This window comes from Salmo salar, chromosome ssa10 (genome assembly GCF_905237065.1).
Source record: "Salmo salar chromosome ssa10, Ssal_v3.1, whole genome shotgun sequence".
Lineage (NCBI taxonomy): Eukaryota > Metazoa > Chordata > Actinopteri > Salmoniformes > Salmonidae > Salmo > Salmo salar.
Window position 1 is genome coordinate 78,671,313 of NC_059451.1, and position 144,179 is coordinate 78,815,491.

The 144,179-nt window shown below is 42.2% G+C and overlaps 5 protein-coding genes across 14 annotated transcripts; 2 read left to right on the forward strand and 3 right to left on the reverse strand.

The window, feature by feature from the left end:
• The first annotated feature begins 7,303 nt into the window (after window positions 1–7,303).
• lsp1a (lymphocyte specific protein 1 a) lies at window positions 7,304–87,779 on the forward strand. Of its 4 annotated transcripts, XM_014124558.2 has the most exons (14): window positions 7,312–7,701; window positions 27,847–27,999; window positions 40,056–40,503; window positions 40,638–40,789; window positions 44,951–45,203; window positions 47,292–47,429; window positions 50,271–50,312; window positions 50,951–50,994; window positions 53,447–53,528; window positions 62,705–62,842; window positions 72,008–72,106; window positions 73,013–73,096; window positions 73,230–73,341; window positions 86,362–87,779. In XM_014124558.2, exons 1-14 carry the CDS (start codon window positions 7,643–7,645, stop codon window positions 86,382–86,384), a joined length of 1,827 nt encoding a protein of 608 aa, XP_013980033.1. In that variant the 5' UTR covers window positions 7,312–7,642; the 3' UTR covers window positions 86,385–87,779. The 4 variants fall into 4 exon arrangements, with proteins under 4 accessions (XP_013980035.1, XP_013980033.1, XP_013980036.1 ...); XM_014124560.2 differs by lacking the exon at window positions 62,705–62,842 and having other exon boundaries at window positions 7,304–7,701; XM_014124559.2 differs by lacking the exon at window positions 50,271–50,312 and having other exon boundaries at window positions 7,320–7,701.
• prr33 (proline rich 33) lies at window positions 73,424–90,462 on the reverse strand. 4 transcript variants are annotated; one of them, XM_014124554.2, is made up of 4 exons: window positions 90,178–90,462; window positions 89,698–89,745; window positions 80,561–80,654; window positions 73,424–78,350 (listed from the first exon to the last, which is right to left on the reverse strand). In XM_014124554.2, exons 3-4 carry the CDS (start codon window positions 80,585–80,587, stop codon window positions 74,937–74,939), a joined length of 3,441 nt encoding a protein of 1,146 aa, XP_013980029.1. In that variant the 5' UTR covers window positions 80,588–80,654; window positions 89,698–89,745; window positions 90,178–90,462; the 3' UTR covers window positions 73,424–74,936. The 4 variants fall into 4 exon arrangements, with proteins under 4 accessions (XP_013980029.1, XP_013980030.1, XP_013980031.1 ...); XM_014124555.2 differs by having other exon boundaries at window positions 80,561–80,725; XM_014124556.2 differs by lacking the exon at window positions 80,561–80,654.
• Window positions 90,463–91,325: 863 nt separating this feature from the next.
• LOC100194658 (troponin T type 3a (skeletal, fast)) lies at window positions 91,326–106,763 on the forward strand. 4 transcript variants are annotated; one of them, XM_014124071.2, is made up of 14 exons: window positions 91,326–91,512; window positions 93,695–93,734; window positions 93,851–93,855; window positions 95,312–95,470; window positions 99,117–99,134; window positions 100,038–100,056; window positions 100,587–100,626; window positions 100,744–100,860; window positions 101,101–101,178; window positions 101,300–101,413; window positions 101,585–101,697; window positions 101,963–102,053; window positions 102,681–102,721; window positions 106,458–106,763. In XM_014124071.2, the coding sequence occupies exons 2-14, from the start codon at window positions 93,715–93,717 to the stop codon at window positions 106,489–106,491; spliced, it is 849 nt and encodes a 282-aa protein (XP_013979546.1). In that variant the 5' UTR covers window positions 91,326–91,512; window positions 93,695–93,714; the 3' UTR covers window positions 106,492–106,763.
• A 7,018-nt stretch (window positions 106,764–113,781) lies between these two features.
• Window positions 113,782–115,575, reverse strand: myod1c (myoblast determination protein 1c). The gene is made up of 3 exons (NM_001123601.1): window positions 115,048–115,575; window positions 114,696–114,774; window positions 113,782–114,494 (listed from the first exon to the last, which is right to left on the reverse strand). Exons 1-3 carry the CDS (start codon window positions 115,558–115,560, stop codon window positions 114,268–114,270), a joined length of 819 nt encoding a protein of 272 aa, NP_001117073.1. The 5' UTR covers window positions 115,561–115,575; the 3' UTR covers window positions 113,782–114,267.
• Window positions 115,576–122,346: 6,771 nt separating this feature from the next.
• LOC106561011 (ferritin heavy chain B) lies at window positions 122,347–133,328 on the reverse strand. Its single transcript, XM_014124553.2, has 3 exons — window positions 132,728–133,328; window positions 131,491–131,637; window positions 122,347–123,674 (listed from the first exon to the last, which is right to left on the reverse strand). The coding sequence occupies exons 1-3, from the start codon at window positions 132,893–132,895 to the stop codon at window positions 123,372–123,374; spliced, it is 618 nt and encodes a 205-aa protein (XP_013980028.1). The 5' UTR covers window positions 132,896–133,328; the 3' UTR covers window positions 122,347–123,371.
• Between the last annotated feature and the right edge of the window lie 10,851 nt (window positions 133,329–144,179).

Genomic DNA, 144,179 nt, shown 5'->3' on the forward strand with positions numbered 1-144,179 from the left:
CTCCAGTAGCGCTTGCCATGCGGTAGTAGAAAGAAGAGTCTATGACTGGGGTGGGTGGGGTCTATGACAATTGTTAGGGCCTTCCTCTGACACCGCCTGGTGTAGAGGTCGTGGATGGCAGTCAGCTTTGCCCCAGTGATGTACTGGGCCGTACGCACTACCCTCTGTAGTGCCTTGCGGTCGGAGGCCGAGCAGTTGCCGTACCAGGCAGTGATGCAACCAGTCAGGATGCGCTCGATGTTGCAGCTGTAGAACCTTTTTGAGGATCTGAGGACCCATGCCAAATCTTTTTAGTTTCCTGATGGGGAATAGGTTTTGTCGTGCCCTGTTCACGACTGTCCTAGTGTGTTTGGACCATTCTAGTTTGTTGGTGATGTGGACACCAAGGAACTTGAAGCTCTCAACCTTCTCCACTACAGCCCCGTCGATGAGAATGGGGGCGTTCTCGGTCCTCCTTTCCTGTAGTCCACAATCATCTCCTTATTCTTGGTTACATTGAGGGATAGGTTGTTATTCTGGCACCACCCGGTCAAGTCTCTGACCTCCTCCCTATAGGCTGTCTCGTCATTGTCGGTGATCAGGCCTACCACTGTTGTGACGTCTGCAAACTTAATGATGGTGTTAGAGTCGTGCCTGGCCATGCGGTCGTGGGTGAACAGGGAGTACAGGAGGGGACTGAGCACGCACTACTGAGGGGCTCCAGTGTTGATGATAAGCATGGCAAATATGTTGCTACCTACCCTCACCACCTGGGGGCGGCCTGTCAGGAAGTCCAGGATCCATTTGCAGATGGAGGTGTTTAGTACCAGGATCCTTAGCTTAGCGATGTGCTTTGAGGGTACTATGGTGTTGAACGCTGAGCTGTAGTCAATGAACAGCATTCTCACGTAGGGGTTCCTTTTGTATAGAGATCGCATCATCTGTGGATCTGTTTGGGTGGTATGCAAATTGGAGTGGGTCTAGGGTTTCTGGGATAATGATGTTGATGTGATCCATTACCAGCATTTCGAAGCACTTCATGGCTACGGACATCAGTGCTATGGGTCTGTAGTCATTTAGGCAGGTTGCCTTTGTGTTCTTGGGCACAGGGACTATGGTGGTCTGCTTGAAACATGTTGGTATTACAGACTCAATCAGGGACATGTTGAAAATGTCAGTGAAGACACCTGCCAGTTGGTCAGCACATGCCCGGAGCACACCTCCTGGTAATCCGTCTACCCCCGCAGCCTTGTGAATGTTGACCTGTTTAAAGGTCTTACTCACGTCGGTTACGGAGAGCGTGATCACACAGTCGTCCGGAACAGCTGATGCTCTCATGCATGCCTCAGTGTTGCTAGCCTCGAAGCGAGCATAGAAGTGATTTAGCTTGTCTGGTAGGCTCGTGTCTACAAACTAATGTAACCCCACTGTGGAAAGTGGAGATTGTTTTACTCTACGTTCCCCACAAGAGTCACAGGACTCATCTGAAGGTAACCGGTACCGGATAAAAAATGTACTACGCAATAAAAGGTGGTTAATACACTATGTACTCAAAAGTATGTGGACACCCCTTCAAATTTCTGGATTCACTTATTTCAGCCACACACGTTGCTGACAGGTGTATAAAATAGAGCACACAGCCATGCAAGGACAGACACATCAAAACCTTATTCCTAATGGTTTATTTTTGGATAGTTTTTTATTTCTTTTTTTTTTCGTTTAGTCTATTCAAACGGACCACATTTCAAAGGAGACACATACTCATTAAGATCAGTGGCCTATTAGTGGCCACTGATGTGGCCTATTAGTGGGCGCAGCCAACACAGATGAACAAACTTTAGAAGGTAGAGGATAAGAGAGTTTTGTTGATGCTGAGAATGGAATGTATATGTTTTTAAATAATATTCTTAGAAGTTCTCTGAAATGTACTTTAATTAACTGCTGAGTGAAAATCTCAATTTGAAATATAAAATTCTGTTAACTCAAACCCAAATAATGTTGTTGACTCGCCCTATACTCATATTTGTGGCCAAAGCATAAATTGTGTGTGTGTGTGTGTGTGTGTGTGTGTGTGTGTGTGTGTGTGTGTGTGTGTGTGTGTGTGTGCGCACATGTGTGTCAGACCCCGGCCCTGCAGCTGTGGATCAACTACGCAGGTGGTATCATACTGTAGAGTTGGCTGGCATTATGCCTACTCTCGGATACATGATCCACTGTACTCTGGATCAAATACTATAGACAACTTGCAGAAACTTAAGAGTGTGTTAAATATAACATTTTGCAAAAGAATAATGCATAATATTATTCCATTATAAAAAAAAAGGAGAGTAATGTAATATTCTTTCCGTTGTATTGAATTTTTTTTTTAACTTCCTTCACTTCGGGTGCCATTACTGTTATATTTTCAACTTGACTGAGTAGAAATTTTGCAGTAAAGACTGAGTAGTGACTTAGTTGCGCTACTGTATAATTACTCTACAATTATGCTGTTGTAATGGAAACTAATAACACAGTAGCCTATGTACAAATTAGGGGGGAAAGCTGGTCAGACGAGCAGATCTATCTGGACCAGTGTCTTAGACTTATCGGACCGTTTGTTCTGTGTGTCTGGGATACGACCAGACTATTTGAAATCGTTGAAGTACTTTGAGCCTTTCCTTTAGCGTGCCAGATGGACTGGGTTTAATGTTTTGGGACTATTCTATTGGTTTATTTAGCCAGGCATGCTTAATCAAGCACAAATAAAGTATTTGAAAGGATTTGAAATAGTATTTTAACCCAAGTCTGGAGATGAGCAGTGTTCAGGTCAATGAGTGTGCCATAAAGCCAGGTCTTTTATTTGGCTTGGGTTGTCTTACTTGTCCACTGCTGCTCCCCTGCTGTGTGAGCAGCTTCTTCTGACAAGTTGGGTGGGATGGAGGGACGGCCAATCTATGGCAGGCTTTAACATGCTGAGTACTCTCTTTGTCTGACGTGTCACAGAGAAAGACCCAGCAGCAACCAAGGCGTGATTGGTGTGCTGCTTTGCCATGGTAACTATGTTGTCGGCCCGGTGGATGTGTGTGTCTTAGTAGGGATTGTGGAGGGGCATGTTCTCATCAACACCCCAAAAAGTTGGATATAGAAGCTATAAATTATGTTATTGTGTTTGAATAATGTATGATTGGTGCTATGCTACCGTTTGTCTGCTCACAAGAAAGCTTGTTCTTTGTCATACTGAATACACAGGAGACTCCCACAATGACCTGTTGTTGCAGGTTCAGAATATCCCCTTGAAGTTTTCCAAGAAAACTGAACTTTGTCATGTATCTGCTGCATGGTGTAATGGCTGTTGTCTGAAGTTGAAGGAGTGGACCAAAGCGCAGCGTGGTAAGTGTTCATATTCTATTCACTATGAAACACACAAACAAAAGAAACAAAAACGAAAAGCCAAACAGTTCAGTCAGGTACAGAATCACTAAACAGAAAACAACTACCCACAAACACAGGTGGGAAAAGGCTGCCTAAGTATGATTCCCAATCAGAGACAACGATAGATAGCTGCCTCTGATTAGGAACCATACTCGGCCAAAACAAAGAAATGCATCACAAAGAATGCCCACCCCACACCCTGACCAAACAAAATAGAGAAATAAAACAGCTCTCTCAGGTCAGGGCGTGACACATGGTCTCACTGGCACCAAGTCCCACTGAACTTGTCACTCTCCAGACCTGAGCCCCATAGGCAGGAAAGGGACTATGGGACCAACAAAGGGACATACTTTTCCAGGGTAATCAGTCACCCCCAGTGCACAAACTGATTGAATCAACAATGTTTATTGCACATTTTGTTGTGTTACAGGCTGAAATCAAAATGGATAAAATACTTTTTTTTCTCACACAATACCCCATAATGACAAAGTGAAAACATGTTTTCAAATGTATTGAAAATGAAATACAGAAATATCTAATTTACATAAGTATTCAAACCCCTGAGTCAATACATTTAGAATCACCTTTGGCAGTGATTACAGCTGTGAGTCTTTCTGGGTAAGTATAAGAGCTTGCACACGTGGATTGTATAATATTTGCCCATTATTCTAGTCAAACGTCTTCAACCTCTGTCAAATTGGTTGTCCTGTAATACTTTGTTTAAAGTGAGACTCTATATCGCATGATGCTGTATTTAATTTAAAGTCAGAACCCTTTGGTCATTCATAACACATACATAAATGCCTTGTATCGTATTATGCTGTACTTACTATAAAGTCAGACACCTTTGGTCATTCATAACACATACATAAAGGCGTAATGATGTAAACACAAATGTATTAACCATTAGGGAATTATCACTAGCAGCTAAAACAAATAAACATTAAAGGCATGTTTAAATCATACATGTCCTTTTATTTGTAAAGTTTCAAATAGTCCAGCAATGCAATTACACTACTGTTCAAAAGTTTGGGGTCACTTAGAAATGTCCTTGTTTTTGAAAGAAAAGCACATTTTTTGTCCATTAAAAAAAACATAGAATTGTTCAGAAATACAGTGTAGACATTGTTAATGTTGTAAATGACTATTGTAGCTGGTGAATATCTAAATAGGCGTACAGTGGCCCATTATCAGCAACCATCACTCCTGTGTTCCCGTGGCACGTTGTGTTAGCTAATCCAAGTTCATAATTTTAAAAGGCTAATTGATCATTAGAAAACCCTTTTGCAATTACGTTAGCACAGCTGAAAACTGTTGTTCTGATTAAAGAAGCAATAAAACTGCCCTTCTTTAGACTAGTTGAGTATCTGGAGCATCAGCATTTTTGGGTTCGATTACAGTGCACAACTGAGCAAGAGGACAAGTACATTAGAGTGTCTAGTTTGAGAAACAGACACCTCACAAGTCCTCAACTGGCAGCTTCATTAAATAGTACCCGCAACGTCAACGTCAACAATGAAGAGGCGACTCCGGGATGATAATTAGATTTCCAATTTTGTTGTTTTTCTATTAAAAAAGTGTGAAAGAAAAGTGTGAAAAAATGACACGGTTATAAATGCTTTGTGAAGCCTCAATTGAATATGATTTATAATGCCTTTATTAAGCTGTGCTTATGCCACCCTTTATATAGCATTTACGTAATAATTTACTTAGTGGGTTATGTCACATTTGACAATGGCGGTTATGTCACACAGCAATGCCTCTTTTAAAAACTCTTTACAAACCATGTCATTTAAAGCAGGACCAAATTTCAACAACAAAAAATCCACTTTGTGTGTATATGGTGAGAACCTTTTTGATCCATTTTGAATTCAGGCTGTAACACAACAAAATATGGATTATGTCAACGGGAATGAATACTTTCTGAACAGTTTTTTTTCTGAAGGGTTCAATTTAAAAATAGACGATGCATATAGGCCTAGGGTTTCAAGCTTTGGTTGATTTCAAATGTAATCTTCAAGTTAATCATTAATATGTTGGGTTCATGTCTCCATCTCAACCAAAAATCTACATTAAAGAATAGGCCAACATCAAATCAATCTTCATTTAAAGTGCATTTAAAGTATGATTTGATTAGATTTCATCTTATTCTTTCATTTAGATATTTGATTGAGATGGAGACGTGAATCCAACATATTAATGATTAACTTCAAGATTACATTTAAAATCAACCAACGCTTGAAACCCTAGGCCTATATGCAATTCAGCATATCAATTATTAATTTGTAGACAAACTGGAATTCAAGCCAGACTAAGTCTGTGGCACAAAAGATACATCTCCTTCAAATGTTGCTATTTGTATTTATTAGGGATCCCCATAGCTGCTGCCATGACAGCAGCTACTCTTCCTGGGATCCAAACACACCAAAACACTTACATTACACACAAAACAAAAGATTAAACAGTACGTCATATAACAGCGCTACACTACTACATATCCACAACACAAAATGCAGGATACCACCATTCAACAATATTAAAATGTACTTGTGTGAAAAGTTTGGTTGCATTGACGACACACAATTCAATATCACTTTTGCAATACAGTAAACAGTAAATGGTTCAGTACTCCAGCACATTCGATTTGAAATAATACAATGATTCTGTGGTGCAGATTGTCAGCTTTGATTTGAGGGTCTTTTCATCCATATCAGGAGAACCATTTAAAAATTACAGCACTTTTTGTATGTACGCTCTTAGAAAAAAGGGTTCCAAAATGATTATTTTGCCCATAGGAGAACCCTTTGTAACAGTATTTATTCAACCTTAAAATGAGAAACAACCATGGCCACATTTTGAGGATATTGTAACTATATGTAATCATAGAACGTGTGCATTTTCAAGATAACATTGCTATAGTAATCTGCGCAGAATCTCGAACAGCCTTGATCACTTGCACTATTTACTTTTAATGTAATCTCAACTGCAATCCAGATTATTTGGTTGTGCGATTATATGAAGCACATTGATAATACATTAAGTTGTTGTATTAATACACAATATCTGACATTGTATTCCCATTTGAAAGTTGTTGTGCTTTTAAATGGTTTAAAGTGTTGTGATAACACATTTAGATGACAACTAAGGGCTCGTATTGCCAAAGATCAGCGCTATAGCGCGATTGAAATTTAAAGGCAATGTTCCTGGGTTTGCAGAGACTGCATCCACGGTAAATGCTGCATTTATCGTCTCAATCGGAAATGACCTTTCAAATTTCGGATTGAATCGAGCCCTAACCCAGAATTCTGACATTGTTTTTCAAAATCGAATTTGGTTGTGCTTTTAGATGGCTGAAAGCATAGTGATAATACATTGGGAATTCAACAAACTTCTGTCTGTCTTTCTGAATGTGTGCATAAAGCATGAAATCCCATTGATCAACGCCTCAACCAAATATGACCAAAATTTCCACGTTGAAATGACATGGTGCGCCCAGTAGGCCTTCTCCAAATTCCACATGACTTTTATATATATATATATATATATATATATATATATATATATATATATATATATATATATATAAAACAGAACCTACTCAATATTGCTAATCATTATTAGTAATTCCAGGACCATTAAGTGTTGTTTGTGTCCAAACAGTCATATCTTTATTGTTTTTCTTAATCTTATCTAATCTGAGTGAAACTTGAGATCTGGGGAGTGCATAGGCTGGGCAATAGACAGAGAGACAGGGGTGGGTGTTAGGGGTCTGGATTAGAGAAGTCTGGGTTATCGTTTTACACCTCCCCCAGGGAAAGCCACATGACCCTGCAGAAGGGAGGTAAAAAGATGTTGGGCCACGTTCTGAGCACTCAATGAGAACCACATGTAGGACAGAGGGAGAGGAGGAGGAGAGCGGGAGAGAGGAGGAGGGGAGGTGGGCAGTGACTAAAGCCTGTCTCTGTGAGAGGAAAGAGAGTGCTGCTCTGAACGCTCCTCACATTTTCAACAGGCTGCGCAGGGGACAGGATCTAAGAGACCAGGAAGCCCTGTGTGTGTGTGTATGTGTCTGTGTGTGTGTCCGAGAGTGAATGAGTAGAAAAGGAGTACATAAATCTGTCTTATAGAAACCTCCACGCTGGCCATTGGGCTCAGAACTGGAAGATACAGAGAGGTTACTCTGAGGAAGAAGAGGAGCTACACTGTAATATATTTTATCTGATTAAAGGGGGAAGAAGAGGAGAAAGGAGACATGTCACATGCAATTCCGAGAAGAAACACCAGCAAGCAAGGTTTGCAGAACCTCTTGAAGTGAGTAAAAATATGAATACAGTTTTTGGAGTACAAATAGATTGATTAGAGAAAGAGAGTTTAAGTATGCTGTTTATCAGAAGAGAAGAGCTAGAGACAATTTTTTTTTTAAAGTTATGCCAAACTCTCGGAAATTGTCATAGTGCTATATTATTTTACAGGCAGCATGCTAGAGTAAATTGAGTTGTAGCTCCAGCCCCTTTCTCAAGCTCTTTGTTCTGTGGACACAAGGCAGCAATCAGGTTAATAGTTACTGTGACTGAGGCACAGGTACTGTGTGGATAAAACAGCACACAACTCTAACAAACGAAGCAGCTGGAAAATTGAAGACAAAATACTGTATACTAATCTATGAATGGTCTTCAATTACAGCTGAGTTGGTGTTCCACGTATGGACGTGAGTCAGAACCTGTCCTCATTTAACTCAGAACAGCCTTTCTTGGCTGAGGAAAACGGCTGCATTAATTTGTCTAAAATCCACATTTCATAAAAGAATACACTGAACTATTCGATCTACTGCATAATATTATCCATATGTTAAACCATGTGTCCATATATCCCCAGTTCTGGCTAGCCTCTCCTTAGTAAACATGTTTGTCTGATTGGGCACCAGAGGGAAGGATCAGTGTTCTGTACTGTAGATGTGGGTCAGAGATCAGAGATCAGATCACACAGCAGCATACACAAAGCGTCTCAGAGTAGAAGTGCTGATCAAGGATCAGTTTTGCCTTTTAATCACGTGCCTTTTAAATCACAATGACTAAGAGGGGGGACCTGATCCTAAATCAGCACTCTTAATCTGAGACGCTTTATAAATACAGGCCCTGGGCTTTCTCCTGCTGCTCTGATTACAGGAGGGGGTATTCAATGACCATTGCCCTGGGTCTTATCACTGTTGACACAACCTGGACAGGGACTGAAGCAGAGCACCACTCTGTCACCAGAGACAGACCTTTTCATCAGCCCTCCTGACTGGGTGGTTTGTTGTTCCTTTAGGAGGCTTGGGGGGTGGTGGAAGAGAGATGGAGAGAGAAGTAGAGAGAGAGAGAGAGAGAGAGAGAGAGAAAGCATTTGTGAGAGAGAGAGGGACAGAGAGAGGGCAGAAAAGAGAGATAAAGAGAAAGATTATGAAAGAGGTGCCCAAGGCTTTCTCTTCTGACTGAAGCTGAGGGAAATTCAGGCAGTGACCTGTGTCAGAAGTGACGGGTGACATGGGTAGCTTGATTGTGAAAGAGGTTGCTTATGGGTGGTGGCATGTTACGTCTTTTTCCTTATTTTTTTATTTCTTCCAGCGTTGCTCTGTGGGAGAAAGCAGGTAGTGAAAGAACAGTTTAGGTACTCTGTAAACTCTCAATATGAAGGGGGGTAGAGCATTGCACAACGCCAGGGTTGTAGGTTTGATTCCCAAGGGGGACCAGTACGAAACAATTTTGCAGAAGAGCATCTGCTAAATGACTGTAAATGGACATAACATGAGACTTAAAATAACATTGATTCCATCTAAAGAGAACCAATACAGTCTCATTAACTAACAGTCTTATTTACTTCCCAGTTTGAAGGAACACTGAATACTGTTTGGGAAAGGGACCTTAAGACACTTCAACCATTATGATCAACAAAAGAATAAGTGAAAGAGAGTGAATGAGTGCTGCATTCAGTCATCAATGAAAATACAATCCTTTTGTTTTGATTGTGTTATCAGAGTTTTCCAGTGTTGTAAATGGGAGAGGAGAGGCAGGCTTGAGGATTTCAGGTGTAGCAGAGCAGGTGTGGTTTGTCAAACAGCTGAGAGTTGAGGCTTAGGCTGCTCAGAGGGTGTGGAATATAGATACATTTTTGTGGGTATTTTTTCAGTGCTGCCAAAACTATTTTTTCTCGCACACTCAAATCAAATCAAATTCTATTTGTAACATACACATGGTTAGCAGATGTTAATGCGAGTGTAGCGAAATGCTTGTGCTTCTAGTTCTGACCATGCAGTAATATCTAACAAGTAATCTAACCTAACAATTTCACAACAACTACCTTATACACAACTGTAAAGGAATGAATAAGAATATGTAGATAAAAATATATGAATGAGCGATGGCCAAACGGCATAGGCAAGATGCAGTAGATGGTACAGAGTACAGTATATACATTTGAGATGAGTAATGTAGGGTATGTAAACATTATATAAAGTGTCATTGTTAAAAGTGGCTAGTGATACATTTATTACATACATTTTTCCATTATTAAAGTGGCTAGAGATGAGTCATTATGTTGGCAGCAGCCGCTCAATGTTAGTGATGGCTGTTTAACAGTCTGATGACCTTGAGCTAGAAGCAGTGTTTTCAGTCTCTCGGTCCCAGCTTTGATGCACCTGTACTGACCTTGCCTTCTGGATGATAGCGGGGTGAACAGGCAGTGGCTCGGGTGGTTGTTGCCCTTGATGTGCTTTTTGGCCTTCCTATGACATCGGGTGGTGTAGGTGTCCTGGAGAGCAGGTAGTTTACCCCCGGTGATGCTTTGTGCAGACCTCACTACCCTCTGGAGAGCCTTGCGGTTGTGGGTGGAGCAGTTGCTGTACCAGGCGGTGATACAGCCCGACAGGATGCTCTCGATTGTGCATCTGTAAAAGTTTGTGAGTGTTTTTGGTGACAAGCCAAATTTCTTCAGCCTCCTGAGTTTGAAGAGGCCTTCTTCACCACGCTGTCTGTGTGGGAGGACCATTTCAGTTTGTCCGTGATGTGTATGCCGAGGAACTTAAACCTTTTCACCTTCTCCACTACTGTCCAGTCGATGTGGATAGGGGGGTGCTCCCTCTGCTGTTTCCTGAAGACCACGATCATCTTCTTTGTTTTGTTGACATTGAGTGAGAGGTTATTTTCCTGACACCAGACTCCGAGGGCCCTCACCTCTTCCCTGTAGGCCGTCTCGTCGTTGTTGGTAATCAAGTCTGCCACTGAAGTGTCGTCTGCAAACTTGATGATTGAGTTGGAGGCATGCATGGCCACACAGTCATGGGTGAACAGGGAGTACAGGAGAGGGCTGAGAATGCACCTGTGTGGGGACCCAGTGTTGAGGATCAGCGTGGTGGAGATGTTGTTACCTACCCTCACCACCTGGGGGCAGCCTGTCACAAAGTCCAGGACCCAGTTGCACAGGGCGGGGTCGAGACCCAGGGTCTCAAGCTTAATGATGAGTTTGGAGGGTACTATAGTGTTAAATGCTGAGCTGTAGTCGATGAACAGCATTCTTACATAGGTATTCCTCTTGTCCAGATGGGTTAGGGCAGTGTGCAGTGTGATTGCAATTTCATCATCTGTGGACCTATTGGGGCAGTAATCAAATTGCAGTGGGTCTAGGGTGTCAGGTAGGGTGAAGGTGATATGGTCCTTAACTAGTCTCTCAAAGCACTTCATGATGACGAAAGTGAGTGCTACAGGGCGATAGTCATTTAGCTCAGTTACCTTCGCTTTCTTGGCAACAGGAACAATGGTGGCCCTCTTGAAGCATGTGGAAACAGCAGACTGGGATAAGGATTGATTGAATATGTCCGTAAACACACCAGCCAGCTGGTCTGCGCATGCTCTGAGGACGCAGCTGGGGATGCCGTCTGGGCCGGCAGCCTTGCGGGGGTTAACACGTTTAAATGTTTTACTCACGTTGGCTGCAGTGAAGGAGAGCCCACAGGTTTTGGTACCGGGCCATGTCAGTGGCACTGTATTGTCCTCAAAGCGAGCAAAGAAGTTGTTTAGTTTGTCTGGGAGCAAGACATCGCGGTCCGCGATGGGCCTGGTTTTGCTTTTGTAGTCCGTGATTGACTGTAGACCCTGCCACATACCTCTCGTGTTTGAGCCGTTGAATTGCGACTCTACTTTGTCTCTATACTGACGCTTAGCTTGTTTGATTGCCTTGCGGAGGGAATAGCTACACTGTTTGTATTCGGTCATGTTTACGGTCACCTTGCCCTGATTAAAAGCAGTGGTTCGCACTTTCAGTTTTGCATGAATGCTGCCATCAATCCACAGTTTCTGGTTGGGGAATGTTTTAATAGATGGTGTGGGTACAACATCACCAATGCACTTGCTAATAAACTTGCTCACCTTATCAGCGTATTCATCAATGTTGTTGTCCGACGCTATGCAGAACATATCCCATTCCACGTGATCGAAGCAATCTTGAAGCGTGGAATCAGATTGGTCGGACCAGCGTTGAACAGACCTGAGCAAGGGCGCTTCCTGTTTTAGTTTCTGTCTATAGGCTGGGAGCAACAAAATGGAGTCGTGGTCAGATTTCCCGAAAGGAGGGCGGGGGAGGGCTTTATTTGCGTCGCGGAAGTTAGAATAACAATGATCCAGGGTTTTGCCAGCCCGGATCGCGCATTCAATATGCTGATAAAATTTAGGGAGCCTTGTTTTCAGATTAGCCTTGTTAAAATCCACAGCTACAATAAATGCAGCCTCAGGAATGTGGTTCCCAGTTTACATAGAGTCAAATGAAGTTCTTTCAGGGCCATCGATGTGTCTGCTTGGGGGAGATATACACGACTATGATTATGATCGAAGAGAATTCTCTTGGTAGATAATGCGGTCGGCATTTGATTGTAAGGAATTCTATGTCAGGTGAACAAAAGGACTTGAGTTCCTGTATGTTGTTATGATCACACCACGTCTCGTTAATCATAAGGCATGCATCCCCGCCCTTCTTCTTACAAGAGACATGTTTGTTTCTGTCGGCGCGATGCGTGAAGAAGCCAGGTGGCTGTACCAACTCTGATGTCGTATCCCGAGTGAGCCATGCTTCCGTGAAACAAAGAACGTTACAATCTCTGATGTCTCTCTGGAAGGCAAACCTTGCTCGGATTTCATCTACCTTGTTGTCAAGAGACTGGACATTGGCGAGTAGTATGCTCGGGAGCGGTGCGCGATGTGCCCGTCTACGGAGCCTGACCAGAAGACCGCTCCGTCTGCCCCTTCTGCAGCGCTGTTGTTTTGGGTCATCGGCTGGGATCCGATCCATTGTCCTGGGTGGTGGACCAAACAGGGGATCCACTTCGGGAAAGTCGTATTCCTGGTCGTAATGTTGGTGAGTTGACGTTGCTCTTATATCCAATAGTTCCTCCCGACTGTATGTAATAAAACCTACAATTTCCTGGGGTAACAATGTAAGAAATAACACATAAAAAAACAAAATACTGCATAGTTTCCTAGGAACGCGAAGCGAGGCGGCCATCACTGTCGGCGCCGGAGAGCCACTTGTCTCTCACACACTTGTCCCTTTGAAATGCTCTGTCAGTTGCTTTGACATGCCAATGAGAACGCTGTTTGTCTTTAGGCACGGTGTTAAAGATGTGATTAACATCCAAAGATAGCATGTTTCAAACTGGTGTCTTCCCACACGTTTTTGATTAACCTGATTATGGCTGCGTGTGTGTGATACATTTTACTAGCCTTCTTGTTTACTCTGATGTTGCCATTTCTGAGTTAGGATGTTTTTACACATATCATACTGTAGACATAATTCTAGAAAATGTATGAGGGGAGGTGCCACTGGGCACAGATGTCAGTTCAAGTTTTAATTTACATTTGATTGAGTTGTCAACTAATGTGAATTCAACATGAAATCAAACATTTGAAACATGTCATTGTATTTAGGTTTAAAGTTCCCAAAATTCCTTTTCATTGATGACATTCTGCGAATCCATTCAGTTGATTCAATGTCATAAAATGTTCGTTTTTGTTGAAATCATATGGAAACAACGTTGGTTCAGCCAGTTTGTGTCCAGTGAGATATCGCTTAAATTAACTGTCCAGTGTTCCCAGATTACTATGAAATATGACCTATAATTACATACAATTTGAGTGAAGTGGTTCTCCTTCCAAAAAGTGTTAATTATGTTAAAAATAAGATTTTCCAAGTTGTAATGGTGTGGGCATAACCCAACAACAGAATAGTGTGGGCATATACCGGTCATTAGACCGCTGATTGGCCAGCGTAACCCAACAACAGAATGGTGTGGGTGTATACCGTTCATTAGACTGCTGATTGGCCAGCTCATCCTCCTCAGATGTATGACATCATATTCTATAAGTGAATAGCAAGCATTTTCTAAACGGTCTGTTTGAGAAAAGTTTGATGTGGGGTTTTTTTAAGTGTTTTTTTTCTCCAATTTATTCTTTGACCACAAATTTGAGTATAAGATGAGTCAACAACATTATTTGGGTATGAGTTAACAGAACAGGCAGTGGTGGAAAAAGTACTCAATTGTCATACTTGAGTAAAAGTAAAGATACCTTTATAGAAAATGACTCAAGTAAAAGTGAAAGTCACCCAGGAAAATATTACATGAGTTAAAAGTCAAAGTATCTGGTCTCAAATGTACTTAAGTACAGTGGTGGAAAAAGTACTCAATTGTCATACTTCCATATTTTAAGCAAAACAGATGCCAGCCAGAGACACATTCCCATACTCAGAGGCAGTAGGGATGACAATGCATTATATTGATAGGTGCATAAATTGGACTATGTTGCTGTCCTGCCTGAGCATTTAAAATGTAGTACTTTCGGGTGTAGGGGAACATTTCTGGGAGTAAAAGTACATATTTTCTTTAGGAATGTAGTGGAGTAAAAGTAAAAGTTGTCAAAAATATAAATAATAAAGTAGATATACTCCCCCAAAAAACGACTTAAGTAGTACTTTAAGTATTTTACTTATGTACTTTACACCACTGAGTGAGGGAACCGTTAGGAGGGGAGTAGAATGCTCTTCAACCAATGTGTTTAGGGAACAGTCATAAACACTACAGCCAGGCCAGGGAGTGCATCAGAGCAAGGTCCCAAGAAGCACTTGGGCTAATCCTCAGTGCAGATGGTACCACTCTGGGAGAGTGGAGAGAGATGGATGACATCAGCTTCAGACAGACACTCCTCCATCCCATCCCTTCCTTAGAAAGTGTCTGATTATGCCAAACCTCTCATCCGCTTGTTTAAAGGTTCTGTTGCCTCAGATATACTATCAAGTGAGTCCCATCCCCATCCCATCATTAGAAGGTGTCTGACAATGCCAAACCCTTGTAGTCTTTTGGAAGTGTTTTTGTATTTTTTACAGATTTTCACCCCTGCAACGAAAGTGTTTTTCAGTTTGTTCATGAACCCTCATTATCTTGTCTAAATGTTATGTTGTCTCAGATTTACTATCAAGTGAGAAAGAGATATTGATGTTAGAAGCCAAACAAACTCAAAGTTTAGTCTTATTATTGATAAAAAGCACTCTTACACTAAGCAATTAAACTGCCCTCTCAGAAAAATCACTTGACATAAGCCTACTTGGCCAGCTGCGCTTGTGTCCTAGAGATTTTTCTGAGATTGTTTCCATTTTTGTTCTGTTAGTTTTTGTTGGTATTGACACGCCGCTCTTTGAGGTACCAGATGAGGGCCTCTAAACACGTTTTATCTCATGTTGTAACATTCATTTCAATGGGTCAAGAAAGGCATGTTGGTCTGTTTTGAATGAAGTGAGAGAGCGACAGAGAGATTGAGGGCGCCTCCTCTGATAGATACATAAACTATAATATCCCACACAGTGAGATAAGATAATATGCAAATGGTTTCACCAGAGCTGCTCAATGGGCAGCTTTATCATGGTATTCCAAGCCGTTGACAAATTACGTGCTCATATACAGTTCCAGTGAAAAGTTTGGACACACCTACTCATTCAAGGGTTTTTCTTTATTTTTTACAATTTTCTACATTGTAGAATAATAGTGAAGACATCAAAACTTTGAAATAGCACATATGGAATCATGTAGTAACCAAAAAAGTGTTAAACAAATCAAAATATATTTTAGATTCTTCAAAGTAGACACCCTTTGCCGTAATGACATCTTTGCGTTCTCTCAACAAACTTAAAAAATATATATATTTCACCTTTATTTAACCAGGTAGGCCAGTTGAGAACAAGTTCTCATTTAAAACTGCGACCTGGCCAAGATAAAAACAAAGCAGTGCGACAAAAACAACAACACAGAGTTACACATTAAAAAAACTTACAGTCAATAACACAATAGAAAAGAAAAATAGAAAAATCTATGTACAGTGTGTGCAAATGTAGAAGAGTTGGGAGGTAGGCAATAAATAAGCCATAGAGGTGAAATAATTACAATTTAGCATTAATACTGGAGTGATAGACGTGCAGATGATGACGTGCAAGTAGAGATACTGGGGTGCAAAAGAGCAAGAAGGTAAGTAATAATATGGGGATGAGGTAGTTGGGTGTGCTATTTACAGATTGGCTGTGTACAGGTACAGTGATCGTAAGCTGCTCTGACAGCTGATGCTTAAAGTTAGAGAGGGAGATATAAGGCTCCAGCTTCAGAGATTTTTGCAATTCGTTGACCAGTGCAATATACCTGCTGGAGCGCATGCTACGGGTGGGTGTTACTATGGTGACCAGTGAGCTGAGATAAGGCGGCGCTTTACCTAGCGAAGATTATAGATGACATTATAGATGACCTGGAGCCAGTGGGTTTCGCAACGGATATGTAGAGGGCCAGCCAACGAGAGCATACAGGTCGCAGTGGTGGGTAGTGTGTGGGGCTTTGGTGACAAAACGGATGACACTGTGGTAGACTACTGGATGTATTCTATCACAGTAGTCACCTGGAATGAGGTAGTCACCTGGAATGTTTTTCCAACAGTCTTGAAGGAGTTCCCACATATGCTGCGCACTTGTTGGCTGTTTTTCCTTCATTCAGCGGTCCAACTCATCCCAAACCATCTCAATTGTGTTGAGGTCTGGTAATTGTGGAGCCCAGGTCATCTGATGCAGCACTCCATCACTCTCCTTCTAGGTAAAATAGCCCTTACAGAGCCTGTAGGTGTGTTGGTTCATTGTCCTGCTGAAAACAAATGATAGTCCCACTAAGTGCAAACCAAATGGGATGGCCTATCGCTGCAGAATTCTGTGGTAGCAATGCTGGTTGTTTGCCTTGAATTCTAAAGAAATCACAGACAGTGTCACCAGCAAAGCACTCCCACACATCACACCTCCTCCTCCAGGCTTCATGGTGGGAACCACACATGCGGAGATCATCCTTTCACCTACTTTGCGTCTCTCACAAAGACACGGCGGTTGGAACCAAAAATGTCACATTTTGGACTCATCAGACCAAAGGACAGATTTCCACCGGTCAAATATCCATTGCTCGTGTTTCTTGGCCCAAGCAAGTCTCTTCTTCTTATTGGTGTCCTTTAGTAGTGGTTTCTTTGCCGCAATTCAACCATGAAGGCCTGATTCACGCAGTCTCTGAACAGTTGATGTTGAGATGTGTCTTTTACTTGAACTCTGTGAAGCATTTATTTGGACTGTAATTTCTGAGGCTGGTAACTCTAATTAATTTATCCTCTGCAGCAGAAGTAACTCTGGATTTTTCTCTCCTGTGGGGGTCCTCATGAGAGCCAGTTTCATCACAGAGCTTGATGGTTTTTGTGACTGTACTTGAAGAAACTTTCAAAGTTCTTGAATTGTTCCCGGATTGACTGACCTTCATGTCTTAAAATAATGATGGACTGTTGTTTGTCTTTGCTTATTTGAGCTGTTCTTGCCATAATATGGACTTGGTCTTTTACCAAATAGAGCTATCTTCTGTATACCTTGTCACAGCACAACTGAATGTCTCAAACTCATTAACACTTTTTTGGGGGTTACTACATGATTCCATATATGTTATTGCATTGTTTATTGTTGATACAATGTACATTGATACAATGTAGATAATAGTAAAAAAGAAAGAAACCCCTTGAATGAGTATGTCCGTCCAAACTTTTGACCAAATAAGAATACGAACAAAGTAAATTACATTATAATAGAATAAACATTTGAGCATAAGTATAATACAGGAACACACAATTTAAAATACAATATTTACACGAATATTGGGGAAGGAGGGATGGGGCAAATGTATCAATTGAGAAGTATAATAAGAGTCTGGTAGCAACAGTTGTGATGTGTGCTAAGGTGAGGAGAATCAGAGCAGGTGGTCATGTTGCAACCGGTCAGGATGCTCTCGATGGTGTGGCAGCAGTATTTGGGTGGCATGTATTTGGGTGGCATGCCGAATTTCTTCAGCCGCCTTAAGAAGTAGAGACACTGTTGCACCCTCTTGACAAGAGTGGTGGTGTTGTTGGTTCATGACAAGTCCTTGGTGATGTGGATGCCAATGAACTTGAAACTCGTGACTCTCTCTACTACAGTCCCATTGATAGGGATTGGGGCATGTTCCCTCCTCTGCTTCCTGAAGTCAACAATCAACTGCTTTGTTTTGATGACGTTGAAGAAGAGTTTGTTGTCCTGACACCACAATGCCAGTAAACTTACCTCCCTGTAGGCTGACTCGTCATTTGGTTATCATGCCTACAACCGTGGTGTCATCAGAAAACTTGATGATAGAGTTGGTGTCGTGTTAAGGCACGCAGTCATGGGTGAACAGGGAGTACAGCAGAGGACTGAGGACACACCCCTGGGGGGCTCTGATGTTAATAGTCAGTGTGGAGGAGGTGTTGTTGCCATTTCTCACGGCCTATAGTCTGCCCGTCAGGAAGTCCAGGGTCCAATTGCAGAGGGTGGTGCCAAGACCCAGGGCTCTGAGCTTGATGTCAAGCTTGGAGGGAACATAAGCGTTGAATACTGAACAGCAGTCAATGAAAAGCATTCTCACATAGGTTTTCCTCTTGTCCAGATGTGTTACGGCTGTGTGAATAGCGATGGAAATGGCATATTCCGTGGATTTGCTGGAGAGGTAGGAAAATTGGAGTGGGTCTAGTGTGGCTGGCATCCTGGCATTAATGTTGGCCAGCCTCTCAAAGCACTTCATGATGACCGTGGTGAGCGCGACGGGGCACTAGTCATTTGGGCATGTCACCTTGTTTTTCTTGGACACCGGGATGATGGTGGTCCCTTAAAGCAGGTGGGGACTACAGCCTGGGACAGGGACAGGTTGAATATGTTCAAGAAGATGCCCGCAAAGAAGACGCCCGCCAGCTAGTCAGCATACACTCTGAGGACACGACCAGGGATGACAACTGGGCCAGCGGCTTTGTGAGTATTCACTCTTTTGAGAGTTTTCCTCACATCAGCCTTGGAGATCGAAAACACTTGGTTGTCCAGTGCAGCGAGAGTCTTCCTGGATGGATTGGTATTTTCTTCCTCGAAGCTAGCGTAGAATGTGTTAAGCTCATCTGGGAGGGAGGCTTCGGTGGGCAACTCACAGCTGGATTTTCCTTTGTAGTCTGTGATAGTCTGTAGTCCTTGCCACAAGAAACCCGTCTGAGTTGTCGAACATCAATTCAAGTTCGAGTCTGTATTGTCTTTTTGCATGGATTTGCGGTGCTCGGACCTGCTTGCGTTGTTTGCGTGGCGCACCACCGAGTCATCTGGGTTCCCAGATGTAGTAAATTAGCTGTGCTCCTCTCATTTCGTAACTTGTTCAACCACTTCTTGGAAAATTCATCTCTTCAGTATCGTCAACAACATGGTATTGTGTCAAGCTGATGTAATGGCCTCCACACAGTAACTGTTCTAACTTGTTTCATGACAACCATGAGATCATCATGGAAAGGTTTCCCAGCACCCCCTCCTCAGTGTCTGTCTGTCTGTCTTTTATCAGGGGATGTTATAATTTCATAATGCAGCGAGAAAACAACATAACTTATTTTGTTAAACATGTGTTATTAACCTTTCTAATTTACGCTAATAACGACTTTGTTTGTGAAATGCTTACTTTGTTACCTAATGCATCTGTAGTCATGTATTACTTTACTACTTAAAACGGTCAAGCAAACGGTGTGTTTATGTACAAATTCTACACAACAGCAGGAATACAGTGAGGGAAAAAAGTATTTGATACCCTGCTGATTTTGTACGTTTGACCACTGACAAAGAAATGATCAGTCTATAATTTTAATGGTAGGTTTATTTGAACAGTGAGAGACAGAATAACAACAACAAAAAATCAAGAAAAAATACATGTCAAAAATGTTATAAATTGATTTGCATTTTAATGAGGGAAATAAGTATTTGACTCCTCTGCAAAACATGACTTAGTACTTGGTGGCAAAACCCTTGTTGGCAATCACAGAGGTCAGACGTTTCTTGTAATTGGCCACCAGGGTTGCATACATCTCAGGAGGGATTTTGTCCCACTCCTCTTTGCAGATCTTCTCCAAGTCATTAAGGTTTCGAGGCTGACGTTTGGCAACTCAAACGTTCAGCTCCCTCCACAGATTTTCTATGGGATTAAGGTCTTGAGACTGGCAAGGCCAATCCAGGACCTTAATGTGCTTCTTCTTGAGCCACTCCTTTGTTGCCTTGGCTGTGTGTTTTGGGTCATTGTCATGCTGGAATACCCATCCACGACCCATTTTCAATGCCCTGGCTGAGGGAAGGAGGTTCTCACCCAAGATTTGACGGTACATGGCCCCATCCATCGTCCCTTTGATGTGGTGAAGTTGTCCTGTCCCCTTAGCAGAAACAAATGAAGAAAGAAATGCGTGTGTTTTCTCTTCCCCACAGCCCAGTCCGTACGTAGTATGCAGTCTGTCACTGTACCCTATTGAAGACCAGCCCTTCAGCACAGATTGCCGATTATAAAGCATAATATTTTCACCTCCATGTTTGACGGTGGGGATGGTGTTCTTGGGGTCATAGGCAGCATTCCTCCTCCTCCAAACACGGCGAGTTGAGTTGATGCCAAAGAGCTCCATTTTGGTCTCATCTGACCACAACACTTTCAACCAGTTGTCCTCTGAATCATTCAGATGTTCATTGGCAAACTTCAGACGGGAATGTATATGTGCTTTCTTGAGAAGGGGGACCTTACGGGCGCTGCAGGATTTCAGTCCTTCACAGCATAGTGTGTTACCAATTGTTTTCTTGATGACTATGGTCCCAGCTGCCTTGAGATCAATGACAAGATCCTCCCGTGTAGTTCTGGGCTGATTCCTCACCGTTCTCATGATCATTGCAACTCCACGAGGTGAGATCTTGCATGGAGCCCCAGGCCGAGGGAGATTGACAGTTATTTTGTGTTTCTTCCATTTGCGAAATAATCGCACCAACTGTTGTCACCTTCTCACCAAGCTGCTTGGCGATGGTCTTGTAGCCCATTCCAGCCTTGTGTAGGTCTACAATCTTGTCCCTGACATCCTTGGAGAGCTCTTTGGTCTTGGCCATGGTGGAGAGTTTGGAATCTGATTGATTGATTGCTTCTGTGGTCAGGTGTCTTTTATACAGGTAACATGCTGAGATTAGGAGCACTCCCTTTAAGAGTGTGCTCCTAATCTCAGCTCGTTACCTGTATAAAAGACACCTGGGAGCCAGAAATCTTTCTGATTGAGAGGGGGTCAAATACTTATTTCCCTCATTAAAATGCAAATCAATTTATAACATTTTTGACATGCGTTTTTCTGGATTTTTTTGTTGTTATTCTGTCTCTCACTGTTCAAATAAACCTACCATTAAAATTATAGACTGATCATTTATTTGTCAGTGGGCAAACGTACAAAATCAGCAGGGAATCAAATACTTTTTTCCTTCACTGTATATGTTCCTTTCCTCCTCTGATCTCTGTGGTCTCTGGGTGTCCAGCCTGATTCTTTAACAGCCAGGTGTCAAACCTAACATGGGAGTCAGAAATGAGGGAATGAATTACCAGATTGGTTCCCATTTTGCTACATCATCATTCCAACACCCTCAGTGCACCTGAAGGCTTTATTGTTGGGGTAGATCATGTCCTTAACTTCCAGAGTGAAAATGACTCAGGCTGCCAATGTTTCATGATAATGTATTTGGTCGACAAAGTACGGCCTGTACTTTGCCAACCAAATACATTATCATGAAACATTGTAAGTGCATGTGATCCCCTGACTGCTGTTAGTTTTAGACCACCAAACCTCCCCCTTTCTGAACCTCCAGTCTGAAACCCAGGAGTGGCCTTCTTCTCTGCGGGTTAAAGTTGTTGGTGGCCTGTGCTCCAGGAGGAGTAAAAGCCCTCTGGCAGTTACTGTTAGGGGGTCTAGTTAATAGGTAATCAACTAGCTGTTCTGTTATCCAGACCCTGCATGTAGGGACTTGTACAATACTTGAACATGGCTATTGAACTTGACATTCATGTCTGTTTTCATGAATTATTCTAACATGTCATACTTAAACATGGGATCAGAAGTGGCTCGAAAGCCACGCGCTTGTAATTTTTGTAGCTAAGTACAGTATAGGCTTAGTTGCATACCATATTCAAAGAAACACCGTTGTCTAATGCTAATGTTAAATACACCACTGCAAAGTGATCACCTTGTTGTTCGCTGGCTAGCTAGCATCACCACTTACCTAGTTGACTGAAGGCAAAGAGATCTACTATTCCATCGCCGTGGCAGTAAACAATAAATCTCCAAAACCTAAAACAAATAAATGTTTTACCTTTATTTTACAAGGTTAGTCTCATTGAGATTAACAATCTCTTTTACAAGAGAAACCTGACCACAATAGCGGTACACAAAGATGCATACACATTTACAACATAAAAAACAAAGCAATACAGTTTAAAAAACATCAATTTACACAATGAACAGCAAGATGGTTTGGAAAAGTGTGGCGCAACTAGGGGTCAAAACATTCACAGACCCCCACTTAATTTTCCACCATAGTGTTTAACCCAGCTTCAAACTAATTAAAGCAATTTCATCTGACAGAGCTGAGTCTGGACAATACCCATGGCAGACTGCAGTTCTTCAAAGGCCTCATTCAGTACTGAAGCACAACAACTGTGTCATTAGCATAAAATTAGCATTTGACACAATTCTATCAACAATATTAAGACAGGTATAGGGGTGGCTGGTAGCCTAGTGGTTAGAGTGTTGGGCCAGTAAGCAAATGGTTCCTGGATCAAATCACTGAGCTCACAAGGTATAAATCTGTTCTTAACTGACTTGCCTAGTTAAAAAGGTAAAAAAGTTGATAATAAACAACATTAGTCCAAGAACAGAGCCCTATCGCACTCCCTTCTGGATAGTTAATATAACAGATGACTTGACATCAAACTGGACACATTGAGTTATATCTGACAGGTAGTGTTTTAACCATGAGACTGCTTGATCAGAGAATCCTGTTCTTGACAACTCTTTGCAACATGATGTCATGATCAACTGTGTCAAATGCCTTTGACAGATCAATGACAAGGGGGACATAGTGCTGTTTCTTGTCCATGGCATCAATTACAATCCAAATCTAATCCATTTTCAAGACCATCTTCAACAACTTTTAAAATCAGACAGGGTTTGCAAACATTGTAGACTCGCGCAACTACAAGGGTTTGGTTGAACGTTCCCAGATATCAACAACAATAGAACAACCAAACATCTCAGTTTAGAGTCTTTTCAGATGTTGTCACTTTCTTAGCATTTAGTCTGTGTCCTCCAATAAAACAAAATAATAAATGAGCAAAAGCTGTGAAAATGTAAGATTACTGAGTAACTTGTAGACAGGAGAGAAGTGACAGTATGAAGAAAAAAAGTATGAAAATGTATGTGCTCACTACTGTAAGTCACTCTGGATAGAAGTGTCTGTTAAATGACAAAACATAAAAACGTAAACTTGGCAATAGTGAAACAATGTGTGCTACTCAGCAGATATGACAAGGTATTAAACTGGCCCGTTGAATCAGTACCTGGGAAGGTACTCTTTGAATTGTATGAGAGCGTCACTCCAGTCCAGTGTGCTCCTCGTAATGTGCCCTTTGCAGGGAAACTGTATGTGAAGGCCCAGCTGGACAGATACGAGGCCTTATGTGACTGAACCAACTGATCAGCAATATGGTCATAATGAAAAAGCCAGAGAAACTGAGAGTCTGCATCGACCCAAAGCATCTGAACCAAGCTCTGAAATGCTCCCACTACAGTACATCATGACAACACTGGAGGACGTCCTCTACAAGCTTCCTGCAATGCAAGCTGGACGAAGAAAGTAGCTTCATGAATACCTTCTGGACCCCTTGGAGTCGGAAACGCTGGATCAAGCTCCTGTTTGGTGTCTCCGTGGTGCCTGAGGTATATCAACGCAAGGAGCACAAGTTACTGGCTGAAAGCCATTGAACCCGTCGCTGATGATATCCTGATTGTAGGCTACAGTGACACGACGAACAAGCAGAATGCAACCAAGATGTGAAGCTCCTAGCACTGATAGAGCACTGCTGACTGTCACGCTGGTATAAAGGATTTGGAGACAGGCGCAGGAATCCACAATAGGGGTTTTTAATACACCCAAAACAAACACGTATACAAAAACACTGGGCTGTACCCAAACAAAAGAGCGAGGGTAAACCTTGTTAAACAACACGGGATGATTCCCGTAATACACAATATATAAAGCATGCAGCATAACAGCTGCACCAACGCATAGGTACTCACACCACCAACGGACATGGGAACAATAACCGACAAAGACAGAGGGAAGAGAGGGCACATATATAACATACTAATCAGGGGAAAAGGGAACCAGGTGTATGTAATCAGACAAGACAGTCCGGGGTTGATGATAATGAATCCTGTTCAGTGAAGCCTAGAAAGCCAGTGACGTAGACCTCCGGATCTGGTGAACAGAATGAGCATCAGTGCCAGGGGGATCCGTGACACCGACCAGTTAAGGTGCGCCTTGGCCTTCTAGAAACTACAATTCAAAGTGAAAGACACTTCCATTGCCACATTCTCTCAGCCAAAGGCCTGCAGCTGGACCCAGAGAAAGTAAGAGTGATCCTCGTTATGCCAAACCCGACTGATGCAAACGGAGTGCAGCATCTTATCAGCTTTGCAAACTATCTCGCAAAGTTCATGCCACACCTGTCAGCAGTCTGTGAGCCTCTATGACGACCGTGGGACAAAGAGACACAATGGCACTGGCTATCCAAACACGAGGCTGCGGTGCAGGAGATTAAATTCTTATGGCTCAAATCATAATCAAATCATAATCATATCATGCACGAACTGCTCACAAGGCCCTGGCAGATCGTCAGTATGGACTTATTCAGCCACAGACAAAAGGACTATCTTCTCATCGTTGATCACTACTCCGACTTTTGGGAGATGGAACTGCTAACGGTCAAGCACTGCAAGGAACAGTTCGCAAGGCAAGGGCAGCCGGACAAGGTCATCACAGACAATGGCCCACAATTCGCCGCACAGTTCAAGCGTTTCACTTCAGAATGGGAGTTAGACCACGTGGCCTTTCCAAGGCACCCAAAGGCAAATTGGATGGCAGAGTCAGCTGTCAAGATTGCAAAATAACTTTTACGCAAGGCCTTACAGTGGAGGAACACACCCACCGCAAAACATGGACAGCAGCCCAGCGCAACGCCTACTGTCGAGACGTCTGAAAACTCCCATCCCCGTAGCCAACAAGCTACTTGAGCCCTGCATCATGGTTGGCATCACAAACAAACTGTGCGACAGAAAGCAGCCTGCTAAGTGCTTCTACGACCAGACTGCTCGAGACCTAACAGAGCTGGAGGTGGGTGAGAAAATAAAGAGACCACACAGGACTTTGGAGGCTGGGTACGTGCCTACAGAAAGGTGCACCACATTCTTACCTAGTGGATGTCGGTGGCTCTCTCTATCGCCGCTACCGGGTGGATCTGAGCACAGCAGAGCAGACACCAAACAATATGTCATACACTCACCTGGATGAGCTGGATCACAGTCCAGGACTAAGGGCAAGGGGTGCAGAACTGAGACATGAGCCAACTGAGGCTAAGTCCACCTCCCCACCAAGCACACCAGCTCATGGCTCTAACCCCACACCTGTCAGAGCCCACACCTAGTCATGGGTGGGATGGCTGTGTAAGCCACCGGACAGGCTTAATGCCACTGTTTGCATAGGATGTGTATTGTCTATTACTTTGTAAGCAAATGATTGTGTTAAGGGATATAGTTGATAGGTAATCAGCTAGCTGTTCTGTAATCCAGACCCTGCAGGGACTTGTACAATACTTGAACATGGCTTTTGAACTTGACATTCGTGTCTGTCTTTATTCATTAATCTAACATATCATATTGAAACCGTTCCCACTCCAGGAACTCTGCTAATCACACTCACCTGTGACACACAACACTGACCCATCTGCTCTGGAGAGGCATTTGCCTGTTTGTCTTCAGTTTTGTGTGGCGACATCAGTGGCATGCTCAGTCTTGCTCTGGTGTGAATTTACAAAGGGGCAAAAACCGCCCCAAATACATTCCCTCAACAGTCTCACTGTCGGAGTCTGGCTCCTTGGCCCTGCGGCTCTTGCTTTTGAACGTTATTCAGACGAAGTCGAGCTTAGACATTGTTACAATTGTCAGGAAAGGCAACATAAGCCCCAATGTAAACCAGACTCTGTAAACCATATTCTTTGGCGTGTCTTTGGAGTTCATGGAAATAAAGCTATTACAGATCGGTTACAGATCTTAAAGATGGAGTGAGAAAATGGGTCACTTAGATCAGGTTTAAACGAGAACAGATTCCGTGAGTGAAAGAGGATGACAAAGAAAGAAAGGCCATCTATAATCCAGACACCAAAAGATGAATTACATCATCATCTGAGTCAGACGTTTGACTTGTGCCAAGAATGAGATAATCCCATAATGCTGATTAAAGGAAAAATAATAAGAGGGTATAAAAGTTAAGTTAGAGAGCCTTGGTCCTGCCACGTCCACTACTACCATACCAACTGGGTGTGCTTGCATCCTTGTCTCCACAATGGTTGTGTCAAAAAAAATTGGGAGACAAACTCATACAAATTATATTTTACGTCATAACTGATGTGTCAAATGTGCTATACTGTGAAATCGCCTTTGTGAAATCTTGAAATATCTTCCTGATTCACAACGCAGTGGTTTTGGGCACTTGGTCATGTCATTCTCCCCTGACCTCTCTCTCTCCTACATACTCACGCTGACCGTAACTGCTAAGCGAATAGAAAACAGGAAGGAAAGAAAGTGCCTGAAGGCAAAGGGAGGAGAGGGGAATGAGGGAACGAAGCTGATGCTATTGCTTGTAACAGAAAATTACTAATGGGTGGTGGGGGGCTGATTTTACAGACCATCCCACCTACATGGTCCTTTATAGGGGGTGTTGTAAAATGGAGAGTCACTGAAACAGATGGGTTGATGGTCTCAGGTGGTGGTAACAACACACACACACACACACACACACACACACACACACACACACACACATACAGGACCTGTGGTCTGGGACACATTAGGGCCCTATTAGTGACCTGAGCCTGCCTTAATTGATCCAGAAGCCAAATGGATGTGCGTGCTGTCATCTGACACCCTGACACACAGATGGAACCTATTAACCACCAGTCCTCCTGCATTCACCCTCAGGCTAATACAAATGTGTGTTTGCGTGTTTGTGTGCATGCGTGTGTGTGTATTCACCCTGAGGCTAATACCATGGTCCCTTCGCTACACAACAGAGACATACAGCACAGCAGGCACGTCCATACGTGCTGTAGTATCTGCTCATCATAATCACAGACAAATAGATGGCATGCACTTCCAGGCAATGTCTGAATGTCTAAATGTCTAAATGTCTAAATCAGCGAGGGTGAACTTTAAACCCTTTTTGCGTCCCATGGGGAGTTTGGTTTGTTCTGCCGTGGAGAAAGGGGAATAAACTGTTGTGATAAATATGTTGCTGCAGTAAAATGCAAGCGTAAGGACAGCCACATGTGTGCGCATGTTTACTGATGAGGGGGATGCTGTAGTGGGAGAGAGAATCTCACCCGTGGCGAGCTGAACGCTGGGCTTAGCAGAGGGCTTAGGCATTGTTGTAAAATCATCTTCTTGGGAGATCCCAGGCCGAGCCCAGGATGATGACTCAGGGAATCCATATCAGCTATAAATATAACGCTCAAAGACACACGGGGCTAAAACCAGCTCCTTATTTAGGTTCTAAAGCTACAGTCTGTGATTTTGAAAGCTGTTCAATGGTCATTTCAATTATTTATTACCTTTGTTCCCTAGTCCCATATCTCAGAAGTATACTGAAACAAGTGGCAAGGACCCATTTTGTTGTTTTTCAAATCTCAGACTATCGCTTTAAACAGTGCTTCTCTCCGGCTCTCCACAGAATCACCACCCAAAGGAGCGTTGAGGATGCAGAGGAGGTGGAGCGAGAGCGTCGGCGCAGGGCCCGGGATTCCTTCCGCAGTATGGGTAGCAGCAGCACCTCGGACCCTGGAGGCCCTTCACTGGACAATGTGGCCCTGGCTGAGGACGGCCTGTAAGTACCCAAATACAGTCTTAGAAAAAAAGGGGCTATCTAGAATCTAAAAGGGTTCCTTGGCTGTCCCCATAAAAGAACCCTTTGAAGAGCCCTATTTGATTCCAGATAGAACGCTTTTGGTTCCAGGTAGAACCCTTTCCACAGAGGGTTCTACAAGGAACCTAGAAGGGTTCTACCTGTAACCAAAAAGGGTTCTCCTATAGGGACAGCCGAGGAACTCTTTTGGAACTCTTTTTTTCTAAGAGTGTACTTTACTTTGACTCATCCAAGATGATAATGGAGTTTTTGAACCTATAGAGGGTCAGTCATTTGAGATTACTCATGTCCTGTCCCAAACATTACTCATTCACCCACTCAGTCATGTCCCATCTCTCAAATCTAAACTACAGTGTCTCTATTACAGTATGTTTTGAATTGTACTGATGCAATGATTTATATTAAGGGGTGTTTGTCAGACTTCCCAGCCGTGGATGCCTCAGTCTATCATATCATGGGAGTGCTACTGGGACAGTTAGTGCTTGCCATACATTCAGTTGTTTATGGATCTACTCCACAATCCTGAGGATGCGTGGTTACAACAAATAAATATTTCCTTTGGGAAAAGCCATTAATCTCCACATCTCCTCTTAATCCCTCTCTCTCTCTCTCTCCTCTCTCTACCCCATTCTCTCTTCCTCTCTCTCCCCTACTTGTTCATTCTCTCTCTCTCTCTCTCTCTCTCTCTCCTCTCTCTACCCCATTCTCTCTCTCTCTCTCTCTCTCTCCTCTCTCTTTCTCTCTCTCTCTCCCCTACTTGTTCCTTCTTTCTCTTTCTCTCTCTCTCTCCCCTACTTGTTCATACTCTCTCTCTCTCTCTCTCTCTCTCCCCTACTTGTTCATTCTCTCTCTCTCTCTCTCTCCCCTACTTGTTCTCTCTCTCTCTCTCTCTCTCTCTCTCTCTCTCTCCTCTCTCTTTCTCTCTCTCTCTCCCCTACTTGTTCATTCTCTTCCTCTTTCTCTCTCTCTCTCCCCTACTTGTTCATTCTCTTTCTCTTTCTCTCTCTCTCTCCCCTACTTGTTCATTCTCTCTCTCTCTCTCTCTCTCTCTCTCTCTCTCTCTCTCTCTCCCCTACTTGTTCATTCTCTCTCTCTCTCCCCTACTTGTTCATTCTCTCTCTCTCTCTCTCTCTCTCTCTCTCTCTCTCTCTCTCTCTCTCTCTCTCTCTCTCTCTCTCCCCTACTTGTTCATTCTCTCTCTCTTTCTCTCTCTCTCTCCCCTACTTGTTCATTCTCTCTCTCTCCCCTACTTGTTCATTCTCTCTCTCTCTCCCCTACTTGTTCATTCTCTCTCTCTCTCTCTCTCTCTCTCTCTCTCTCTCTCTCTCTCTCTCTCTCTCTCTCTCTCTCTCTCTCTCTCTCTCTCTCTCTCTCTCTCTCTCTCTCTCTCTCTCTCTCTCTCTCTCTCTCTCTCTCTCTCTCTCTCTCTCTCTCTCTCTCTCTCTCTCTCTCTCTCTCTCCCACACTCATTCCTTCACTCTCTCCGTGTGAAGAAGAACACACAGCTGCCTTCCCATTACAGCATCTCAGAAGAATGTTTACTACAAAGTGTCTTAAAAAATGACTACTATGTCATGGCCCTTAGCATAACTGCCACTTTTAATCTCACAGATTTAATTACAGACTGTCTCTCCAACACCTTCTCCAAGTGGGGAGAAGAGAGAGTAAAACAGCTGATCATGTCAATGGCGCCACGTTTCTAAGCCTTTCTAAACCGGGTCACTTTAACTCTACCTACGTGTACATATTACCTCAATTACCTCGACTAACCAGTGCCCCCACACATTGACTCTGTACTGGTACCCCCTGTATATAGCCTCGCTATTGCTATTGTTATTTTACTGCTGCTGTTTAATTATTTGTAACTTTTTGTTTCTATAATATATATTTGTTTTACTTATCTATTTTTTTACTTAAAACGTTTTTCTTCTTAACTTCTTAAAGCATTGTTGGTTAAGAGCTTGTAAGTAAGCATTTCACTGTAAGGTCGACACCTGTTGTATTCACCGCATGAGAGAAATACAATTTGATTTGATTTGATTTAGTGAATGACTTGACATGTAATTGTTGCTTGATCATAAAACAGGCATTGGAAAATTTCAAAACCTTTTCAAGCACTCACTGTTCTCTTTCAGTTATTCATTTTGATATTTTACTCTGGCATTCACAAGAATCTCTAAGTAGCTCGAAGAACCAATCAAACACGTATGTCAGAGACAAACAGGTTGAGTGGCGAATGAGGGAGCCCCTCCCCTCTTACTAAAGAGCCACTCTCCTGCCCTCTGATCATTCTCACCTCTCTTCCTCACAGAAAGGTTCTACTCTAGCTCTCCTCAGCATTACTTGATCTGTTTTCCTGTTTAACTGTTAACCGGTTTGCTGTTGAGGTTAAGCCGCCGAGCGCAGGTTTTTTTGTCTTTTGTGGTGGGTGACTTTACCGAAAGGAACGTTTTTGCTTCGGTAAGAATTAGCCCATGGTGGGAAAAGTACCAAATTGTCATACTTGAGTAAAAAAATAAATAGTAAAATAGTGAAAGTAAAAGTTAAAGTCACCCAGTAAAACACTACTTAAGTAAAAGTCTAAAAGTATTTGGTTTTAAAAATATTTAAGAATCAAAGTAAATGTTATTGATAAAATATACTTAATTATCAAAAGTTAAAGTATAAATCATTTAAAATTCCTTAAGCAAACCAGACAGCATGATTTCCATGTTTTTTTAATTTATAGATAGCCAGGGGCACACTCCAACACTCAGACATAATTTACAATCAAAGCATATGTGTTTAGTGAGTCTGCCAGATCAGAGGCAGTAGGGATGACCAGAGATGTTCTCTTGATACATTTGTGGATTGGACAATTTTCCTGTCCTGCTAAGCATACAAAGTGTAACAAGTACTTTTGGGTGTCAGGGAAAATGTATGGAGTAAAAAGTATATTATTTTCTTTAGGAATATAGTGGAGTAAAAGTTGTCAAACATATAAATAGTAAAGTACAGATACCCCAAAAAACTACTTAATTGTTGAGGACAATATCCAATGGTAGAGCGTGGCGCGAAATACAAAAACCTCAAAAATGCTATAATTTCAATTTTTCAAACATACGACTATTTTACAACATTTTAAAGACAAGACTCATTAATCTAACCACATTGTCCGATTTCAAAAAGGCTTTACAGCGAAAGCAAAACATTAGATTATGTTAGGAGAGTACACAGCCAAAAATAATCACACAGCCATTTTCAAAGCAAGCATATATGTCACATAAACCCAAAACACAGCTAAATGAAGCACTAACCTTTGATGATCTTCATCAGATGACACTCCTTGGACATTATGTTATACAATACATGCATGTTTTGTTCAATCAAGTTCATATTTATATCCAAAAACAGCTTTTTACATTAGCATGTGATGCTCAGAACATGCATTCCCAGCCAAAACTTCCGGTGAATTTACTAAATTACTCATCATAAACGTTGACAAAATACATAACTATTATTTTAAGAATTATAGATACAGAACTCCTTTATGCAATCGCTATGTCAGATTTTAAAATAGCTTTTCGTCGAAAGCACATTTTGCAATATTCTGAGTACATAGCTCAGCCATCATGGCTAGCTATTTTGACACCCGCCAAGTTCGGGGCTCACTAAACTCAGAATTACTATTAGAAAAATTGTATTACCTTTGCTGATCTTCGTCAGAATGCACTCCCAGGACTGCTACTTCAACAACAAATGTTGTTTTTGTTCCAAATAATCCATAGTTATGTCGAAATACCTCCGTTTTGTTTGTGCGTTCCGGTCACTATCCAAAGGGTAACGCGAGAGCGCATTTTGAGACCAAAAATTCCAAATGTTCCTTTACCGTACTTAGAAGCATGTCAAACGCTGTTTAAAATCAATTGTTATGGTATTTTTCTTGTAAAATAGCAATAATATTCCAACCGGACAATAGTGTATTCATTCAAAGAGTGAAAAGAAAAAACAGCATGGTCGCGGGAACGCGCATCTCCAATCTCTTTGTCACTAGGCAGACCACTGAGAAACTGTGCTAGTATACTTTGCCCAGAGACAGGAGACGCCTCAATCCACGTTCTGAAGGCTTTAGAGAGCCAATGGAAGCCTTAGAAAGTGCCACATAACAGCTCAGATACTGTAGTTTCGATAGAGACTGCCTGCTTGGAATCTTCTCAGGTTCTTGCCTGCCATATGAGTTCTGTTATACTCACAGACACCATTCAAACCGTTTTTGAAACGTCAGAGTGTTTTCTATCCAAATCTACTAATTATATGCATATTCTTGTTTCTGGGCAAGAGTAGTAACCAGTTTAAATCGGGTACGTTTTTTTCATCCGGCCGTGAAAATACTGCCCCCTATCCACAACAGGTTTTAAGTAATGCTTTAATGTATTATTACTTAAGCACTTTACACCCCTGGAATTAGCTTTGTCGCTTCTTCTTCCTTTTTGTCCTGTGGTAGCTAGCATCGCACCAGCTGCTAAGACTTGGCTATCCTACCGACTAGCTTTTCTACCTGGAAGGGTAGAATTACTAGCGAGCTCTCTCATTTAGCTCAACCCACTACCGTGCCACGTTGACTAGACTGACCTCCCTAGCTTTACTGCTTATAGGTCGAAAGCCATGCATTTGTTTGTCGCAAGATCAACATAGTGCTAGCTTCCTTTGGCTAACTTTGTGTTAACTAGCTAGGCTACTAGCCCATGATGCAAACGCTAGCTACGCTTACATTGTTAAAAGATTAACTTTTCAGGCCAGCACTGTGCTAACTAGCTAGGCTTCTATCCCAAGTGGCGAATACTAGTTACTTTTCTGGAGGGTAGTCGAACGCTTGGCCCAAGATGAGAGGGAAAGGGAAGGGGAAGGGGAAGGGGCATGACCTCCAGGCAGCAGATGAGGAAGAGGATGAAAGGGCACATGCCGTTTCCTCTAGTCCCTCTTCACCCTTAGCGTGGCAACGATGGCGGATAACAGATATTCGCTCATTGATGTCTGCACTCTAAAAAATCCTTGACCCAACTGCTGGGTTGCAGGCATTGCGTCACTTAGTTGAGTTGTTTTATTTAAAAAACTGCCCGGGTTATTGATACTGGGTGCAGGGCCAGAACAGAAAACTGGAGGCGTAGTTAAGTAGGGGTGTGGACTTAAAATCGTTATTTTTAACCACCCATGAAAGTAAATGTCTCAGCCAGTTGAAATCATGAATCAGCATAATTTTTATGGATATATACAAAGAACTATCAATAGAAAACAGGTAAAACAAAATAAAGTTTGAACTCTTTCCAGCTTCAGTTTGAAGTGATCGTGCTAGCTGTGTTGTTGGCTAGCTTCTCTGAACAACATTGTCCTGACGAGAGAGCACATTTTCTATGCTAGGTGAAATCGTGCATCATTAGCTCATTGTTATGTATGTATTCAAATAAATGTCACTAGAAATGTGGGGGAAAAAATAAGTAAAAATTGAATTTGTAGTAATTAAACTTAACATGATGAACAGGAATGACATTTACTCAAACCAAATCAATCAAATCAAATGTTATTTGTCACATGCGCCGAATACAACTGGTGTAGACTTTGCCGTGAAATGCATTCTTCCGACTCCTTCCCAACGATGCAGAGATTAAAAATAAAACAGATAACATAGTAACACGAGGAATAAAATAAAATACACAGGAATGGAGCTATATTCAGGAAGTACCAGTACCAGATCAATGTGGAGCTATATACAGGAAGTATCCGTACCAGAGGTATGAACTATTTGAAGTAGATACGTTCATGAAGGTAGGGTAAAGTATCTAGGCATCAGGATAAAAAATAACATGAGTTAAATAAAAAAACAGAGTAGCAGCAAATGACGAGTGTAAAAGTGTGTGTGTGTGAGTGTGCATGTGCGTGTGTAATGTGTGTGTGTGCATATGTAGTGTACGTGAATGTGTGGGAGTTTTGTGTGGGAGTGACAATGCAGTGTATGTGAGTGAGTGTGTATATGGTGTGTATATATAGTCTAGTGAGTGTGCGTTGGCTCAGTGCAAGATAAGAGTCAGTGCAGATAGATAATGATTGGCCAATAATGTCAAGGACATGGAGGAGCTGGGCCTCAAATCAAAATCAAATAACATTTTATTTCACATGCTTTGTAAACAATAGTTGTTGTTTACTTATGGCCTTTCCCAACAATGCAAAATATTTGTAAAAATAATATCACGAGGAATAAATAGACAATGAATAACGATAATTTGGCTGTATATATGGGGTACGAGTACAAGTCAATGTGCAGGTATATGAGGTAATCGAGGAAGATGTGTACATATAGGTAGGGGTAAAGTGACTAGGCAACGGCATAGATAATAAACAGTAGCAGCACCGTATGTGAGGAGTCAAAATAGTTAAAAGGGTCAATGCAGATAGTCCGGGTAGCTATTTGGTGTTTAGTATTCTCATGGCTTGGGGGTAGAAGCTATTCAGGGTCTTGTTGGTTCCGGACTTGGTGCATCGGTACCCCTTGCCATGTAGTAGCAGAGAGAACCGTCTATGACTTGGGTGGCTGGAGTTTTGACAATTTTTAGGGCTTTCCTCTGACACGGTCTGGTATAGAGGTCCTGGATGGCAGGAAGCTCGGCCCCAGTGATGTACTGGGTCATACTTATAGCCGGAGTGAAGGTAGAATGTTTATCTCTCATCTTGGTAGCCCCTTGATGGCAAGGTAAGCTCTGGATAATGGGTGATCATTCTCCTGCTGTATGATAAGCCTTGGCAACTCCCGTTATGCAGGGATCTGCTGACACAAGCGATCAGAGAGAGTTTCCCCCCTTAACCGGATGCCATATCCCTCTGGGCTTGGCCCATGAGAGGTTAAATCTGGATGTCAGGCTTGCCTACCGGAGTCATTGAGACTATCCAGAGTGCTAGGGCTCCTTCTATACCCTCACTGTATGGAAACAAATGGTGTGACCAAAAACAGATCGTTCCTAGCCTGGTGGGTAGGAGCTTTGGGCCAGTAACTGAAAGGTTGCTGGATTGAATCCCCTAGCTGACAATGTAAAAATCTGTCGTTCTGAGCAAGGCAGTTAACCCGCTAATGTCGATCAAGGCAGCACCCCGCAGTTCTCTGATTCAGAGGGTTTGGGTTAAATGCGGAAGACACATTTCTGTTGAATGCATTCAGTTGTACAACTGACTAGTATCCCCCTTTCCCTGTGCTCTCTAACTGAGGTTTTCTGCTTCCTGCAGGACCTTTTGGGCTGAGGGAAGGCTGTCTTTCCAGCCACTATCTCGGCCTGTTATATAGGCTTAAACAAGGACAAGGTGGGAAAACACCCCTTGTTATGTCGTTTCATGAAGGGGGTGTGTTGCTCATGTCCAGTTCCCAAGCCTTTAGTCCCGTCATGGATTTGTCTATTGAGCTTGAAGCTATTTCACAGCAGCCTTTTGACCTCTGGAAAGTGTCGAGAAATATCTCTCCTTTAAGACCGCTTTAATGGTCACGATTAGGTCCGCAACGCAAGTGACTGAACTACATGCACTGTCAGTTCACCATTCGTGACTACAGTTTGCCCTGGGATTTAACCTTGTTGCCCAACTTCGTCTTTTTACCTAAGGTCAGTGGCAATTACAATTGCCTCACCTTGGAGCTTGTGGCTTTCCACCTGCTGCCTTTCCCTTCTACAGAAGAGGAGCGGCTCCTCCGTTTGTGTCCAGTACGCACACTGCGCATTTACTTGGATAGGACGAGAGCAATGCGCAAGAGCGACCAACCCTTGTGTCCTGGGCAACTCCCTGCCAGGGGAGGCCTCTCTCTCGTCAACGGTTGTCACATTGGATTGTGGAAACTATTATATTGGCCAATAATAGCAGCTACAGGGGGGCCTGAGGGCTCACTCCAACAGACGTATGGCTACCTCTTTGGCATTGTTCAAGGGCATCTCCTTAAAGGAGATTTGTGATGTGGCTTGTTTGGCATACCCTTATACATTTATGAGGTTCTACCGACTAGACATAACTGCACCTTCATTGGCACATACTGCCCTCAGTGTCGGGTCCTCTGAGGGTTTGTTTTGTGAGACTGCCTGGATTCGTAGAGTATGTGCTATACAGGAGTTGGCCATATCCCACTGTGAGCTATTGAAACAAATATTTGAAAGAGAACTTAAAGTTACTTGCGTAACCCTGGTTCTTTGATATATGAGTGAGATAGTTCACCACATTTTCCTACTCGCAAGAGTGTGAAGAAGTTTTGCATGCTTGGGAAGGAACAGAGTGTGGGAGAGTGGCTCTTTAGTATGAGGGGAGGGGCTCCCTCATTCACCACTTGATCTGTCTGTCTCCGACAGACATGTATTATTGGTTCTTGGAGCTAGTTAGAGATTCTGGTGAATCCCACTGTGAGATACAGTATCGCACTCATAATATCAGAGAACCGGGGTTACACAAGTAACCTTAACCAGACAGCACACACGCGTGAGTCCGCATGCGCCATCACACGCATGTTGATTTGTCCCCCCACACCAGACGTGATCAGGACACGTAGGTTTAAATATCAAAAACTCTGAACCAACTATATTAATTTGGGGACAGGTCAAAAAGCATTAAACATTTATGGCAATTTAGCTAGCTAGCTTGCTGTTGCTAGCTAATTTGTCCTGTGATATAAACATTGGGATGTTATTTTTCCTGAAATGCACAAGGTCCTCTACTCTGACAATTAATCCACAGATAAAAGGGTAAAAGTTAGTATTCTAGTAATCGCTCCTCCTTCAGGCTTCTTCTTCTTCTTTGGTCTTTATATGGCGGTTGGCAACCAAATTTAAGGTGCATTACCACAACTTTCTAGACTGGAGTGTGGATCACAATTCATCTTTCAATCAAGGTAAAAAAGGTAAAGGTAAAAAACTGTCATTCTACCCCTGAACAAGGCAGTTAACCAACTGTTCCTAGGCCGTCATGGTAAATAAGAATATTTTTCTTAACTGACTTGCCTAGTTAAATAAAAATAAATAAACATATGCTCCTAAAAAACCAATGAGGAGATGGGAGAGGCAGGACTTGTCGAACGTCACAAATATAACTAAGTTCTATTTTAGCGCCTGGCTACGCAGACGCGCGTGAGCAGTGTGGGTGCAATGATTGAATAACATGTTTGTGTACATTTATTTTGCAACGCTCGCGCACACTACACGTGCGGTCTGGTCAGCATGTAAGTTTCCTCTTTGTCCCCAAGGGTCATAATAGTTCAGGGAGATCAAACTTCAACACAACTGTCAAGATTGGTTTGGGGTTTGCTGTTATTCAATCTCTGTGTCGTTGACACTCGCGTGCTGCTCTCTCAACAACGTAATTGCCAGCCCAGATTCAGACCTGCTTCCTTTCTCGTTGTTTTCAGAGTCATTACAGTATCATGACATGTCAGAGCCATTGCATAAACATTCCTCTCCAACAGGTGCCTGTAGCCTTTATAGGGTAGTGTCTTTGGTGCCAGAACAAACCACTTCATAACATCTAAACAACATCTACATGACTAAACACCTGAAGAATCACACTACCACAATTACTACCCATTATTTCTGATAATATATATAACCTGCCATCTGGAAACATCAATTTACTTTAGTAGCTAACCTGTTTAATCAACATTGGAATGCCTGGTGGGAGCATTCCATTCAGCCAGCTCCTGCGAAGATGAAACAGACTTTCATTACAGGGCTGTTTTAATGAATGGGGATAGAGAGAATAAAGAAGTAGAGGGATAGGGAGAAAGAGGTGCGCTGCTAATCTGTTAATCACTCTTTCTGGTAATTGATAGAAGGTTTATGGAGTCGTTCAGCCAGATGCAGATGTTTGGACTAACCTGGGGAGACCCCTGTGAAGTTTACACAATGAAATATAACTACTAAATGTCCTGTGGTCGTGTTGTATGAAAAGCAACACAGTATTGGTCTAGAGCCAAGTATCGTGCAGTGACTGCAGTCGCGTTATAAGAAAAAAGTCAACACATTGTTAGTCTAGACTCTAGAGGTAGATATCGTGAGGTGACTGCGGTCTTTTTGTAACTAACATTAGAAAAACCCAGTGTTTATTCAGCAGGTGTTGTGGTGAGGACAAAATGGATGTGTGGTGATGAAAGGATAGTTAACATATCTTCTGTTTCGTCTGGACCACAGCCATGTCAATATTGAGCAACCTGGGGGAACACAAGGACAGTGCTCCCTTGTGCACTTTAAAAAAATGGATCTTCAAAAATGTAGGACATCTGGATTTTTGAGCTTTTCCACCATTTTAATACTTTGAAACAAATGAATAGCTCACAAAATAAAATGCTGATATGTACATTTATACTGATTGCATAGCATTCTTGCCCTGTTAATTGGTTCTCAAAGAGGAGATGATGGTAAAATTCACAGCCTTATCCACTTTTATCACCAGTTAGGCTCCCCACCCACTGCCTATCCACCATGGCTAACACATGATTTCCTACCATGGCCCTCACATTGGGCTCCACCTCTCTCCCTGCAGTTAGTCTAAGCCCTTGTTTACACTGGCTCTAAGCGCTCATTACAGAAATCACTTAATTTAATGTTGGTTGACGGTAGGTAGCGGCTCTCAACTTCCAGGTGCCAGTTCATTTGTCCAGCTGTGTTGTCTCTGGGTCCCCGCAGGGCCTGTTGTCCTCATAAGCCCCCTGTCTGTTTGACTCTCTATCCCCTGGTATCACCATTAAGATTAGCCTCTGTACTAAAATAACCCAGGGCTGATTCAGTGTTCAGCTGTAGCAATCTCAGATATTTTTTTTATTTTATTTCCACCCACACCTCGTCACTCCTCTCCCAACCCAAGTGTGAGTGTGTGTGTGGGGGGGGGTTCACCACACACACACACTTGGGTTGGGATAGGAGTGATGAGGTGTGGGTGGAAATAAAAACACACCACATCACACAAACACACCACATATACACACATACATATGTTAGCCTGTGGCACCGGCTGTAGAGGAGAAATAACACCAGTGTCTACAGAGGGCTGTTCCAGCTGTTTTCCTGCATTGTGTGTTTGATCTGGTCCTGTTGGTGTTAATTGATGGGCTCAGAAGCTTCAGTCCTCATTTACACCTCTCATCCTGTTATCCATCCCCAGCACTCGCTAGGCCGCTGGGAGACAGCTTTGTAAGCTGTGTGTGGGCCACACGGTCGCTCTCACTAACACTATAGTTGACGTGTTTAGCCTTTACTGTAAAAGCCATGTTTGCCACATACTACAGAACACATTTGGCACTTTGGGATATTTCATGCCAACCAAAACATCTCACTGGTGGTCATATTACAAAGCTGTAGTCCTCTCTCCACCATCTGACTCAGTTTAGCTTTAAATTGATCGTAATAAGTAGTCCTATTACCTTAATGATTGGATTTACAGGCACTTATTCAAAGGCTATTGAACATTATAGCCATAATGGTTAGTTTTATCCAGATTTGTTCTTCCTTGACACATTCTTTAAGGGCTTCCTGACATTGTCAAGGGTTGTAATTGACTATAATGTTTTCAGGCTCAGTTAGGCAATCCTTGCATTCAAGCACCCTTATATATATATATTTTACTAGGCAAGTCAGTTATGAACACATTCTAATTTTCAATGACAGCCTAGGAAGAGTGGGTTAACTGCCTTGTTCAGGGGCAGAATGACAGATTTTTACCTTGTCAGCTCGGGGATTCAATCTTGGAACCTTTCAGTTACTAGTCCAACACTCTAACCACTAGGCCACCCGCCACCCCTCAGAGGCCTTTCATATTATAAAATGTATCTAGCAAAATCTACTTCCCTCTCAGACCAGGGGTGAGTTTCCCAAAACATTTGTAGCACTAACATCTTTTTTCGTCCATTGCCTACCAAAGGACTTATAATAGGTTAGGTCACCATTCAGATGAACATCATTAGCTTTTCTTGGTTGAGTTCCCAAAACCTTTGTGGCACTAAGATCGTTTTATCTCTCCTCTTTGTGTCCCAGGTATGAGAGTGATCTGAAGCCTATCAGCAGCTCTCCTTCTATGGAGGAGGATGAGGGCTTCAGTGACTGGACCCAGCGGTTGGAGAGACGCCGGCAGCAGGCCCAGCGCATGGAGGAGCTCAGTCAGGCCCCAGAGGAGCAGGACCAGAGGCCCCTGAACGGTGCCGCAAAGGCCCCCACACCACATACCCTCTCTGCCTCAGCCACCCCCACCACATCCACCTCTCGTCTGCAGAGACAACACAAGGCAGAAGCTGAGGATGAGGAAGAGAAGAAGTTGGGAAGAAAGGAAAGTGAGAGGAAAAGGAGGGAGCGAGAGGAGGTGGTGAGAGAAGAGAGGGTACAAAAGGAGAGGGAGAGAGAAGAGGAGGGAGCGAAACAGAGGCAGGAGAAGATGAGGGTGCTCAAGAAGAGAGAGGAGGACCAAAGACCAGATGCTAAGGAGAAGGTATTCTTGTGCATTATTTGTAATTATATGCTAATATGTGATTAATTAAGAACATTTACAAATTAGAATATGATTATTCAAAAATGCATGTCCTTGAAGTAGTCAACCATGGAAATGTTTAATGTTCTTTACAGTTCCAGTTGAAGGAGAAGAGAAAAGATGTGAAGGTCTCCTACACATCCCAAGTCGTCCTGCAGACGGAGGCAAAGCATGCTAACACCAACGGAGACACAGCCGGGGAGGAAATTACATCATATATGGCCAAAACCAAATTAAGAGCTCCCAGGTAAATCAGGGTGTATTATGGTATATGGATATGTATCACTAGATCTGTTTCCACATTCAATTACATGGCAAGAAAATCACATTGCAATTCACATTGGGACGGATTCAGACATAGGAAATGTACGCCTTTCCTATGCGCTTACTGTACCTTATGCAGGTGCGTAACGGGCATTGCATGTGTGGTTTTCATTAAGCAGGGTTTTCAGTAAATTTCTCTAAAGCCATCCCTTTAAATTTGGTGTACTTTTAATTTGAAATTTTTCGACAGACTCAATAGAATATATGGAGAAAAAAGGTTCAGAATATTAGGGATCAATGAAAGAAAGCCATGTAAATGCACACATATTCATCTCATTTTCAGCATCAATTGGTAGATTTTAAAATACTGATCTTGTATACAGGGCATTCGGAAAGTATTTAGTTCCCTTCCCTTTTCCCACATTTTGTTATGTTACAGCCTTATTCTAAAATGGATTAAGTACAACATTTTACTCATCAATCTACACACAATACCCAGTAACAACAAAGCGAGAAAAAAAAAAATACCAAAAAAAATGAAGGAATACCTTATTTACATAATTATTCAGACGCTCTGCTTTGAGACTCTAAATTGAGCTCAGGTGCATCCCGTTTACATTGATCATCCTTGATATGTTTCTACAACTTGATTGGAGTCCACAAGTGGTAAATTCAATTGATTGGACATGGTTTGGAAAGGCACACACCTGTATATATAAGGTCCCACAGTTGACAGTGCATGTCAGAGCAAAAAGTTCAAGGAATTGTCCATGAAGCTCCTAGAGAGGATTGTGTCGAGGCACAGATCTGGGGAAGGAGACCCCAAGAACATAGTGGCCTCCATAATTCTTAAATGGAAGAAGTTTGGAACCACCAAGACAATTGCTCGAGCTGGCCGCCCGGCCAAACTGAGCAATTAGGGGAGAAGGGCCATGGTCAGGGAGTTGACCAAGGACCCGATCGTCACTCTGACAGAACTCCAGAGCTCCTCTGTGGAGATGGGAGAACATTCAAGAAGAACCAACCATCTCTGCAGCACTCCATCAATCAGGCCTTTATGGTAGAGTGGCCAGACGGAAGTCAACCCTCAGTAAAACGCACATGACAGCCCACTTGGAGTTGACCAAAAGGCACCTAAAGGACTCTCAGACCATGAGAAACAAGATTCTCTAGTCTGACCTGAATGCCAAGCTTCACGTCTGGAAGAAACCTGGCACCATCCCTATGGTGAAGCATGGTGGTGGCAGCATCATGCTGTGGGGATGTTTTTCAGTGGCAGGTACTGGGAGACTAGTCAGGATCGAGGGAAAGATGAACGGAGCAAAGTACAGACAGATTCTTGATGAAAACCTGTCCCAGAGTGCACACGACATGAGACTGGAGCGAAGTTTCACCTTCCAACTGGACAACGACCCTAAGCACATAGCCAAGACAACGCAGGAGTGGCTTCGGGACAAGTTTCTGAATGTCCTTGAGTGGCCCAGCTAGAGACTGGACTTGAACCCGATCGAACATCTCTGGAGAGACCTGGAAATAGATGCAGTGATGCTCACCATGCAACCTGACAGAGCTTGAGAGAATCTGCAGAGAAAAATGTGAAAAACTCCCCAAATACAGGTGTGCCAAGCTTGTTGCATCATACCCAAGAAGACTTAAGTTTGTAATTGCTGCCAAAGGTGCTTCATCAAAGTGCATGCTTAGTGCCCTCCTGTACCCCCTGTATTCCCTGTTCACCCACGACTGCGTGGCCAAGCACGACTCCAACACCATCATTAAGTTTGCTGACTGACAACGATGAGACAGCCAGTAGGGTGGATGTCAGAGACCTGGCAGTGTGGTGCCTGGACAACAACCTCTCCCTCAATGTGAGCAAGACAAAGGAGCGGATCGTGGACTACAGGAAAAGGAGGGCCGAATACGCCCCCATTCACATAGATGGAGCTGTAGTGGAGCGGGTCGAGAGTTTCAAGTTCCTTGGTGTCTACATCACCAGCAAACTATAATGGTCCAACTATAATGGTCCATCTGAGTCATTCAGATGTTCATTGGCAAACTTCAGATGGGCATGTATATGTATTCTTGAGCAGGGGGACCTTCCGTGCGCTGCAGGATTTCAGTCCTTCACGGCATAGTGTGTTACCAATTGTTTTCTTGGTGACTATGGTCCCAGCTGCCTTGAGAGCATTGACAAGATCCTCCCGTGTAGTTCTGGGCTGATTCCTCACCGTTCTCATGATCATTGCAACTCCACGAGGTGAGATCTTGCATGGAGCCCCAGGCCGAGGGAGATTGACAGTTCTTTTGTGTTTCTTCCATTTGCGAATAATCGCACCAAATGTTGTCACCTTCTCACCAAGCTGCTTGGCGATGGTCTTGTAGCCCATTCCAGCCTTGTGTAGGTCTACAATCTTGTCCCTGACATCCTTGGAGAGCTCTTTGGTCTTGGCCATGGTGGAGAGTTTGGAATCTGATTGATTGATTGCTTCTGTGGTCAGGTGTCTTTTTTACCCTTCAAGAGTTTGCTCCTAATCTCAGCTCGTTACCTGTATAAAAGACACGTGGGAGCCAGAAATCTTTCTGATTGAGAGGGGGTCAAATACTTATTTCCCTCATTAAAATGCAAATCAATTTATAACATTTCTGACATGCGTTTTTCTGGATATTTTTGTTATTATTCTGTCTCTCACTATTCAAATAAACCTACCATTAAAATTATAGACTGATGCTTTCTTTGTCAGTGGGCAAACGTACAAAATCAGCAGGGGATCAAATACTTTTTCCCCCCACTGTAGATACTTTTGTACCTGTTTCCTCCAACATCTTCACAGGGTACTTTGCTGTTGTTCTGGGATTGATTTGCACTTTTCGCACCAATGTACATTCATCTCTAGGAGACCTTGAAATACATCCACAGGTACACCTCCAATTGACTCAAATGATGCCAATTAGCCTATCAGAAGCTTCTAAAGTCATGACATAATTTTCTGGAATTTTCCAAGCTTTTTAAAGGCACAGTCAACTTAGTGTACATACATTTTGACCCACTGTAATTGTGATACAGTTAATTATAAGTGAAATAATCTGTCTGTAAACAATTGTTGGAAAAATGACTTGTGTCATGCACAAAGTAGATGTCCTAACCGACTTGGCGAAACTATAGTTTGTTAATAAGAAATTTGTAGATTGGTTGAAAAACAAGTTTTAATGACTCCAACCTAAGTGTATGTAAACTTCCGACTTCAACTGCAACTATTGTTTTTTTATTGTGTTATTTTTTTAAACATTTTTTTACTTTAGTTTATTTTCTAAATATTTTCTTAAATCTATTTTCTTAAAACTGCCTTGTTGGTTAAGGGCGTGTAAGTAAGCATTTCATGTTGTACATTTGATTTCATTTCAATGAAGGTTCTGAATACTTATGTAAATGTTATACTTCAGTTTTTATATATGGTTACAGAAGCATATAGCTTGGGTCTCCAAATTTCATCCAAAAATATAAGGCCAGCATTTAATAAACTTCACTGTGGAAAAGGTGCCATGTTGATGTGCTTCAGTTTGCTGTAAGATGACTCGTTTCACATTTGTCTTTAGCAATCACAAAGTAAAATAGATCTACAGCAATTGTCATTTATATTTACAATCCCCCTTATCCAAACGGCTTACTAATTTACCTAGCTCTTATCAATAGCCCTTATCAATTTGTAAATGACAGTGCATGGAGAATGGTGTTATTTCTATGGGAAATAAAGAAAGTAGATGTTGCTCCACTTGGAACCGACAGGTTGCTCGATGTTATTCATCGTTTCATCGCGCTTAAAGGTGGTGGAATTATGAGGGAATTAAGTCAAGGTCAGAATGCAGCGTATCTGTTGACACATCTCCGCCACACTTTCATTTCTTTGATTTTCACCCCAAATGAATAGTGGGTCAGGTCAGAATTAGTGTAGAGAGAAAAGTGCATAAAAAGGGAATTACGTTCCATTTACGCGTGACAACCTCAGGTCGGAATTCCCCCCTAAGTGACTACTAGACGTTTCACATTCTAAACCATTAGGAGACAGAGATATTTCTTGAAATCCTGCCCCTCTATGTATGCTCCTTTTTCCTCCAGCCGTCCATCAATCTCTCCCTCCATCTCTCCCAGGGCTGTGGTACAAGTGAAAGTGGTCGAGCCTGAGGAGGAGGCGGAGGCCATCTTAGAGGCCAAGCTGGTGAAGATCCGGCGTAGCCAAGCAGAGAAGGAGAACCAGGAGCTTGAGCAGCTCAGACACAAGCAGGCTGAGGCCGAGCAGGAGCTGGAGGAGCTGAAGAGGAGGAGGGAGGAGAGACGCCAGGTCAGGGAGGGGGAGGAGCGCAGGAGCAAGGAGGAGGAGCAGCAGCGCCTGGCCAAGGAGGAGGTGATGGTCAACTGCAGTGTACAGTACATACATAATGTGTAGCCTATGGCATTAAGAAACACAAACAGAAAGAGATGAAACTCAATATCTTACACATCAGCTGGTGGTGTGGTGCAGGGTAAACGTAAGTAAACACAGTTTACCCACCTTTTTTTGTGAGTTTACTCACCTTTTCTGGAAAAATGCATTGAAAGTATAGGGAGAGTAACTTTTTTCACCGCGGCCACGGTCAGTTTAACCACCTACAGTATTATTATTTTTTTACCACTTAAATGTATATAAGGATGGGTATTCGGTAAGCCAGATCATTTGACTCTGTTTAAAGAGCCGTTCATTTGGATCCCAATGGCTCTTCCATTTGGATCCCCAAATACAGGTGTGCCAAGTTTGTAGCGTCATACCCAAGAAAGCTCATGGCTGTAATCGCTGCCAAAGGGGGCTTCAACAAAAGTACTGAATAAAGGGTCTGAATACCTCTGTAAATGTGATATTTCAGTTTTTAATTATTTTGGAAATTTGCTAAAATTTCTGAAAACCTGTTTTTGTTTTGTCATTATGGGGTATAGTGTGTTTATTGATGAGGAAAAATAAAACAATTTCATACATTTTAGAATAAGGATGTAACGTAACAAAATGTGGAAAAAGTCAAGGGGTCAGAATTCTTCCCAGTTGCACTGTATATCTCCTAGATTTAGGACAAACACCTGTTTTTTATGATTTATTATTTGACTGTCATTTTTGCCATTTTTTTATTTGTTATTTAATGTGTTTCTCTGGGCTATAGTAGTAAAGGCCACATTCAATATTTTATCAAATAGTTTTTTATATAGTCAAAGGTTCGGACACACCTACTCATTCCAGGGTTTTTCTTCATTTGTACTATTTTCTACATTGCAGAATAATAGTGAAGACATCAAAACTATGAAATAACTCATATGGAATCATGTAGTAAGCAAAAAAGTGTTAAACAAATCAAAATATATTTTATATTTGAGATTCTTCAAAGTAGCCACCCTTTGCCTTGATGACAGCTTTCCACGCTCTTGGCATTCTCTCAACCAGCTCCATGAGGAATGCTTTCCCAACAGTCTTGAAGGGGTTCACATATATGCTGAGCACTTGTTGGCTGCTTTTCCTTCACTCTGCGGTCCAACTCATCCCAAACCACCTCAATTGGGTTAATGTTGGTGATTGTGGAGGCCAGGTCATCTGATGCAGCACTACATCATTCTCCTTTGTCAACAATTACCAATAGAGTCATGGTGACATCCCTGTGCAATTTTAGTCCTGTACTGTAGCTCAGTTCAGAAGGACAACTGTATCTTTGATGTGTCTGGGTGGTTTAATGCATAATACACAGCATGATTCGAGTTGGTTTGAGGTTTTTAAATCATGTGAAGCTGTGAAATGTGAAGCTATTAGGGAAATCTAAAGTCAACCCAAATTTACCATGGGAATTACAATTGGGTCACGTGCAGCTACACTCAGAATTGATGATTACTTGCGTGCTGCCAGCTGTGAGCTTGTGGCCAGGATTGAAACAAACCAAACCTTAATTTGTGTTGTGATGCAGTCACGACCACAAGTCTCACAAAATGTTGTTTTGGATGAGACTGACTTAATTACCAAAATTATCCTATTTATAATTTGCAGTCAATTTTGACAGTATAATAAATGTTTCTGACTCATGTAGATGCCACATTGGCTGTTTTCTAAATGAGAAGTTGGTTTTTAGAGTTAGTTGCTCTTTAAAAATTGACCCATGAAAAAATAGCACATTTCTAATGTAAAGCTTAAAAGTTCAAAATACCTTTAAGATGACCAAATTATTAAATTGCCTGCCAATTTATTTATTAAATGTTTTTATGCACTGCAAAAATGAGTATGGACCTGAATGAGGCTCTCTCCCATTACCTGTTGTTCCTGCAGTGGGAATATCCTTCAGATAATGTTTTTCTAAGTTATCTGCAGATAATTGTTGTCTGGAGCTCAAGAAGCTGGACTAGCAGCCAGGAAATCAGTGAGGCACCAATGTGATTCGGTTCCTGACGTTCACCAAAAAGATCCATTGTGTGTCTTCCTGTACAGGAAGAAAAGAGGAGGATGAAGGAGGACATAGAGAGGAGGAGGATGCAGGCAGCAGAGAGGATGAAGAACCTTAGTACCTCCAGTGTGGACGGAGATGAGTTGTTTAGCCCGCTCAATCCCAAAGGCTCCATCTACAAGGTAGCTAGCGTTTCTGTTCCATTCATCTATACATCTATCTATACCTCAGGTTTGTAATTATTGCCCATGGTATATGACAAGCTATGATGATATGGCAGTAAGTTTTTGAGATCATGGATAATGACAATGATACCTTTGGTTTTCTGTATAAAAAAAGTGCTCTATATTTCTATATTGTTTTACTACAACAACCAAAAATAACTCAAATCTCACTTTATACCATCTTTACAGCCATTGTGTTTAGTTTCAATCACGTAAGTTGCATGGGAGTGTTATAAATGTCAACACTTGCCACAGCACATGTAGTGTGAGCAGGTCACACACATTCATGTATGGGTTTGCTGTGATGTGTGGGTTTGCTGAGAGGTGTGTGAGACGTGTGCAACTTTTAGTTAGCTCTGACAGCATGCCTTCATGTACAAATAGGATACCACCATTCCAGTGACTGTAAAAGTCAGAGACCATAATACAGGTGAAGTTGGAAGTTTACATACACAAAGTTTGGTCCCGTGTGGCTCAGTTGGTAGAACATGGTGTTTGCAATGCCAGGGTTGTGGGTTCAATTCCCACGGGGGACCAGTAAAGAAAAAATAAATGTATGAAATGTATGCATTCACTACTGTAAGTCGCTCTGGATAAGAGGGTCTGCTAAAATGTAAAACATGTAAAATGTTGGAGTCATTATAATGAATTCTTCAACCACTCCACAAATTTCTTGTTAACAAACTATAGTTTTGTCAAGTCGGTTAGGACATCTACTTTGTGCATGACACAAGTCATTTTTCCAACAATTGTTTACAGACAGATTACTTATAATTCCCTGCATCACAATTCCAGTGGGTCAGAAGTTTATGTACACAAAGTTGACTGTGCCTTTAAACAGCTTGGAAAATTCCAGAAAATGATGTCATGGCTTTAGAAGCTTCTGAAAGGCTAATTGACATCATTTGAGTCAATTGGAGGTGTAGGTGTGGATGTATTTCAAGGCCTACCTTCAAACTCAGTGCCTCTTTGCTTGACATCATGGGAAAATTAAAAGAAATCAGCCAAGACCTCAGAAAGAAAATGGTAGACTTCCACAAGTCTGGTTCATGCTTGGGAGCAATTTCCAAACGCCTGAAGGTACCACGTTCATCTGTACAAACAATAGTATGCAAGTATAAACACCATGGGACCACGCAGCCGTCATACCGCTCAGGGAGGAGACGCATTCTGTCTCCTAGAGATGAATGTACTTTGGTGCGAAAAATGCAAATCAATCCCAGAACAACAGCAAAGGATCTTGTGAAGATGCTGGAGGAAACAGGTATAAAAGTATCTATATCCACAGTAAAACGAGTCCTATATCGACATAACCTGAAAGGCCACTCAGCAAGGAAGAAGCCACTGCTCCAAAACTGCCATAAAAAGCCAGACTACGGTTTGCAACTGCACATGGTGACAAAGATCATACTTTTTGGAGAAATGTCCTCTGGTCTGATGAAACAAAACTAAAACTAGAACTGTTTGGCCATAATGACCATCGTTATGTTTGGAGGAAAAAGAGGGAGGCTTGCAAGCCGAAGAACACCATCACAACCATGAAGCACGGGGGATGGCAGCATCATGTTGTGGGGATGCTTTTCTGTACTTTGGTGCACTTCACAAAATAGATGGCATCATGAGGCAGGAAAATTATGTGGATATATTGAAGCAACATCTCAAGACATCAGTCAGGAAGTTAAACCTTGGTCACAAATGGGTCTTCCAAATAGACAATGACCCCAAGCATACTTCCAAAGTTGTGGCAAAATGGCTTAAGGACAACAAAGTCAAGGTATTGGAGTGGCCATCACAAAGACCTGACCTCAATCCTATAGAACATTTGTGGGCAGAACTGAAAAAGAGTGTGCGAGCAAGGAGGCCTACAAACCTGATTCAGTTACACCAGCTCTGTCAGAAGGAATGGGCCAAAATTCACCCATCTTATTGTGGGAATCTTGTGGAAGGCTACCCGAAACGTTTGACCCAAGTTAAACAATTTAACGGCAATGCTACCAAATACTAATTGAGTGTATGTAAACTTCTGACACACTGGGAATGTGATGAAAGAAATTAAAGCTGAAATAAATCATTCTCTCTACTATTATTCTGACATTTCACATTCTTAAAATAAAGAGGTGATCCTAACTGACCTAAAACAGGGAATTTTTACTAGGATTAAATGTCAAGAATTGTGAAAAACTGAGTTTAAATGTATTTGACTAAGGTGTATGTAAACTTTCGACTTCAACTGTATGTCACTGTATTTCAGCCCAAGTCCAAATGGTAGCTGTGACAGCCTGTGTTTACACTGTTCTGTGGTATTGTCCTTAACTCCTTCCACCTTGCTCTGTTTAAAAAGAAGGGTATTAAGTAACAGGTATTTGTCAGTATTATAGATAGTGTTTCCATGGGTTCATTTGTTTGGATTCAGACGTTTGCACGGCATGGCATGTTGTGAAGCGTTGTGTAGTGTAAAATGTTGTTTTTTTTGTCAGTTGATTAGACTTGTCAGATCACACAGGGATTGAAATCCACTCAGATCTTGATTTACAAGCCTGGCTCATTACTTTACATTATTACTGTCAGATGCATCTATTTATCGCTCATGAATTCACTTCTTGTATTAACACTAATGAAGAAAAACTCTCAGTCACCTTCTACAAAAGGGCAAGTTCAGCTAGCTACTATAACTTTTACTTCCTGCCTTCTGTTTCTAAGCTGACCTTCCTCTCTGGGTACAGGGTTGCTATGTTGGTGCCCTTGCCTACATCCTTAGTGCTGTCATGAGCTTCCATCTGCTTGTGTGTGTAATTTCAGAGAGAGAATGATGAGAGTTTGACAGCAGAAAATACATTATTGGTGAGTTGGTGTCAACATGCTGTGCTCTTTGATTCAGGTCCAGGGCTGAACAGTGAACAGTAACATAAGGGATCCTTTTGTGTGGGAAGAACCAGAGCTTGGTGCTGGATACGTTGAAGTATGACCTCTTTGGCAAGCAACGGTAGAGGACAGGACATTATGACCCTGGCTCAAACTAGAACTCCTCTGATACAAATGTATTAGTATTTTGATAATGAATAGCCTAAGACTTGTAATCCCAAACACATTTTCTTTACTATGATTCAGTCTGTAATGCATTAAATACACAGATTCAAGATAAGTAATGGGTTTCGAGATGGAAGTCTTCCCACACCCTGATTGCATTATAATTATGCCTGCAGTAAACCTTGGACTGAGGCAGAATTAGCTTAAATCTGTCTTTGGTGATACGAACTGACAGATACAGGCAGATGGAAATGGTTGAGAAAGACCAGCAGAAGATTTATCTGTTTGACTTGGAAGAGATATTTGCTGCATCAGGCCAAATACAGGGCTGTGATTAACATCAAATTGATCATGATAATCCCGTCTGACAATTCTAGAAGTCATGGAGCACTTCAACTGTCATATTCTAATTCCAAAACAATAACCTTTAACATCATCCTCATGTTTTTCAGATCACAGAAAGAACAGAATCCTTGAACAGGTCCCTAAAGAAAAGGTGAGCATCATACAAGCATACAAGGCTTTTTCACAATGAATAACACAAAGCAAACAAACAAATTCCACAGCCCCCGTTGTTCCACTTGTACTCTCAAATACCTTCCGTCGCTAATGCTTCGTTGTATCTTGAGGTTGACCAAAGTACTACTGGGCCCCTTCGGCGGATGGAGAGCTGCTATCTGAGGCAGAACAGCAGCTATGCTGGCTAAATGGCTGGTGTGTAAATGTAAACATAGACAAAGAGGGCCAGTGGTGACCTCTAAATCTCTCTCAGTGCATCACCTTTGTCAGCCTGGATGATTTATAGCTTGGTTAACTCTGACCAGATGTGAGGGCTGGAGCCTGGGCTGGCTGGGTTCTCTCTGGTGGCTGGTGAGCGATAGCTCTGGACTGTGGGATGGCTCCATGCAGTCTGACTGCAGTAAGTAATCAGTGGTAAAGAGCTCCCAGCAGCTAGAGTAGTAGAGACCAGGCCAGAGTTTAATTAATATTAAGACTGTGACTGAAAATAGGGTGTAATAACAACTTTATAGGGTGTGCACCCACTCTGCCCAGAATGCGCTGTGGTGAGGAAATGTTACTTCCTTAAGTTCTAAAATACATTTTAGTAAGACATATATTATTATTCATATTCTGAATCGTTCAGTGGAGTTCTTTCTCGAACATTTCATTAACAGTATATCCAAAAAGTGGGATTTCTTAACCTAATACATCCAATAATAATCACTGAGCTCTGTTGACAGAGTGGTGCAGCTTTCTCGCAGCAACACTGAGGATTTTACATGTTGTGGTGGTCATCTTCAAAGTTGTTTTTGCGGGTCGCAAAAAGTGAGATTAGCATAACAGGAGCTGAACTAAATGTAAAAGGCTTTGAAAATAAAAAAGCTTGCTCAGAGCTCAGTGCTCTGTTTACGTTTCACAGTGATAAGCTTGCTTTTGTGAGAAATCTTCGAAAAAGAACAGGAATTCTGCATTAATATGAAAAGCGTATACTAAAATATGAAAACACTACATGTCTCAAAATCGATATCTATCTCACCTTTATATTGTTTTAAATCCTGCGGATTCGAGAAGAAATATGATGAGTTCAACGGGAAAGTGAGCCTGTCAGTTAGTTAATTCTCGCACAGCATCCTGCCTAGCTGAAGTGATGCTGTGCAATTTTCCTTATTTTTGCCCACTTTTTCCCTCTGGCCTCCATTGACTGTCACATTAACATTGGCCATCCTACAAGGTTAAAAACTCCAATAACTTAAGAGCGGATTATGATAGAGTCATGAGGTTGGACCATTGGCTTCCTTAGAGGATTATCTACACAATTAACATGTGTTTTAAGTATTATTTTTACCCATTGGTCAAAATATGTTTTTTATTGGACACCGTAAACTTTATCTTCCAGGTGCAGGTTTGAGATCTGAGGAATTGAGTGTGACTTCATGTTTTAGTCTAGGCAGGTTTTTTAGGACAGAGGGAAGGATCACTGTGTGTGATAGTCCTTTAATGTGGGTGTTCCACTCCCTTGTTGATGTGTGTAAAAACACTGTAAGACCGAATCAAATCTTTCCGGAGAAGAATTCGGTTGACAGACAGCTTTCTTCACCCCTTCACTTTTAACAGCCTCGCTCATGCAGATAGAAAACATGACATCATTCAGAAAACCCAATTTCAACGTCTTTGCAGAACAAAACACCGTCCAAATAAAGATTTGTGGGCTGTGCACGTTTATGAAGTTAAAATAATCCTACCATGCCTGTGAAGAAGCTATGTAATCCTCAAACTAGCCAGCCATATCAGGCTAATGACTCACACATGCCTTTCATGGGAGCTCTCTTTTCAAATATAAATGGTTTTGAGGCCATGTTGAAATGCAGGAAATAGGGTCAGTATTTCCAGATTTGTCCCACACAGTTTGTTTTTCTGTTTAGTGTATATGTCTGAGATTAGGACTCTTGTGTAGTGGGGTTCAGGCAACTGGCAGTGTGTGTGTGTGTGTGTGTGTGTGTGTGTGTGTGTGTGTGTGTGTGTGTGTGTGTGTGTGTGTGTGTGTGTGTGTGTGTGTGTGTGTGTGTGTGTGTGTGTGTGTGCGTGTGCGTGTGTGCGCGCGTGCGTGTGCACGCGTGTGTGTGCACATGTGTGTAGGGATCCTTTGCACTGGGTCCCACTGCGGTCAGTGAGCACGCTTCATACTGGGCCTGAAAGACAGTCTTGACAGAAGCTGTAAGAGGTCACGTAATCCCATCCACTCTCTAATGGCAGTGTAGATTCAAGTGGCTCATTTTACCAAGGGGGGTGTATCACAACAATGTGGAAAAAGGATATTTCACTCGGGGAGGGGAAGGATGATCCCTGTTCACTTGCGGGCCTATAGCCAGTCAGATGAGATCTTTAAAATGTATTATTTTCTTCCCACAAACATTTTCACTGACCGAGTGTCTTTGTTTTGGATACAGCAACAGCTTCAAGAAGACACAGCCCCCTGTTCTCCTCGCCAAGATCGATGACAGGCTGGAGCAGTACACCCACGCCATTGAGGTTAGCTCCCACCTGGTTGCTCCCCCCTCCTTCCCTCTCTCCCTCCCTCCCTTCCTCCCGAAAGACAGAGGCCCCATTCATGAAGGCTGTGTGATGAATGCTTTCATCTGGTGACTATTCAGCCAGACTTCTCTGTCCCCTTCTCTTCCTCTCTAAAGGTGATGCGCAGTGTCAGTCTCACACATACAAAGTTACTGTATATACTGTAGTTAAACCTCAGCCTCACAGTCCGTCAAACCACCACTACTTTATCATATGGGAGAGGATTGATGGGCACTTGAGGCTAGGCTTAGCTTGCTTTCTCATCTCTTTCATACTATAAGTACAGTTGAAGTCGGAAGTTAACATACACCTTAGCCAAATATATTTAAACTCCGTTTTTCACAACTCCTGACATTTAATCCTAATAAAAATTCCCTGTCTTAGGTCTGTTAGGATCACCACTTTATTTTAAGAATGTGAAATGTCAGAATAATCGAAGAGAGAATTATTTATTTCAGCTTTTATTTTTTTCATCACATTTCCAATGGGTCAGAAGTCTAAATACACGCAATTTGTATGTGGTAGCATTGCCGTTAAATTGTTTAACTTGGGTCAAACATTTCGGGTAGCATTCCACAAGCTTCCCACAAAACGTTGGGTGAATTTTGGCCCATTCCTCCTGACAGAGCTGGTGTAACTGAATCAGGTTTGTAGGCCTCCTTGCTTGCACACTCTTTTTCAGTTCTGCCCACAAATGTTCTATAGGATTGAGGTCAAGGCTTTGTGATGGCCACTCTATTACCTTGACTTTGTTGTCCTTAAGCCATTTTGCCACAACTTTGGAAGTATGCTTGGGGTCATTGTCCATTTGGAAGACCCATTTGCGACCAAGCTTTAACTTCCTGACTGATGTCTTGAGATGTTGCTTCAATATATCCACATCATTTTCCTGCCTCATGATGCCATCTATTTTGTGAAGTGCACCAGTCCCTCCTGCGGCAAAGCACCCCCACAACATGATGCTGCCACCCTGTGCTTCATGGTTGGGATGGTGTTCTTCGGCTTGCAAGCCTCCCCCTTTTTCCTCCAAACATAATGATCATTATGGCCAAACAGTTATATTTTTGTTTCATCAGACCAGAGGACATTTCTCCAAAAAGTACAATCTTTGTCCCCCATGTGCAGTTGCAAACCGTAGTCTGGCTTTTTTATGGCAGTTTTGGAGCAGTGGCTTCTTCCTTGCTAAGCGGCCTTTCAGGTTATGTTGATATAGGACTCGTTTTACTGTGGATATAGATACTTTTGTACCTGTTTCCTGCAGGATCTTGACAAGGTCCTTTGCTGTTGTTCTGGGATTGATTTTCACTTTTCACAATTTTTTTTCTGAGGTCTTGGCTGATTTATTTTGATTTTCCCATGATGTCAAGCACAGAGGCTCTGAGTTTGAAGGTAGGCCTTGAAATACATCCACACCTACACCTCCAATTGACTCAAATGATGTCAATTAGCCTATCAGAAGCTTCTAAAGCCATGACATCATTTTCTGGAATTTTCCAAGCTGTTTAAAGGCATTGTCAACTTAGTGTATGTAATCTTCTGACCCACTGGAATTGTAATACAGTGAATTATAAGTGAAATAATCTGTTTGCAAACAATTGTTGGAAAAATTACTTGTGTCATGCATAAAGTAGATGTACTAACCGACTTGCCAAAACTAAAGTTTGTTAAGAAGAAATTTGTTCAGTGTTTGAAAAACAAGTTTTAATTAGTCCAACCTAAGTGTATGTAAACTTCCGACTTCTACTGTATATGGGAGTAGAGTGTGTGTGTGAGTGAGTAAGTGTTAGGGGCCCTCTTACTCCTTTCCCGTGAGGGCAGTATTTCACAAGCCACTATTGCATCATCCGATTACTACCATGCCTTGTTAACTTTTTTCTAAAGACGAGACACAGTTCATTCGGACAGTATTCAGACCCCTTGACTTTTCTAATTTTGTTATGTTACAGCCTTTTTTTTTTAATCTCTCATCAATCCACACAGAATACTCCATAATGACAAAGCGAAAACAGGTTTTTAGGCATTTTTGCAAAGACATAAAACATTTAAAACAGAAATACCTTATTTACATAAGTATTCAGAACCTTTGCTATGAGATTCGAAATTGAGCTCAGGTGCATCCTGTTTCCATTGATCATCCTTGAGATGTTTCTACAACTTGACTGGAGTCCACTTGTGGTAAAATCAATTGACTGGACATGACTTGGAAATGCACCCACCTGTCTAGATAAGATCCCTCAGTTGACAGTGCATGTCAGAGCAACAATCAATCAATTAAGTTGAAAGAATTGTCCATAGAGCTCAGAGACAGGGTTGTGTCGAGGCACAGACCTGTGGAAGGGTACCAAAACAATTCTGCAGCTTTGAGGGTCTCCAGAAATCCAGTGGCCTCTATCATTCTTAAATTGAAGAAGTTTGGAACCACCAAGACTCTTCCTAGAGCTGGCCGCCCGGCCAAACTGACCAATTGGGGGAGAAGAACCTGATGGTCACTCTGACAGAGCCCCAGAGTTCCTCTGTGGAGATGGGAGAACCTTCCAGAAGGACAATCATCTCTGCAGCGCTCCACCAATCAGGCCCTTATGGTAGATTGGCCAGACAGAAGCCACTCCTCAGTAAAAGGCATGTGACAGCCTGCTTGGAGTTTGCCAAAAGGAACCTAAAGGACTCTCAGACCATGAGAAACAAGATTCTCCAGTCTGGTGAAACCAAGATTTAACCTCTATGGGACCCCTGTCAGCGAAAGCTGGGAGTGGTGGTAGGAGTCAGGTGCAGAGAGCAGAGGTAAGGAAAAAATGTATTTATTCCTTAAAATGCAAAAACAGTCGACGCCAACACAACCGACGTGAAATGCGAAGTGCCCAATTACAACGGGTCCACAGTACGCATATAAAATAATACAAGTAGATCGCCAGCACATCCAACAACAAAAACACTCTGACGAAAATAATCCCGCACAAACCTGGGCGGGCTAAACAGGCTTAAATAACCATAAATCAAGAGACACAAATAAGGAACAAGTGCAAACAATAAGACATACCAAACGAAAAGGAAAAAGGGATCAGCGGCGGCTAGTAGGCCGGCGACGACGACGCCGAACGCCGCCCGAGCAGGCAGGGGAGCCACCTTCGGTGGGATTCGTGACAGTACCCCCCTCCTGACGCGCGGCTCCCGCAGCGCGCCGCCACCGGCCTCGAGGGCAACCCGGAGGACGAGGCGCAGTGCGATCCCCATGAAGGCGGTGGAATTCCCTCAGTAGTGAGGGGTCCAAACCAAAATGTCCTTCCTAGGTACCCAGCACCTCTTCTCCGCGCCGTACTCCTCCCAGTCGACGAGGTACTGTAGCCCCCCCCGAAGTCTGGAGTCCAGAATGGCGCGTATCTTATACGCCGGGGACCCCCCAATGTCCAGCGGGGGTGGAGGGACCTCCGGCACCTCACCTTCCTGCATGGGACCAGCCACCACCAGCCTGAGGAGAGACACATGAAACGAGGGGTTAATACGGTAGTAAGATGGAAGTTGTAACCGGTAACACACCTCGTTTATCCTCCTCGGGGATTTAAACGGCCCTACACACTGCGGGCCCAGCTTCCGGCAGGGCAAGCGGAGGGGTAGGTTTCGAGCCGAGAGCCAGACTCGATCCCCTGGTGCAAACACAGGGGTCTCACTGCGGTGCTGGTCAGCGCTCTTCTTCTGCCGTCCACTCGCCTTAGTGAGTGCGTCTTGGACGGCTCTCCAAGTGTCCTTCGAGCGCTGCACCCACTCCTCCACCGCAGGAGCCTCGGTCTGGCTCTGGTGCCATGGAGCCAGGACCGGCTGGTAGCCCAACACACACTGAAACGGTGACATATTGGTCAATGAGTGACGTAGGGAGTTTTGGGCTACCTCTGTCCATGGGACGTATCTCGCCCACTCGCTGGGCCGGTCCCGGCAATACGTCCTTAGAAACCTACCCACCTCTTGGTTCACTCTCTCCCCATTACTTTCGGGGTGGAAACCCGAGGTCAGGCTGACCGAGACCCCCAACCGTTCCATGAACGCCCTCCAAACTCTGGACGTGAACTGGGGACCCCAATCAGAAACGATGTCCTCGGGCACCCCGTAGTGCCGGAAGACATGGGTAAACAGGGCCTCCGCAGTCTGCAGAGCCGTAGGGAGACCGGGCAACGGGATGAGAAGGCAGGACTTCGAAAACCAATCCACAATGACCAGGATTGTGGTGTTCCCCTGAGATACGGGAAGGTCGGTGAGGAAGTCCACTGACAAGTGTGACCACGGCCGCTGTGGAACGGGGATGGGGTGTAATTTCCCTCTAGGCAGGTGTCGAGGAGCCTTGCACTGAGCGCACACCGAGCAGGAGGAAACATAAAACCGCACGTCCTTTACCAAGATGGGCCACCAGTACTTTCCCCTCAGGTTCCGCACTGTCCTCTCGATCCCAGGGTGACCCGAAGAGGGGAGATTATGGGCCCATCGAATCAATCGATCACGGACACCAAGCGGCACGTACTGAACACCTGCCGGACACTGAGATGGTGCAGGTTCCAACCGTAACGCCCGCTCGATCTCCGCGTCCACCTCCCATACCACCGGAGCTACCAAGCACGACGCTGGGAGGATGGGAGTTGGATCGATGGCCCTCTCCTCGGTGTCATATAGGCGGGACAGTGCGTCGGCCTTCGTGTTCTGTGAACCTGGCCGATAAGAGATAGTGAACCGGAAACGGGTAAAGAACATGGCCCACCTGGCCTGACGCGGATTCATTCTCCTAGCTGCCCGGATGTACTCGAGTTTACGGTGGTCAGTCCAGATGAGGAAAGGGTGCTTAGCCCCCTCAAGCCAATGTCTCCACACTTTCAGAGCCTTGACCACAGCTAACAACTCCCGGTCCCCCACGTCATAGTTCTGCTCCGCGGCCCGAGCTTCCTAGAAAAGAAAGCGCACGGGCGGAGTTTGAGTGGCGTGCCCGAGCACTGTGATAGCACGGCCCCCACCCCAGTCTCGGACGCGTCCACCTCCACTATGAATGCCAAAGAGGGGTCCGGATGAGCCAGCACGGGAGCGTCGGTAAACAGCTACTTCAGGCGACTGAACGCTCTGTTCGCCTCTGCTGACCAGCGCAAGCGCGCCGGACCCCCTTCAGCAGTGAGGTAATGGGAGCAGCCACTTGACCAAAGTCCCGGATAAACCTCCGGTAGTAATTGGCAAACCCTAAAAACCACTGCACCTCCTTTACCGTGGCCAGAGTCGGCCAATTACGCACGGCTTTAACGCGGTCATCCTCCATCACCACACCCGAGGTGGAAATGCGATACCCCAGGAAGGAAACGGCTCGTTTGAAAAACACACATTTCTCAGCCTTAACGTATAGGTCATTCTCCAGCAGTCGCCCAAGCACCTTGCGCACCAGGGAGACATGCGCGGCGCGTGTGGCGAAATAGATCAGGATGTCATCAATATACACCACCACACCCTGCCCGTGCAGGTCCCTGAGAATCTCGTCAACAAAGGATTGAAACACGGCTGGAGCATTCTTTAACCCATATGGCATGACGAGGTACTCATAGTGGCCCGATGTGGTACTAAACGCGGTTTTCCACTCGTCTCCTCCCCGGATACGCACCAGATTGTACGCGCTCCTGAGATCCAGTTTCGTGAAAAAACGCGCTCCGTGAAATGATTCCACCGCCGTAGCGATGAGAGGTAGCGGGTAACTAAACCCTACTGTGATGGAATTTAGACCTCGATAATCAATGCACGGACGCAGACCTCCATCCTTTTTCTTCACGAAAAAGAAACTCGAGGAGACGGGTGACATGGAGGGCCGAATGTACCCCTGTCTCAGAGATTCCGTGACATATGTCTCCATAGCCATTTCCTCTTGTGACAATGGGTACACGTGACTCCTGGGAAGTGTAGCGTTTACCTGGAGGTTTATCACGCAATCCCCTCTTCGATGAGGTGGTAATCGGGTCGCCCTCTTTTTACAGAAGGCGATAGCCAAATCGGCATATTCAGAGGGAATGCGCACAGTGGAAACCTGGTCTGGACTCTCCACCGTTGTCGCACCAATGGAAAACCCCCTTACACCTGCCTGAACACTCCTCTGACCACCCTCTGAGAGCCCCCTGTTTCCACGAAATATTAGGATTGTGATTGGCCAGCCAGGGAATCCCCAGCACCACCGGAAACGCAGGCGAATCAATGAGGAAGAGACTAATCCGTTCCCCATGATCCCCCTGCGTTACCATGTCCAGTGGCACTGTGGCCTCCCTGACCAGCCCTGACCCTAATGGTCGGCTAAACTCAGGGAAAGTTACAAGTACAAACATATGACCAACAGGGAGCTCTGGGTGAGGTTGGTGCTTACTCACCTGGGGTGAACGAGGAGTGCTCCGCCTGCCATCCCGATTCCCAGAGGAGCTCCCCCAGCACCGGTCGGCAGTGTGTCCTCTCCGACCACACTGGGTACAGGAGGAGCCTCCTCCTCCGGTTCCCCTCAACGCGGCCCCCCCTAGCTCCATAGCGATGGGAGCTGGAGGGCCTGGAGGTGGAACCAACAGGGCCCGGTCTGGACGCCCGCGGGCAGCCAGCAGGTTGTCGAGACGAATGGACATGTCTATTAGTTCATCTAGTGAGAGGGTAGTGTCCAGACAGGCTAGCTCCCGGCGGACGTCCTCCCGGAGGCTACACCGATAGTGGTCCGTCAGAGCCCTGTCGTTCCACCCCGCTCCAGCAGCCAAGGTCCGGAACTCCAGAGCAAAGTCCTGTGCGCTCCCGCACAAACCTGGGCGGGCTAAACAGGCTTAAATAACCATAAATCAAGAGACACAAATAAGGAACAGGTGCAAACAATAAGACATACCAAACGAAAAGGAAAAAGGGATCAGCGGCGGCTAGTAGGCCGGCAACGACGACCGCCGAGCACCGCCCGAGCAGGCAGGGGAGCCACCTTCAGTGGGATTCGTGACAACCCCCTTCCCGTTCTCAGGATTGCTTGACAAGATAGCAAAAATCTAATAGTTTCAATTTCTCAAACAATCAACTATTTTACACCATTTGAAAGATAAACATCTCCTTAATGCAACCACGTTGTCCGATTTTAAAAAGGCTTTACGGCGAAAGCATAAAGTTAGATTATGTTAGGACAGTACATAGACAAAAAATTACACACAGCCATTTTCAATGCAAGGGCAGGCGTCACCAAAAGCAGAAAACCAGCTAAAATTATGCACTAACCTTTGACAATCTTCATCAGACGACACTCCTAGGATATTATGTTAGACAATACATGCATTTTTTGTTCTATCAAGTTCATATTTATATCCAAAAACAGCATTTTACATTGGCGCATGACGTTCAGAAAATGTATTTCCCCCAAAACCTCCGGTGAATCAGTACTACAATTTACAAAAATACTCATCATAAACGTTGATAAAATATTAAACTGTTATTCAAATAATTATAGATTGACATCTCCTGAATGCAACTGCATTGACAGATTTCAAAATAACTTTACTAGGAAAGCACACTTTGCAATAATCTGAGTAATGTGCTCAGAAGAATACACTACGCAATACAGATAGCTGCCATTTTGGAGTCATCTAAATGCATAAATAGCATTAGAAATATTTACTTACCTTTAATAATTTTCATCAGAAGGCACTTCCAGGAATCCCAGGTCCACAAGAAATGTTGTTTTGTTCGATAAAGTTCATAATTTATGTCCAAATAACTCCTTGTTTTTCGCGCGTTCAGTTCAGCTTCTCCAAATGTAGGAAGCACACGGAAAATGTGACGATGAAAAGTAAAAGAAAATCTATTTACGTTCGTTCAAACATGTCAAACGTTGTATAGCATCAATCTTTAGGGCCTTTAGAACGTGAAGATTCAGTAATATTTCAACCGGACCATTCCTGTGTCTTGAAAATGTTTTGGAACAGAGCTTCCTCTCTCGTGAACGTGTGCTAATGAAGTGATGTCCTTCCCTGGGTGACCAACTTCCCAGCCTTCTCATTCAGTCTCTGTTCATCATAGACGCCTCAAACAACTTTCTAAAGACTGTTGACATCTAGTGGAAGCCTTAGGAAGTGCAAAATGAATCCTTCGTCACTGTGTGTTCGATTGGCAATGACTTGAAAAACCTACAGGCACCAGATTTTCATTTCCTGCTTGTATTTTTCTCAGGTTTTTGCCTGCCATATGAGTTCTGTTATACTTACAGACACCATTGAAACAGTTTTAGAAACTTCAGAGTGTTTTATATCCAAATAATATTAATACTAATAATATGCATATTCTAGTTTCTGGGCCAGAGTAGTAACCTGTTCAAATTGGGTACGTTTTTCATCCGGCCGTGAAAATACTGCCCCCTAGCCCAGACAGGTTTTAACTCTTTGGCCTGAATGCCAAGCGTCACATCTGGAGGAAACCTGGCACCATCCCTATGGTGAAGCATGGTGGTGGCAGCATGATGCTCTGGGGATGTTTTTCCGCGGCAGGGACTGGGAGACTAGTCAGGATCGAGGGAAAAATGATCAGAGCAAATTACAGAGAGGTTCATGATGAAAACCTGCTCCCGAGAGCTCAGGACCTCAGACTGAGGAGAAGGTTCACCTTCCAACAGGATAACAACCCTAAGCACACAGCCAAGACAACGCAGGAGTGGCTTCGGGACAAGTCTATGAACGTCCTTGAGTGGCCCAGCCAGAGCCCGGACTTAGATTGATGAGGGGGAAAAAACGATTTAATAAATTTTAGAATAAGGCTGTAACGTAACAAAATCTGGAGAAAAAAAATACTTTCCAAATGCACTGTATGCAGTGTTTACCGTGAATGCAGTCTTCGCTAACGCGGGTACATTGCCTTGAAATTTCAATCATGCTTTAACGCTGAACTTCAGTAATACAGATTGAATCCAGCCCTATGTTTCTCATTATGTCTAACTATATTATATTGTGGTTCATTTTTACTTGCTGTGCTTTATTTTCATACTATCTAATTTCCCCCTAATCAGACTTGATAAATATCAGTGAACAAGCTTGATACATTTTTCTTTTTGATTTAGAGTTCTGTTATTTCTATGCAAATTCCATGCAATTGGAATGTAAAGTATATCACATTGTTATGTTGTGTAGTACTCCCAGGAGGCCAAGGCAGCCAAACAGGGCCTGATTGACATCCCCATGTCACCTGAGGCAGTGTCCTCCAAGAAGCACTTGTTTGAGGCTGGAGAGGCTTGGAACCAGAGCCCGTCCAAAGGCACACCATCCAAGGCAAGGAAACACCAACTAGACGTTACATACCGTACACATGAATGAATAAAGTCGAAGAAGTCCAATTTATTTCTCACCATCGCTAATGACATTATACATCCACCAACATAAATAGACCCTTATCAGTGTTCTCCTAGGATTTTTTCAGCAGCGGTGGCAAAGTTAGCGTAGGGGGCGGGGCATTGTAGTGGGTGTGGCCAATGGTGCTGTCCAACATTTCTAGAGACCCTCCTCTTGGCCGCAGACAAAATGTTGTTTTAAAACAAATTTACTGCCATTCCACACATTTTTCCATGGGGCGGAGAGAGACCTTTTTACAGTTTAAAAGCTAATTTCCTGCAATTCTATACATTTTGCAATGGCTTATGCCCTGTTCTTTTGCTATCTGAGTGACTCAAAGATTATAACAACATCAATGGTGGCCCTGACATTTTGGGAATTTTAGATTCCCCCTGACAGTCTGATTTTTATTTTGGTGATTGTTTGTTCTCAAAGATCATTTTATTTAAAAATATAATATTATCTTTTCTACATACATTTTCTACATACATTATATCTGTTGTAAGTCATTTAAGTTTACACTGAAAACGTTTAACCATCCCGAAAATGATATATACTGAACAAAAATATAAACGCAACATGCAACAATTTCAAAGATTTTACTGAGTTACAGTTCATATAAAGAAATCAGTTAATTGAAATAAATGAATTAGGCCCAAAGCTACGGATTTCACATCACTGGGAATACAGATATGCATCTGTTGGTCACATATACCTTAAAAAGAAAGGTAGGGGAGTGGATCAGAAAACCAGTCTGTATCTGGTGTAACCACCATTTGCCTCATGCAGCGCGACACATCTTCTTCGCAGAGAGTTGATCAGGCTGCTGATTGTGGACTGTCAAATGTTGTCCCACTCCTCTTCAATGGCTGTTGCTGGATATCAGTGGGAACTGGAACTTGCTGTCATACACGTTGATCCAGAGCATCCCAAACAAGCTCAATGGGTGACATGTTTGGTGAGTATGCAGGACGTGGAAGAACTGGGACATTTACAGCTTCCAGGAATTGTGTACAGCTCCTTGCAACATGGGGCTGTGCATTATCATGCTGAAACATGAGGTGATGACCGCAGATGCATGGCACGACAATGGGCCTCAGGATTTCGTCACAATATCTCGCACAATATTTGTGCGTTCAAATTGCCATCGATAAAATGCAATTGTGTTTGTTGATATGCCACACCTGTCAGGTGGATGGATTATCTTGGCAAAGGATACATTCTCACTAACAGGATGTAAACTAATTTGTGCTCAAAATTTGAGAGAAGTAAGCTTTTTGTGCTCATGGAACATTTTTGGGATTTTCATTTCAGCTCATGAAACACTTTACATATTGTGTCGACAGACATGGAGCTTCTAGCTCCTAAGCAACTTTGCAGTATTTTATTTATTTGTGTGTTATTTCTTACATTATCAAACCAAATTTTATTAGTCACATGCGGCGAATACAACAGTGAAATGCTTACTTACGAGCCCCTAACCAACAATGCAGTTTAACCTCTCTAGGGGAGGTGGGACGAAATCGTCCCACACTATTCAACAGCCAGTGACAAATCAGAGCGCCAAATTTAAAACCACAAAATGTCATAATTCAAAGTTCTCAAACATACGACTATTTTACACCATTTTATAGATACACTTCTCCTGAATCAAACCACGTTGTCCGATTTCCAAAAGGCTTTACAGCGAAAGCAAAACATTAGATTATGTCAGGAGAGTACATAGACACAAAAAAAACTGCCATTTCCAAGCAACTAGCATGTATCACAAATACCCAAAACACAGCTAAATGCAGCACTAACCTTTGATGATCTTCATCAGATGACACTCCTAGGACATTATGTTATACAATACATGCATGTTTTGTTCAATCAAGTTCATATTTATATCAAAAACCAGCTTTTTACATTAGCATGTGATGTTCAGAACTAGCATACCCACAAAACTTCCGGTGAATTTACTAAATTACTCACGATAAATGTTGACAGAATACATAACAATTATTTTAAGAATTATAGATACAGAACTCCTTTATGCAATCGCTATGTCCGATTTTAAAATAGCTTTTCGGAGAAAGCACATTTTGCAATATTCTGAGTACATAGCTCGGCCATCACGGCTAGCTAATTTGACACCCACCAAGTTTGGGACAACCTAAACTCAGAATTACTATTAGAAAAATTGGATTACCTTTGCTGTTCTTCGTCAGAATGCACTCCCAGGACTTCTACTTCAACAACAAATGTTGTTTTGGTTCCAAATAATCCATAGTTATATCCAAATACCGCCGTTTTGTTCGTGCATTCAGGTCACTATCTGAAGGGTGACGCGCGAGCGCATTTCGTGACAAAAAAATTCAAAATATTCCATTACCGTACTTAGAAGCATGTCAAATGCTGTTTAAAATCAATTTTTATGCTACTTTTCTCGTAAATAGCGATAATATTCCAACCAGGCAACGTTGTATTCATTCAGAGAGAGAAAAAAAAACATGGAGAAGTCTCACTGTCCCCAGGCTGACCACTCACAAACAGAGCTGTTATACTTTGACCAGAGACAGCAGACACCCCATTCCACTTTCTGGCGGCTTTAGAGAGCCAATGGGAGCCTTAGAAAGTGTCACGTTACAGCACAGATGCTGTATTTTTGATAGAGATGCAACAGAAGGACAACAAATTGTCAGACAGGGCACTTCCTGTATGGAATCTTCTCACATTTTGGCCTTCCATATGAGTTCTGTTATACTCACAGACACCATTCAAACAGTTTTAGAAACTTTAGAGTGTTTTCTATGCAAATCTACTAATTATATGCATATTCTTCGTTTCTGGGCAGGAGTAGTAACCAGATTAAATCGGGTACATTTTTTATCCGGCCGTGAAAATACTGCATATAATAATAGCCCAGACAGGTTAAAAAAATATGGATAAGAATAAGAAATATAAGTAACAAGTAATTAAAGAGCATCAGTAAAATAACAATAGCGAGACAGGGGGGTACCGGTACAGAGTCAATGTGCAGGGGCACCGGTTAATTGAGGTAAAATGTACATGTAGGTAGAGTTATTAAAGTGACTATGCATAGATGGTAACAACAGAGAGTAGCAGCGGTGTAAAAGGGGGGGGGGGGGGCAATGCAAATAGTCTGGGTAGCCATTTGATTAGATGTTCAGGAGTCTTATGGCTTGGGGGTAGAAGCCTCTTGGAACTAGACTTGCCGCTCCGGTACCGCTTGCCATGCGGTAGCAGAGAGAACAGTCTATGACTAGGTTGGCTGGAGTCTTTGACAATTTTTAGGGCCTTCCTCTGACACCACCTGTTATAGAGGCCCTGGATGGCAGGAAGCTTGGCCCCAGTCATGTACTGGGCCATTAGCACTACCCTTTGTAGTTTTGTCACGCCCTCTTCACGACCGTCTTGGTGTGCTTGGACCATGTTAGTTTGTTGGTGATGTGGACACCAAGGAACTTGTAGCTCTCAACCTGCTCCACTGCAGCCCCGTCAATGAGAATGGGGGCGTGCTCAGTCCTCTTTTTCTGTAGTTCACATTCATCTCCTTTGTCTTGATCACGTTGAGGGAGAGGTTGTTGTCCTGGCACCACACGGCCAGGCCTCTGACATCCTCCCTATAGGCTCGTCGTTGTCGGTGATCAGGCCTACCACTGTTGTGTCATCGGCAAGCTTAATGATGGTGTTGGAGACATGCCTGGCCGTGCAGTCATGAGTGAACAGGGAGTACAGGAGGGGACTGAGCACGCACCCCTGAGGGGCCCCTGTGTTGAGGATCAGCATGGCGGATGTGTTGTTACCTACCCTTACCACCTGGGGGCGGCCCTTCAGGAAGTCCAGGATCCAGTTGCAGAGGGAGGTGTTTAGTCCCAGGATCCTTAGCTTATTGATGAGCTTTGAGGGCACTATGGTGTTGAACAATGAATTGCATTCTCACATAGGTGTTCCTTTTGTCCAGGTGGGAAATGGAAGTGTGGAGTGCAATAGAGATTACCATAATTTCCGGACTATTAACCCCTGTGCGGCCCGTATGTTGGACGGACATCCAGCGAACAATCATATCGCTATTAGCATAACAAAATGTAATATATATATTTTTTTCTATTTTTTTTTCAAATTATATCGTTTTATAGATACACCTCTCCTGAATCGAACCACGTTGTCCGATTTCAAAAAAGCTTTACAGCAAAAGCAAAACATTAGATTATGTTAGAGGAGTATATCGTAAAAGTAGCCACATAGCCATTTTCCGACCAACCACATGCATCACAAATAACCAAAAAACAGCTAAATGCAGCACTAACCTTTTACAAACTTCATCAGGTGACACTCCTAGGACATCATGTTACACAATACATGCATTCTTTTGTTCGATAAAGTTCATATTTATATATAAAAACAGCATTTTACATTGGCGCGTAACGTTGACTAACTATTTTCCCTCAAATGCATCCGGTGAAACAGTGCTACAATTTACTAAATTACTATTCGAAAACATTTTTAAAATGTAATATTGTCATCCTAAGATTTATAGATGAATATCTCTTGAAAGCACCTGTAATGCCAGATTTAAAAATAACTTTACTGGGTAATCACACTTTGCGATAAAAGGGGATGCGATACTCAGAACAATAGGCTAGCAATAGCAATAGGCTAGCCATCTTGGAACAATCGCATATCACATCTAGTCTTGTATACTATTGTCAATAATCCCTTACCTTTGATTATCTTCATCCTTAGGCACTTCCAGGAATCCCAGGTCCACAACAAATGTATTTTTGTTCGAAAAAGTGAATCCTTTACGTCCCAATAGCTTGTTCTTGTTAGCGCGTTCTGAAGGCTTCACCAAAAGTTACGACGTGCGCGGGGCTACTCTTTCAACAAAATGCATTTTTTTCTTATTTAGGTTCGTTCAAACATGTGAAACGTTGTATAACATAAATCTGTAGGGCCTTTTTCAACGAGAGCTCCAATAAGATTCGAGGGGGACGATTGCATTGTGTTTCAAAACGTTTCGAAAGGGGAGGGTAACCAGGGGCGCCGGCGTCATAATGGTGATGGTCCTCTCCGTGTGACCACGTTCCACAGCGTGTCATTCTGTCAGTTTTCACAGTAGGAGACTCAAATCACTTTGTAAAGACTGGGGACATCTAGTGGAAGCAATAGGAAGTGCTCAATGAACCATAGCTCACGGTGTGATTAATAGGCAACGTGATGAAGTTGAGTTCGCAATTCAGAATTCCACTTCCTGTTTCGATCTGTCTCGGGGTTTTGACTGCCATATGAGTTCTGTTATACTCACAGACACCATTCAAACAGTTTTAGAAACTTTAGGGTGTTTTCTATCCACAAGTATTAATTATATGCATATCCTAGCTTCTGAGTTTGAGTAGTAGGCCGTTTAAAATGGGCACGAATTCTTTTCAAAATGCGCTGTGGTGCCCCCTATCCTAGGCGACCATCAAGAGGTTAAGCGCACCTGAATATAAGCCACACCCACTGAATTTAAAAAACATCATCATTTTGAACACAAAGCTGTAGGTCTATAAGCCGCAGGTGCCTACCAGTACATTGACACAAATGAACTTTACACAGGCTTTAACGAAACACGGCTTGTAACAAAAATAAATAGGCTTTAACGAAACACGGCTTGTAACAAAAATAAATAGGCTTTAACGAAACATGGCTTGTAACAAAAAATAAAAAATTAGCAGTAAACAGTAGCCTACCAAGAAAGTCATTGGTCACTATCTTCCTCCTCCTGTGCACTGAAACCATCTCCTTCGGTGTCGGAGTTGAATAGCCTCAGAATTGCTTCATCCGATATTGGATCGTTTTCATTGTCGCTCTCGTCACTTTCATCCGGAGGCAAGCCCTCTTCAACACGTAGCAGTCCAGCCTTTCGAAACCCGTTGATGATAGTGGATTTTTTGACAATGCTCCACGCTGTCAGGACCCACTGGCAGACTTGACCATAATTTGCTCTTCGCATGCGGCCCGTTTTAGTGAAGTTCTCCCCACTTGTCATCCAAGCCTCCCGCTGAACACGGAGCGCCACCTTAAATGCACGATTTACGCTGATGTCGAGTGGCTGCAAATACTTTGTTGTGCCCCCAGGAATCAGGGTGACAAAATGACTACCGTAATCAGAATGATGGGAAGTTTGAGAGCGCTCGATTTAATCTAAACAGTAAACAAAAAAGTTGTTTGACCGTAACCCGTTCGGCAATTTCATTGGTCTAATGAAAGCTTCATGCCGCCAAAAAACTGAGCACGTCACAGAATGTGTTTTTTTTGAGAAAACAAAATTGAAAGCGGGAAAAATCCATATATTAGCCGCGTCATTGTTCAAGCCGCAAGGTTCAAAGCCTGGGAAAATAGTTGCGGCTTATAGTCCGGAGTTTCCGTTACATCATCTGTGGATCTGTTGGGGTGGTATGCAATTGGAGTGGGTCTAGGGTTTCTGGGATAATGGTGTTGATGTGAGGCCATAACCAGCCTTTCAAAGCACTTCATGGCTACAGACGCTAGTGCTATGGGTTGGTAGTCATTTAGGCAGGTTACCTTAGTGTTCTTGGGCACAGGCATTATGGTGGTCTGCTTAAAACATGTTGATATTACAGACTCAGACAGGGAGAGGTTGAAAATGTCAGTGAAGACACTTGCCAGTTGGTCAGTGCATGCTCGCAGTATACGTCCTGGTAATCCATCTGGCCCCACGGCCTTGTGAATGTTGACCTGTTTAAAAGTCTTACTCACATCGGCTGCGGAGAGCGTGATCACACAGTCTTCCGGAACAGCTGGTGCTCTCATGCATGTTTCAGTGTTATTTGCCTCAAAGAGAACATAGAAGTAGTTTAGCTCGTCTGGTAGACTTGTGTCACTGGGCAGCTCTCTGCAGTGCTTCCCTTTGTAGTCTGTAATGGTTTGCAAGCCCTGCCACATCTGACAAGCGTCGGGGGTGCTTTGCTTTATTTCCCTCATTAAAATGCAAATCAATTTATAACATTTTGACATGTGTTTTTCTGGATTTTTTTGTTGTTATTCTGTCTCTCACTGTTCAAATAAACCTACCATTAAAATTATAGACTGATCATTTCTTTGTCAGTAGGCAAACGTACAAAATCAGCAGGGGATCAAATACTTTTTTCCCTCACTGTAAGTGTTAAACAAATCAAACATTGTTTATATTTGAGATTCTTCAAAGTAGCCACCCTTTGCCTTGATGACAGCTTTGCACAGACTTGGCATTCTCTCAACCAGCTTCACCTGGAATGCTTTTCCAACAGTCTTGAAGGAGTTCCCACATATGCTGAGAACTTGTTGGCTGCTTTTCTTTCACTCTGCGGTCCAACTTATCTGATTGTGGAGGCCAGGTCATCTGATGCAGCGCTCCATCACTCTCCTTCTTAGTCAAATAGCCTTGACACAGCCTGGAGGAGTGTTGGGTCATTGTCCTTTTGAAAAACATATTATAGTTCCACTAAGCGCAAACCAGATGGGATGGCGTATCACTGCAGAATGCTGTGGTAGACATGCTGGTTAAGTGTGCCTTGAATTCTAAATAAATCACTGACACCAGCAAAGCACCCCCACACAATCACACCTCCTCCTCCATGCTTCACGATGGAACCACACATGCGGAGATCATCCGTTCACCTACTCTTCATCTCACAAAGACACAGTGGTTGGAACCAAAAATCTAATCTCAAGACTCATCAGACCAAAATACAGATTTCCACCTCTCTAATGTCGATTTCTCGTGTTTCTTGGCCCAAGTAAATCTCTTCTTATTATTGGTGTCCTTTAGTAGTGTTTCTTTTGCAGCAATTATACCATGAAGGCCTGATTCACGCAGTCTACTTCCTTTCCTGTGGCGGTCCTCATGAGAGCCAGTTTCATGATGGTTTTGTGACTGCACTTGAAGAAACGTTCAAAGTTCTTGAAATGTTCTGGATTGACTGACCTTCATCTTTTAAAGTAATGATAGACTGTCGTTTCTCTTTGCTTATTTGAGCTGTTCTTGCCATAATATGGACTTGGTATTTTACCAAATAGGGCTATCTTCTGTTTACCACACCTACCTTGTCACAACACAGCTGATCAGCTCAAATACATTAAGAAGGAAAGAAATTCCCCAAATTAACTTTTAACAAGGCACACCTGTTAATTGAAATGCATTCCAGGTGACTTCCTCACGAAGCTGGATGAGAGAATGCCAAGAGTGTGCAAAGCTGTCATCAAGGCAAACTTTGAAGAATCTCAAATATAAAATATATTTTGATTTGTTTAACACTTTTTTGGTTACCACATGATTCCATATGTGTTATTTCATACTTGTGATGTCTTCACTATTTTTCTACAATGTAGAAAATAGTAAAAATAAAGAAAACCCCTGGAATAAGTAGGTGTGTCCAAACTTTTGGCTGGTACTGTATAGATATAAAGTGGAGTGGCAGCAACAATTTAGCAGCAGTGATTATGGATACAAAACATGCTCTTTACATACAGTAGCTGCCTTGAGTTATACTGCAGACTAGAGACACAGACATACCTAGCTAGAGCTTTCAAAATACATTTACACACTGTGCAGATGTCTAAATATATCAGTCCTAATGCTCCTCTCCATGCTATTGTATGGGTGTGATCTCACACCTCAGTTTATAGTCCTCCCACCCCAGGCCATAGCCCCTGACTCTCCCTGATGTGTTTAATTACTGCATCTCATTCGTCGTGTGCAGGCCAAGGTTCTTTGAGGTATCCGGAAAAGGCAGGGCAACTTGACCCGGGGCGAGTGGAATAACAAACACCCTGTGAGCCACGGCGGTAGAGATCAGAGGCGCTTAAGGCTGTTGTTTATTTTTACTCTCTACCACAAATGTGTGGTTTCCCCCAGCCCCTCTCTCCTGTACCTCAGATGTATTCAATAGTATGTAGCTGTAGCTGTTAACCTGCCCACCCAAAACCAAATCTATTGTGTGTGCTGGACAGCTACATTTATATGTAAGTCTGTCACAAGACACTATCGAATGCATAATGAATGAAAGTGTCTTGTTGAATGCCTGAGTTGACATCTGTCTGTGTGTGTGTCAGCAGAATGCTGAGGGTCTGAAGGTGGGTGTGGCAGACCTGATCACCCAGTGGGTGAAGGGGAACCCAGATGGCACAAGCAGGAACTCGCCCCCAAGACCAGCTGTAAGTTTATCTCAGAACAGAGCCATGTACAGTATATATGGGTATACATTTACTGTATATGGCTCTGCATTTCACCAGTCTCCACCTGAGTAATCTTGGTTAACCCAGAACTAAAGTATTGCATTGCTAATTGGTCAGCTTCTTGATTAAGTTCTGGTTCTCCAACCTCTCTCTCTGCAAGTTACGGACAAGTTTATGGGCCAAATGTACTCTCCATTCCTGAAAAATCGAAAGATGCCAACACCTGCGAAATCATGATTTGTCTAAATAACCTGTGACGAAAAACCCAAGCACCGGAACTAATGCTCCTCATTAGCTATCAGTGCCCATAGTATAAAGAGATCTATAGTACCATTTATGTTTATGTATTCTGCTCACAAGAGATTACCTGTGGAATATACACTACCACAAACGGCTTCCCTGTCACTATTCTCTAGCACTGGCATTCCCTTTACATAGGTGGCTTAAGGTTGAACAATGTTGTGCGATGACACACGGGGTGTCTCATCCCTTTTACAGAGACTGAATCCTTTTCATCAAAATACAGCATGAGTGAAACATTTGTGTATCTACTTCCTTTACTTTCCTTCCTCAGTCTTCTTATTTCAACTCTCTTCATGTCCTCCCTTCTCAAGGTAACTGCTCTTTTCGCTTTCATTCCCTATCCTCTCAGTTTCCTTCTGAACTGTTCTACACGTAAGTGTTTGCAGTACAGCTGTGTACAGGCATGTGGAGAATCAGAGAAGTGTGTGTGTGCAGTGAGCTTTATCCAAGGCTGCCCCCTTCTGGGGTGTAATTCTATTGTGGCGGTTCAGAACCAAAGCCAAGAGGATTGCTTGTCTTGCATGGCTCACAAAAGCATTTGATATACAGCTGAGTTTCTGTTTGGTGCTGTTCATTCCCCAGGATGTAAAAGCTGGTGACGTGATGCAGAAAAAGAACATGTGGGAGATCATTGGAGAAACATCCCCTGGGAGATTAGGGGCAAAGGTGAGCACGCTCACTCGCACGCAGACATACACACATTGATACACACATACAGTATTTGAATATTCTGTGACAAACTCAGTGTATTTACTGTGGCAAATGATCTCTGTTCTAAATCAGTCCCTGTGCTTTTTAGGGCAATCCATCTGGTAAAAGGTACAAATTTGTGATGACAGCTCATGGCAAATATGTGAAGATTCCTGTTGATGATGATGAATATATGGATGAATACACCAATGGAAAAGCAGGTGAGATGACTGGGTCTATACAATAATCATACACTTTAAAACATTACTGTAATTACCTTAAGTAGTCCAATAATAACTCATATTTTCTTAGGCAAAAAACACCTTTTTATTCTGCTGGTCCTGCAGATAAAAACCAACAATTATATCTACAAAATACCAGCTACAATTCAATAATATTGCTTTTATCAAACACCAATAAGGCAATAGCTTTGCCCTTGACCTTGCTCTGCCCATTATCTTCACTACAGAATACATTTTCTCTATTTCATTCTGATGTTCAAGATGAACTTTCTATGTCAAACATAAACCAAAATCAGCATTTTCCTATTCAAGTTTTTATTTTATTTTCTCTTTTATCAAAAAATATATAGAAAATAACATTTACTGTACACTTATACAGATAAACATCAGATTGCAAAATGGTTGAACATCACTCTGTCAATAGGAGACAATGTTCTTAATCTTTTTATATAGTCCATGCATGAAACACAAACGTAAAGCATCAATAACAAGCTGACGAACCTAGAGAACCTTAAGGTCAAATGTCACTCTCAGCTCTTGACTCTTCTGGGTCCCTCGTTTGAAAGCTGCGTATTTGAAAACTCTGTGAAACATGCTAAATTTTACTTTCACGTTAATCCTGCATTGATGTCAATGGGAAATTTGTGGATCTCAAATTAGGAATCTGCCCTAAGTACTTACTGTATACATTTTTCTTTGCCTTTATCATCACTTGCCTCCATATCCCACAAGGCCTCCCCCTGACCCCTCATCCATCCATGCCAACAGTAAAACACTTCCTTCATAGAGTTGCCTCATCCCCCAGGAGTTAGCAAATCTCAAATAACACTCTCACTGACCTGTACTCCAAAAATTGAAGATGGCAAAGCTGGCATAAGCATATGCAGTCTAATCGAACATTCTAACTTTTAAGAAGCGGCTGAATATCTAAAGTGTATTTGAAAAACGTACGGAAATAGCACCATTTGGAGAAATATACACTCCTACTACTTTTATATTCTCCTCATTTTTTCATCCTTATTTGGTTACATTACTCTGAATCCCCTGGAGTAAAATTTCTTCAGATAACCAAATCCTGCATCAATATACTGTACAGTCCTAAATACATTACACTGCAGTCTCAGGACCACTTTTGAAAAAAAAAGATGTGAGGAGGTCTGAAAAAGTCATTAATTCTCCTATCATGGTTTAACAGTGGACAGAAAAGAAGCTCTGAGATTTACTTAATCTTTGTACATTTTAATCTCAGGAGATGTCTGAATTCCTTTAAGACAAAAATATATTTTTCCTTATGCTCTGATTTTCAAGGTAATATTTTCATACTGTCAGAGAAAGAGACATTCAGACACATCTGTAACGTAGTCAGACAACAGAACAATCAGTGCTCAAGTATAAAGTTCAGACCACATTCTCTAAGAGACTGTCTTAAATATTGTACCCTGTGTCAAGCAGAGAGACTATTACACAGGACCTGTACATTATAACTACTATTTCTTCACCTGTACACAAAACATTTAACAGAATTTTTCAAAATGTTCTTCTGTTTCATCTTTACCAGTCCAAAGAGACATGGTTTAAGGACAAGTGAACCCTCTCGCTGTTCTGTTAAAATCTTTTGGTTCCTCGTCTTTATTTTTACGCCCTATGAGACCCATCTCAAACACTGTCGAAATTTTTGTAAGTGGCCTTGATGCAGCCTCTCTTAGCCTTTTGGCATCAAACTTTGGGCTGAAAAGGAGGACAGGCAGACGATGCGCGAAGGATGGAATTTCTTTTGGTGCATCCTTTGGCTGCTCTTTTCTCTCCTCCTCACTTTTGCTAGCTTCAATCACCTGCATAATCTTCTCTTTAGAGGAGAACATATCGAAGAGAAGAGAATCCCACTTCTTTGCTGCCTTGGGAGGATCGTCAGCCGTTACAGCTGCCACCATGTCTTTAAATGACACCTTTTCATCCTTTTTCGCTTCACCTCCCTCCTGCTCAGTTCCATTTGCGGTGTCTTTCATAGGATTTGATTCTGGGAACGTAGGTGGTTCTTCTTCCACCACCATATGCTTCTTGAGCCGTGACCAACCACTAAGTTTAGACTTCATCATGCCCTTTGGCTTTTGGATCACTTTAAGAAGAGGTGCAGCTGCTGGGAAAGAGTCTTTTCCCTCTTCCTTCTCTGTTGAGGGTGTGGTTGGAGCTGATACCAGCTTTTCAGGTTGGGCTTCCTGGTTATCCTTTGGTTTAGCCAGAGACTGAACAGCCACCAAAGGCTTCTCAGGAGCTGAGGTCTTTCCAAGTGGAGAAGAAGTAGTCAGCTTTGTCCCTGCCGGTTTAGACTCAGAGGTTGCTTTGGTGGGCGTTTTAGGGTCTGGTGATTCCTTTAACTCTTTTTGTTGTAACCTGGCTTTAGCCACAGGAGATTCTGTGTTTGAGACAGGAGGTATTGTCTTGCTTGCATCTTTGTTTGCAGCAGAAGGCACAGGGTGTTGGGTTTCTGTGGTGGGTGTCTTGGGTTTTGGGATGACTCCATAAGTTGGGGTTTTAACCTCTGGTTTCTTAGCCTCAGGTGTTGGCGATTTAGCCCATGGTCTTGTGCTGGCCACAGTTTTAACCTTTGGTGTTTCTGGAACAGGAGTTGTCATTTTGCTGGTCACAGCTGTGGATACGCTTGGTTCTGAGACATCTTCAGCTTGTGCAACAACAATGATTGGAAGCAGAAGCTTCACTGCTGGAGTCGTGGATATTATGGCCTCATTTAAAGTGATTTTTTCTGTGGAGGATGCTTCCTGGTTGGACACCATGGGCAAAGGATGTGTTTTTACAAGTAACACTTGGGTAGGTATTTTAGATGCTTCCAACTCTTGCGTTGTGGTTTTAGATTCCTCTAGAGCTGGGGTCTTAGACCTGGATATGCCGAATGAAGGTGAGAAACGTTGGATTCCACCATGGGCAACATATGCAACAGGAGTTAACCCATAATATGTATGGCTTGGTTTAGGGGCCACATATGTTGGTGTATTGGGCCTTTGAAATCCTATGGATGATACCCCAGCTGTGGGAGTCTTTGGTCTTTGATAACCTGCTGGTGGTTGTGGTCTTTGATACCCAACTACTGGTGTTGTTGACCTTTGATACCCGATTGTTGGAGTCATAGGTTTAGGCTCTTCATTCGAGGGTGTCTTGGGCATTTGATATCCATATGATGGTGCAGTAGGCTTTGGTGTCTCATTGGTTGGAGTCTTGGGCCTTTGATACCCATATGAGGGTTCTGTAGGCTCTAGTGTTTTTTTTGTTGGAGTCTTGGGTCTTTGATAGGAGGGTGAAGTAGGCTTTGGTGTGATAATTGTTGGAGTCTTGGGTCTTTGGTACTCATATGAGGGTGCTGTAGGCTTTAGTGTTTCTTTGGTTGGAATCTTGGGTCTTTGATATGAGGGTGCTGTAGGAGTTGGTGTGACATTTGTTGGGGTCTTTGGTCTTTGATAGCCTAATGAAGCTGTAGGGGTCTTTGTTCTGGTAGACTCAACTATTGGAGCTTTTTGTCGAGGAGCCTCTGGTTTTAAAGTGTTTTCAGGAGGTGATTTAGCTGTAGGAGTCTCTTTTGATGTCACTTCCCCATTTGGAGTTCTTGCACCATGACTAGTTGATGGTGATTTTGAAGGCTCAGACGTTGGCAGATTTTGAGAACCAGACAAAGATGGATTGGCAGAATTAGAACCAGGTGTTGGTGTTTTAGATCTATGTGCATCTATTGTAATGGGTGAGACAGCAAATAAAAGTGGGTTGGGTCTTGATATTTCAATAACAGGTGTTTTGGCACGGGACACATGATATGAGGGTGTCTTAGGTCGACCTAAATTAGTTCTTGGTGTTAAAAAGTTATGAGTTGGTGTTTTAGCTCTTTTCACTTCAGATGTAGGCGTTGCACTCCTTTGGATTTCAGGTCTGGACGTTAAACCTCTTTTTACCCCAGATGTAGGTGTTGCACTCCTTTTGACTTCTGGTGTCGGTGTTAAACTTCTTTTGATTTCCGATGTCGGCGTTGTACCTTGATTCATTTTAGACGTTGCAACCCTTTTGATTTCTGATGTCGAAGTTAAATTGCTTTTCACTTCAGATGCCGGTGTTGCACTTCTTCTGATTTCAGCTGTTGGTGTTATTACCCTTCTGATGTCTGATGTGGGTGTTCTACTCCGAGGTAATGTGTCTGCAGTAAATGTCTTTCCCGTGTAATCATGCAGGGGGGACTTAGATGCAGTATATACCCGAATTTGACGGACATCAAACATTGGTTTGGGTGCTTTTAGTGTAGCTTCAGTAGCTTTAAACCGTGGACTTGGACTTTTGCGGTGTATTACTACTGGGGCTAGTCGCAGAGTAGGTTGTGTGGCAGCAGAAGTGATTGTGACAAGAACAACTGGAGCAGGGACTGGAGGAGCAATTTGAGCAGCAGCTGTCATTGTCACTTCAGGCACAGAGGAAGTTGGCACAGGCGTTGTGGGTGCCACTGCATGCGAGACTGGCCCTGGAATGGGTGATGGGGCTGTTGGAGTAAATGTGTAGAGTGGGGCCACATGCGGGGGGAAGGTGGGGGCTGGTGCAGCATATGGCTTTGGGGAGAACCTTGTTGTTCCACCAAAAGTGGCTCCTTGTTGCGGGTAAGGGGATGGCACATGCCGATAGGATGGCCTGACAGCGAATCTGGGGTGCTGTGTGTAGAAGGGTGCCTCTGGGGTTTTAGGAGGGGTTGAGTGGTCACTGTGCTCCAAGTCAGGGCTTGCTTCATTCACAGGGGAGAGGTTTGAGCGGAAAGGGACCGGTGTCTTTGCCGTTTCAGGGGCAGCTTTTTTCTTGATTTTTTTCTCAGTTTTCTTGAGTAGTTTCTGGAGTCTAACATTTTCCTTGCCAGGCTTGGGCAGTAGAGCTGGAGGGTACTGCTGGGACAGCAGGCCTGGTTCAGTGACATTGCTATAACTGGCAGCCATGAGCAGTTTAACCCCCTGAAAGAAATATAAGACAGTGTGAGGAATATTTCTTTGGTTATCAATGATACGGTATTATGTTAGAAGAAAAGGGGCAGTTTACAATCAATTCAACCCTCCTTAGAGATGCTCTCCACCCTCAAATCCAACATCTCCTTAGAGCTGCTCTCCACCCCCAAATTCAACGTCTCCTTAGAGCTGCTCTCCACCCCTAAATTCAACATCCCCTTAGAGCTGCTCTCAACCCCCATCTCGGTCCATGGTATACACACTTAGAAAAAAGGTGCTAAATAGAACCATATAGGGTTCTTCATTTTGCATAGGGTTCTACCTAGAACCCTCTGTGAAGGGTTCTTCCTAGAACCTTTTATATATGGTTCTATGAAGAACCCTTTTATTATCTTAAGTTTCTTCCTAAAACCGTCTATGAAGTGTTCTACCAAGAACCCTTATCTTCTTCCTAGAACCCTCTGAACGGTTCCACCAGCCTTATTAGTATCTGAGCGATATACAGTGCCTTGCAAAGGGTATTCACCCCCCTTGGCGTTTTTCCTATTTTGTTGCATTACAACCTGTAATTTAAATAGATTTTTATTTGGATTTCATGTAATGGACATACACAAAATAGTCCAAATTGGTGAAGTGAAATTAAAAATATTACTTGTTTCAAAAAATTCTAAACCCCCCTCTGAAAAGTAGTGCGTGCATGTGTATTCACCCTCTTTGCTATAAAGCCCCTAAATAAGATCTAGTGCATCCAATTACCTTCAGAAGTCACATAATTTATTAAATAAAGTCCACCTGTGTGCAATCAAATTGTCACATGATCTGTCAGATGATCTCAGTATATATACACCTGTTCTGAAAGGCCCCAGAGTCTGCAACACCACTAAGCAAGGGGCACTACCAAACAAGAGGCACCATGAAGACCAAGGAGCTCTCCAAATAGGTCAGGGACAAAGTTGTGGAGAAGTACAGATCAGGGTTGGGTTCTAAAAAAATATCAGAAACTTTGAACATCCCTCGGAGCACCATTAAATCCATTATTAAAAAATGGAAAGAATATGGCACCACAACAAACCTGCCAAGAGAGGGCCGCCCACCAAAACTCACAGACCAGGCAAGGAGGGCATTAATCAGAGAGTCAACAAAGAGACCGCAGATAACACTGAACGAGCTGCAAAGCTCCACAGCAGAGATTGGAGTACCTGTCCATAGGACCACTTTATGCCATACACTCCACAGAGCTGGGCTTTACAGAAGAGTGGCCAGAAAAAAAGCCATTGCTTAAAGAAAGAATAAGGAAACACGTTTGGTGTTCGCCAAAAGACATGTGGGAGACTCCCCAAACATATGGACGAAGGTACTCTGGTCAGAGACTAAAATTGAGCTTTTTGGCCATCAAGAAAAACGCTATGTCTGGCACAAACCCAACACCTCTCATCACCCAAAAAATACCATCCCCACAGTGAAGCATGGTGGTGGCAGTGGGGATGCTTTCATCGGCAGGGACTGGGAAACTGGTCAGAATTGAAGGAATGATGGATGGCACAAAATACAGGGAAATTCTTGAGGGAAACCTGTTTCAGTCTTCCAGAGTTTTGAGACTGGGACGGTGGTTCACCTTCCAGCAGGACAATGATCCTAAGCATACTGCTAAAGCAACACTTGAGTGGTTTAAGGGGAAACATTTAAATGTTTTGGAATGGCCTAGTCAAAGCCCAGACCTCAATCCAATTGAGAATCTGTGGTATGACTTATAGATTGCTGTACACCAGCAGGAACCCATCCAACTTGAAGGAGTTGGAGCAGTTTTGCCTTGAAGAATGGGCAAAAATCCCAGTGGCTAGATGTGCCAAGCTTATAGAGACAAATCCCAAGAGACTTGCAGCTGTAATTGCTGCAAAAGGTGGCTCTACAAAGTATTGACTTTGGGGGGGTTAATAGTTATGCACGCTCAAGTTTTCTGTTTTGTTTCACAATTTTTTTTCATTTTGCATCTTCAAAATGGAAGGCATGTGCAAATCAAATGATAAAACCCCCCAAAATTATATTTTAATTCCAAGTTTTAAGTCAACGAAATAGGAGAAATACCAAGGGGGGTGAATACTTTCGCATGGCACTGTAAGAAAGATCAGGAAACATTTGTTATACATTTTTTAACATGTTTTTAACCCCCTATTTTTGGCACTAAACACCCAACATGTACATGTTCGTGAGAGTCTCACCTTTGCACATAGTAGTGTGTCTCCCATACTGTTCAGATGCTACAGACAGAAGTTGGCAGATCAACTGTACCAACTTCAGACAAGTCCCAAGGCGCTTGTGGGCAAAATGGAGTCATAGAGCAAAACGGAGAAGACCATCATGTTCCATAGAGTGGTCATAATATACTGAACAAAAATATAAACGCAATATGTAAAGTGTTGGTCCCATGTTCCATGAGCTGAAATAAAAGATCCCAGAAATGTTCCATACACACAAAAATATTATTTGTAATTTTTTTGGGGCACAAATGAGTTTACATTCCTGTTAGTGAGATTTTCTCCTTTGCCAAGATAATCCATCCATCTGACAGGTGTGGCATATCAAGAAACTGATTAAACAGCATGATCATTACACAGGTGCACCTTGTGCTGGGGACAATAAAAGGCCACTCTAAAATGTGCAGTTTTGTCACACAACACAATGCCACAGATGTCTCAAGTTTTAAGGAAGCGTGCAATTGGCATGCTGACTGCAGGAATGTCCACCAGAGCTGTTGGCAGAGATTTTAATGTTAATTTCTCTACTATAAGCCGCCTCTAACGTTGTTTTAGAGAATTTGGCTGTACATCCAACCGGCCTTACGCAGATCACGTGTAACCATGCCAGCCCAGGACTTCCACATCCTGCAGGATTTTCTGAGACCAGACAACTGTCTGTAATAAATCCCTTTTGTGGGGAAAAACTAATTCTGATTGACTGGGCCTGGCTCCCCTGTGGGTGGGCCTAGCTCCCAAGTGGGTGGGCCTATGCCCTCCCAGGCCCACCCATGGCTGCGCCCCTGCACAGTCATATGAAATCCATAGATTAGGGCCTAATGAATTTATTTGATTTCCTGAACTGAACTCTAACTCGGTAAAATTGTTGAAATTATTACATGTTGCGTTTATATTTTTGTTCAGTATAGTTTGTAGGCCAAACCGTTTGGACAGTATTTTGTGAGAAAACCGATTTTTGGGATGTCTCATGGTCTGACAAAACACCACTCTAGCTTTCACCTTTCACCGCAGATGCAGAAGTGCGACATAGTCGGATGCGGTGGATTGAGATGTCTCTAGCTTAAACTGACGGATTTTTATGGGGATTTTTTTATTATGCTAATTAGATTTCCACGGTTGTTGACATCGACCAGAGTTGTTTTTAATCATTTGCAACCTGCTTTTGGAATGACTGCCAAGGTAGGGAAAATGTATATATGAGACTACCTAAACCATCTAAACTGGAACAACCATCTCAGTAACGAGTGCATTAACTCCTGCTACTAACAGATTGGATTAGTTTAGAAAAATCTATGTTATTTATCTTTATGTAGCATAAGATCAGTCAATAATTGTACATGCAACAACACAGATAGTTAGGCAAACAATTCTAAAAACCGACCTGCTTTAGAGCATGCTGGAAAATATGAATAATGGGCATGGTTTTGAGTGTTTTACTCAGCACAGAGTAAAAATAACACAATCACACTCCAACACACCAGCACATGGGATTATTTTACATCACTGAGTGTTAATTTACCTCTTTACAGAGTTAGGGCTCTATTCAATCTGCATTGCGGAAGTTCAGCATAATTGAAATTTAAAGATAATGTTCCCGCTTTAGAGGAGACTGCATTCACCGTAAATGCTGCATATCGGCCGGCGGCGACACAGCCCGGGATCAAACCCGGATCTGCAGTGATGCCTCTAGCACTGCGATGTAGTGCCTTAGACCACTGCACCACTCGGGAGGCCTCAGGAAGAGTCTTGGTGGTTCCAAACTTCTTCCAATTAAGAATGATGGAAGCCGCTGTGTTCTTGGGGACCTTCAGTGCTGCAGAATTTTTTTGTTACCCTCCCCCAGATCTGTGCCTCGACACAATCCTGTCTCTGAGCTCTACGGACATTTCCTTCAACCTCATGGCTTGGTTTTTTTCTCTGACATGCACTGTCAACTGTGGGACCTTATATAGACAGGTGTGTGCCTTTCCAAATTATGTCCAGTCAATTGAATTTAACACAGGTGGACTCCAATAAAGTTGCAGAAACATCTCAAAGGTGATCCATGGAAACAGGATGCACCTGAGCTCAATTTCGAGTCTCATAGCCTCATAGTCTCATTTTAATGTTAATGAATTACCGTCATATGTATTGAAGGACTTTGTTGCTGTATATGACAAAACTGAAATGCTGAATTGTTTCAATGAGCACTTTGTATCATCTGGTAGGCTGTTTGATTCAGTGTCCTCTGTCTCTGTACAACCCTGTGTGGATGAACCAGTGAGAGCTGGTCAAACTTTTATCTTTTTTCTATTCTAGGTGCAGGTGGTACATAAAGCCCTGAAATCCTTAGATCAGAGAAAGCCTGCAGGTCCTGATCTTTTGGATCCTTGCTTTTTAAATCTGGCAGCTGGTTTCATAGCTGAACCACTTACATATCTGTTCAATCTAACCCTGGAATGTAATGAAATTCCAAAGATCTGGAAATCAGCATTTGTCCTACCACTTTTAAAAGGGGGAGATCCAACTCTTTTAAATAATTATCAGCCAATCTCAAAGCTGTCACCCCTGGTAAAAATACTTCAAACCCTTGTGAGTGAACAGTTAAAATAGTTTTTATTTACTAACTCTATTTTATCAATGTACCAATCGGGCTTCAGGAAGAAGCATAGCACAATTACAGCAGCCATGAAGGTTTTAAATGATATCACTGAAGCCCTTGACAAAAAACAGCACTGTGTCTCACTTTTTATTGATCTCTCTAAGGCTTTTGATACAGTTGATCATGCTATACAAAGGCAGAGATTGTCGAGTGTAGGTCTTTCGGAGCATGCAGTTGCATGGTTTGCTAACTGTCTGTCTGATAGAACTCAGTGCACTCAATTTGATGGGCTCATGTCTGTTAAATTGTTTACATTTTTTACATTTACATTTAAGTCATTTAGCAGACGCTCTTATCCAGAGCGACTTACAAATTGGTGGATTCACCTTATGATATCCAGTGGAACAACCACTTTACAATAGTGCATCTAAATCTTTTAAGGGGGGGGTTAGAAGGATTACTTTATCCTATCCTAGGTATTCCTTAAAGAGGTGGGGTTTCAGGTGTCTCCGGAAGGTGGTGATTGACTCCGCTGTCCTGGCGTCGTGAGGGAGCTTGTTCCACCATTGGGGTGCCAGAGCAGCGAACAGTTTTGACTGGGCTGACCGGGAACTGTGCTTCCTCAGAGGTAGGGAGGCGAGCAGGCCAGAGGTGGATGAACGCAGTGCCCTTGTTTGGGTGTAGGGCCTGATCAGAGCCTACAAAATCCTACTTTATGTGAACAATTTCAAACTGAATTGAATTAATTGATAATGATTAGCAAAAACTCAGTCAATGATCCTCGGATTTCAAGGGACGCCATTAAATGTTTTGTTAAAAACGATGCAACTGCATTTGCATCTGGGCTGAATAAATCACAATTAGATATCAGAATGGGAAAAGGTATTAACGATGTTAGAGCGTTCTCAATAAACACTTTTTTTGAGACCAGGTAGTCAAGACAGAACTAAATCTATTGATAAGATTGAGAGCAGAACTTGCCATCCATCGAATTAGACCCAACCATTACTTCCATGGTAATAGACCCAGTCGACTACTGGCTAACAAGCTTAGCAGTAATGATCAATTAGCAGATATCGCAGCTATTGAATCTGAATCAGGTGAATTACTATCAGAACCTAAATTAATCAACCAAATATTATTTTGTTTCTATAAAGAATTGTACACGTCTGATTGTCAATCCACAAGAAGCCAGATCCTTTTTAAAAGATATATTAACTTGTTTTCTCTCAAGTGAGGAAGCCGGCTTGCTGGGAGGCCAATTCTCTCTCCATGAACTCAAGGGCATTGGATAACATGAATAAAGGCAAATCACCTGGTTGTGACGGTATTCCTCCTGAGGTCTATTTAAAATGATGGAACCAATTAGGTCCACTATTACTTGAAATTATTAACACAGCTGTTCACAAAGGTTCATTTGAAAGGGCTGTAAATACGGCGGGTAGCCTAGTGGTTAGTTAAATTGTCTGTCTGTAATGGTGTGCCCCAAGGCTCTGTACTCGGTCCTCTGTTATTCACTATTTATATAAATAATTTAGACAAAAATGTCCAAAATCCAAACTTCATTTTTATGCTGATGATACTGTTATTTACTGTTGTGCCTCGTCTCTTACAAAAGCTTTCCAGAACTTGCAAAATGCTTTTTATACTGTTCAACATACCTTGTGTCAATTGAAGCTTATCCTCAATACTGACAAAACTAAACTAATGGTGTTTTCTAAAGCAAGAAATAGACCTCTGAACTTTTCACCAATTATTACCTGTCAGGGCATTGAGATTGAGACTGTAACCTCGTATAAATATATTGGAATTTTAATTGATGACGGCCTCTCTTTTTAATTGCATATTCAACAACTTACAAAAAAATTGAAGCTGAAATTGGGATTTTATTTTAAGAATAAGACCTGTTTTTCTTTTGAAGCCAGAAGGAGGATAGTATCAGCTACATTTATGCCTTTACTAGACTATGGGGATATTTTATATATGAATGCTTCCGCTCAGTGTTTGAGATCAACTGACACCCTTTACCATGGCACTTTGAGATTTATTTTAAACTGCAAAACCCTTACGCACCACTGCGCTTTGTATACCAGGGTTGGCTGGCCTTCTCTAGTCACCCATAGGCTCAGTCACTGGTATACTTTTATTTACAAAGCCATTTTGGGTTTACTGCCTTTTTATTTGGGCATTTTTATTGTTCAGAAATGTGGTGGGTACTCTCTTCGTTCGCTGGACTTTATCCTGCAAACTGTTCCAAATATCCGAACTGAATTTGGTAAAAGGGCTTTTATGTACTCTGCGCCATCGTCTTGGAACACCTTACAAAATACTTTTAAACTGGAAGAACTTGTCCCAATTGGTATTTTTAAATCACTGATGAATGATCTTGAGACTGATTCCCTGTCCTGTCAATGTTTTTAATTTGCTGTTTTTGATTTTGTTATACTCTTGTGAATTCTATGGTTTTTACTAGATTACCTGTAATTTTTCATGTTGTTTGTCTGTAATTTTTGTAATGACTTGGTGCTGCCTATCTTGGCCAGGGCGCTCTTGAAAAAGAGATTTTAAATCTCAATGAGCCCTTCCTGGTTAAATAAAGGTTTAATAATAATAATAATAATAATAATAATAATAATAATAAAATAGCAAAGGGTCTGAATGCTTATGTAAATAAGGAATTTCTGTTTATTTTATTTTATTGAATTAGCAAACATTTCTAAAACCCTGTTTTTGCTTTGTCATTATGAGGTATTGTGAGTTGATTGATGAGGGGGGAAAATAATTCAATCAATTTTAGAATAAGGCTGTAACGTAACAAAATGTGGAAAAAGTCAAGGGGTCTGAATACTTTCTGAAGGCATTGTAGGTACAGTTTAAAAAAAAAATGTGTTACTCTACAGGGTTCAAGTTTAAACACTGAGGTAAACATTAACGCTCAAGTCACTAAAGAAAGAAAGAAAAATACAATAAAAAGCTTATTCAAATTCAGAATGGGTTCTATGTAGAACATTGCCTTCCAAAGAACCCTCGTCTTCCAAACCCTGCCCCTCTGCAAATAACCCTTTTGGAACCTTTTTTCTAAGAGTGTAGATCAGTGGCTGACTTATTCATTAACCATCAACAACATCATCAACACACCATTGGTAAACAAACACATCTGAATACTTTTTTATTTATTTTTCAGACCTACCCCATGGTGAATATTGAAAAACATGTGTTGGTGGCAAAGACTTTCTTCTCAAGATGGTATGAACTTCAACAACTCCGGTCAGCTTGTCAGCAAACCCTCTGATGATATCCTGAAGTAGCATACATTTATACCTTTTCTACCACCTTTAGTAGGTAACTTTTGAGAACTTTTCAAATGGTTAGCCGTTGCTTTGTTTTGTGTATCTGTATATTCACTTTGTACAAAGCAATGAGAACTCCCCAATTCCATTTCATCTTCAGACATAAACTGAGTGTACAAAACATTAAGAACATCTGCTGTTTCCGTGACATAGACTGATCAGATGAATCCAGGTAGAAGCTATGACCCCTTATTGATGTCACTTGTTTAAGCCACTTCAATAGGTGTAGATGAAGGGGAAGAGACACGTTAAAGACTGATTTTTATGCCTTAAGACAATTTAGACATGTATTGTGTGTGTGCCATTCACGCACCAGTTTGTGTCAAGAACTGCAACGTTCCTGAGTTATTCACGCTCAACAGTTTCTGGTGTGTATCAAGAATGGTCCACCACCCAAAGGACATCCAGCCAACTTGACACAACTGTGGGCAGCATTGGAGTCAACATGGGCCAGCATCCCTGTGGAACGCTTTTGACAACTTGTAGAGTCCATGCCCCGAAAGATTGAGAAAGTTCTGAAGGCAAAAGTGTGTGTGTGGGGAGGGATTAATATTAGGAAGGTGTCCTTAATGTTTTGTACACTCGATATATTTGGTTACTTGTCAAAAGTATATGTCACATATGTTTATGTATATACAGTATGAATGTTTTTTTTTACTCACTGGTTGTTTCTCTTTGTTTATGCCGTTGAAAAGTATTAGGTTAATGCATTTACATGTATGTTGGAAATTATGCAGAAAGGAACATAAAACCTAAGCTTAGAATATGAAATGGTAACTCTTGTCAAATTTCCAGAATTGGGAAGTTTAATCACTGAGCCCGTTATTTGTAATATCATGTTTAAAATGTGTTTTTCTTCTGGCATTTATTTGAGCACAGAGATTATCCAGACATCAGCATGAATATGGTGTTAAACACTAGGCTACACTGGCTCGCTTTTAAGCGATTCATCACTTTTTTTATCATGCATAAAATTCTGCATTGAAATGCCAAATTGTTTTGAGGTAACTGAATAACCTGGTAAGAGAACATTGCTTGTCTGTTGTATTATTTCCACTTTATTTCACACATCCTAACATTTCATCTTGCCATTTAAACATGATTCTGTTTTCAGTTCTGCACACTGGGGTTTTTCACATCCTTACTTATGCTACTAATGTGACAATATTGTGATTTTTGCTTTTTGTGTTAAAACTTTCTTTACCTTAAACCTATTTGTTTCTGACATGAAATAAAGCATTTTATACGATGATGTTTGTATTTGGTTAGTAGCATTTTTATCAGTACATTTTACGTAGCGAGACAACTGCCATTTGCAGAGGATAAAGAGGCGTAGTGAGTGGAAAGCGAAGGAGGGTAGTCAAGTGTAACACTCCCTGCAATTAAGGCCTCACAGCTGATACTGGAAGGTTCCTTGGCCTAATTTTAGGCAGAGAGCAGAGAGGAAGGCAGCCGATCACCTGCTCCCTTCTATTGATGCTCTGTCCTGTCCTGTGCATCACTTTCACTCGACGGGGACAGTAAATCAATGGCCGAGAAAATACCTGAGGGGCTGCTTATGCAAATCAGATAGAACCTAAGAGCATATATTGGTCGAATTACTGTACTGTACATAAATAACAACAAGGCAAAGTAATGTGTGAAGACACTGACACTTGTGCCTGTGGGTTTACTGTACAAATTACCAATAAAGATCAAACAAGTCACCAAAAACTATGTTGCTGGTATACTACATGTTTTTATATTCTGGATTACTGTGACACTGTGAGGTCTGGGCAGTTAGATACTGTTACTGTGACAGTGTGAGGTCTGACAGGCAGCCATACGTGGCCTGCAACCTACAGGTCCAAGTATTGATTGAGAGTGAAAGTGAATGTTGAGCATTTGACCCCCGTGATGTCACTTGTGGTCATGGTCATTTGAGTAGGTCAGAGCTTTTTTTATGCACAGTAAACAAATTATATAATTGGATGATCTTGACCCGTATCTTTTTAAACCTTGATGGCTGTAAACCTTTTAAAGTTCAGACCTTGATAGCTGTATTTAGATTGAAAAGGAATGTCATAAGCCTACAAATCAGGATATTATATTTATCTCTCACAGCCTTCTGTCTTGTTTAATAATGGAAATTGCATGTATAATGGCATATCAAATACCTTTTTACTTACATCTTTTTTATGTAGGTTTGTATGATTTAGGCCAGGGACACTAAACTACTATTTGAGAAGGTACGGTCACACAAATGTCCTAGGTGGCAAAGGTCCGGATGGATATTGTCTTTTATTGGTGTAGTGAGAAAAAAAACTGCTCGCAACCCATGTGACCCCAAATTGTTAACTTTTTACACCCCTCTTGTTGATCATAGACAAAATGTTTGACATTTTAATGCTCATTTGCTGCAATTCTACCTATTTTGCCATGGGGCGGAGAGAAAAGTGTGCAGTTTTAAAGCACATTTCCAGCAATTCTACACATTTTGACATGTCAAGGCCCCTGGGCACATAATATGGCCATGATAACTACAAGATTTAGATAGCTGGTTAGCCTAACTTACCTATCTAGCTAACATGGGCTAGTAATTTATCAACTGGATATTTCTGACAGGTTAGAAATAGCTCTCTAAGGTCTGTGAGTGAATGATATGACAAGAGGAAAACTGCCTATGCACTTCCAAATTTCTAAATTGCGCCTTGTGCATTCTACTACTACAACTTTCAGCAGCATTAAGTTGAACGCCCGACTGAGTTCAAGTCAGTACACTCAATCCATATTGACCCCGTTCTGGGTTCCGGATCCGTACCGCGGTCCACCAGTTGAGTATGGCTGTTTGAGGCCTCTACTAGTAGTCAAACTCAAATGTAGGCGACTTCTGATCCTGTTTTAAAGGGGCCACTCTGCTACAGTAACAGAGACTGGACCTGCCTCCTGATACATGAGAGGAGGTCATCCTTTTAAGGCTCTGGAAGGCTAGGCTTTTGGAGCACCTCCAAGATGCAAGTTCAAAAGAGGAAAGGGTAATAATAGCCATGCATCATACAATGGCTTTTGGGTGTCCACCTAAAGTGTGAAGAAAAATCTCCCATCCCCTACCCCTAAAAACATGCACATGCATTTAGTTTATGAGCACATGATCAGTAAAGCTATAAAAAATATAACAGCACTGAGCTTACCAGGTAATGCTTACTACCGTTGAAAAACACGCCGGACAGGGGAGTCCCCTTACAATTGAAAAAGCAAAAACACTTACAGATTCAACTTAAAACACTGTACCAGCTTGTACTTCAACAATAAACATGCAACCACCCTGTGTGTTATATGTTCATAGGTTAACATATACATGTAGTATAGGAGTATCATGTAGGAGTATCAGAACATAAACCATTATTGTTTTAACCATGATGTTATGTCGTTTCAGTTATGACTCCTGGGATGCAACACCCGAAATACAAAGCTTTAACACTGCATCGAAAATCCCTTTGCTCTTTGAAGACATGTCAAATAGTTTTAGCCATAATGGGGCTACAGTGTACAGTACAGCCTCCTGGGGGCTGGCTTCAACAGCTCTAACACCTGTCTCAATGCTCTACCACCCAGCCAATAGCATAAACACATTACTACGAGCTGTCGAAAAGTAATTGTAGTGTATTTACCTGTGTGACTGCTGCTTGGGGGTCGGCCGGCTGCTGCCTGCTTGTCCCAGCCCGGAGTGTCAGAGCGGAAGGCTCATGTTGAGCGCAACTATACCCCCTTCCTACAAATGGAAGGGCCAGTCTCCATGGCAGTCCAAAAATAAAATCTGAGCCCTAAGCTCAGAATGTGCTCCGTCGTGACAGCGCGCTAACTGCGACCGTCAGCCAGTCAGGGGGTGGCCATAGCACCTTAGATATCACCACCCCTCTCTGCGGCGACCAGATCCTCCTCTCTGAAAAATACTCTTTCAGAGTGGCGCCCCCTACAGGAGAGCATGAGCCAGCTCAGCTCAAGAAGCTTTTCTCTGCCAATTCGACCAAAATGTTAACCAATCACAGCTCCAGCCAGGGTACAGCATGGTCCGCCTAATAAATCAGTCCAATCAGGCGTCCATAACACAGTTAATGAGGGAAATTCATGATATCGCATATCTGTAAGGGTCTTAATGAAGCTAGAAAATGAGAAACATTCTCAGCATGACAGTTAGTTCTTAGAGCCCTGGGCCCGTATCCACAAAACCTCTCAGGGTATGAGTGCTGATCTAGGATCAGTTTCATATCATTATAAATAAGATTATATGGACAGGTGGGGACCTGATCCTAGATCGTCACTCCTACTCTGAGACACTGTAGATACGGGCCCTGGTGAAATTCTAATGCACACAAATACAAGACACAGCCACAGTAATCTTCCCATTATAGAATACTTCATAAATAGACTATAATGGGAAGATTACTGTGGCTGTGTATTGTATTTGTGTGAATTAGACCCACTGGTCAGTCCAAATACTACTTTAAAGCTGCTGAAGACCCTGAAAGTTGATTCAGCAAATAATGTAAAGTGTTGAGGTAAAGTACAGACTGTCCACAGATCCTGTCCTCATTTGACCAGGCCATTGACATACATTATGTTTATGTACAGTATCCATCTGATCGCCTACTCCTGTGGGAAAGGAAAGTCTACCATCTGATTGCCTCGACTGACGTTCCTCTTGGGTTAATTTTGCTTGCCTAATGTGATGGCAAATATAGCAGTAGGGGCGTTGGCTGTCCCTCTCCAAACTTGAGCCTCCCTCCCTACCCCACAATTTATCAATTTCCTTATTAAGTGCCGGGTGTAAGACGTCAAGACATCCCCATTGGGGCCTCGCCTCCGACGCTTCCTTGTCCAATAGGGACCTTCCTTGGATCAAGTGTCACTATAACAGAAGAACATAATCAGGGTTGTAATTCTGCAGAACCTTACAGCCAGTCTCGGCCACCAGGGAGCTCACTTCTTCTTTCCGCTATTCTGAGGTAAGAGAGAGAGATGGAGAGTGGTTGGAAGGAAGAGAGAGTGAGTGGAACAAGAGAAGGAGTGGGTGAGTGGGTGAGTGAGTGAGTGAGTGAGTGAGTGAGTGAGTGAGTGAGTGAGTGAGTGAGTGAGTGAGTGAGTGAGTGAGTGAGTGAGTGAGTGAGTGAGTGAGTGAGTGAGTGAGTGAGTTAAATAAAAAGCTTCAGATCAAGTGCAACGTTAAGAGCTCAGGGCCCCCCTAGCTGTCTCCTTTCAAAAACAGCTGAATCCACACGTGCAAAACCACTGCCACTGTGTTGGAACACTCAGTCTTTAAAGCAGTCGGCTGCTCCATAGTAATGTTGAGGTCAAGGGTGAAAGGACCCACCAGGGGGATAGGGACAGGTGAAGGGAACATACAGGTTTCTACATAAGCTTCTAGCTTGACTTGATCAAGATTGTGGGTGTCTCTTTTTGCAAGAATATAATTCTTGAAAGCCACAGGGCATGTAAAATGAAGTGTCAACATTTTGTGTCAAGAAATGCTGGTATACGTGTGTTCTTGATGTTTTTGTTAGAATAAGCGCTAAAAGTGACTTGGGTGCAACAAGGTTTCTGGGGGTGAGGCCTGGTTCCAACAGGCTATCGCAAGCATGGGATTTAAAAATGGCCCTCTAAGACATGTAACTATGTTGTGGAGCTGATCCAATGGTTTAAATCAAAATGGAGGATAAGATGAGGGAATCTTAGAGATATGCTCCATGTTACCTCAATGTTAGGGTTGAGAACAGTATTGTTAGCACTATACTGGTCTTTTGTGATATGGTAAACAGATAGCTGGACAGATATCTAGTGGACAGAAATGTTTGCGTGTTGTATGTCACAGCAAAGTCAGTGATAGTTTAATAGAGAGAAAGGTGTGACATTCTGTTATTCTGGAGACCTGTGAACTATGAGAACATGGTGGCACGTTGAGCCTTCCATACTTATAGGATAAACACATAGACACTCTACTAATGTTACAGGGCCCATTGAACAATAGCCGGATTTGTGAAATCAACCCAGAAATCTATAGCTATGATAATATGATTGTAATTTCAAGAAACAGCCTTTGACTTTCAGTCATTGTCAAACAGTTTCCTGTTCTTTCATTATTCCCTATTTCCCCATTTTTGTTTTGTATCTTTAACAAGTTAATATGACATAATGGAAGCATGGAAAAGTGCCTGAAATGCCTATGTGAGGGAGATGTCCACATAAGGAAATTAAATGAGAATTACTGATACTATTCCAAGAGAAAGAACCTGATCTGTGCTTTGGAAATCGGATCCTGGACCCATTTCTTAAAGACATTTGCAGCTGTCTGTTTAGGAGTAGTTATAACGTGTGACTAGGTCTCTAGGGTGGCCCAGTTATAGAAGTTGTGGTTTACAAATGCAAAGGTGAATGTTTTGTGAACATCCTTGTAATGCACGCTAATCAATTCAAAATGTGTAACTTTGGGGATTTATCAGATAATGATACATTGTCTGACAAGATAACAATAAGTTGCAAAACAAAACCTAAACCAGAATTAAAAGGCTAGCGATGGCTTACTAAATTGGTCTAGAAGTGACCGAAACTCTTTAAAATGTTGATAAAGCGTTAGATCATCATGTTTCTAAAGATGCATGTATTCTAGCACCTATGTTGAGGCATGGAATTTGACCAAGATATTAAGTTAACTTGAAGACCTTAGATTTTGACCTTCACATTGACCTGTGGTCTGATGGAACATGACTCTAGCAGCCAGGGAAGGAGGGAGGAAGGGGAGGAGGGAGGGAGGTAAAAGAAAAGGCCATGAATATTTGCATGGGTGCCTTCTCATTTATCGTCTGAGAAGCAGAATTGGCAGCGTGTTGAGTTTCAGTATATTTTCCTAACACTAATTAGAAAACAGCTATAAAAATTTGCAGATTTAGAGCTTGGTAGATTCAAAAGCAATCCCTTTACAAATTCAGCAAATTTTTCTGTACCACAATTTATTCAAAAATGTCGGCAAAATGTTCCCCCATTAGGGTTGGGTTCTGGTAATGGGAGAAGACATTTTACAGTCTGGCATCCATCATAACCCCATGCTATAAATAATGCTAGTGACTTGAGTGTTGCCTCCTTGGCGTCTTAGTGAAAGTGTCTCTCTTTCTTCCCTTGTACCTCGTACCTCAGGTGCAAAGTCCACTGTCACCATGTCTGACACAGAGGAAGTGTAAGTATTAGCAACATTATTCTGCATCCTCACGATTACCTCATCCAGATTTCATTTTGGTGAGTTGTTTTGACTGCCTGACTAAACTTGCAATATCTTTTTCTATCCTTTCACAGCGAGGGTAAGTTACATTATTACTATATTATTGCTATGTATCATTATTGTATCTTTTCATTATCATAGTCATTTTAAATTGGTAATTGTTCAATCATATGCTGAAACATTCTGTATGTTTTTTTAACCAATGCCTATCTGATTTCAGTCCTCAATGTAGAATAGTTAAACGCAATGGAGAAACTTGTCTGGACTCCTTAAGTTTCAAGTTGTGTTCAAAACTGCCCTCTATAGCACAACAGCATACATTGACTTGATTTTCGATACTTTAAATGTAGAGAAAGCCATGACTTAGTCATGACTTATTGATGAATGGTTTCAGGAGCCAATGTTGATAACAGGCCATGAACTAAATTGAGCAGGATGCATTTAAATGAATTAATGCATTCCTTTAAATTATTTTCTAAACGTCAGACCACATACATCCACTAGTCTGTTAGCAACAGGTCCCTGAAACTCTCTAGACCTTTTACAGTTATACTGTCCTCCTAGTTTGTACATATTCTGTCTGAATAAAAATACATATCTCCTCTTTATGGAGGGAGATAAATCAATCCTATTATACTATCAGGCCTTGAAATGTTTTGTCTGCTCAAAAGTCTTCTCAAGAGACCTAATTTAACAGCACTTTGTGAACTGCCATTTCATCAGCTATGGAGGACTGTATTGTGCATGCATACAATTGATCCCTACTGTACCCATATTTACAGTATATAATATATATACTAAATATTATATTATATACTGATATATTGGATGCAGACGGATTCTTTTGGTAATACTATTGTTTTACTCCTTTCTTTCTCCAAAATTTTTGTTTATATCCGTGGAGGCGAGGGAGAAGGTAAAAAACAATGACGCGCAGACAATGAAAATGTTCATGCCATCTATACTAATTTGTCAGCTGTTTCGCTCTTGATCCTCAGTGTGTTTGAGGATGTGTGTTCAACTCATTCGATCTTCATGTAGCTCATAGCATGTTGGATAATGCTAAGGCTACCACTTCACCTCACTTCATCAGACTTTAACTTGAACTTACAATATGGTCATTGCGGAAAAGATTTATCTGCAGAGTAAGAAACTACAGGCTCATGTCAGACTAGATATACCAAATTAGAAGATACCTCGTCGGCAAACAAACCTTTGTAATTGGCAGAAGTGTTTGCATAGTAGAAAAGTAGCAGAGCAAGGTCCATTTCAGGTCCCTGTATGTAGGAAGTATCAACACATTGCCCAGTATTGCCTCTATAGATCTATTCATTAACCCCTGAACTCTTTCTCCTGCTTGCTATTTTCTCTGCCTCATGTAGTGCCACCCGGTGGTTACGCCCATGAACTCATCTCCTCTTTTAACCTCCATATCTCTCTTCTGTTCTAAATAACTCACCCTCTTTCTCATGCTTCCATTCATTAACCTCTCCATTCACCTTCCTCTCCCTGGTTACTCACTGCATGTTGTGTAGCCATAGCAGAAGAAGTAGTTGAAGAGGTAGTTGAAGAAGAAGTGGTAGAGGAAGAGGTAGAAGTGGCCCCAGAGGCAGCCCCAGAACCAGAGGCAGAGCCTGAGCCAGAGCCCGAGCCAGAGGCAGAGCCTGAGCCTGAGCCAGAACCCGAGGCGGAAGGTATGTTGGCATGGGGTATTCTATCATCCTTTTAGATGCAGCAGTGCGCTCCACCTGTTACAGCCAGACAGACCTAAGACTAATATAGCTAGGGATGTGTTCCAATGTCCATAGTAGCATACCCCTTAGAATCCAATACATTGGACATATTTTATTATAAGTGGTATGCTAGTGTCGAAAGTGGGATATATCCCTAGTGTACTTTCTTGTTCTACATTTACTTTAATGTAGTACCTTCCCTTCATAGCTGGCCAAGACAATGGATGCATACACTGTATTATTAGTTGTATGTTATTAGTTATATGTTCCCATTTAGAATGTGCTAATAAATATGCCCAATTCCCTGTTCCGTTCTCGCTGCTTTTAGGCCTAGGGCAAACTGCTTCCTCATTGCTACACAAAAAAATGCTGGATTAAAAACAACCTAACAACCAGCGCTGGGTAAATATTGGACAGAACACACACTGGGTTATTTTGACCGAGCCAGTTGGGTTGCGTGAAAAACCCAACATGTTGGGTTGTTGGGATTATTCAAACAAGGGTTAATTTAACCATCAGTTGGGTATTTTTAACTTTCACGCTGGGGTGACCTAGCAGCTGTGTCTTATTGTATGTAATCCTTAAATTATTTTCAGGAGGCGTGGCTTATTATGGCCGTGAATATTCAGACAGCTCTTATTGGCCACCCGTGAGAGTAAATGTCATTCCTGTTCATCATGTCAATGTTCAACCTTAACATGTGATAACTATACAACAGAACAGATTAACAGGAATTATTTTTACTCTCATGGTTGGCAAAAAAATCTGTAAGCCACACCCCTACTGAAGTACGCTTCTAAACTCTTCTGACCCGCTGGGTCATACAGTGCCTTCAGAAAGTATACACACCACTCAACTTTTTCCAGATTTTGTTGTGTTACTGCCTGAATTTAAAATGGACTAAATTTAGATTTTTTGGTCACTGGCCTAGACACAATACCCCATAATTTAAAGTGGAATTGTGTTTTTCTAAAAAATTCTAAATTAATAAAAAATGAAGAGCTGAAATGTCAATTAGTATTCAACCCCTTTGTTAAGGCATGCCAAAATAAGTTTAGGAGTAACAATTTGCTGAACAAGTCGCATAATATGGACTCACTCTCTGTGCAATAATAGTGTATAACATTATTTTTGAGTGACTACTTCATCTCTGTACCTCACACATCTCGGTCCCTCAGTCAAGCAGTGGTTTTCAAACACAGATTCAACTACAAAGACCAAGGAGGTTTTCCAATGGCTCGCAAAGAAGGGCACCTATTGGTAAATGGGTCAAAATTAAAGAAAGCAGACATTGGATATCCTTTTGAGCATGGTGAAGTAGTTAATTATACTTTGGATGGTGTATCAATAGCCCTAGTCATTACAACGATACAGACGTCCTTGCTATTTCAGTTGCCGGAGAGGAAGGAAACCTTTCAGGGATTTCACCATGAGGTCAATGATGACTTTAAAATAGTTACAGAGTTTAATGGCTGTGATAGGAGAAAACTGAGGATGGATCAACAACATTGTAGTTACTCCACAATACTAACCTAATTGACAGAGTGAAAAGAAGGAAGCCAGTACAGAATAAATGTTTTCCAAAACAGGCATACTGTTTGCACTAAATTAATACTGCAAAATATGTAGCAAAGCAATTAACTTTTTGCCCTGATTGCAAAGTTTTTTGTTTGAGACAAATCCAATACAACCCATTACTGAGTACCACTATCCATATTTTCAAGCATAGTTGTAGCTGCATCATTATTATGGGTATGCTTATAATTGTTAAGGACTGGGGAGTTTTTCAGGATAAAAAGAAACGGGATGGAGCTAAGCACAGGCAAAATCCTAGAGGAAAACCTGGTTCAGCCTGCTTTCCACCAGACACTGGAAGATTAATTCAGCAGGACAATAAACTAAACACTAGGTCAAATCTACAATGGAGTTGTTTTTCCAAGAAGACAGTGAATGTTTCTGAATTAACATGAAGTTAATTCATTTTGAATTCAGGCTGTAACACAACAAAATGTGGAATAAGTCACAGGGTTTTAATACTTTCTGAAGACATTGTGTCTCAATAACCCAGCACCAATAACCCAGAATCAACAATCCAACCTTGCTCTTTTTAAAGAAAACAGCCAAACTAAGTGACCCAATGCCTGCAAACAAGCAGTTGGGTCAACCAAACAACCCAGCATTTTTTGAGTAGATAGCAATACAATTATTGTCTGTATACATATATATATATATAGGGATCAGAGTTAGAGTTGGAAGTCTAATGCGTGCATTTTATATATATATATATATATATATATATATATATATATACACGCATTAGACTTCCAACTCTAACTCTGATCCCTAATGTAAGTCAACATCAGTGTATCAAAATATAGTAGATATTCTACACTGTTTATTCCCGTTACTCTTAAAGGAGCAAAAATACCTCTGTGCTTCTACTATGAGCCTGAAAAGGCATAATCCTGATTATACTGTACATGTACTCTGAACATGTGTTTGTTGTGACAGTCCCTTCTTAAAGTTAGAATCCTTAGTTGCTACATTTTTTGGAGGTATAAATTAATGATATACACTGAGTGTACAAAACATTAAGAACACCTGCTCTTTCCATGACAGACTGACCAGGTGAATCCAGGTGAAAGCGATGATCTCTTATTGATGTCACTTGTTAAATCCACTTAAATTTGTGTAGATAAAAGGGAGGAGACAGGTTAAAGAAGGATTTCTAAGTCTTGAGACAATTGAGACATGGATTGTGTATATGTGTCATTCAGAGGGTGAATGGGAAAGATACAATATGTAAGTGCCTTTGAAAGGGGTATGGTAGTAGGTACCAGCAAGGCTTCTGGGTTTTTCACTCTCAACACTTTCCCGTGTATATCAAGAATGGTCCACCACCAAAAGGACATCCAGCCAACATGACACAACTGTGGGAAGCATTGGAATCAACATGGGCCAGCATCCATGTGGAATGCTTTCGACACCTTGTCAAAGGTGTTCCTTATTTTTGGTATACTCAGTGTATACTCATTGATTCTTGAAGAATATAACTTATAAATGCCTCATGAGCTTAGTTTAACTGATGTACCTCATCAGAACCCAAAATATAAGCTTGTTTTACTCCAATGTTTGTAAACAACGTAAATGTAAAGAGACTGTATAGCTTCAAAACATTGTTAAAACAGTAATTTTTAGATCATGGATGGTCAGTCGTTGCATCAATAGCACTGTCTATGAATCTGAGAGTGGTTACATTTCTCCAGGGCCATCCCTCAGCTTTTACCGAAACAGAGGCTGGGTGTTGCTTTGTTTTTGTTTCAACTAAGGATTCTAGTTTTAACTGAACGATACTTTGAGGCGCTTTTGTGTGAGACACGTTTACAAATTCTTTATTGTACTTCCACTAACTGCTGAAGTGTCGCGCTAAAGTAATTCGTAGTGCTTAGCCCGACAAAGTATCATTTCCATTTGAAATGTTAAAAATGAGATGACGCAAATGCTGAAGCTTAGGTAGAGTATGCAGCCTATGGCTTATTAGTCAGCCCTCGATGCCATTGCTAACGCTGTTTATTTTGCTTTTATTTTCATTGCTTGCTGCATGCAGAGGTCGTTGAAGAGGAAGGTATGTTGATTAAAGATGAATTATCTGTGTCACTCTGGTTGGTATGTAGGAATGCGTATGTATATATTGTCCATGTCCCAGGTCTGAGGTCTCGCTGTATTGAGGGAACGTCTGATCTGTCATACCTGTTTGTCAGATCTAGAATTACTGTGAAATTGGCTGACTGGTAGGACAAAGAAAAACTACACATCAGTTAATCGAATCCATTTTTAAATGGTGTGTTTTGGGAAAGAAATAAGAAAAAGGATGGAAGAATATGAAATGCTAACATTTGCTTAACCGCGCAGTGACCCCACTGTTCAACCCTCCCTGCTGTGCCAACTCATCATTAGCACGGCATGCACCAAACACATAACAAGAGAAAGAACATGTTCTTCTAACAATGAAATCTGTGTTGTCTTGCTTGCGGGTCAAACGATAAACATTACACAGTTATAACGTTTATCTTTTAAAGTTAAACACTTTGCTTGTTTTTTAGCAGTAATATTTTTTATTATAATATTTTCCTGTAATATAAGTAGACTTGAATTATTCTAAAATAAGATCATACTTTAGAATTAAATCAAGCACACATAACGAATGTTCACATTCTTCAATTGTGTGTGCGAAGCTGCTTATGTAAAGTCAATATCTGAGATTTGGATTTGGATTTTCGTGGTTATTTCTCTGCTGATTTTCATAGCACTAACAAACATCCACCACCTCAAATTGAAAGCCAGGGATTTTTGGAATATCTACTGCAGATCAATGTTTTTCTCCATTTCATGTAGAAACAATCAAATATTCATTCAAGTAATGCCTGAATCTTTTTTGCCTGATAATTACTCATTTGCTTTATGCTGATTTGTGCATATCTAACCCAATAACATGTACTTGTCCTCCTCTTCATTTCTTAATATACAGCCCAAAAGCCACAGTTCAAGTAAGTCATCATTTCATGTAACCCCTCATTTGTTTGTACACATTTCTAGATGTGTATGATTACTACATAGAAATGACTGCCTTCATATTTCCATTTCCATTTCAATCTCTCATAAAGTAAATACTACATTCTTAACTGTGGTAGTCAAAACCTCCAGCTGTCTTATTCTATATAGGCCTAACGCACCAAATATGAATTTTTTCTTTCTTTTTTTAGATATATATTTTAGTTATTATTTCACTGTCCTTATTTCAGGTCAACATCACATCAATTTGTAAATATGTAGATATATTTCATTACAAACAAGATGACATGAAACATAACAAAAGCCACAGAAAACAAAACAGTGACAGTAAAAAAATTAAATAAAAAATAGTTGAAATTCAATTTCAGTTCTCTGCTGTCTTACAGTGTTGCATTACCCCTAACATTATACATTTTTTATTACATGCGTAAAAAAAGAAACATTATTTATTTTTAGTATTTTACTACCCATAGATTCACTGTATTTTTATATTGACACTTCTCAGGGTACCAAAGATTCCTGATGGCGATAAAGTGGACTTTGACGTAAGTAGCCCTTCATATATCATGACCATCTGGAGACAGCTGGCTGGATAATACCAGGGCTAATGTCAGAGTTGACGACATGTACTTAATACATCGCTCTACTTCCTAACCTTACAGGACATCCAGAAAAAACGTCAGAACAAGGATCTTATTGAGCTGCAGGCCCTGATCGATGCTCACTTTGAGCACAGAAAGAAGGAGGAGGAAGAGCTCATCGCCCTCAAAGAAAGAATTGTGAGTAAGAATGAGTAAATGACATCACTCTGCATATACATGGGCTAAATTTGAAAATTAATACAAGGTCGTAAATAAAATCAAGGTTTTCTTATTGGACAAGTTCAGGTAGTTCATTCCTACTTGCTTACATTTAGTTCCTGGTGAATACAACCATGACAAAATGATAAGACACTGCAGTGCCTACTGGTGGCCAAAGGTAATACAACCAACCATGTGTATCTGTGTGTCCGTCTGCAGGAGAAGCGTAGGGCTGAGAGGGCTGAGCAGAACAGGATCCGTAGCGAGAAGGAGAAGGAGCGCGCGGCGAGACGTGAGGTTTGTGTCCTCCGCCAGTACCACTATCGACCCCTCCGGGCTTTCTTCAACTATCAGCGTTCTGTCAACATGGGACCTACAACTACAACACACTGACTTTGTGCTGTGATCTCTAATACAGGAGGAGAGGCTGAAGAGGGAGGAGGCAGATGCCAAGAAGAAGGCTGATGAGGACGCAAAGAAGAAGTCTGCCCTGTCCAGCATGGGCTCCAACTACAGCAGCCATCTGCAGAAGGTGACCTTGCGACCAGCCAGTCTTCACAGAACCATACGTTACGATTAGATACAATATAACTTACTTGTATACAACATGTAATTCAGAAGAAAAAAAATTATAATAATTATGTGTGTACATGTGTGATCGATGGACTTGCCCCTTGTAACCACTGCCATTCATTTGTAACAGGCTGACTCAAAGAGAGGTGGGAAGAAGGAAACTGAGAGAGAGAAGAAGAAGAAGATCCTGGCAGGCAGACGCAAGGCCCTGAACATCGACCATCTGAACGAAGAGAAACTGAAGTAAGAAACAGTTCAAGTAACAGACTTGGGCTTCATGTACAGTACGGTGTGTGTAGTGTTTTGTTTTGGCGAGGAGAATCAGGCCTACAGCAGGAAAAGTCAGGTACAAGTACAATAGCTTTTGCAATTGTCTCGTTATCTGAAATGAATGCACTTTAAGAACAACCTTCAGCCAATCAGAATCAAGTATTCAACCTCAGGTGTAAATATGAAATCTCCACAGAGAGTTTGAACTCACAGAGTCATCTTGCTTGCTCTGCTCTAGGGAGAAGGCAAAGGAGCTGCATGAATGGATGCAGACGCTGGAGTCTGAGAAGTTTGACCACATCGAGAGGCTGAAGAGGCAGAAGTATGAGGTATGTATCCGATGTCCTGGTTAAAGAAAAGAGAAATATACTGTAAGTTATCCCAGTGATGCATACATACATACATACATACATACATACATACATACATACATACATACATACATACATACATACATACATACATACATACATACATACATACATACATGCATACAGCAATATGCACATCTGAAAGAATTGTGGACTGTTTAAGTTGATGAGGGGCGCCTTATGATATATTTTAAAGACACATTAACTGAAATGACGTAATCTTTTATTTTACTCGCTCTAATCAAGAGCTAAGCTGATAATATGACTGGCTCCGTTCTTAGAGCATATACCTTTGGACACGACCGCATTCCCCTGTGGCAGTACGGACGATACTGTTATTAACCGTGACCTGATAAAACGTCTAGCTCAGTCACCACATTATCAGTTTTTCCTTAGGTTTTTACAGACATGGGTCATGTAAGACACCCTGTAAGATATTGTATTTGTAGATACCCTGGAAAATTCCAAGTCTTACCTGAGTAAAATCAAGGGTGACAGTGGGCCACCAATTCTCACCATCTGTTTGGTGGCCTCAGTCACGGCCTCTCAGATATGAACGCAACTCTGCTTTGATATCTCCTCCAGGTCACAACCCTGCGTAAGAGAGTGGAGGAGCTGAGTAAATTGTAAGTAAAGCTGGACAGTTGTCACAGCTCAGGGGGCTCTGCCGTGCCACTGCGGTGCATGGTCTGAAACTTAATGAGAAAGTTGCATGTGAAACTTAACACAGAGGCGACTGAAACAGAGCAAAAGGTTCAATGATCGATCGAGGAGACACCATGGAAGACACCAAATTAAATCTTAATGAATATTGATTATATTTCACTCATTCAGGTTGAACACTCCATGTTATAGACAGGTTATGACACATGGCATACTGTACCATGTCATTCTGAAACATGTTACAGAGGTATTAGAGTGTGTCTATGTGAGAGCACTTTAGACTGAGACCCAATCATAGACCCATAGAGAACTGCTGAGCTAAAAGCCAGTCAATAGTCAAGTCTTAAGAAATGGTGTGATTCACAGGTAAGTGATTCTGTCTGGATTTCATTCCCACTGAAAGAAGTGACAGAAACTCAGTAGTGGTAGTGTCTGGCTAATCGTTTCTAGCATGTCCTCCTCTCTTAAACTCTCTATTCTTGGCAATTTGGGGAGTTAATACTGACACACACACACAGACAACTAGTGTAACTATTCACATGCTCTCACTGTCCTATTTTTTTTATCAATAAAAACCTATTAATTTTTTATTCTCCCTCTTTGATTAGGCTAAGTGCAGAAACCCAAGACAAGATCAATCTTCTCATACAGCAGCAGTCTGCAAGGGTCTAGTTTAGGGTGTCCCGTCCTAAGTAAGAGTGTCTGTTAGGCTAGGTGTGTGTCTGGTCTTCCCCATACTGCCATATACAGCAGGCAACCCCTGGCCACAGAACATTCAGTCCACAGAAAGGAGAGCATTGGGGCTCCTCAGTCCCAAGGTAAAGCCTCAGTCAGTCAGTCAGTCAGTCAGTCAGTCTCCTGTAAAATGTGCTGTTAAATGTGTCATTTCCAGGACATCACTCCCAGGAACTGCATTGACATGTTACAGAAACAGTAAGTAATGTAGCTTCCACCCCTATTTCATTCTGCCAAGACTGTTTTTAGGACAGTTCATGTAAGTTCGTGGCTGAAATCATTACAGTTTAGAATCCACCAATGAGATGAAATGCTATTGAGTTTATCTCTCCCTTCATTATCTGACAGAAGAAACCAGTTTGCTATAGAACAAGATTGACATTCATGTTACTGTATTGGCAAACATAGCCAGCCATTCATTCTGAATTTGCTATGACATGACTTATTTAGTACTCTTGGCCCTTTGGACATAAACACAAGCACTACTCTTATACCTTTGGCAAAACACATATACAGTAGACACTGACAATCCAAATCGCAAAAGATATAGTCCTACAACCAGGTTCAAGATGACAGACTTATTGGATGTCAACAAAGAAAGTCAAGTTCTTGTGCATCACGTTCCTGAGCTGTAATGTAAGTAATGTAAGTCTCAAACCTTATTTTTTTGGAATATACAGAGCATTTGAAATCTATTCAGACCCCTTTTCAACATTTTGTTACGTTACAGCCTTATTCCAAAATTGATGAAATCGTTTTTTTCCCCTCATCAATTCTCACACAATATCCCATAATGACAAAGAAAAAACTAGTTTTTTATTAAGAATAAAACTCTGAAATATCGCATTTACAAAAGTATTCAGACCCTTTTTACACAGTACTTTGTTTAAGCACCTTTGGCAGCAATTACACCCTCGAGTCTTCTTGGGTATGACGCTACAAGCTTGGCACACCTGTATTTTGTGAGTTTCTCCCATTCTTCTCTGCAGGTCATCTCAAGCTCTGTCAGGTTGGATGAGGAGCGTCGCTGCACAGCTACTTTCAGGTCTCTCCAGAGATGTTCGATCGGGTTCAAGTCCGGGCTCTGACTGGGCCACTCAAGGACATTCAGAGACTTGTCCCAAAGCCACTCCTGCATTGTCTGGGCTGTGTGCTTAGGGTTGTTGTCCTGTTGGAAGGTGAACCTTCGCCCCAGGCTGAGGTCCTGAGCGCTCTAGAGCAGATTTTCATCAAGGATCTCTCTGTACTTTGCTCCGTTCATCTTTCCCTCGATCCCGACTAGTCTCCCAGTCCCTGCCGCTGAAAAACATCCCCACAGCATGATGATGCCACCACAATGCCTCACCGTAGGGATGGTGCCAGGTTTTTTCCAGACGTGACGCTTGGCATTCAGGCCAAAGACTTAAATCTTGGTTTCATCAGAACAGAGAATTGTTTCTCATGATCTGAGAGTCTTTAGATGCCTTTTGGCAAACTCCAAGCGGGCTGTCATGTGCATTTTACTGAGGAGTGGCTCCCGTCTGGCCACTCTACCATAAAGGCCTGATTGGTGAAGTGCTGCAGAGATGGTTGTCCTTCTGGAAGTTCTCCCATCTCCACAGAGGAACTCTGGAGGTCTGTTAAAGTGACCACCAGGTTCTTAGTCACCTCCCTGAACAAGGCACTTCTAACCCCTATTGCTCAGTTTGTCCAGGCGGCCAGCTCTAGGAATGGTCTTGGGGGTTGTAAACTTATTCCATTTAAGAATGATGGAGGCCACTGTGTTCTTGGGGATCTTCAATGCTGCAGATATTTATTGGTACCCTTCCCCAGATCTGTGACTCAACACAATCCTGTCTCGGAGCTTTACGGACAATTCCTTCGACCACATGGCTTGGTTTTTGCTCTGACATGCACTGGCAACTGAGGGACCTTATATAGACAGGTGTGTTCCTTTCCAAATCATGTCCAATCAATTGAATTTACCACAGGTGGACTCCATTCAAGTTGTAGAAACATCTCAAGGATAATCAATGGAAACTGGATGCACCTGAGCTCAATTTCGAGTCTCATAGCAAAGGGTCTGAATACTTATGTAAATAAGGTATTTCTGTTTAAAATGTTGTATACATTTTCACTTTGTCATTATGGGGTATTGTGTGTAGCTTGATGAGGAAAACATTTATTTAATCAATTTTGGAATAAGGCTGTAACGTAACAAAATGTGGAAATAGTCAAGGGATCTGAATACTTCCCGAATGCACTGTATAAGGCTCTGGTTCTCTTTGGTCCATGTGTTCTACGTTGTGGGTATTGTCACATTGTCAAATGTTTCAAAAGCAAAGAAAATATATGAAAGCATCAAATCTGATCCTGAGGTAACTTTACATTTCTTCATTGTGAAGTCAATGAAATGCCTGTCCAATTACTAAATAGTGTGCTTTCAACGTTGAGCTTTGGACTGCTGTTTCTTTGCTCTGTCAGTGTTGCATTCTAATTTCTCGAAGATATCATGTGTTTCACTGCCACTAAGGACCGGCTGTTAGCCTGATAGCCATAGGATGTGAAAAAAGATAATTTCCTCCATAAAGACAGAAAATACTCCATGAATCCTCACGAGCACAGTGGTATAGAACACCTGGGTCAGTGAGAGAATCATGTAATATTTCCTTTGCTTTCATTCATTCCATCATCACCTCCATTCCATGGTAAGTGCTGCATGGTGTGTCGAAAAGGATAAGCATGACAACTCCATGACTTGTTTTGAGTGGTCTGTTGTGATTGATGATTGTTAGTTAGACCAATGTTATAATATTAACATTAGAACAGCATAACTCACACATTTGCATCCATATCTAAAGTCATTTGGAAGTCAATTCAGGAACTTAAAGTCAATGTAAGTCTTTATTTATAGATGAACATGTGCATTAATTGTCTCTTCATGGGATGTTTACTCTGTTTCTCTGTCTTTCTGATGTTTTATAGCTCCAAGAAGGGTAAAACGGTCCGCAGAAAGTAAACGGTACCGTTCTGCTGCTTGGAGTCCAGACTGCCACCGTACTACCGGACACAAGCCTAATTCAGCAACAACAACACACACTTACACTAAGACCATGGCTCAGACACAACTAACTCTATGTCTTAATGTTTGCATATTCACACAAGATGTGCTACGGTCTACAGACGTAGAACGGAGCCATTAGCTGCTGTTGTAGGAATTATCCCTCACGCTTTCTCTCCCTGGACTGTTTGGTTCTCAGTATTTTTGTAAATAAAGTGTCACTCTTCAAACTTGTCTGTAGATCTGTTATTAACCAAACCCTCAAAAAAAATACATGTATTTTTTTGCTGTGTAATTTTAAAGCAATTTGTTCATATTAATAATTATATCCACTCTAATAAGAGGCATAATGTTGTGTTTGCAAAAATAGACCAAGATTAGCTTGTGAATGATTTATGCCCATGTTAGAGCAGAAGAAATATTGCATTATAATTAAGGTTTCTTCAACATACCATTCCATCACAAACACTGAATATCAGAGTCATCCAAATGAGGTGTTCTGTCCCATTTTGAGGAAAAATGTAAGCATTTGAATTGCCATCACAATTAGATTGAGTTAGATTGTAACCTAGACTGAAATGTTCCGGTGTGTAACAGACAGTAACGTAAGTGGTTCACTACAGTAGCGTAGCACAGCCGTTCCAAACCTTTTCCGTTGCGGGGGACAATCAAATCTCTATCAAAATCTCTAGGACCACCATTTGTGTCACACCTGCTCCCACTCTCCCTCCCTGGCGCTCAAGGGCGCCAGGCTGCCCAGCTTCACGCACACCTGCTTCCCTCGTCACGCGCATCAGCGATTCATTGCACTCACCTGGACTCAATCACTTGTGTTATTTCCTCCCCTATATCTGTCTGTTCCCCAGCTCTGTTCCCCGCTTCAGCTTTAATTGTCGTATGTCTTTGTATTAGCCGGTTCTGACGCTGTTCCTGTCCTGTTCCACGTCTGTGCTAAATTAAATGTTCAACTCTCCATACCTGCTTCTCATCATCAGCGTCGGTTCTTACAATTTGCAGAATGGCATAATATTTTTAAGGCACATGCAGTCTTTGTAGTTTTATTTTTAAAAGATGTCTAATAAATCACTGTGTGTTTATTTAATTAAAATAACTTCAACATACATTTTTTATCATTTGTTTCCCTGAGCCTCCTTAGGCCCTTGAAATGTTCAGTCTGATCATGTAGGCATTAGGAAACACATATGAAGATATTGATGTAATAAACAGCCCTAATTAGCTGAAGCCTCCAGTGATGATCCATGGCCCGGAGCCTGTAGGGATGATCCATGGCACGAAGCCTCCAGTGATGATCCATGGCCCGGAGCCTGTAGGGATGATCCATGGCAAGAAGCCTCCAGTGATAATCCATGGCACAAAGCCTCCAGTGATGATCCAAGGCACGGAACCTACGGCGATGCCCTCTCAGCCCGGAGCCTCCAGCTACGCTCCTCAGCCCGGGGCCTCCAGCGACGCCCCTCAGCCCGGGGCCTCCAGCGACGCCCCTCAGCCCGGGGCCTCCAGCGACGCCCCTCAGCCCGGGGCCTCCAGCGACGCCCCTCAGCCCGGGACCTCCAGCGACGCCCCTCAGCCCGGGGCCTCCAGCGACGCCCCTCAGCCCGAGGCCTCCAGCGACGCCTCTCAGCTCGGGGCCTTCGGCAACGGTCTGCAGCCCAGAGCCTCCGGCGGTGGTCGGCAGCGCAGAACGGGGGCTACGCCCGGAGCCAGAGCCACCTCCATAGCTGGAGGATTGGCGGAAGGGCTTGGGGTGTAGCAGAGGAACCGTCGTAGACGGTGGCCACCCTCCCTTCCCTCCCTTTAGGTTTTGGGTTGTTTTTGTGGGTTTCTGTTCAGGGGGTACTGTCACGTCCTGACCAGTGAAAAGGGTCATTTTGCCATAGTAGTATGGTCAGGGCGTGGCAGGGGGGTTGTTTTGTGTGTTTTGGGGTTGGTTTGTTTCTAGGGGAATTTGTTCTAGTTTTCTGTTTCTATGTTTCATTTTCCATGTGTGGCCGAGTATGGTTTCCAATCAGAGGCAGGTGTCTTTTGTTGTCTCTGATTGGAAGCCATACTTAGGCAGCCTGTTTTCCTTTGGGTTTTGTGGGTGTTTGCTTTCTGTTTAGTATGTTTGTATACCTGACAGAACTGTTTGGCTGTCGTTTGTTTTTTTCTTTGTGAAGTGCTTCCATTTAAAATAAAAGGATGAGCACTCAACACGCTGCGCCTTGGTCTGTTCACTACGACGCCTGAGACATGCGGCTACATTTTATTTCTGTAAATCATTTTCAGAACGCAATCACATTATGTTTGACAGCTTTATCGCTTTCTCCATGTTTTTGAAATGTATAAGCCTTTAAATGACCTTTTACAGACTACTTCTACAAACGAGGTAACACTTGTGGCAGCACCTATTCCTGTGGCCCCCCCATCTTCTGCACTACTTCTTGTGGCCCCGCTCCACCTATACCACTTCCTGTGGCCTCCCCTCCACCTATACCACTTCCTGTGGCCTCCCCTCCATCATTCCCTGAGGCTTATTGTCACCACACTCTTCTGTTGATGTTGGTGATGACAATGAGCAAGTCATCCCTGTAAATAATTAAATGTCTTGTTATTACAGATTCATTTTGGGACATATCTGAGCATTGTTATTCTGAATGTCTCTTTTTTTTAGTGTTGACCTCCAAACACTGCTGAAGTTAATGAGATGCCAACCAAATTAACGTGATGAGGGACAATGTTTATGATTGTGCAATGAGAGGCTTTAAGAGAGCCCGCTTTAATCCGGAGGCAAAAATAGACCTGGTTTTTAGGGACGCTGACGGAAAAGGGGCAGCTGATGAGGGTGGACCCCTCAAGACAATTTCTCCGGCTGCTAAAAAGTGCCATCCATTCCTCTGCAATATTTGAGGGAACTGATTGGCAAAAATGCCTTTCTTGCAACTCTCAAGGCGAGTTACACTTTTACACCAACAAAGACACGTTTGTTTATGGCAATATATATGAGTTGAGTATGACATTTGATTTTTGAATGTAATGTGTCCTTTATTTACTGTTTGTCTTCTGTGTGACAGTACTCTATGGCGTATACAAGCAGGTGGGCAGCATGATTGCTGTCTGTCTGGTACATGGGGGTGTAGAGCCACATTTTTTCAGAGGCTATACAGGCAAGTGTGTGGCCTACAACCTCCTGTGCCAGAACTGAAAGAAATTGCGGAAATGACTTCAGAGAGAAGTTGGAGAAGGTAAGTAACTTTATACTGTGATCTGTTGAAGCGCCCGTCCCGCATGCGGGATCAACATCCAGCGTAAAATCATTTCGCCATATTCATAACCGAACAATAGCAAAATGTAATAATTAATTTTTTTCAAATATAGGACTATTTTATATCGTTTTATAGATACACCTCTCCTGAATCGAACCACGTTGTCCGATTTCAAAAAGGCTTTACAGCAAAAGCAAAACATTAGATAATGTTAGAGGAGTATATCGTCAAAGTATTCACATAGCCATTTTCCGACCAACCACATGCATCACAAATAACCAAAAAACAGCTAAATGCAGCACTAACCTTTGACAATCTTCATCAGATGACACTCCTAGGACATCATGTTACACAATACATGCATTCTTTTGTTCGATAAAGTTCATATTTATATATAAAAACAGCATTTTACATCGGCGCATGACGTTGAGAAACAATTTTCCCTCAAATGCATCCGGTGAAATAGCGCTACAATTTACTAAATTACTATTTGAAAACATTTTTAAAATGTAATATTGTCATTCAAAGAAGTATAGATTAACATCTCGTGAAAGCACCCGCATTGCCAGATTTAAAAATATCTTTACTGGGAAATCACACTTTGCAATAAAAGGGGATGCTATACTCAGAAATATAGGCTAGCGTTACAGGTCAGCGCCATCTTGGAACAATCGAATATCAAATCTACTCTTGTATACTATTGTAAATATTCCCTTACCTTTGATTATCTTCATCAGAAGGCACTTCCAGGAATCCCAGGTCCACAACAAATGTAGTTTGGGAGATAATCTGTAGGGTGGTGGTCTCCTGTACCCTGACCTGATCAGGACAGTCATGACAGTATCAAAAGTAAAAGTATTTTCACATACCTTATATTAAGCAAACCCGATGGCACAATGTTCTTGTTTTTTAAAATGTAAGGATAGCCAGGGGCACACTCCAACACTTAGACATAATTTACAAAGGAAGCATTTGTGTTTAGTTAGTCCAACAAATCAGAGGCAGTCGGGATGACCAGGGATGTTCTCTCTTGATAAGTGAATTTGACAATTTTCCTGTCCTGCTAAGCATTCAAAAAGTAGCGAATACTTTTGGGTGCCCATGCTCGATTAGGCTACATCCAATGGTTTAAACCCTGCATTGCTGATGCTACTATTTATTGGCCATTGAGCAGTGGTGGAAAAAGCATCCAATTGTCATACTTGAATAAAAGTAGAGATACCTTAATAGAAAATGACTGAAGTAAAAGTGAAAGTCACCCAGTAAAATAATAATTGAGTAAAATGTAAAGGTATTTGGTTTTAAATATACTAAAGTATCAAAAGTAAATGTAATTGCTAAATTATACTTAAGTATTAAAAGTAAAGATCATAGGCAGTATTAGGGTTGTTCTCTTGATAAGTGTGTGAATTGGACCATTTTCCTGTCCTGCCATGCATTCAAAATGTAATGAGTACTTTTGGGTGTCAGGGAAAATGTATAGAGTAAAAAGTACATTATTTTCTTTAGGAATGTAGTGAAGTAAAAGCCAAAGTAGTCAAAAATATAAATATTAAAGTACAGATAACCCAAAAAAGTACTTTACACCACTGTCATTGAGAGGCTTTGAAGCCACCAGTCGGCCATATTGGCACTTCCAAGTAGTAGCAGTCCTCCATAGCGATGAATGGAATTCAACACGATTTCAATTAAATGTTTAAAGAACAAAAGTAGATGTATTTAAGTATTTGTGTTGTTGTTGTAGTAGGGACAGTACATTAGTAATCTAAAAAAAAAATACTTAAAGAAAACGCTTTACTTATTTCTATTTTATCTTTAGCTCACCTAATATAATTTAAAAGTATGCATTAAGGTGTCTGTAATAGAATGCATGTGACAAAAACGAATGTAGACGTTAATAAATTCATTTCTGAAGCTTCAAAAACTTCTGCACTGCAGTACACAATGTGAACTCGTGATGACGCTGTTGCTCTCTCAATGTTCAAGGGATATTTTCTGCCCTGACTGTAGATCTACTGTACTCATAGAAATATAATTACTAATAATAATACTATTGGTAGGCTTCTAGACCCGTGAGGCAAGCAACTCACTTTGCACACTTGTCAGCTAAAAAAACCCACTCATTGTCCCTTTCACTTCTGTTCAAGATGTTTACGTCGTTCACTTTTGAACAAGACAACAAAGAAAGGCAAAACAATTATGTTCACACAGCTCATAATACTTTTCCATCAAATTATATTTATTCTAATTGGCTATAATGTTAAGAATATAGACCATATCGGGCCCAATGTTGTTTGTGCTTTGTGGACTTATTTATATTTGTAAAGTTAAATGTCAGACACAGAAAAACATGCATGTGTTAAAATAGTTTTTTTTAGGGATATCATTAAAACGAGTCTTCTTGGTTTATTTAAAAAAATGTTAAAGAACTTTTTTTCGCAGCGTGCATATTTCATATAAATATGAGTAGGATTTTCTTTTAGAAATGAATTCACGAAACCAATATGTAAATGTCATAATAGAATGGAGAGAAGAATTGTGTAGGCTATAGACTAGGCATATACTGTCTGTCTATTTATTTTTGTGAATTGCAAAAATGAAACCCCTCGTGATAATAAAAAATGGTGTGTTACTGCTATACACACATTTTTTTTAATGAAACATGTTGGAGTTGCACGTACGCTAGTAAGTATTCGGCCCTGAGTTGATAGGCCTAATATCGCTTAAATTAACCTCTCTTGTATAAAATAAGTTTTTAGACCGATTATTTTATGGCAACAGTTCATGTCTTATTGGTAAGCAATTTGGGTCATTAGATGTGTTCCATTTAGGCCATAGCCTATCATTTTATTTATTTATTTGACATTTTGCAGTATCAAATCTCTTGAGATGCACCATCGCGTTTTCAAGTGTCCGAATAAAAAATAACAATAAATAATAACAATGAATTAATAACAACAATAATAATAAAAACGTACATTAGCAGCATAAAAAAAGTTTTACAATTACTACTAGTCCTACTAATAAAAACTACTGCTACATCTACTAATACAACGAAATACCTATGATATATACAGAGATCTTCACATGCAGATGTTTTTATTAGTTAAATTCGCTGTGTGATTGTAATGCCCTGATTTCTATAGGTAAATTGTTCCAGTCAGTTTTTACAATTTTTTTGTATGTAACTAGGCAAGTCAGTTAAGAACAAATTATTATTTACAATGACGGCCTACACCGGCCAAACCCGGACGACGCTGAGCCAACTGTTCGCCGCCCTATGGGACTCCCAATCACGGCCGGTTGTGATACAGCCTGGATTCTAACCAGGGTGTCTGTAGTGACGCCTCTAGCACTGAGATGCAGTGCCTTAGACCTCTGCGCCACTCGGGAGCCCAATTGGGCCTTTGTATCTGAAAGATCTTACTCCAACCTCACGATGTAACCTTGGAATTTGTAATTGCTGCAGTTGTGGAAAGGAGTAGATTGTGTCTTGTAAAGTTAGGTGTTTCTTAATATATAGGCCTACAGGGAAATGTTTTAATAAATCTTCTCCAATGCAGTTGTCTTCTGCTTGGGAGAAACATGAATACTTTAGAAACTATAATCTTTCCATCGAAGTTAATGCGTTGAGACGTTACATATAATAGGCCTATGCCATGGAGTAAGTATAAAAATCATTTATGTCTGATCATATGCTATTGTGTCCTCTATTTCGTTTTATTTTGTAATCAAATGGATGGGAATTATTTTTTATTATGTGGATCCAGTATAAATCGCGAGAAATTATAAAATGTACAATAGGCCTAATATTATAATATAATGTGCTTAATACAGTATAATATGCTTCAGTATTTTGAAGATATTTTAGAATTTCAATATGTCTTTATAATCTTTGTTCCTCAGGTTAAATATGCCAGGCAAAACAGAATTCAGTTATCTTGGCAAAGCAACAGAGTAAATGATGAATCATGTTTTGTATAAATAGTCATAGTCATTTATTTATAATAACATCGAACGACTTTCACAAATTTTAAGATGTATAAATATAAAGTTAAACATTTCTCACAACAAACAAACCACGCACCCCTGAATATAAACAGGCAACATTAAATACATTAAAAACATTTTTTCGTTTCACCTCTTATTTACACATAGACCTATACAAAAATGGTCCTCTATTGTCATCAACAATTCAAATGGCAAGGGAAAGAAAGTGGTCAAATATTTCATATACGATGACATTTACATAAATAAATCGGTAAATTATATCTTATAAAACGTGACCCATGGGATGCCAATGATTGAATTTCAAAGAATTTAAAACGTTCTATTAAAGGAAGGAAAGGCAACTTTGCCATCCTATTCTTAAAGTACAGCAACATTCTGCAACCCTGTCCGTTCGTTGTTTTCTTCATTTACATGAATCGATTCATTTTCATGAATGTAGCCATATACTATCACTGTCTTTTCATAGCACTTGGTAGATGGGGTCATGGGAGGGCTGTGGGCACTTGGTCGGTGACGGCACGGTTGCCCCTGTCTCGCTCAGGATAGATCCCTCTTGGGGAGAGCAGGGGCTACCCTCCTGAACTGATAACATAGTGCACGCGGACGTGTCTGTTGAGATTCTCTCCACGATGCTGGATAGACAATCCAAACTGGAGATGACTGCGTTCTTTTTGCTTCTGGCATCAGCTGTAACATAGGTGAAGAAATCATCAGAGACAATAATAAACTAGTAACCTTGTCTAAATGTCAAATACTATCTGTCTTGAGTCTTGAACTTTGGGCTACTGAAGAAGAGCTGCTGCTGAATAAAACGTAAGTTTAAAACCGTATAATAAAGGTCTGGGTCTATAACAAGTCACAATAATATAACACTAAATAGAAACTTACCATTTGGAGTCTCCGCGAAATAAGAGCTTTCATAGCTGCTTCGTCTTGCGGACGTGCACGTCGGGGCATTATATTCCATCTGGATTAAAAATAAATTTAAAAAAAGATGACATTATTAAGAATTCGAGCAATACAATATCACATTTTGTGTTCTGTCGACTTTTGGAATGATATGTCAAACCAAAGACCTATAAATCAATATATCATACTATAGACCTCAATCCAAAATAATATATACAAATAAAATGGAATAGGCCTACTAAATGTATGTATACGTAATGTAATGTAATAAAGAACGACCGGAATCCAGTGGACATGCCCATAGACACTGAGGTCAAGTGCACCAACTCACCATTCCATCAGAGCAGTTGGACCGTGGGCTGGATGCGTCAGAGTCCCCGTTGTAGTGCTCCAGCGAAGGGTAGTAGTTTTCGCCGTCCTGGCCCCTGAGCAGAGACTGCAGAGACTCGATGTAGCTGATGGCATTTCTCAGGATCTCCACCTTTGGAAGCCTCTGATTGGGGTTGTTCGACGTGCATCTCTTCAGGTTCTCGAAGGCGTCGTTGACCTTCCCCAGCCTCCTCCTCTCCCGCATGGTAGCAGCCTTCCTCCGGTCGGTGTTGGTGGTTTTCCTCTTGCAGGCTTTGCATGCCCAGAGGAGGCACCTACCGGCTTGGTGGTGCCCGCTTGGGGCCCTGATGTGCTCGTCTTCGTTATGATGATGGTCGTCTGGCTTGAGGAGACCAACATGGACTAACCGGGGGTCCATGTCTTCGAAAAAATGCATGTCGCTGGTGTTGAAGCAAGGGTCGTCATAAAAGTCATCAGCGGAGGTGATAGGGAACGAAATATCCGACAACTCCATCTCTATCTCACTGTCAAATTCCAAGACCAACTTTGTAACAATTGTTCTCCTGGCTCTGTATTTATTACAAACGTTCTAGGTTACCAGAAACTTTGGGCAAAAAAAGTAAAAGTATCCTTAAAATTATGGTTAGGTTTTAGTGTAGGAATGTGGTTATCTTTCCCCAACCTCTATCCTAATGCACCCTGCAAACTGTTGCTGATGCTGTGGATCGAACAAGCTTTTATCCTTGGTGTTAGAGTTAGGGGCGTGCTCTGCATTTCTGACAGCTCCTTGGATTGGCCAATGATCTCGCGGAATGGGTGCATAGGGAGGGGTTTACAACTTCACGCTAATTAGTGAACAATTTCTCATAACTGTCCCTATAATAACATAGATCGAGGCCTATTATTCGTTTGAAAACAGTCATACTGATGTTTTAAAAAGCTCTGATAATAGAGGAAAATAAATCACAGCGATCAATTCACTTTTCATTCGTTATTCATAAATATAATTTACAGATGACATTTTTATATTTTGGTGCTTAGCTGTATTATTGGTATAATTCTATGTAGTCCTATTACTAGAATGTTATGCTGTTACAGAAGTTCCTTCGAGAATAAAGAAAATAGGCAAATTCTATTATTTTCTATTCCCTTTCATAGAGCCATAACCTGTCTAAATATATCATTGTGTTATGCACAAGTTTCTCTAATGTCCCTATAGCCTATTGGCTCAAATGGATGTCACAACAATTTGTTTCTAAGAGTTTCTGAATCCAAGTTGGCCTAATGATATCAGTACTTATTCTCTAGCACGGACTATTACATTCGGCAGCGGCAGTTAGCCTATAGCATTAGGCAAGTAGCCAAAATGTTGATAGTGCGAAAAGCCACAAAAATAAATAAATACATATGTTGATGTGCCCTTGAGCAAGACACTTAACCCTAATAGCTCCAGGGTTGCTGTTGATAATGGCTGACCCTGGCTGTGACCCCACTACCCAAGGGTGTCTCAGGGGGAGTTGGGATATTAGATTTTAATTCACGTGTGAAACAGGACAAATATAAGCATCCACCAAATTATTATTCTAATCTATAGCCCTCGGATATATTCATTATCCAATGTGCATGCTGCTTTAGAATTAATCAGGCACACCAGTTTGTTTTAAACGCAATGCACTTTTCTAAATACTACCTAAAGTGTATATTTTTTAGACAGGTAGGTCAATTGGAGAATATGAGGTCACTACAAGCCTACTTCTTGAAAACCTGACAATGTTATGTTATAGGTGAGAATCACTAGATGGCGATAGTGAGTTGATTAAAACAGTGTTGGTATCCCATGCAAAACTCCTCCAACAATCAAATCAAATCAAATTGTATTGGTCACGTACACCTATTTAGCAAATGTTATTGCGGGTGTAGTGAAATGCTTATGTTCCTAGCTCCAACAGTGCAGTAGTATCTAAAAATGATTCACAACAATACAGACAAATCTAATAGTAAAAGAATAGAATTAAGAAATATATAGATATATAAAACATAAAATATATCAATTAGATCAAGCAATGTTGGAGTGGCATTGACTAAAATACAGTAGAATAGAATACAGTATATACAGTTGAAGTCGGAAGTTTACATACACTTTAGCCAAATACATTTAAACTCAGCTTTTCACAATTCCTGACATTTAATCCTAGGAAAAATTCCCTGTCTTAGGTCAGTTAAGATCACCAATTTATTTTAAGAACGTGAAATGTCAGAATAATAGGAGAGAGAATGATTTATTTCAGCTTTAATTTCTTTCATCACATTCCCAGTGGGTCAGAAGTTTACATACACTCAATTATTATTTAGTAGCATTGCCTTTAAATTGTTTAACTTGGGTCAAACATTTCCGGTAGCCTTCCACAAGCTTCCCACAATAAGTTGGGTGAATTATGGCCCATTCCTCCTGACAGAGCTGGTGTAACTGAGTCAGGTTTGTAGGCCTCCTTGCTCGCACACACTTTTTCAGTTCCGCCCACAAATTTTTTATGCGATTGAGGTCAGGGCTTTGTGATGGCATCTCCAATACCTCGACTTTGTTGTCCTTAAGCCATTTTTCCACAACTTTGGAAGTATGCTTGGGGTCATTGTGCATTTGGAAGACCCATTTGTGACCAAGCTTTAACTTCCTGACTGATGTCTTGAGATGTTGCTTCAATATATCCACATCATTTTCCTGCCTCATGATGCCATCTATTTTGTGAAGCGCACCAGTCCGTCCTGCAGCAAACCACCCCCACAACGTGATGCTGCCACCCCCGTGCATCACGGTTAGGATGGTGTTCTTCGGCTTGCAAGTATCCCCGTTTTTCCTCCAAACATAACGATGGTCATTATGGCCAAACAGTTCTATTTTTGTTTCATCAGACCAGAGGACATTTCTCCAAAAAGTACAATATTTGTCCCCATGTGCAGTTACAAACCGTAGTCTGGCTTTTTTATGGCGGTTTTGGAGCAGTGGCTTCTTCCTTGTTGAGCGGCCTTTCAGATCATGTCGATATAGGACTCGTTTTACTGTGGATATAGATACTTTTGTACCCGTTTTCTCCAGCATCTACACAAGATCCTTTGCTGTTGTTCTGGGATTGATTTGCACTTTTCGGAACAAAGTACGTTGATCTCTAGGAGACAGAATGCGTCTCCTTCCTGAGCGGTATGACGGCTGCGTGGTCCCATGGTGTTTATACTTGCATACTATTGTTTGTACAGATGAACGTGGTACCTTCAGGTGTTTGGAAATTGCTCCCAACGATGAACCAGACTTCTGTGTCACGGACATCGTAGTAAGTGGACCAAGGCGCAGCGGGTTGAGTGCTCATTTTCACTTTTTTTTAACACTTAAATAAACAAAACAATAAATGAACGAACTAACAGTTTTGCAGGCTAACCACAGCAGTGCAAAGAACAACCTCCCACAAATCCCATAACAAACATACTCCTAATTATAGGACCTTCAATCAGAGGCAACGATAAACAGCTGCCTCCAATTGAAGGCCCCAATCTCAATGACCTAAACATAGATCTAAACACCCTAGAACAGACATAGAAATATACAAACATCTAACATAGACCAAAACCCCGGAATACATAAATCAAACACCCCTCTACATAAACAACACACCCCGAACCACATAAAACAAATACCCCCTGCCACGTCCTGACCAAACTATAATAACAAATAACCCCTTTACTGGTCAGGACGTGACAGTACCCCCCCCCCCAAAGGTGCAGACCCCGGATGCAACTAACAACAAAAAATATCTACAAAAATAAACCCCTTAAACTAAAGGGAGGGAAGGGAGGGTGGCTGCCGTCACCGACGGTTCCCGTGCTACACCCCCCCTCCCCAATCCTCCTACTGTGGAGGTGGCTCAGGTTCTGGCCTTAGTCCACCACCTAACCTGTCCACCCCCGCATAATACCTTTGGCTGAAGCGCCTTGCTGTAGACCTCGGGCTGAAGCGCTTCGCTGTAGGCCTCGTGCAGAAGAGCAACTCTGGAAGCTCCGGACTGTAGTGCGACTCTGGGAGCTCCAGACTGTAGGTCGACTCTGGCTGCACCGATACCGGACTGTAGGCCGTCTCACTCGGTTCCGGACTGTAGGCCGTCTCACTCGGTTCCGGACTGTAGGCCGTCTCACTCGGTTCCGGACTGTAGGCCGTCTCACTCGGTTCCGGACAGTGGGCCGTCTCACTCGGTTCCGGACTGTGGGCCGTCTTCCTTGGTTCCGGACTGTGGGCCATCTCTAGATGGGGCACTGTCGCCGAACACTCTGGACGAGGCACTGTCATCGGACACTCTGGACGGGGCACTATTTCCGGACACTCTGGACGGGGTACTGTTGCCGGAAGCTCTGGACGGGGTACTGTCGCCGGAAGCTCTGGACGTGGCACTGTCGTCGGAAGCTCTGGACGTGGCACTGTCGTCGGAAGCTCTGGAAGCCTGGTGCGTGGGGCTGGTACTGTAGGTATCAGACTGGAGACACGCACCTCAAGGCTAGTGCGAGGAGCAGGAACATAACGTACTGGACTGGGCTGACGCACTGGAAGCCTGGTGAGTGGTGCTGGTACTGGAGGTATCAGACTGGAGACACGCACCTCAAGGCTAGTGCGAGGAGCGGGAACAAGACGTACTGGACTGGGCTGACGCACTGGAAGCCTGGTGCGTGGTGCTGGTACTGGAGGTATCAGACTGGAGACATGCACCTCGGGGCTAGTGCGAGGAGCGGGAACAGGATACACTGGGCCATGAAGCATCACTGAAGGACTGGAGCATACAACCCTTACGGCGTGAGTGCTCACTCGATCATGGCACTTGCGAGGGGCTGGAATCATTTTCACCGGACTGTTCGTGCGCATAGGCGAGATCGTGCGCACTTCCGCATAGTATGGTGCTCTCCTGATTCTCTGTTCCCCATAATAAGCACGGATAGTTGGCTCAGGTCTACTGCCGGCCCTAGCCAAACTACCCGTGTGCCCCCCCAAAAGCTTTCTTGGGGGTGCCTCTCGTGCTTCCTAATTGGGGCAAGAAATTTGTGGAGTGGTTGAAAAACGAGTTTTAATGACTCCAACCTAAGTGTATGTAAACTTCCGACTTCAACTGTACATATGAGATGAGTAAAGCAGTATGTAAACATTATTCAAACATTACTAAAGTGACTCATGTTCCGTTATTATAGTGGCCAGTGATTCCAAGTCTATGTATATAGGGCAGCACCCTCTAAGGTGCAGGGTAGCATTACCGGGTGGAAGCCAGGCTAGTGATGGTTATTTAACAGTCTGATGGCCCTTAAGATAGAAGCTGTTTTTCAGTCTCTCGGTCCCAGCTTTGATGCACCTGTAGTGACCTCGCCTTCTGGATGATAGATGGGTGAACAGGCCGTTGCTCGGGTGGTTGACATCCTTGATTATCAATTTCAGATTGTCAGTGATGTGTATAGCAAGGATCTTGAAGCTTTCCACCTTCGCCACTGCGGTAACGTCGATGTGGATATGAGAGTGCTCCCTCTGCTGTTTCCTGAAGTCCACGATCATCTCCTTTGTTTTGTTGACTTTGAGTGAGAGATTATTTTCCTGGCACCACTCTCCCAGGGCCCTCACCTCCTCCCTGTAGGCCGTCTGGTCATCAGGCCTACTACTGTTGTGTCCTCTGCAAACTTGATGATTGAGTTGGAGTTGTGCGTGGCCACGCAGTCCTGGGTGAACAGGGAGTACTTGAGTGGGCTGAGCACACACCCTTGTGGGGCCACTGTGTTGAGGATCAGCGAATCAATAAGAATCTTTTAACAATCAGGACACTGAAGTCACTATGAACACAAATATTACTTGGAAGTGTTAATTCAAACACTCTGAGCAATAGAGAATAAGAGACTGCTCAGAAATGTTTCTAAAACTTTATTTCGAAAGGTAGACATATTGTTGTAACATTGTATGTGATGAAGAGGGACAGTGTATATTTAAACAGTATAGTAGGTAAAGGCAAAAGGCAATAGGTTTTGTAGAAATAAAGTGTACAGTTGAGACCATTCCCAAACAATATCCCATTATACATCAACCCATACATTCTTATGAGAGTGACCTCTTTGTAAAATACTGAATACAGAAATACTTACCATTATAAGCCATATAACATAGCAAGGTGTGTCAATCCAGATATTAACAGTATTTCAAGTACTTTGCCTTCAACTTTGATTGTCACATTGTTGTCTCTCAATTCATGAAACACCATATGACAACATGGCTCAACTTTGCTTATGGAATACATACAGTGCCTTCGGGATGTATTCAGACCCCTTGACTTTTTCCACATTTTGTAATTTTACAGCCTTACTCTAAAATTGATTAAATACAAATATTTCTTCAGAAATCTACACAAAACACCCCATTATGACAGAGCGAAAACAGGTTTTTAGAAATGTTTGCAAATTTATTCCACTAAAAAACAGATATTTTTAAATAAGTATTCAGACCCTTTGCTGTGTGACTCAAAATTGAGCTCAGGTGCATCCTGTTTCCATTGATCATCCTTGAGATGTTTCTACAACTTAATTGAAGTCCACAAGTGGTAAATTCAATTGATTGGACATGGTTCCTATATGAGGTCCCACAGTTGACAGTGCGTGTCAGAGCAAAAACCAAGTAATGACGTTGAAGGAATTGTCCGTAGAGCTCCGGGAAAGGATTGTGTGGAGGCACAGATCTGGGGAAGGGTACCAAAACATTTCTGCAGCATTGAAGGTCCCCAAGAACACAGTGGTCTCCATCATTCTTAAATGTAAGAAGTTTGGAACCACCAAGACTCTTCCTAGAGCTGGCCGCCCAGCCAAACTGAGCAATGCGAGGATAAGGGTCTTTGTTAGGGAGGTGACTAAGAACCCGATGGTCACTGACAGAGCTCTAGAGCTCCTCTGTGGGGATGGGAGAACCTTTCAGAAGGACAACCATCTTTGCAGCACTCCACCAATCAGGCCTTTATGGTAGAGTGACCAGACAGAAGCCACTCCTCAGCAAAAGGCACATGACAGCCCGCTTGGAGTTTGCCAAAAAGGCACCTAAAGACTCTCAGATCATGAGAAACAAGATTCTCTGGTGTGATGAAACCAAGATTTAACTCTTTGGCCTGAATTACAAGCGTCACATCTGGAGGAAACCTGGAACCATCCCTATGGTGAAGCATGGTGGTGGCAGCATCATGCTTGGGGGATGTTTTTCAGCGGGAGGGACTGGGAGACTAGTCAGGATTGAGACAAAGATGAACTGAGCAAAGTATAGAGAAATCCTTAATGAAAACCTGCTCCAGAGTGCTCAGGACCTCAGACTAGGGTAAAGGTGCACCTTCCAACAGGACAACAACCCTAAGCACACAGCCAAGACAATGCAGTCTCTGAATGTCCTTGAGTGGCCCAGCCAGAGCCCGGAATTGAACCCGATTGAACATCTCTGGAGAGAACTGAAAAATAGTTGTGCAGCAAAGCTCCCCATGCAACCTGACAGAGCTTGATAGAATCGTCAGAGAAGAAATGGAGAAACTACCCAAATACAGCTGTGCCAAGCTTGTAGCGTCATACCCAAGAAGAGTTGAGGCTGTAATCACTGCCAAAAGTGCTTAAACAAAGTACTGAGTAAAGGGTCTGAATACTTATGTAAATGTGATATTTCCATTTTTTATTTTGAAAAATTAGCAAACAATTCAAAATAACTGTTTTTGCTTGGTCATTATGGTGTATTGTGTGTAGATTGATGAGGGGAAAAAACTATTTAATACATTTTAGAATAAGGCTGTAACCTAACAAAATGTTGAAAAAGTAAAGGGGTCTGAATACTTTCCGAAGGCACTGTACATGATACAATGAGGCTGTGCCCTTTTAAATGCCCAAATCTAGTGCATAATATATGTATTCATTATTTTTGAATACATGCATTTTAGAACCTAAAATACTGGATTCAAGATGTTGCCCTCTCTCGAACACACCAAACATTAAAACAAATTGTGCAGAAATGCAAACAGGAATTAAGAAGAAGTGCTACAGCTTGGTTCAGAATAAACCTAGTTGTAACTAAGCCATACGCCTCAAATTATTCCCCTTGTTTTTTCAGTTTCAATCATTTCTATTGAGAAGCTAGCAAGTTATGTAGGACTAGGGACTGTCTTCTACAATACATTGGCCTTACAAACGAGCAATAATACAATATAGGTGGCCATAAAACACTGACAGAATATGAGAGGCTGGTTTTGAGAGTCGAACTCGCAAAGTAGTTTTCTTTAATATAAACTACTGAGTGATTTATCTACTGGAGACGTTGGTCAACTCCTCCTGCAGCTGGTCGATGAGGTACTCCCCGAAGCCCCCCGAGCGGTCGCTGGTGCAGCCCACCCTACGCGCGTTGGTCAGCAGGTCTCCCAGCAGTTTGACACGGGGCACCAGCGGCCCCAGGAAGCGGCTCTTGACCACACTGGCGGAGTGCGGGTCGCTGTGCTCCTTGGACAACTGGCTGAGCTCCACCATCACGGCCATCTCCTCCTTCCACTGGCCCAGCATCAGCTCCAGGGCTGGGATCACCGCACACACCTCCTCACAGCCAGGCCTCTGGGGGAGAAAGACAGCACACACACACACAAAGACCGCCATTAGAATGCACGGACTAAGTCGCTCTGGATAAAACGTCTGCTAAATAAACTAAATGTTACATACAGCATTAAAGGATAACTTTATTTTTTAAAACTTATAATAGTACTTTAAAATCGTTCCAACATTTCCTAAAAGTCTAATAGTTTTCCTAATTTCAGTTTGTGACAAAACAAGCAATGCACAGTGTAGATAATAATTGTAAAATCTAAACCGCTGTGAAATATATTTTAAATAACAACAAATATTGTATTTTCAGTTGTTTGAAGCTGGTGTACAAAACCGAAAGTAAAAGATGCAAAAACTAAACATATGAATGGGAAGCATAGAAATAGTGCACTTTGAACAGATCTACCGTTTCTCAGGCTTGCTTTAAATGAGAATGACAGATGTACAGTGCCTTGCAAAAGTATTAATCCCCCTTGGCATTTTTCCTATTTTGTTGCATAACAACCTGTAATTTACATGGATTTTTATTTGGATTTCATATATATTGGACATACACAGAATAGTCCAAATTGGTGAAGTGAAAATAATTACTTGTATGAGCCCCTATATAAGATTTGGCGCAACCAATTACCTTCAGAAATCACATAATTAGTTAAATAAAGTCCACCTGTGTGCAATCTAAGTGTCACATGATCTCAGTATATATACACACACACCTGTTCTGAAAGGCCCCTGAGTCGTCTGCAACACCACCAAGCAAGTGGCACCACCAAGCAAGCGGCACCATGAAGACCAAGGAGCTCTCCAAACAGGTCAGGGACAAAGTTGTGCAGAAGTACAGATAAGGGTTGGGTTATAAAAAAAAGTCAGAAACTTTGAACATCCCAAAGAGCACCATTAAATCCATTATTAAAAATGGAAAGAATATGGCACCACAACAAACCTGCCAAGAGAGGGCCGCCCACCAAAACCCATGGACCAGGCAAGGAGGGCATTAATCAGAGAGGCAACAAAGAGACCAAAGATAACCCTGAAGGAGCTGCAAATCTCCACAGCGGAGATTGGAGTATCTGTCCATAGGACCACTTTATGCCGTACACTCCACAGAGCTGGGCTTTACAGAAGAGTGGCCAGAAGAAAATGCACGTGGGAGACTCCCCAAACATATGGAAGAAGGTACTCTGGTCAGATGAGACTAAAATTAAGCTTTACAGAAGAGTGGCCAGAAAAAAAGCATTGCTTAAAGAAAAAAATAAGCAAAAGGCTTATTTTGTTTGTTTGCCAAAAGGCATGTGGGAGACTCCCCAAACATAAGGAAGAAGGTACTCTGGTCAGATGAGACCAAAAAAAAATGCTTTTTGGCCATCAAGGAAAATGCTATGTCTGGCGCAAACCCAACACCTCTCATGACCACGAGAATACCATCCCCACAGTGAAGCATGGTGGTGGAAGCATCATGCTGTGGGGATGTTTTTCCATCAGCAGGAACTGGGAAACTGGTCAGAATTGAAGGAATGATGGATGTCGCTAAATACAGGGAAATTCTTGAGGGAAATCTGTTTCAGTCTTCCAGAGATTTGAGACTGGAACGGAGGTTCACCTTCCAGCAGGACAATGACCCTAAGCATACTGCTAAAGCTACACTCGAGGGGTTTAAGGAGAAACATTTAAATGTCTTGGAATGGCCTAGTCAAAGCCCAGACCTCAATCCAATTGAGAATCTGTGGTATGACTTATAGATTGCTGTACACCAGCAGAACCCATCCAACTTGAAGGAGCTGGAGCAGTTGTGCCTTGAAGAATGGGCAAACATCCCAGTGGCTAGATGTGCCAAGCTTAGAGACATACCCCCAAGAGACTTGCAGCTGTAATTGCAGCAAAATGTGGCTCTGCAAAGTATTGACTTTGGGGGGGTGAATAGTTATGCACGCTCAAGTTCTGTTTTTTTGTCTTATTTCTTTTTTTTTTACAATAAAAAAACATTTTGCATCTTCAAAGTGGTAGACATGTGTAAATCAAATTATAAAACCCCCCAAAAAAATCTATTTTAATTCCAGGTTGTAAGGCAACAAAATAGTAAAAATGCCAAGGGAGGGTGAATACTTTCGCAAGCCACAATTTGGTCGGGTCGCCCAAAAAGTTACATATTGTAACTTTAATCGTTTCTTAAAATCTGAAAACACTACATCCCTCCTATTTCAGCTATAATCTTTATGAAAATGAATCTGTCCAAACTGTAAAAAAAAAAATATCCCATTGACAAGTTTTTTGCCAAACTTCAACCAAAGTCATCTATTATTGCAGAATTTAATACACATCTTAATAATATTAGAACTGACAAATAGACTTGTTCAGGACATATCATTTGCCCCCACTGATGAAATGGATAACAAGGTGTCTCAAATTGCTGATGATGGACCCCACACAGGTTTGATTTTACATGACTCGTAAAACTAGAGGAGGCAGAAAGAAAAACTAAAGCGGCAACGTCACCCCGTACATCTGGAAACACAATTAATGCACTGTCCTTCCGCCTGCGCATTAATCTCCCCAATTTTCCGGAACTCAGGGGAAATGTACACCCTGGCAGGCATTAGGCCTGAGCCCCAGGCTAAGCCCCAAGGTTAGGGTTTAACCCCCCCATCCCCCTTGGCCTCAGATGTCCCTATCCTGTCCAGTCCACTCACAACCCCTTATCTCTAGCCCCAACACCAACCAAAACACCATCTCTGAAAGGCATGTAGCAGACCCTATAGGTACTACATTGCAACACAAGGACTTTAGGAATAATTAAGGTTGCCGTTAATCTTGACAGGCAGCGTGCCATTAATTGTTAGAGGTCAGACACACTGAGAAAACTGACTGAAAACTGTCCGATAGGTACATAGCACAATAGGAGGCCGTTCCTTCTCTGTCAAAAACACAATACGTACCTGCTACGTACTGACCTGGTACTGAAGAACCTTCCATTTCTACTTGGCTGTGAGCCAATCAGAAAGCAATTTTCACGGTGTAATCCACACCCTTTTCATCAGAATTGTTCTAACTAAAACAATAAGGCTGCATAACTTTTTTTCTATAGCAAGTCTTTACATCTTTTACATATAGCTTGAGTTTTAGGTTTGATAATGTGCACTTGCTCATTAGCTAGCTAGCTTGCTAACGTTAGCTTGCTAACTGAGCCAGGCAGTCACACACACTTCATATGAAATGAATGGGGTGGTATGTGCAGCACAATGCACACAATACTAAATGCTTTACCAAGCTAGCTATCTAGCAATTCTCTATTATCCCATACTGTCAGTGCCAGTTCGCTTGCTAGCTAACGTTTGTTAAACAGTTAGCATCAACATTTGCCAGTTATCACAACATAGCTTGCTAGCTACTCCATTGACTCTCAGCAGCTAACAGGCAGCTGCTTAATGAAAAAATGAATCCATTGTGATTGAACTATAATGTTGCTAGTTATCTAGTTGTGGCCATCTGGCTAGCTAGAAACAACATTAGCACAGATAGAACAATGATACAGATATTTCACTAGATGTATAAATGTGATGCATCTGCTTGGCATTTCCACTCACTACCAAATATGGTGGTGAGAGGAAGTCCAGTTCCTGGCAATGGGAGAAGATGGAACGAGATGGATTTTGGCCGACATTCTGCAAATGTTCTCAATACAGTTTTCAGTTCCCAAAACTAGAATCTGTTACGAACAGAGTGGACTAAGTTTTGTAGACTTTACTATTTGCTGACGATCACAAAAATGGCGTTGTTTATAAGGAGTGCAAAGGCAAATTGAGTTACTGCACACTTGCAGTTCCCTGACTAGGCGTTCCCAAAAGGAAACAGGCAAAATATACGCCAGAACGTACCAATAGGCTCTTGCTAGCTCGTGGTCGGCTCTGCCCCCCCTACTTGCTTGTTTTGCTCACTATGACTCATTTGATCCTATTGGAAATGAGCTTGCTAGTTACCTAACCGTAGTTATCTACAACAGGCACAAGCCAAACATATCTTAAGAAAGGTACTGACAACTTGTGGTCTGGAGTATTTTAACAAGGCATATCGCCAGTTGAGCTGTGCTATGTGAACAACAAAAAGTTGACTGCAGACACTTTCGGCAGAGCTACTTAGAACAGTATCCTTGGTGTGTCTGATGCTTTATACCATTCATATACTGTATAGCTAGCTGCATGTTGCATTAGTGCAGAGTAAGGACTTGCAGATCCTGATCTATGTATTTGCTCAGAGTTACTACAGTAATTGTATCACACTTATTTGTGTCAAATGATAAAAAACATTGAGTTAATCACAGAATGTGCCATGATTAATCAAGATTGATCGCAAATTTAGAATTTGATCAAATTGAGCTGTAAATTAAGATTTTTTACACAAAAAGCATTACAAGAAAATTGACATCTTGATTTTGTCCAACAGTCATCAAAATCAGGTAGACTGATGAAGCACAATTTATTATGTATTTTGGATATTTTCAGTGTATTTTGAATGCTTTCAAGCAATGTGATTATTCACAACAACAAAAAAATTGATGCACAGAAATTTTAAAAACACATTAACTCCAAACAGCCCTAGTTCATAAACTCAGCAAAAAAAGAAATGTCCCTTTTTCAGGACCCTGTCTTTCAAAGACAATTAGTAAAAATATAAATAACTTCACAGATCTTCATTGTAAAGGGTTTAAACACTGTTTCCCATGCTTGTTAAATGAACCATAAACAATTAATGAACATGCACCTGTGGAACGGTCGTTAAGAAACTAACAGCTTACAGACGGTAGGCAATTAAGGTCACAGTTATGAAAACTTAGGACACTAAAGAGGCCTTTCTACTGACTCTGAAAAACACCAAAAGAAAGATGCCCAGGGTCCCTGCTCATCTGCGTGAACGTGCCTTAAGCATGCCGCAAGGAGGCATGATGACTGCAGATATGGCCAGGGCAATAAATTGCAATGTCCGTACTGTGAGATGTCTAAGACAGTGCTACAGGGAGACAGGACGGAGAGCTGATCGTCCTCGCAGTGGCAAAACACATGTAACAACACCTGCACAGGATTGGTACAACAGAACATCACACCTGCGGGACAGATACAGGATGGCAACAACCACTGCCGAGTTACACCAGGAACGCACAACTGGACAGAGCTTGTTGTCATTGCAGGCAATCTCAACGCTGTGCATTACAGGGAAGACATCCTCCTCCCTCATGTGGTACCCTTTCTGCAGGGTCATCCTGACATGACCCTCCAGCATGACAATGCCACCAGCCATACTGCTCATTCTGTGCGTGATTTCCTGCAAGACAGAAATGTCAGTGTTCTGCCATGGCCAGCAAAGAGCCCGGATCTCAATCCCATTGAGCACGTCTGGGACCTGTTGGATCGGAGGGTGAGGGCTAGGGCCATTCCCCCCAGAAATGTCCGGGAACTTGCAGGTGCCTTGGTGGAAGAGTGGGGTAACATCTCAAATCAAAGTTTATTTGTCACGTGCGCCGAATATAACAGGTGGTGTAGACCTTACAGTGAAATGCTTACTTACAGGCTCTAACCTATAGTGCAAAAAAGGTATTAGGTGAACAATAGGTAAGTAAAGAAATAAAACAGTAAAAAGACAGTGAAAAATAACAGTAGCGAGGCTATATACAGTAGTGAGGCTACATACAGACACCGGTATTGAGGTAGTATGTACATGTAGATATGGCTAAAGTGACTACGCATATATGATGAACAGAGAGTAGCAGTAGTGTAAAAGAGGGATTGTCGGGTGGTGGGGGACAATGCAGATAGCCAATGTGCAGGAGCACTGGTTGGTCGGGCCAATTGAGGTAGTATGTACATGAATGTATAGTTAAAGTGACTATGCATGTATGATAAACAAAGTAGCAGCAGCGTAAAAGAGGGGTTGGGGGGTCACACAATGCAAATAGTCCGGGTAGTCATTTGATTACCTGTTCAGGAGTCTTATGGCTTGGATGGCTTGGGGGTAAAAACTGTTGAAAAGACATTTTGTCCTAGACTTGGCACTTGTGTACTGCTTGCCATGCGGTAGTAGAGAGAACAGTCTATGACTGGGGTGGCTGGGGTCTTTCACAATTTTTAGGGTCTTCCTCTGACACCGTCTGGTGTAGAGGCCCTGGATGGCAGGCAGCTTAGCCCCAGTGATGTACTGGGCCGTACGCACTACCCTCTGTAGTGCCTTGCGGTCAGAGGCCGAGCAATTGCCATACCAGGCAGCGATGCAACCAGTCAGGATGCTCTCGATGATGCAGCTGTAGAACCTTTTGAGGATCTCAGGACCCATGCCAAATCTTTTTAGTTTCCTGAGGGGGAATAGGCTTTGTGGTGTCCTCATCTACTCTACCCTACTTGTAGAGTAGATGAACGCCAATGCCATCCATCTCTCTGTCATGTTGGCAAAACAGTCTATGACTGTCATACAGTAGTACACACGCTTGTAGTTTTTGATGTCCTAGACTAAGCTAGCTGGCTAAAATGCTTGCTAGCCTAACTTCCTTGCATGGGCAACAATGAACCAGCTAAGCTAGCAAGTTCCTTGGTGTCCACATCACTAACGTTTTATCATGGTCCAAACACGCCAACACAGTCGTGAAGAGGGCAGGACAACGCCTCTTCCCCTTAAAAAGATTTGGCATGGGCCTTCAGATCCTCAAAAAGTTCTACAGCTGCACCATTGAGAGCATCTTGTCTGGCTGCATCACCGCTTGGTATGGCACCTGCTTGGCATCCGACCGCAAGGAGCTACAGAGGCTAGTGCCTACGGCCCAGTACATCACTGAGGCCGAGCTCCCTGCCATCCAGGACCTCTATATAAGGCGGGACCAGAGGAAGGCCCTAAACATTGTCAAAGGGTCCAGCCACCCAAATCATAGTGTTCCCTCTGCTACTTCACAGCAATGTCCTATACTAGGCTAGCTAGCTAAAAGGCCTGCTAGTCTAACTTCCTCGCATGGGCAACAATGAACCAGCCAAGTTAGCTAGCTAGCTAGTTAATGTGAGCCTACTACATCTAGGCTACATGTTGAACTTCAAAATCAGCTGATTATCAGTTGCTGTCAAACACAAGTGGATCTGAAGAGGACTCTCTTCCCCAATATTGTGCAGCGAATTCTACTAGATGAAATGCAAAAATGAGTATGACTGCCTGGCATTTAAAGCATACTTCATTTTCAAAATTTCACATACAATAAAACACAAAACACCTACTATTAAGAACGCAAGTACGGGTATTAGGACTCGGCCAGTGTGCCAATTTCTTAAGGCTAATGCGGAAGGAAGACAGCATGCATGACCCATAGAACAGTGGGTTTACTACCTTGCTCAGGGTGCCGATGATGTGGATGTCAATTAAGGCAGCCCCCCGCACACCTCTGATTCAGAGGGGTTGGGTTAAATGCGGGAGACACATATCAGTTGAATGCATTCAGTTGTACAACTGACTAGGTATCCCCCTTTCCATGCCCTGCTTTAGGGTCATCACTAGTTACCACAGACACAAAGTCATTAACCCTGCCTATTTCTACCATTTTCTTCTTGAAATCTGATTCTCCACCCTAACCACATTGCTAAACTTATGCCTAACCTTACATTTTTTTCAATATAATTTTGACTTTGTGGGTGGGGAAACTAGTGGAAACTCTGCTTTAGTGCCTAGAGTTAGGAGCCCATCCCCTCTCCGCTGGCAGTGGGCACACAGAATTAGAATATGTAGAATGGGCGTCTCCATTCGGGTCAATTATGCTATAATGGGTGTACTGGAGGTTCATTCTATTTCTATGAGTGGGCAGCTTTACCTGGATGTCTTTACTGCAGTACTGTCCCCCTCTGTCTGACAGGTAGTCCAGCATGGCCTCAGCCTTCGCCTGCTCGTTCACAGACTGCTCATGGAAGAACGCTGCCACTCTTGGCAAGGCAATGTCATCCTGCTCAAATATCTTGGCCTGGAAGAGTCAATACAGAGTAACTCCAGTAAAAGTGATCCACGTACAAATAGGTTATTGACATATATTGCTGTATTGGAGGGCATACAACTTTATTTATATTGTGACTCTCATAGGCTACTTGGTAAATGTAATCAACTCATGATGTCCATTTGTTTTCCTCTCTCTCCATCTTCCCTCCATCTCTCCCTCCTCTTTCTCTCTTCCCCCGTGTCTCTCCATCTCCCCTCCTACTCCCCTGTCTCTCCATCTCCCCTCCTACTCATTTACATTTACATTTAAGTCATTTAGCAGACGCTCTTATCCAGAGCGACTTACAAATTGGTGCATTCACCTTATAATATCCAGTGGAACAACCACTTTACAATAGTGCATCTAAATCTTTTAAGGGGGGGGTTAGAAGGATTACTTTATCCTATCCCAGGTATTCCTTGAAGAGGTGGGGTTTCAGGTGTCTCCGGAAGGTGGTGATTGACTCCGCTGTCCTGGCGTCGTGAGGGAGCTTGTTCCACCATTGGGGTGCCAGAGCAGCGAACAGTTTTGACTGGGCTGAGCGGGAACTGTGCTTCCTCAGAGGTAGGGAGGCGAGCAGGCCAGAGGTGGATGAACGGAGTGCCCTTGTTTGGGTGTAGGGCCTGATCAGAGCCTGAAGGTACGGAGGTGCCGTTCCCCTCACAGCTCCGTAGGCAAGCACCATGGTCTTGTAGCGGATGCGAGCTTCGACTGGAAGCCAGTGGAGAGAGCGGAGGAGCGGGGTGACGTGAGAGAACTTGGGAAGGTTGAACACCAGTTCTACTCCCCTGTCTCTCCATCTCCCCTCCTACTCCCCATCTCCCCTCCATCTCTCCCTCCTCTTTCTCTCTTCCCCGTGTCTCTCCATCTCCCCTCCTACTCCCCTGTCTCCCCATCTCCCCTCCTACTCCCCATCTCCCCTCCATCTCCCCTCCTACTCCCCTGTCTCCATCTCCCCTCCTACTCCCCATCTCCCCTCCTACTCCCCTGTCTCTCCATCTCCATTTACCCTGATAGAATTTTGTAAACAAGTAACTTGCAGTTGCAGCTTATTGCTAGATGGTCGGGTCGCCCTTACCAGTGCATCAAGTATGTAAGCGACCTCCATAATCAATGTAGATACTCCGCACAAACTCTCCTCAACGACCGCTGGGAGATTCTGTTTCACTCTGCTCCCGAGAAAAGCTCGGTGAGTTTTACAGTTAGGCAAGTTGGTCTTCAATCTTTTGCCGCTTGGTTCAGCCATGTTCAAAAACTCCCGACTGTGGTTAGATTGTAACAACAACCGTTGTTGCGCAACTGAAATAAAGTAGATCGCTACTGATCTCGATTGAACGACACACTTTCTGCTCCCCAAACCTTCACATAAACGTGTGATAGCATGTGTAATACGTAATTAATATATCCTAATATAAACAACTACTTACACTATAAGTGTTGTATACAGTCTTTGGTTGCGGGAGTGTAGGATAATAGAAACGGAGAAATGGTTTCCCGTTCAGCCTCTCAAGTTCATCCGGTGCGCGTGAATGACACACCGCCCTATATGAAAGTGAAGAGCGACGTCAATTACGAATAGCAGGCTTCAATTAAACAACGATGAGTGAACATTGTTAGAAAGGGAGCATGTCAGCAAGAACAGTGGCTAATGCATGAACATGAATTGTAGCCTACTGTGATCATACTATCGAAATCCTTCATTTGGATTCAAGGGATGGGATGTTGGTCAGTGCGTCACAATTGGGTGTCAGAAAATAATTTCTGCTAGTCAGAATAGAACAGAATAGAGAATAAAATAGTACAATTTGCATTTAATAGACTCACTTGCTTAGGGATAGTTCACCCAAATTACAAAATGGCATTAATGGATTCCTTAACCTGTAATTCTATTGACAAGGTATGACAACAATCCATGCTTTGGTTAAGTTTCCTGGCACTGTTATGGTACCAATGTTATGGTACCTAAAGTTGTAGTTGGAAGTTTACATACACCTTAGCCAAATACATTTAAACTCAGTTTGTCACAATTCCTGACATTTAATCCTAGTACAAATTCCCTGTCTTAGGTCAGTTAGGATCACCACTTTATTTTAAGAATGTGAAATGTCAGAATAATAGTTGAGAGAATGATTTATTTCAGCTTTGCCTTTAAATTGTTTAACTTGGGTCAAACATTTCAGGTAGCCTTCCACAAGCTTCCCACAATAAATTGGGTGAATTTTGGCCTATTCCTCCTGACAGAGCTGGTGTAACTGAGTCAGGTTTGTAGGCCTTGCTCGTACATGCTTTTTCAGTTCTGCCCACAAATGTTCTATGGGATTGAGGTCAGGGCTTTGTGATGGCCACTCCAATACCTTGACTTTGTTGTCCTTAAGCCATTTTGCCACAACTTTGGAAGTATGCTTGGGGTCATTGTCCATTTGGAAGACCCATTTGCGACCAAGCTTTAACTTCCTGACTGATGTCTTGAGATGTTGCTTCAATATATCCACAATTTTCCTGTCTCATGATGCCATCTATTTTGTGAAGTGCACCAGTCCCTCCTGCAGCAAAGCAACCCAACAACATGATGCTGCCACCCCCATGCTTCACGGTTGGGATGGTGTTCTTCGGCTTGCAAGCATCCCCCTTTTTTCTCCAAACATAACGATGGTCATTATGGCCAAACAATTATATTTTTGTTTCATCAGACCAGAGGACATTTCTCCAAAAAGTACAATCTTTGTCCCCATGTGCAGTTGCAAACCATGTTTGTACTTGCGTACTATTGTTCGTACAGATGAGCGTGGTACCTTCAGGCATTTGGAAATTGCTCCCAAGGATGAACCAGACTTGTGGAGTTCTATCATTTTTTTCTGAGGTCTTGGCTGATTTCTTCTGATTATCCCATGATGTCAAGCAAAGAGGCACTGAGTTTGAAGGTAGGCCTTGAAATACATCCACAGGTACACCTCCAATTGACTTAAATGATGTCAATTAGCCTATCAGAAGCTTCTAAAGCCATGACATCATTTTCTGGGATTTTCCAAGCTGTTTAAAGGCACAGTCAACTTTGTGTATGTAAACTTCTGACACACTGGAATTGTGATACAGTGAATTATAAGTGAAATAATCTGTCTGTAAACAATTGTTGGAAAAATTACTTGTGTCATGCACAAAGTAGATGTCCTAACCGACTTGCCAAAACTATAGTTTGTTAACAAGAAATTTGTGGAGTGGTTGAAAAACAAGTTTTAATGACTCCAACCTAAGTGTATGTAAACTTCCGACTTCAACTGTATATTAGCATTTTTCGTGCATAATATCCAAATGAACTATTACTGACTTTGTTGAGCTACACAGTCAACTTCAGATACTTTAGGATGCTTTGGACATGATGCGCTATTCTTTTTTATAGGTACCATGACTTGCATGGGATTTGTGCCACAAATGCTAAAACGTTAACATTAGAAAACACTGCCAGGTAAACTAAACCAAAGCATATCATCATGCCTTGTCCATAGACTTCTTATCGGGTAAGGAAACCAATATGTTATTTTGTAATTTGAGAAAACTATCCCTTTAAATGAATAAATGACAGGTAGCCTTTTCTTGACAGACAAATAGTCAAAAACATCAATGTAAATGTTTTGTTTTAAGTGCTGTGTTGTTCCTGGATTTTCTAACAATGGTAGAAGCAACTGATAATCAGCCAGTTGTGCCAGGACCCTACCCCCTGGACACTGGCCAAATTTAAATTTGATCCCCATACTATTTACATTACGCGTTCATATATGTTGATCCACAAGTAGTGACTGTGACTGCATTCATATCTTCCATGTTACAGACATGATTTTTCATCTGGGACTCCCCAGCCCCTCTACTCTCTTCGACCCCATCTCCCTCATTTCCTTCCTCCTCTTCTCTCCTTTTCTCTCCTCTCTACCCCTCTTCACCCCTCCTCCTCTTCTCCTTCCCCCATCTCGTGTTTCAGCAGCGCCCCGTGCCACCGCTGCCTCTCACAGATGAGTGACTTGTGGGGCTAGCCTCTCCTCGGGGACCTGCTCGGCCAGTAGGGAAGAAAGAGGAACACCCAGTCTCAGGGCTGGTTTGAGGTCAACAGGACCATGACCCCTACGGCCCACAAACACACAGATAATCACCACGGCTGGACTTAAGTGTAACAAATTACAGCCACGCTCCAGGAAAGAGACAAGGGCTGTCCCAAATGGCCTCCTATTCCCTATGTACTGCACTATACTTTTGACCATTCCCCATAGGGGTCTGGTTAAAAGTAGAGGACTATATGGAATAGGGTGCCATTTGGACATACAGTCTCCAAGGCCTCCAGGAAATACTTTGAATCAGTGTAAATTATATCAATCTGTAAGAATAGAATGAAAAAGATAGAATGGCATGATTTTGATTAAAGGGTACAATACGCTTTACAATATGTGCTGATATACTAAAAAACTAAAAAGGAATTGTTTAATTTCTGTGTTTTAACTACTGCATTAATCACTCCTATGGCGATGTTCTATTGTTACAGACCCCGATGGGGATTGTCCTTTGACCTACATCCCAGCAGGGTCCCCCCCACCCCTCTTTGTCACTGTTTATTTGGTCTGCTCACACACTGGTTTGGAACGCAGCTGTTGACAGACACTCAAGGGCACTATGTGGACACTTGTGTCATTATTCATGTCCAGCTGAACTCTGTGTACAAACACAGGGCCGTACTCAAAAACAATGATACTTCCCATACCTCACCAGATTTACAATTTGTAGTTATCTACTGTATCCAATAGCTATTTTACCATTCCTATACATCATCCTATTTGTAATCTGTCATTCATCTCTGCATACTCTAACTTTACTGTTTCTTATTGATCGCTTTAAGTTGATTACTCTAACCTCAAAGTAGTGTTACAGAAAGACCAATACTGTACATATTTTCCTATGCAGATTGTGTGGGGGCACACACACACACACACACACACACACACACACACACACTACATGGCCAAAGGTATGTGGACACCTGCTCATCAAACATCTCATTCCAAAATCATGGGCATTAATATGGAGTCCCCCTTTGCTGCTATAACAGCCTCCACTCTTCTGGGAAGGCTTTCCACTAGATGTTGGAACTCAGGAGCCTAGCCCGAACCATGAAAAACAACCCCAGACCATTATTCCTCCTCCACCAAACTTTACAGTTGGCACTATGCATTAGGGCAGGTAGCGTTCTCCTGGCGACCACAAAACCCAGATTTGTCCATCGGACTGCCAGATGATGAAACGTGATTCATCACTCCGGAGAACGTGTTTCCACTACTCCAGAGTCCAATGGCAGTGAGCTTTACACCACTCCAGCCAACACTTGGCATTGCACATGGTGATCTTAGCTTGTGTGCGGCTGCTTGGCCATGGAAACCCATTTCATGAAGCTCCCGACTAACAATTCTTGTGCTGACGTTGCTTCCATAGGCAGTTTGGAACTCGGTAGTGAGTGTTGCAACCTAGGACAGACAATTTTGTTTCCACTTCATAATAACAGCACTTACTGTTAACAGGGGCAACTCTAGCAGGGCAGAATGTGACAAACTGACTTGTTGGAAAGGGGGATACTAGTCAGTTGTACAACTGAATGCCTTCAACTGAAATGTGTCTTGTGCATTTAACCCAACCCCTCTGAATCAGAGAGGTGCAGGGGGCTGACTTAATCGACATCCACGTTCACGGCACCCGGGGAATAGCGGGTTAACTGCCTTGCTCAGGGACAGAATGACAGATTGTGACCTTGTCAGCTCGGGGATTTGATCCAGCAACCTTTCGGTTACTGGCCCAATGCTCTAACCACTAAGCTACCGGGAAGGGGGCATCCTATGACGGTGCCATGTTGCAAGTCACTGAGCTCTTCAGTACAGGCCATTCTACTGCCAATGTTTGTCTATGGAGATTGCATGGCGGTGTGCTTGATTTTATACACCTGTCAGCAATGGGTGTGGCTGAAATAGACAAATCCACAAATTTAAAGGGATGTCCACATACTTTTGACCATGTAGTGTACATCCCCGCTCACACACACTGTCGTACAACAAACACTATAAACACAGTCAAGACAGGAGTGCTGACCTAGTGTTTGGCTAGACTGACATTCGGGTGTCTGTCCTCACACCTGTTGCCTGCCATAAAGACTGCTGGGCGGGTTACCCTGTTGGGCCACCACTACAACAGCAGCATTGTGCCTAGGAAGCCCTGACCACAGATTGCATTACACATAGATTACCATTTAAACTGCAGTCAGGGCAACCAACCCGATCCCACTCACCTTGGACAATGGTGGTGTCGGAAGGGGGGCACACACACATACACACACACACACACACACACACACACACACATGGGGCATAGCCCTGGACATAAGAGCCCAGGTGTCCTGGGTGTGTTGCAGCAGCATGGGGATTACCTCCTGAAATCTACAATTTATAGAGGTACCATCCAGGAGCCACTCTATGTGATGTTTGTCTTAGTTAACCTCTGCTCTAAAGTCTGGTAGTCTGGCAATGGAGAGGGTCTAGTGATGTAGTTGCCTGGCTTTCCCTTGGATTGACAGGATTGGCCATAATACTTATTGTCTGGGATGGCGCAGTGTGGCTAGACAACTCCCTCCCCCTTCATTAAGTTATCCAAACAGCCCAGAGCAGAGCTGGCCTGGACTGACTGATTGAACACTGTGTCTTGGGGGGCGGGGAGTCCTAGGTTCAACAACAACAGGCCTAACGCATGTGTGTAGTGCTTGTCATCTTGTACTGCGGAACAGAGGTTGGCAATATGATATCACCCCTATAGCAGTGGAATAAGCACTACATTAAAACTGTCCGAAGTTTATGAAAATGGCTGTGCTTTTTTTGTCTTCATAACAGCAACAAATCTTGATATGTTTTGCCATATGTCTATAATTGTAGGTTATATGATCATACATTTTGCAGATTTTTTCTAGTCCTGATCTATTACTCAATCACTGTTGCCAGTGGACTATTTATATTTTGTATTTAACTTTTACTGTATTTATTCAAGGGAGCACAATTGAGACCATGGTCTCATTTATAATGGTACCCTGAGTAAAAACATTTTCACAATCAAGAAAAATGAACGTTCAAAAATAAACAAGAAGAATAAAAAGTTACATTTACAAAAAAAATTGAACAAATAAACTATCACAAGCAATCAAAAAAACTTCAAACCTCAATGAATTCATGTAACACCAGAGTCCTAAACTGCCCTAGTGCCACCAGGGAATCAAGATGCCAGGAATAAATGGGGGGCACTAAAACTAAAGGAGGATTTACCTACTTTAGTCCAGACCAGAGGGATCTCAAGAGTTAACCAATGCTGTGAGCAGGTTTGGTAGCTCATTCTTCTATACTTTCGCAACAAAGTTAGGCAAGTTGGAAGCTTGTGTAGTAGAACTTTGTAAACAAAACTGAGTAATGAAGTGATCTACGGGACTTCAATGAGGACCAGCAAACTTTTCGATACAGGATGCAGTGGTGAGTATTAAAACTGTCACCTGTGATAAAGTGAAAGATGCTATGGTAGACGGCATCCAAAGTTTGGAGAGTAGTGGCTGCTGCAATCGGGTAAATGGTGTCATCATAGTCAAGAACTGGCAGGAAAGTTGACAGTACAATCTGCTTCCTGCTATTTAGGGAGAGGCAATATATATTTCTTTAAAAGAAGCCCACTTTAAATCTGAACTTTTTAACTAGCTCAGGCCCAGATATGTATAGGTGGGAAACTGATCGATGTGAGAACCATCCAATTAATACATATGTAGTCCACCTTAAACATTTTTGTGAGAATTAGAGAACAACATGCGTTTATTTAGTCTTGCCCGGATTAAGTACAGAGCTTTATGTCAGGCAACATGGTCAGATTGCAGCTCTAACACAGCCTGGTCAATAGTTGGGGCAATGGCATACATTGGCAATGGCAATGGCAAACAGTGTTGTCTGCATACAGATAAATATTACAAGTTTTAACAGATATACCAATACTATTTATATAAACAAGTATGGAGGACAGGTCCTAATACTGACCCCTGTGGTACACCTTTTGTAATATCCAGGAAAAGACATAAATCAAACATTTTGTCCTGTCAGACAGATAATTCTCAAACCACTTGCAAGAAGCCTGATCCAGGCCTATTTCAGTCAACCTTTGAATGAGAATGTGATGGTCCTACACTGTCGAAGGCCTTGGAAAGGTCTATAAATAAGGCAGCAAAATGATTTTTAGATCTAAGCAATTTAACACATAATCTAAAACAAGTCTAGCAGCTGAAACGGTGTTCATGTCTGAGACCAGATTGGTGCACTTTAAGAATAGAGTGAGAAGTTGAAAAAGTAATTGGCTGAGAGTTGGCTAGGGATTCAAAAACTTTAGAAAGGCAAAATAATTTAGAAATTGGATGGTAGTTATCTAAGTCAGAAAGATCTCCTCCTTTAACTAGGGGGAGGATGTGCCACTTTCCAGATCTTAGGGATAACACCAGAAACAATTGTCAAGTAAATAATATAGGTAAATAGTTCTGCAATAAGTGGGGCAGAGAGCTGTAGTAAGAAGGGATCAAGTGAATTAGCCCCTATGGGCTTTTTGTATATCACTTAGTACATCATAGACATGGTTGAAATTAAATTAAAGTATGTGAGTCTGTTAGTGCGTCATTCTCTGTAATCTGTTCTGAGGTGACTAAAGTACTCCCTCTAGTGGAATTAGATGCATTTTCAGAGACTATCCTTTCAAACAGGTGGCTAGCAAACTTATTATCATTAAAAGTACCACAAATGTCCATTTTGTCTAGTATGGCACTAGAGGCTGCCAAAACCGTCTGGGGCAAATAGGGGGTGGAGCTTTGTTTCAAAGATTTGACTACGTTCCTGAAATTTGCTGGATTACCACCAATCTCTGACACACAAGTCAAGAAAATTTTTGATTTTGCTTTTCTAACCAGAGATATAAATCTATTTCTCAAATGTCTGAAGGACTGCCAATCAGATGTAGAATCACTCAGTCTAGCCTTAGCCCAAGCTAAATTTATTTCCTATAATTTATCAGACAATGCATGTGTGAACCAAGGATTACATCTGTCTTTTACACTTTGCCTTTTGAATGGCACAAGTTTATCTGCAACAGAGTTAAACAGGGAAATAAAATAATGAACGGCCTGATCCGAGTCAGTGATAGTTGATGCAAACCACCAGTCACTCAACCGCAGTTCAGACAAAATATGTTGCTCATTAAAATTCCTAAAATGTCTCTTATAATAATGTGTGAGTTAGATTTAAGTAGCTTAACATCTCTTATGCAGGCAATGGGACAATGGTCACTGAACTTATTAGAAAATGTGCCATTGTCTGTAAACTTATGAGGGGCATTTGTTAGAATAATATCTAAAACAGTCTATTTTTCAGGGTGTTTAAAGTTGGGGCGAGTTTATTTAGTTATCAGATTAGTTAGATTTAGCTCAGTACACATCTTTCAACCTATCAGATACTGGCATCAACCAATCCAGATTAAGATCACCCACTATTAATAATTCGGATTTAGCATAGTTATACAGCAGGTCAGACAATTTGCTAAGAGCACATGAAGTGGCCGAGGGAGGGCGATGTTGTTGATGATCCACAGTGTCATGGAGAATAAGGGTCTAATAGCCCAGGTTTAGTCTCAATGCATTAGCCAATAATTTATATATACACTAGACGATTTAGAGGGGGCACTGTTTTGAAGCCACCATGCCTCCATCTTGGCACTCCCCCACCGTTGTAGAAAAATATTTTGGAAGCTATAGAAATGCATTTATTAAATGTTTATTCTATTACAGGCACCTTCATGCATACTTTAAATTATATAATGTGAGCTAAACATTACATTTTTAAATGACAAAAAACAGTATATACAAACATTTTCCTTAAAGTTTAATAAAACAATATATAATGTTACTGTCCCCATGACAACAAAACAATACTTAAAATACATTACATTTTGTGCTTGAATCAGCTTATTGAAATATTGTAGAATTCCATTCATTCCTATGGAGGACTGCTTCTTCTGGGGAGTGCCAATATGGTCGACTGGTGGCTTCAAAGCCTCTCATTGGCCAATACGCAACATCAGCAATCCAGGGTTTATACTCATCATCAACGCCAGCACCTTTGCTGAATTTTAGTATTTCAATTTGAATTCCTGTCTCTCATCACAAAACTCAAAATATAACGATGGTCAAGCACTTGCCTCATACCTGAGGTATACTGTAGTTCCAGTGCAGTTTTCATAATAAGACAGCAAAGCTATGGCAAGTCTATTTAACTATTTTGTCATACATTGCTCTTTCTCTACCTACCATATTATGAAAGTTAGAATGCCTTGGCAGCCTGGTCCCGTATCTGTTTCTAATGTCTTACAAACACCTACGGTCATTGGCAAGACAGCCCAAACAGATCTGAGACCAGGCTATGCCTGGAAATGTTGCCATGTTTCATTTACTGAGCACATTGGTAAGGCAGAGAGAGAGAGGGGAGGGGGCCTCTAGCTACAGCATGTTCGGTGGGCAGTACACATCTGGGAAACAGATAAAGAAGGCATGTTTTTTTACCAGGGCCAGCAGCTGTCTAATAACCATATTATGCATCGTAATCAACAGCCCTCCCCTCATCTCAGGTCACTTCTCTGCTAATTGATGCCTGTAGATGGAGGGGAGACAGAGACAAGGTAAATACAATTAATGATCATGAAACACAGGAAATCTGAGCTTTTTGTTGGAGCCCTTATTTCATTGCAGGTACCTGATACCAGTACCTGCCTCAAACAGGCTGTTGTTATGTGCACTTTAACTGTTTTTGCAGAGTAGTCTTCAAACTTTCATGAGGCTTTTGTAGTTTTTGCTGGTTGACGTTGTCAGTTCGACTGACACGACCGACGCATTCCACTCAGTCTTGAAAAATGTTGTTGCTCAACGTGTGGTAAGGAGATAGGCCTATGGAGGGGTGCAAAGAGCCTAGTGGGACGCCGGACGGATGGCTTTGTGCCAGACACTATGATTACCCAGAAAGCCCCTGGAATGCTCTCCCCTCATTAGGGAGACAGATATAGCCCAGTGTGGTACGTTTGGTCCTGTGAGGGTAATGAAGGGTAATGAAAGCAATGAAGCACCGAACATACTGTAGCTAGAGAGCCCCCCCCCCACTCTCTGCATGAATTAAACTGTAATGAATGATGATGATGCAGAGTTACATTTAGGGTGGTTTAGTGACATGGTGGTTATTTTTTGTGGAAAAATCTACGGAACAGGTCAGTATAAAATTCTATGTAAAGACAGACCCCCAGGAGTGGACAGAGTGTATTTATCACGTTTCAGGAGAAGACCCAGATGCAGACTGTGTCGAAGTAACAAACGTTTATTACTAGAACAGGGGGCAGGCAAAACGACAGGTCAATGGCAGGCAGAGGTCAGTAATCCCGATCAAAGTCCTTAAGGTACAGAACAACAGGCAGTTTCGGGGTCAGGGCAGGCAGAGGTCAATAATCCAGGGTGGTGTGACAAGGTTCAGAACAGTAGGCAGACTCAGGGTCAGGGCAAGCAGAATGGTCAAAATTGGGGAAACTAGAAAACAGGAACTAGAAAAAGACAGGAGCAAGGGGAAAATGCTGGTAGGCTTGACGAACAAAACGCACTGGCAACAGACAAACAGAGACCACAGGTATAAATACACTGGGGATAATGGGGAAGATGGGCGACACCTGGAGGGGAGTGGAGACAAGCACAAAGACAGGTGAAACAGATCAGGGTGTGACAGTATGTATTTATGTGTATCACTTGATGTCTCTCACTCCAGTGTCTCACTTCAGTTTTGTAGAGAGATGTTTACAGCAGATAACCGACATAAGTGGCCACTGGCCACACCATCAGGACATGCCTAGGTGATCAAAGGAGACATATCAAGAACCCTGCCTTAGCCATTTGTTTTAATGATATGCGTCATCATCACCTGATGAGGCCTGTGGTAAGCTGTAGTGTGTTGGGCTATTATTTGGCAGACCCTCTCTGTAGATGAAGTTTCATCTCTCTCTCAATCTCTCTCTCTCTCTCTCTCTGTGTCTCTGTCACACACACATTCAGTGGATAGTGATGATGACCTAGGTGTCATGTGTAAAGGTTATCAGATGGCCTGCATGTACCAGTGATTTATTAGGTGTTCTCCATCCACACCCTTCATCACTGGTACATCAGTGTACTGTTGCAGTCATATCTGCCAAAGCATGATGGCCGAACACGCCACAATTCACATCAACGGGGCTGTAGTGGAGCGGGTCGAGAGCTTCAAGTTCCTCGGTGTCCACATCACCAACAAACTATCACGATCCAAGCACACCAAGACAGTCATGAAGAGCGCATGACAACACCTCCCCCCCCCAGATCCTCAAAAAGTTCTACAGCTGCACCATCGAGAGCATCCTGACTGGTTGCATCACGGCCTGGTGTG

What these genes read in the sequence shown, in the direction of transcription:
- LOC106561011 (XM_014124553.2), bottom strand. Translation starts at nt 132,895, where the DNA reads ATGGCTGAACCAAGCGGCAAAAGATTGAAGACCAACTTGCCTAACTGT. An exon ending in CTTACATACTTGATGCACTG is followed by an intron (nt 131,638 to 132,727) that starts GTAAGGGCGACC and finishes TGACTCTTCCAG; the next exon opens with GCCAAGATATTTGAGCAGGA. An exon ending in ACTGCAGTAAAGACATCCAG is followed by an intron (nt 123,675 to 131,490) that starts GTAAAGCTGCCC and finishes TTTCTCCCCCAG; the next exon opens with AGGCCTGGCTGTGAGGAGGT.
- lsp1a (XM_014124558.2), top strand. Translation starts at nt 7,643, where the DNA reads ATGTCACATGCAATTCCGAGAAGAAACACCAGCAAGCAAGGTTTGCAG. An exon ending in CAGCAGAAAATACATTATTG is followed by an intron (nt 50,313 to 50,950) that starts GTGAGTTGGTGT and finishes CATGTTTTTCAG; the next exon opens with ATCACAGAAAGAACAGAATC. An exon ending in AACAGGTCCCTAAAGAAAAG is followed by an intron (nt 50,995 to 53,446) that starts GTGAGCATCATA and finishes TTTTGGATACAG; the next exon opens with CAACAGCTTCAAGAAGACAC.
- myod1c (NM_001123601.1), bottom strand. Translation starts at nt 115,560, where the DNA reads ATGGAGTTGTCGGATATTTCGTTCCCTATCACCTCCGCTGATGACTTT. An exon ending in CCAACTGCTCTGATGGAATG is followed by an intron (nt 114,775 to 115,047) that starts GTGAGTTGGTGC and finishes TTTTTAATCCAG; the next exon opens with ATGGAATATAATGCCCCGAC. An exon ending in TTTCGCGGAGACTCCAAATG is followed by an intron (nt 114,495 to 114,695) that starts GTAAGTTTCTAT and finishes CCTATGTTACAG; the next exon opens with CTGATGCCAGAAGCAAAAAG.
- LOC100194658 (XM_014124071.2), top strand. Translation starts at nt 93,715, where the DNA reads ATGTCTGACACAGAGGAAGT. An exon ending in AGCGCGCGGCGAGACGTGAG is followed by an intron (nt 101,179 to 101,299) that starts GTTTGTGTCCTC and finishes TCTCTAATACAG; the next exon opens with GAGGAGAGGCTGAAGAGGGA. An exon ending in CTGAACGAAGAGAAACTGAA is followed by an intron (nt 101,698 to 101,962) that starts GTAAGAAACAGT and finishes GCTCTGCTCTAG; the next exon opens with GGAGAAGGCAAAGGAGCTGC.
- prr33 (XM_014124554.2), bottom strand. Translation starts at nt 80,587, where the DNA reads ATGGGAGACACACTACTATGTGCAAAG. An exon ending in ACACACTACTATGTGCAAAG is followed by an intron (nt 78,351 to 80,560) that starts GTGAGACTCTCA and finishes TATTTCTTTCAG; the next exon opens with GGGGTTAAACTGCTCATGGC.